Raw genomic sequence first — 144179 nt, forward strand, 5'->3', positions numbered from 1 at the left:
AAAGCTAGTTGAAGACTACAAAGATGATGTTTTTTTCACAGTTGATTGTGATAGAGTATACATTCAGGCAGTTAGGCCCAGAATTGTATGGGTGAAACCTCTTCCCTATAAGGTTAATATTGATGGAACCAAGGAGATAATTGAAGCTTTGGTGAATAAGCCAATTGATCCAAAGTTACCTATCTTTGGAACTTATGAGGAAGCAAAGGCCAGAATAGAGCTTGAGATCAAGCTTCCACAAGTAGTGAGCAAAGGTAAGAGGAAGATAGCAAAGTTGAAATCAGAAAATGCTCCTCTTATGCTTACTGAGGGAAAAGGAGAAGATGATGAAGAATCTAAGGATGAAGAACAAGAATCAGAAAAGGAGGAAGAGCCTTTGAAAAAGAAAGGCAGGGTGATTATCACCAAGCCACCTAAGTCCTCAACAGTTGTGTTTACCAGAAGATCTAAGAAGAAAGGAGGCAGTGAAGTTGTGTGTATTAAGCCCTCTCTCACCTTCCAAGAAAGATTGAAGCAAATGGAAGAAGGTGTTGGTATTACAAACTTCAAGGCATTAAAATTTGAAACCAGGAAAAATGCAAAGAAGTTGCAAATTGAGGAGTTGGTGTTGTCAAAGATGGGAAAATGGAAATATTCCCCTAATCAAATTCCCCCATAGATTTCCAATGAATTATTAGAAAGGTTGAAACCAAGATGGGAATTAGCTACTCAAACTGTCAAGGATATATTTGAGCAAACTTTGAGACAGTTGCTACCAAATCTTACTAATGCAGAGGTTAAGGAAGGAAGCAATGAAGAAAAATGAAGAGAAGATGATGATGATATTTCATACTTGTTTAATTTTGGTGAAAGATATTGAGCATGTAGTCAAGGATGCTACATCTATGTGGAAAAATGTTTATCATTTGCACAAACCTAGTGAGGATCTAGTGGAAATAAATGATGATGATGATGATAGTGACAATGAAGAAGATAATACACCTTGTGTCACTTTTGATGTTGAGGATTTTCAGGCATTGAAGGATGGTGAAGGAAAGAAAGAGGAAGAAGCTAATGAGGAAGATAAGGAAGGAGAAGAAGAAGAGAATGATCTAGTAAGGATAGTTGCACAAGTTATATCCTCCCTTCCTCACTCTCCTCCAAAAACTACTACATCATCTAGCATAGAGACAGCTTTAGCGAGTGTGATTGCAACCTCAACAGATACATCATCTGCTCAATCACTCTTTGCACCCTCTCAGCTCTAGGTAACACTGATGGAAGTGTCTACCACTTCATCCACCAAGTTGCAACCCTCCTCTTCTTCAGCTCCCGAGCCAAGGACATCAGTAGTATGCACAGCATCCAGTTCTACAATTTTGTCTACTTCAATTTTGCATGCTTCTGTATGTACTTCATTTGTAAATACTTCTATCAGTGCTCCTATTATATGTAATTCAATTAGTATTCATTTAGTAGGCCCTATTCAAGTTTTCATAGCGAGTTCTACTGTTTCTACAATTGTTTCTATTTCAAAGTCCAAAGCAATAATATCAGAAGTGGAACCAAGGACACCACTTAAACTTCTGATTACTAGAAAAGAAATTGATGAAGATATAGATTTGGACAAAGAGATTGAAATTCCTAAGTTGGATTTTGACAATGCCACTGTTGAATAAATGAGATTGGTCAGTCAACTTCTGGAACAGAAGGCTAGATAAAAGCAATTAAGAGAAGAAAGGGACAGAGAATACCGGATCATAGAAAGTGCAAAGAATATCTTGACTGAAGCCATAGGAGTGGATGTTGATTCATCTCAACATATTTTTCTATAGTTAGAGGAAGTAGTAAATAAGTTTAATGAGGACTCTATTGGTCAAGAAAAGTTGATAGAAAAGGCAGAGAAAAAGTTTGACAATAAGGTGCTTGAGCACATTGCTATTCATTAGGTAGAGCTTTCCTCAATTTTGGCTAATCTTGAAAATTCTTTGACAAATGTAACATCTCTTTTTTCCAAACTATGTGATGTTATCAAGTACACTAAAGAAATCAAGGAAAAGCTTAATAAGATAGATATGGATATAAAGGCCAGTGCTCAAAAGTTGCAGCTTGACCCTAGCTCAAGCTTAGCACATCACACAAGGGTCAAATTCTTATTTGATATGCAGGTTGAATTGTTAAGAGAGGAAGCAAGGATTAGATCTACAATTATAGACATCCAAAACATGATGCTTCCAATCATGGACTCAATACAGAAGCACATTGCCTATTCAAAAACATTGATCCATGATAACAAGTTTTCAATTATAGATCATATGATTGAACTCTTAGCAGAAGTTCAAGTGGCACTTCAAACTTGCAAAATTTTGCAAGAGAATTGGGATAAGACATTAACTCTTATTCTCAAGGTACACTCTGAGTTTCTCTCACATTTTAGTGTCTCTATATAAAGTATATTGTGCATAATTATTTGGCATTACTGTCAAAAAGGGGGAGAAAGAGATATTTGTGGAGAAACATATGTACAAGACTAAATAAAAAGGAAGAGACTTGATATTTGTATGATATTATGTTATGATATGTACATTGAATGGGGGAGATATGTGTAAATGTATATACAGCAATATTATAAAGACAAATTTTGAAAAATCAAAAAAATCAGTATGTCATTGTACATAAGTTTTGGCTAATAAGTATTTTTGTCACTAATGCCAAAGGGGGAGATTGTTGGCATTAAGTTATGTTTGCCATTAGTGACAACACTTATTCATAATTATGTATGCTTACTAAGTTCATCATTCATTCTCCAGTGTTTACGGAGCATTCAGTGGTTACCAAGTGAGTTCAGCAGTTTAGCAATTCACACCAAGCATTCCAGAGCTTATCGAGTGAAAACAAGTAGTGTGAAGTCCAACAATTATCACCGAGCAGTTTAGTTGTTACCGAGCTTCACAGTGTCTACTAATTTATCAATTTCTATGATGAAGATAGTGTCTACTAAGTGATGGAATGTGCACTTTTTACCGAGTGCAAGCAAGGTAAACATAGTATTCAGTTTCTACCGAGTTACACTATATCTATCGAGTCTCCAATGTTCACCGAGTTCAAAAGCTATGTTGGGTGATTAGTATGGACAGAGCCTCTACTTCTACTAAATGCATGATAATGTCAAGTAATGCAGTAGACATGGAGTATCAGAAAGTCACCAAGTCAGCTTACAGAACCTAAGTTTCTACATTTGGGCCAACTCAGTAATATTTGTGTTAACTTGTGTTTTAGCCAACCTTGTAATTATGAAAATTAGGATGGTATATATGTAAATTATTGTATCAAAATCAAATATTGAATGAGATGATGAAGAATTAATGTAATGAGAAGAGTGAATGCGAATGTGAATTAACAACAAAGCAAAGTATTCAACAAGGTCAATAAGGAGTAGACAAGTCAAATCTATCACAAGAGGTGATCAGCAATTCAAGGATCTAATCTACAAATTTAGTTTTAAGTCAGATCTATTGTTTCATCCTAATAGGTGAATCAGATTCAAATCCTTTAACATGGTAGAATTAATAGTCATTTCTTTAAATCTCTTATCAGAGTGCATACTTCATTGTATGTTTGTAAAACCTCTAACAAGGTGGACCTAGCAGTCCTAATTGCTCCTAACAGGGTAGATCATCAGAAGTGATCATTGTAAGCTTTAACAGGCTAACTTTATACTGCAGTATTGAAGTTTTGTGGGTATCATCCCCACCCCAGTTTTACTTTCTATTTGGAAGGTTTTTGGGTCACCAAATATTGTGTTCATGTGCCATGAATGTTTATCTTTTATTTTCTCATGCATGCAATAGATTAGATGAATTAATGATGAATGGATTATGTTGATTAAGTGTTGAATTTGTTAAAAGTTTTGAGGCTACTAATTCACCCCTCCCCTCTCAGTAACCTAGCTAGTCTTGATTATTTTTAACAATTCCCTTAATTTTTCTCTTGTTGATTCAAGTTGTTGTTGTATAAGTTGTATCTCAAGCTTCTATTTTTTAATGATCATTCATAGCTTGTAGGCTTCCATCTTCAAGATCTTGACTCTCAAGTGGTTGGACTTATGCTAAGAGAACTAGTGCTTTGACAATGATTATTGGAAGTCTATTGAGAAAGTGAGATACTGAGAGGGGGGTGAATTGGGATCTATAAAATTTTAACCCTCTAAGCAATTATCAAACTAATATTTTCAACGACTAACCCTTATCTCATCAATATCACATATCACATAAATATTCATTTTAATGATGTATAAGATCTAAGCTAATGATCACAACCATAAACATGAAAGTAAAAATGATCAACACATAACACAAAGATTTGACAAGCAAGACCCTCCAAGGTAAATGTAAACTAGGGTGGGTATGAGACCTACAAATCTTCACTACTACAATAATAAATTTTGCCTACTAGGGCTACAATTTTGATCAATTATGATGATCTACCCTTTGAGAAGTTTTTCCTGCTAAGAGTTTATAAGACTTATTCAGTCTACCTTGATTAAAGGATTTAAAATTACAATAAAGTAAGCACTATGTTAGGAAATTTACATATGCATTTTAGGACCAATCTATTAAGAAATTTACCCTAATTCACTCTGCTAAAAATATATCAATACCCAATACTTTAGTTAGCACTTTAATGCTTGATTACAGATCTCCTCTTTCCATTATCTAATCCTTCTCTAATCTAATATAACTTTATTCTACACTTCACTACTTTGCTCGATCACTCTTCCTTATGTCACCTTCAAAATTTTCTTCAAGCATCCAAACTTTTCTTCTCGTGCATACACTCTTACCATACCAAAATTAGGGTTCAAATCCTCCTTATATAATAAACTAGAGAAGGTTCTAGATCAAGAACAATGATCTAGATTTCTCCCTTTTTTGCTTAAACCTTCCATTTTTCTGATTGGTTGAACACCTTGCATAGGGATTAATGATCTATCTCAAAATGTGTAATCAACTCCTTAAATAACTCCTTGATCATTAAAACATGAAATAAGTCTGCTAAAAACTACTTAGCTCAGTGTTTTTGCAATTTCAAACAAATGTGTTAAAAATGGTTCACTCGGTACATAAACACTCTGATGCTCGGTTGTGACTAGTCTGCATATTGCCCCTCAGCTTTTGAATCCTCAACATTCACTATATAACTTGGCATGAACTAACTTTGTGTTGCTTAGCACAAATTGACTTTTGTCTTACTCGACATGTATAGGAGCACTCAATGACCATATAATTGCTCGGCCTTAATTGAAATATGAACAATTCTAAATGCATTTATTGCCTTAGTAGGATGGCTCAGTCACAATTATGACCAACCAACTCTTCCAAATAAATTACTAAGTATTTGATGATAATAGACAACAAACAATAGGAATCAATATTATGTTGTAGGTTTTCTTAGAGCTTTGGAATACTTGGATTATTTTAAGCATTCTTACTTGCATTAGGTCATTCTTGTATTCTTATCTTAGCCTTCACTTTGCATCCATCATGACATACTATTCTAGCTTAGATTTCCTTTATATAATAGATTAACTCACATAGCTTAACTAGGAGGTTTTGTAATCCTTCCATTTTTTTTATCTTGCATCTCTCATTTAACTTGCATTTGCATTGAATTCTCTTGATTCTTGGATATTGACATTTTTCCCTTTACTCTTTGAATCTCTCATTTGATGGTGCATCTTGCAAGGGTTTCTTAACTAGGTTCATTTGAGAGCCATAATCTCATAGCTCTTGCATGCCATAGATAAAGAGCTATAGGTTGCCTCTTAAGATGTTCTTCATCATGGGTATTCTTGAGAATAATGGTCTATAAAAGTGTGACTCATTTTATGCACACATTTTTGGTGCCCACTATGGGGCACTACGTATAGCTAGTGTCCCCACTAATATTGAAAATGATAAATTCCAATCTATGGGACCAACCATATCTCAACTCCACACCACATAACATTTTTGAAGAATATGAAAAATCATTTAGCCATTTGCATAACCTTACACTACACATTGAAGTCCAAATCTATCATACTCAAGTCAAATGTATATAGATAGACAATGGTGTTTGGTTGAATATTTTCTCTTTTCATGTTATTCAACAATTGGGTCCATTCAAATTTTATATTGACCTTAGGAGGAAAATTACAATAAAATCTTATGATGAAGTTGAGAGATCTTCAAAAGGATTAGTGGTGCTACCTATCTACATTGGTCCAATTAAGAAAGATATTGTCTTCCAGGTCCTTGACATACCTCTTGCATACAACATTTTGTTAGGAGGACATTAAACACACAAAATGCAAGCAATCCCCTCTACATTCCATCAATGTATTAAGTTTCCTTTCAATGGTACAAAGATATCTATTCCTAGGGATGATTCTATGTCTATAAACATGCTCACAACTATTGAATCCTTGGTACCAAATAATAGAGTTGTTGATGAAACTAGAAGTACACTTGCTAAGTATGAGAAGAAGCTAGAGATGATGAATATTGGAAAGGGAGAATAAACTCTTGATACACTTTCAGTTTCCCCTTGTTCCTATGGGAAATCATCTAAAAATATGAGACCTTTGTCTTCAATTATGACAGTCTACAACACTTTTGTCTTGTCCTCAATTCCACTCAAAGATGAGGAACAACCTATTAGGGATTGGATCTATAGACAAGAAGAGACACTTGATGAGGTTACATTTACCACTCCTATTTCTCCTAAGAGATATGGAAAGGGCTATGATTTCCTTAGAAATATGGACTATCCAAGACATGGTCCTTTGATTGATATTAAACATGCTCTTATTGAACCTATGAGTCACGCTAATGGATACAGAGGCAAAGATACTACTAGCTTGGGTTATGTTGTTCATGATGGACTATGTATCTTTGATCAATATCCTCTTACTACTAGTGATTCAAAAGAAGAAACTCAACTTGTTGCTACTACTACTCTAGAAGATGAGGACTTAGTGCCTTCTACCTTTATTCTTTGGGGTGAAACCAAACAACCTAATGATCATAGTTTTGAAGCTTCTACCTCTAGAAAATTGACTTTGATGAGTTAGATGTAGAATATCCTAATAGAAACATAATCAAGAGGAATGTTGCTCACCTTATAGAATATGATCAAAGAACTACTTCTGATGAGTATGTGTGGGATTCTCTCTTGGTTGTGTCTCATGAATTGGGGGTTGATGTTATGCATGCCTATGCTAACTATACTAGCGTAGTTGGCATCTAACTTGTAGGGTTTGAAAAGTTGAACTCACAGCTTGCCTTAGTGGACCACTTTGACCTTTCTAGGGATCAACCTCATTTGAGTGTCTTTGAAGATTTCCTTATGGATTTTGACTTTCTTAATACTGGAGATGACTCACTCTGCATCAATAACTTAGAATCCCCCACTTCACTACCACTCATGTACCTCAATCTCATCAATTGGTCCTTGCAAAATCAATGACCTGAGCTACCATCCTTTCAAAATGATTATGACATTGCTTACTACTTAAATACCATCGGACATGTAGTCTCTTCCACCAGTGAACCAACTACCAACATGAAATAAATATATATCAAGTACCTTAGTCATAAAATAAAAAGAAATTTGAAAAAAAAACAAGCACTCTGATGGCAAAAACTACTTTATGGTAGTGTCAAAGCCTAAAATTAGTAAAAATAAAGACATATCCAAGGGTGAAAACCTCTTTGAGATTCCTGAGGATGAGGTACTTGGTAGTCTTTTTAGCTTCTTTCAACAAAGATCATCAGTGATAATTGAGCCTAAACAACCTATCAATTTTGGAATAGAAGAGGCTCCCAAAATCATACACTTAGCTCATTCCTTGCTAACTGAAGAGAAGGAATAATTTAATCAGTTCTTCTAAGAGAGAAATATCAACTTCATTTGGATTTATGCAGATATGCCTAGAGTTGACACTACACTTTTCATGCATCATTTATCTATAACTCCTGGTGTCAAGCTTGTCAAACAAAAATTAAGAAAGATGCATCCACATGTTTCCCTCTTGGTGAAAGTTGAACTAGAAAATCTATTAAGTGTTAATATCATAAGATCTATAGACTATGTAGAATGGATTTTTAACATTGTACATGTCTCCAAACATCATAAATCAATTCTAGTGTATAATGACTTTTGAGACCTAAAAAAAGCTTGACCTAGGGATGACTTTTCACTTCCTAACATTTACATGATAGTGGACATGACTATTGGCTATGAGATGTATTCTTTAATGGATGGGATCTAAGGTTATAACCAAATCAAGATATTTCCATAAGCTCAAGTGAAAACTACTTTCCCTTGTGCACGGGGTACTTTCTACTAGAAATTCATGCCATTTTCGCTAAATAGTGTTGGTGTTACATATCAAAGGGCTATGAAAACTAATTTTGATGACATAATACATAAGAACATGGAAGACTTTGTAGATCAAACTTTGGCAAAATCTAAAAAAGGAATACTCACTTAGATGACCTGAGCTTGATTTTGGACCATATGGAATAATTTTAGCTTAGGTTAAATAATAATAAATGTGCCTTTGGTGTCACTTGTGATAGAATGTTGGGCTATATCATATCTACTAAGGGAATTGAGATTGATCCTAAAAAAGTTTAAGCAACCATGGAAATTCCACCTCCTCACAATATTAGCCAACTAAGGAGTCTTCAAGGATGTCTTCAATCAATAAGGAGATTTATATCTCAACTAGTTGATAGATCACAACCTTTCAACAAGAACTTTAATAAGGGGTCCACATGTGTATAGAATGAAGAGTATGAGAAGAGCCTTAATCAAGTCAAGGAATACTTAGCCAAGCCTCTTATTCTCATGCCTCCTATCCCACAAAAACCTTTGATCTTGTATATCTCAGCTACAACTACTTCCCTGAGGGTGTTACTATTAGAATTAATGTTGATGGTATTCATGTGGGGGAGCACCCTAGCAGTGTTGAAGACATGATTAAGTGGTTATATTTTGCATTCATGATAGAGTTTGTCATTGATGTCAACATACTAGTTATTTTGTGAAGACTGGCAGAGCAATAGATAAAGATTGGCTTTGCGTGCTTCGAGGATTGAAGATTAGCTTATGCACACTTTTAGAAATGTTCTAGAGTGTTTCTAAATGCTAAATCTAAGAGAGTATATAGAAATATGAATACTGAACAAAGTTTCAATACTGAACAAAGTTTCAAATTTTTTGGTAAAGGTAACTTTCATACAACATTTCTAGAAAGTGAGTATTGTTGTTTGGATTTTATCTCTTAATAGAGATGGAATATGGTTGAGTGAGATGATACAAAGGTTGAAGACATGTTGAAGATGACTTGGTTAAACATGCATAATCAGATGATTAGTGAGTGGAAAATTATGAAGACTATGAGCACACATATTACTTTTAATATTGAAAAGTGTTAATCTCATATTGGTTTTGACAAGTGAGTGTCTATACGCTTAATTCATTTCCTTAGTTCATGCCAAACAAGTAACATATGTTGAGCACAACATGTAAGTTAGAGCATGTCGAGTAAATAGTGAGTGTCGATTCACTCATGTACCGAGTCATTCAAGTGTCAAGCAGATAGTATTGTTGGAAATATATATTATAGGCTAAGTTACTGAGAGGGGAGGGGTGAATCAGTAACCAATAAAACTTAATCTTTATTTACTAATCAATTCTTCATGTGAATTCCAATCTAATTCCATGCATAAGAAATTGAAAGCATTAAAACATTCATAACATTTTGACACACAATATGTTGACCTAGAAACCTTCCAAATAGAAAGTAAAACTAGGGTGGGGATGATACCCACAAGCTTTAGTACTGCAGTATAAAGTTGGCTTGTTAAGGGTTACAATGATCACTTCTAATGATCTACCCTACTAGGAGCAATAAGGACTGCTAGGTCCACCTTGCAAAAGGATTTACAAACATGCAATGAAGTATGCACTTGGTAAAGAGATTTACAAAAGACTGTTAAGTCTACCTTGTGAAAGGATTTGACTGATCCACCTGTTAAGATGAAATAGTGGATGATCTTTGATCTGCAACTTGATTTGTTGAATGAGATTCCTTTGAGTGTAATGATCACCTTATTGTGATAGATTAATCTTTGTTACTCCTTATACTATTATAGCCTTTTACTTCACACTTTTGCTCTTCAAATTTGCATTATACTCATGTCACATATATTTGGATGTGATACAATACATTACATATATACCAATCCAAATTACAATTCAACAAAGTTGACTACAATACAAGTTTACACAAAATACACAAAGTCGGCCCAACTACAAGAACTTGGGTTCTAAAGAATAGCTCGGTGAGGTTCTGATACTCGACATCCACTGTCAATGCTCAGCATTGTCATGCACTTGGTAGACATAGAAGCTTGGTCCATACTAATCACTTCTAAGTAGTCCAAATTCGGTTTGTACTAGTGACTCGATGAATATTGTGAAACTTGGCATATAAACTGAATCACTTGATTCACACTACATAGCTCAATCAATGTTGTTACGATGAGCTCAGTATAAACTGAATCACTTGTTTTAACACTGAGTGGCTCAGTCAACACTGGATTCACATTATTGAAAGTATGAACTCGGTAACCACTACACAACTTGGTTTGCACTGATAAACTCAGTAAACCTTATGAAGCTTGGTTTACACTGATAATCACCAACCTAGTAGAAACTACTCGGCGTAAACTAAATATTGCTCCTTGAAATCGGTAGCAACTATAGAACTCAGTAAAGCCTTAAATTCTTGGTTAACACTATTAACTATACAATATGCTTAGTAGCTACTTACTATCTAAATAAGTGTGGATCACTAATAACAAACTTGATTGTAATGTCAACAAGTATGTGCCAAGTGATTTAGGTGTCGAGAAAGCAGTGCATGCCAAGTCATTCAGATGCTGAGTGACAACATTGAAGTCATAGTTAGTGTTAAGCACCAATGACTTCAGATGCTGAGTAACATAGTTTTGACATAGTTGTTTGTATTAGCACAAACTATTATGTAAATCTTTCTTGAGTCGACTTAAATATTGATTTATGATCTTTTTTTTGATAAGGACAAATCTTAAGTGTGAATCCCTATGTATTACATGCATCCAATCAAGAAAAGGGAAGGTTTAAGAGATAATATGGGTGAATCATAATCATTGATTCATACCTAATCCTAAGTTACCTAGGTCTTCTTTATGAGGACAAACCCTAAATATTATAAGGAGAGATAGAGAGAAAAAAGTAGAGAAGGAGAGTTTTGCATGCGCAAACAATACATTCATGGTGACCAAGGTATTATGATATAAGTTACATTGCATAATCAATTAAAGGAGAATAGAGGAAGGAAATAGTGGATAGCATAGAGACATCTAATTAGAAAGGATCAAGTACACATCAGTATGGAGGTGATCTGACATCAAGAAACAGAGTGTTAATCGCAGGATAATCGCTGAGATATTCTAACAAGTGAATCAGTTAAATCTCTTAACAAAGTAGTCTTAACGGGTTGTATTGAAATCCTCTAACAAGGTGCTTACTTAATTGTGATTTGAAATCCTTTAATCAGGCACACTTCTAATAGGGTTTTGTAATCCTTTAATAGGGTAAGACCTAACAGTCTTTGTAAGCTTTTAACAAGGCAAACCTTTCACAAGGTATATCATGCTTCATGATCAAACATTGTAACCTTCGTTAGATACACTTTATTACTATAGTAGTGAAGATTTTTGGGTGTCAACCCCACCCCAATTTTACCTTCTCATTGGAGGGTTTCTAGGTACTCATATCTTATGTCATATATGTGTGAATGCTTACTTGTTTACATACTTTTTTATATCATGGTATTTTAGTTTACTTATTCAATTGTGAGATGGTTGTATGGTGAATGTTTTTATGGGTAAAACTTTGAAGCATCGATTCACCCCCCACCCCCAAAGTTTACCTTTCCTATTGTAATTCCAACAATTGGTATCAGAACTTAGTTCTCTAAAAGTAAAGCTTTGCATCTTTGAGGAAAGATCTTGGAAATGGAAGTTTACAAGTTGAAAATGATTATTGAGAACCAAGAGATTGAAATACAACTCATTCTACATCATTTGAATGAAGCAAGAGAAGATCTAAGAAAATCATTGAGAAGAAGGAAGGAAATTGCTATTGAGGAGAATGACACACAATACCAAGAGATGGACACTACTAAACTATTTGCAAATGGAAACCCTAATGAATTTGATGCAGCAATTGTAGATCTAATGGAAAAGAATAGAACTCTAGCTAAAAATATCAGAAATCTTAAGACTAAGCAAGAATCACAAGCCATATTACTATGTGAGGTGACCGAATAGAAAAAGAAATCCATGGAAGAAAAATTCATGATTGAAGATGACAAAAGAGTTTTGACTAGTAGACTAGAAGAGAAAACATCAAAGATAAATAGGATTGCTCACATGCAATTGGAAACAATCAATCAAATCATGATTGCTAATCATGAAATAAATAGTAAAGACATTGAGATCACAACACTAAAGTTGCAGAATGAATAGTTGAGCAATGATCTAAAAATGGAACAGGAGTTTGCTAAAAGTTTCAATAAACCTAGGGAAGCCATCAAGTACTTTAAACAATTGATGAGATCTCCTACATCTAACAATGATACATCTGGACTTAGATACACTAGTACTAAAGAAGGAGAATCATCCAAAAGTGCTAAAGAAAGAAGTAACAAAGGTAAGAACTCCAAAAATACTTTTCATAATTGTGGTAAGAAAAGACATACTACTAATGTTTGTAGGAGCAAGACTGTAAATTAGAATGTTAAGCAAAAGAACGTGGGTCATTGCCATAAGTGCAAAAAACAAGGTCATCAGGCACATGAATGTAGACCAAGACCATGCACACTCAAAGACTTGAAGGATACTGTTATAACTGTTAGAAGTATGGACATAGAGTTTTTGAATGCAGATCCAAACCCAAGTAGTCACCAAATAAGCAGACAAAGGTAAAGAACAATGGCAACTTTTATAATTGGGATTATAATACAAGGTATAGTTGTTATTGATATCAAGAGTATGGACATATTCCTAAGAATTCTATTAGAACACATTTCAAAAGTAATTACAAAAGGTGGTTGAGTCAAACCATATGTTTTAGTTGTTTGAAGATTGGTCACATAAGCAGATATTGTCCAACAAGGTCAAAAACACCAAGTTGTGAGTTCAACAAAGGCAAAGGAAAGGCAGATATTGAAAATGCCAGAGATGAGATGAACAAGAAATGAAAGATAAAGGAAGATTACAACACATCAAGTGTAGAAGGGATCACTTCACCCAATGGGTCAGGTGATCACACCTCATCAAATTAAGCAATCAAGAGGTATGTGGGACTGATATTTAAAAGATATACCATACATCAATTCCAAGGATATAGTTTTGAAAAGATTACATATGCATGAATAAAGATGCAAAGTGTTGTTAGGAATCTAGAATAAATCTTTAAGTTTTGCCAGTTTTCATGTTACAGCCAGACATGAAAAGTTACATATGGTTGTCAAGTGAAATGTTAGTTGATGCCAAGATAACAAAATTTGTTAGTTAAGGCCAAGCTTATAGTGGTTGTCGAGTGTATGGAAAAATGCATGGATACTAAGTGAGTCAAAAATTCAATTGAAGCTGAGCTTACAACTATGTAAGCACTTAGCATTAAATGTGATATTTTGAGGGCTATTTGATCGATTTCTATTCATTTGACATCATTCAAATTTGAAGAAGAGCAAGAAGAGATAAAGGCAATCTAGAGAACTTGATCTGAGTGTTTGTAGGAGATTAAAAGGTTGTTCAACATTATTCCAACAAGATGTACAAGGTATTTATCATGTGCCAAGCTACACAACTTTAAATTTCACAAACCCTAGTTTCATGTAATAGCATCTAGTTCTTCAGCAACCAAAGGTGTAGAGAGAAAAGAGGTTGTAAATATTCAATTGATAAGTAATGAAATCAAACAACCTACTTTTAAGGCTATCCTAGATATAGCTTATAAATAGGATCCATCTTATGCATTATCCATGATACCACCACAAGTCTTGATGATTCAAGATGTTAGAAATTGTTACACATACAAAATTGGAAGCATAGGAAACTATGTGAAAATGGAGCATTGAAGAAAGAGTTTAAGATTGTCAAGAAGAAAGGGTTAACTCGTGCCCTAGATTTCCCCAACATATTCAAGATAGTAAATAAAAATTGTTTTGAGTAGAATTCATGATAACTCTGTATGGTTAGAGAATGGGCCAATAAAAATCACTAAGAAGATTGTTCACATAGTAATAGGGTATCCAACCCTAGATCAGCCAAAGACCATGAGAAGTGAAGCAAAGGAAATAATTGAAAAGAACACAGGGGTTGTATGGAATAAAAGGGGAATGATAATTGATACTATCACAGATCCCCTGATAGCTTTTGCAGTGAGAGTAATAGCACACAAGTTTTATCAATCTAGAATATTTAATAGTGTACCCTACATTTTATTTGATATGGGTTACAAAATTCTGAAGAAGGATCATACTTATGATCTTGTCGAGTTGCAGTCGCAATAATTGATAGAGAATTTGGGAGCTATAAGGAAGACCAAAAGTGCACAGTGTAAATTCAAATATATTCTTGTATGTGCAAAATATATTTCCCACATTTGGCAAGGTTGCATGGAAGGTGAATAGACCTATTGCATTTCTGATAGGTGAATTTATTGAGCAACTAGGTGATAACTTTGAATCTGTCATGTCAACTTATTTTGAAGGTTTCAAATGATCTATGAAGAAAAGATTAAGGGTACCAGTCTCACTAGTGGAGAAACATTTTGATGATGTTTGCTTCCTAGTTAATACTAATTTCACATATGTACAAGCAGCAATTCCCAGGGTGAGATGGATAAGGTCATTAGGATATGAAATAAATGTTGATGAGGCCTCTACAATAATCATAGCATTACTTGTAGAAGAAGTGGATAAGGAAGCCAAAGCATTTGTAAATTATGACTTGGCCAAATCAAAGATCACTATGAAATTGAAGATTGCTTCAGTGATCAGGAAAAAGAACAAACCAGTAAAGAAATTGAAAGAAATATTTGGTGAAGGAGCTAAGGAGGAAGAAGAGGAAGATGATGAAGAAGAAGAGGAAATACAAGCTCAACCACCATTGGCATCGACACAAGGTCAGGGAGAAGACCAGGAAAAAGATAAGATAGAAATTGCAGAAGGTGTCAAGGAAGAAGAAGCTAGTGAAGCACCTACAACTACTAAGAAGAAAAAGAGAAAAGAAAAGACTCAAGCGATGAACAAACCAAAGAAGGCTTTTAAACCTAATCAACCCAACCCACAACACCTACCACAAGGGCTAACACTAGAGTCACTGCACAAAAGGCTAAAGAAGTAGCCAAGCCTAAAGAGAAGGAAGCTGAAGCACATAAGAGTTTGAGGAGGAAGTATGTTGCTCAAGCTAAATTTGATGAAGAGAAGACTGGATTGGATGACAACATCCAATGTCAAGTGGTAAGTCATGGTCCCTCTTCATATTTATACAATTTATGTGAGAACATTAGGAATAATGATGACTTATCGGGATTCTCTCACATTGAGTTTGACAATCTTGGGAAGATTGAGAAGAACCAAGTTGAAGAGGTAGTATATGCCATGATGGCTATATTTAAAAAGACTCCTCTAGAACTTGCCAACTCCATACCTAAAGGTTTATATGATAGAGTTGAGCAAGAATGGCATTATTGTTTAGACACTAAAAAACAAATTAGGGAGACAACCCTTGCTCGAGTTATGCTAGAACTTAGTAAGGTTGAAATGTCTAAAGCCATTAAGAATATGTTGTAAGATTTGTGCCAAAATACAAGGCATTCAACATATTGCAAAATAATATAGAGGATGTTGTATAGAAGTCCAAACAAATATGGAAGATAACATATGGACTTTCAACATCTAGAGAAGTTGACCAGACACCTATTGAGGTAGGAGAGGATGAAAAAGATGATACTAAACAAGGCACAGTTAAGGGAGGCACAAATATGAATACTGACAACCAGGCACCAGCTGAGGAAGAGTACTAAATAGAATAGAGCGTACAAGACACACAAATGTCAAGTACCAACCCTCCATAGATGATAGGTGTAAATACTAAAATTATCAAAGTAAAGGATGTTTCTAAGACTATTGCTCAAAACATCAATCCCCTTACAAAGGATGACTTGAAAAGGATACTTGTCCAATCCACTCTTCAGGCTACACTATGTGACAACCCTATATTGGTGAGTGTAGATGAAATTCAAAAGAAAGAAACAATAATTGTAGGGGAGGAAGTGAAAACACTAGAAACATCTACAATCACTCCTCAAGTCCCAAGTGTACAACCTTCACAACCTATAGTGGTATATCAAAGGAAGGAGACAACAAATTTCACTAGCATTACACTTATGCAAGACACTCTAGTCTCATTGAATGTACCAGAAAATAAAAAAAGTAAAGGATAAGATAGTTGGAGAAGACAAGATAGAAACATCAAAAAATGATGGCACTCAAGGCCAAATAGGTTAGGTAGATACACCTGCACCTCTAGCACAAGATGAAGGTGCAATTGAAACCTCAAAGGGAGGAAAGGATAAGATTAAAGAGTCAAGTTTTACACCCAAGCCAAAGGAGCTACTAGCTATTCAAGCACTTGTGACATTACCAGAATATGGTATTCCTTCCAGTCAAAATCTTCAAAGGTCGAGCATAGATGCTATAGTGTTGCAATTCTCAAGGTTGATTCCTAGCTCATCTAAGGTAGAAGAGGTAATTACTTATGGAGATGTTAGCCTAGATGAAGAGAATGTATTGCCTAAATTTGATTTGGAAACAATTAGAATTGAGCAGATGGGTATATTACAAGAGGCCCTAGCAAGAACTGCACAGAAGGGAGCATAGGCAAAAGCAAGCTTTGATTGACATCAAAGAGATTTTCCTAGATGCATTCAATCTATTGACTCCAGATGAAAACAAGCCCATCATTGAATAATTAACCAATATAGTGGAAAGGGTTAGTGACACAGACCTGGATACTAATGTAAAAGTACAAGAATTGTATGAAAGGAAGTTTTAAAATAGGGTAAATGAGAAGATATCAAGTGTTATTGCATTGACATAGGTTGAGCTAGCAACCAAGATAGAAAGTGTGAAGAAGGTACTAGAGAACATTTTCTCTTTGTACACCAAACTATGTAATCCTAGACTCTTCACATAAGAAGTAAGGATTCACATCCTGAGTTTGGAGAGCCATATACAGTCATCCAGTGCTACTTTTCCCAAGTCTGCAACTCAAAGTGAGAAACATTTCAGGAACCTCTTGCAATCCCAGAGTCAATTAACATCATTACAAGTAGATGAAGCCAACATAAGGGCTAAAATGTTCAGCATACAGTTGACATTGAGTCCTTACATGTAGATATTACACAAGGAACTAGGCTATGCAGAAACACTTATGAAGAAAGACTCCAATCTTTCTACATTGGATAGCTTAGTACACCTTGTTGCCGAGTTGGCCATCCAAATCAATTCTTTGGAGGTAGCTTGTGATAATTGGGATGCAACTGTTAAGATTGTACTTGAGGTCAATAATTTTTTTTTGGACAAATACACTATTAGTGTATAACCCATTGACATAAGTGTTAAAATGGGGGAGTAAGAGCAATGGGGGAGCATGGGAGAAAACGAAGTAAGAGAACAACAAAATGCAAACATCAATTCAGATAAGCACAAAGAAAGAGTATTAGTTGATGTAAATCTACACAGCAGGAGAAGATTTTGATATAGAATACAGAACTAAACTGAACATTCAACTCAAGGGGAGTTATGAAATTTTGAGGTACAAGTCATGTGTTGCAAAATTTTGATATTTTGAAATTTTGTATAGAAGTCAAATAAATATCTATGTTATAATAGTAAGTATAAGATCATTAATGCATGACCAAGTGTTTTTGACACTCATGTCAGGGGGGGGGATTGTTAATCTTATATTGGCCTTGATAAGTGAGTGTCTGTAGACTTAAGTTATTTACTTAGTTCATGCCAAACAAGTAACATATGTCGAGCACAACATGTAAGTTAGAGCATGCCGAGTAAACAGTGAGTGCCAAGTCACTCATGTGTTGAGTCATTCAAGTGTTGAGCAGATAATATGTGTTGAGTAATTTAGGTGTAGAGCAAGTAGTACATGTTGAGTCATTCAAATGTCGAGTGACAGCATTGAAGTCACAATTAGTGTCGAGCACCAAGGACTTCAAATGTCGAGTGACAGCATTGAAGTCACAATTAGTGTCGAGCACCAAGGACTTCAAATGTCGAGTAACATAGTTTTGACATAGTTGTTTGTATTGGCACAAACTACTATATAAACTATTTTTGAGCTGACTTAAGGATTGATTTATGATCTTTTGTTGATAAGGATGAATCTTAAGTGTGAATCCCTATGTATTACATGCATCCAATCAAAAAAAGGGAAGGTTGAAGTGGAAAATGGGTGAATCATAGTCGTTGATTCATACCTAATCCTAAGTTACCTAGGTCTTCTTTATGAGGACAAACCCTAAATGTTATAAGGAGAGATAGACACACACACGCACACACACACACACACACACACAGAGAGAGAGAGAGAGAGAGAGAGAGTTTTGCATGCACAAACAAGACATCCATGGTGACCAAGGTATTATTATCTGAGTTATATTGCAGAATCAGTTAAAGGAGAATAGAGGAAGGAAATAGTGGACAACAAAGAGACATCTGATCAGAAGGGATCAAGTACACATCAGTATAGAGGTGATATGACATCAAGCAACAAAGTGTTAATTGTAGGATCATTATTAAGACATTCTAATAGGTGAATCAGTTAAATCTCTTAACCGAGTAGTCTTAACGGGCTATATTGAAATCCTCTAACAATGTGCTTACTTAATTGTGAGTTGAAGTTCTTTAATCAGGCACACTTCTAATAGTGTGTTGAATTCCTTTAATAGGGTAAGAACTAACAGTCTTTGTAAGCTTTTAATAGGGTAGACCTTTCATAGGGTAGATCATGTTTCATGATCAAACATTGTAACCTTCATTGGATACACTTTATTATTGTAGTAGTGAAGATTTGTGGGTATCATCCCCACCCCACTTTTTCCTTCTCATTAGAGGGTTTCTGGGTAACCATATCTTGTGTCATATATGTGTGAATGCTTACTTATTTCCATCATGGTATTTCAGTTTACTTATTGAATTGTGAGATGGATGTATGGTGAATGTTTTTATGGGTAAAACTTTGAAGCACTGATTCAACCCCTCCCCCCCCCCCAAGTTTACCTTTCCTATTGTAATTCCAACAAAAAGATGTAACAAAATGCGTATTGTAATATCTTAAGTTGGTCCTATATTTATTATTGTAAATTTTGAAAGCACTTGGTATAAAGGAAAGGTCATTTTCTTGTGGGTAGGTATCCAATGTGGATAGTGTGATATGTGGTTATATCTATGTGATATAGTGTGTGAGCTTGAACACAAATATATTTTGGATCAAAGAAGAGATTGATGTAGTTGAGGCATGTTGAGATTACAAGGAACTATATTTAGCAAGATAAGTTGTGTATGTGCACTTGTATTATTCAGTGAGGATAGTACTTAAGCTATTTGGACAGTGCACCATCTGTCTTCCTTTCAACTCCTAACAAGGTTGGAATCTCTTAACAGGGATTCAAAGTCTCCTAATAGAGATTCATATTTACTAGTTATATATTACATTGACTACTAATAGGGTCCATCCTTTCACAAGGAACTATTATATTAGTACATCATCTTGTGGGCATAATTTCCACTAGGTTTTTCCCTCTTATCAAGGGTTTCCCTAGTTAATAAATCTGGTGTTATTGTGTATGACTATCTTTCTATGGTTGTTGCATCTTTTATTTACATATTTTAGAATTAATAAGGATATTGAGATTTTTTGTAATTACATAATTGATTTACCCCCTCCCCCTCTGGGTTATCTTGGTGGACTTTACTTTCTAATAGTTATTAGTACAACAAGATGAAAATGGAAAGGAATGAGCTATTTACTATATCAATAGAACCCTAGTCACTTATGAGGCTAACCATAATAATATTGAGAAGTTATAATATTTCTATCAACATTTAACTGTGTAGTTTTTGAGTCAAACTCGTTGACCCATGTTTCATGAGTAGTGATTCACATGAATCCATCTCTCATGAGAATAACTGGAACACTTAGCACTCATTAGATTAGGTGGTGCTCAGGCATCTCCTAATCTAATGAGTGCTAAGTGTTCTATTTATTCTCATGAGAGATGGATTCGTGTGAATCACTACTCATGAAACATGAGTCAATGAGTTTGACTCAAAAACTACACAATTAAATCCTAATAGCAATATCATTATTTGAATTGTTGTGGAAAATATCTCCTACTTCCCAATATTGAGGAGGCTTGCCTTGTTGTGGTATTCACATCTAAAAAACTTTGACACTACATGATATCTTATTCTCTCCTATAGATTGATAATGTCTTATCTATTTCTCTCCTAATGTTTAGTTACACTACCTATTGACTGTGCATTCCGGATCATCAATCTCTTTGTGCTTCGTTCGATTAGGTTTGAAGTTAGAGCTATCTATCAGCTATCTTGACATCTTCATTCATTGACTTAATGTGTTTCTAGATCGATCACACATTAGTAAAAGAGGGGAAAATGTAATCACCCAAAAATGGTCCTCTAGACTAGATGAGCCCCCCTTCTATAAATTTTGCATAATTTATTAATCACTTATCTTTGATCAAATCATTATTTTCTTATTTATTCAATTATAACCTATAGCTTGACCACCTTATCTTAAGTATTTTATTTAATTAGAATAATATGTCCCATTTTAATTAAATAAAATCCCCAAAGTCTCACTCATCCTAAGTGTGCACATGAAAAGATATTCCTAATTTAAAAATAAAATAAAAACATTTTGTCTACACATATAGAGGCATATTTTTCTGTGTGAGAGGAATTTTTATATTTTTTTAAAAATTTAAATCTCCTCCACACATATTTTTCCTCTTAAACACCACTATTTATCTTTCTTAGTTGAGATTCTTATGCACAAAGTCAACATGGGACTCAATCTCCACCCTTGATTTTTCCTATTAATCTCTACGGTCCATTTTTCTTTAAAAGTGGGCTCTCTCCTCATTCTCTCATCTCTTACACTTTCATGCTAACATTATGTTGCAAGTTTTCTTAGAACTTTAGATTACTTGAAGAATTCTTGCTTGTATTAGGTCATTCTTGCATTCTTAGCTTAGTCTTCACTTTACATGCATCATGGCATACTTTCTAGCTTAGAATTCCTTTATATACTAGATTAACTCACATAGTCTAATTAGGAGGTTTTGTAATCCTTCCATTCTTGTTGGCTTGCATCACTTATTTATATTACATTTATCTTGCATTTGCATTGCATTCTCTTGATTCTTGGATATTGACATTCTCTCCTTTACTCTCTAAATCTCTCATTTGATGGTGCACCTTGCAAGGGTTGCACATCATAGATAGAGAGCTATAGGCCACCTCTTGAGATACTCTTTGTCATGGTTATTCTTAAGAATGATGATCTATAGAAGTGTGACACATGTTATGCACACACCAGCCACCCCAATTATGATCAATTGGGATCTATTGAATGAAATATTTTAGTCTTGAAAACCTTTTAATCTCTAGTTTCAAAGTATAATTATAGTCCCCTTTCAAAAATTTCTTCCAAGGCTTTACAAAATGCTCTTCAAAATAAAGATATTCTGAGAATCCTAAACCTTTGATCTTAAATCTTTAGCCACATCTGTGATGGTTGTCAGAACCCTTGCACATTATGTTCTCTAATTGGTAACCCTTCTCCCCCAAAGATATGTTGCAATTCAAAAAACAAAAACATATGCATAAAAAAAATTAAAAAATTGAAATATCTCCTTGTGAAATCTTTTTGCAATCTCTCCTAGTTGATGTTTATCTTCTCTATGAGAAATAGAGAATAATTAAAGTACTTAGGATCCTTTGATTGAACATCAATTGCAACAAACATCAAGGAACCACCCATTAGGTGAGAGACTTCTATCCCCAATACTTTCCTTGCAATCATATATATTTATTTTAAATATGGATGAAAATTTTGCACATCATACAAGGGAACATCTTTATCTCCAAATGCTACTCTTCTATCTCCACTTTTGGGATGATACAAAGAAAAAACCCAATTTTTGTAGAGACCTTTAAGACCAAAGTATTTCTCCTTCAATTTATGACCCTAGATCTAATTAAAAAACCTTCTCAACGATCCATTTATTTATAGAAAATAGAGATAGCCATTCACTTTGTTTATAGCTCTAGTGTTTGGATTGTACCCTTTTACACTGCTTGCAATGATTCAACATTAGCAAATACATTTGGAACAACTAACCTTCCACTATTATTTTTCCAAGGGTGATACACAATAATGATCTCCATCCTTCTATTATAATGGAACATGAACAATTCACATCTTATGTGGTCTATCCAAATGTCCCTTGTATCTTCAATCTTATCATCAAATCCTTCTCTCAAATTGATCTTCTTAAACCTCTACGTAGACAAGGGAAATTGGTCCAACAAATCATATTTCAAATGTCTCCCTTCGACTCTCTATTTTTTGGGATTTTGCTCTTCAACTAGTTTCTCAATCGAATGATCCTTTTTATTTTTTTAATGTACTCAACATTTGATGTTTTCTTTGTTGCTTGCTAATATTTTGGAATTTTTTATTCAATGCTTTTCTCATCAGTTTACCTTACACATCAATGGTATGCTTTTTATGTTATTCTAAAAGTTTTTTTTTTATGTTCATCTGCATTAGTTTATGCTCCATCTTTATGATGATACATGACTAGTCCTCTATGGATGCTTTTATCTCACAAGATTTAGAATAACTTAATGGAATCGCTAAATATCTTTTTAAGTTGTTTGAAACATCTTTTTGTTTGATGGAATTTTCAACATATATACCATAGCCAACCTACATGATATGTGTATGTACTTCCACATCATCACTTTTGAGTAAGATTTGTCATCCTTGAACACCATTTCAACTTGTTTGATTCCCAATATTATTTGGTGTCACTCAACATCCTTTTGTAATTTTTTATTTATTTAAAATTTTCCATCAGGTAACTTGATCTTTTGCTAAGGCCTTTTGTGGCTTATATGATGTACAAATTTGTTTGATGAGGGAAATAAAGACCTTCTAGTGAGTTTTATCATTTCTACAACAATTTAAGATATACGTAGCAAAATCATGAAATTATGAGCAAATGAGATCCTTGACATCCTTGCAATTTATCCTATGGTTTTTTACATATGCAAGGCTTAATTTAAATAATCATCCAAGGCCTAAATACATGAAAATTTTGACTAAAAAATTTTTAGGTTCTATTAGCACGAGTGGTCAAATTTTAAATGAATAGAATTGGATGGTTTTCATTGTAAACTAAAGCCGAAGGGATTGGTAGAGGTGAACAGAGAGAATAGAGCGAGTGGAATTTGAGTGTTGTATAAAGACGTGAAAGCATTGAGGTTTGTTCTATTTTGTGCAAGGTAATAGAAGAAACCTTTACTTCTTGCACATTGAAGTAGAAGAAGGGCCTCTATGGCGAGTGGAGGATCACAACCTCAAGATTATTTTGAAATTCCCTTCAAAAGAAGTAGTGGTTGTGATGCATAAGACATTGAGAGATCTTTTCCAAAATGCTACACATGAGTGGAAGTTGAATGGTGATACTGCTAAAATGTTGTGGACATAAGGTTTGGAATCGAGAAAATGTCTAGAAAAATGTTAGGTGGGTGATGAATTCTTAATTTTAGTTAGACTTGAATCTTGGGTTGGATTTATTTTAGTAATGGACAGTGTAAGGTGTGGGATTCAATTACACAGAAAATTATGAGGATGGAGAGGAAGCAATGAAGTTGGGTTGGGTTTCATTTATTAGGTGGTCCAAGTAGACTAATTAGGAATCTTATTAAGCTATAATAACGGTGGAATTGAATAAGATAAAGGAGACAATTTAGGAGTGTGTGGTGTTAGGGTGAAGGGGCCATGTTAACTTCCCTCTATGTTTCCCACATCGTCACAATTTTATTTGAATTTGGTAGCTTCAAACCAGTCGATAGAATTTTTTGTAAGAGGAAGGTAGTGTTATGGACAAGTTTTTGTAGGATTGAAAGTACGAAGACATGGCTAAAAGGAATTAATGTGTTCGATCCCCATAATTTTGAAGTTGCTCGTGAAGATATCGACAATGGAATGTCTACAATTTGAAAGTAATGATGACCTTTTTTGTTGATGCTCATATTAAAGATTGTATTATGACAAGACTTTTGATAGAAAATTTATTATGAGGTAAATATGTAAATGTCATGTTATGGTGACTCTTTAGATAGATTGTGTAGGTTCACACATAAGAGATATAGATGCTAGGTGGTTGGAGATTTTATATAAACTTGATGTAATCACTTTTATTATTAATAAGATGTACATATGTTACCAAGGAAAAAAAATAAAAATAAAGAATAATCTATGGTTTGTCTATTAGTTTTGTCTTACACAAAAGATCCTCCTAAGGATGCTCCTCCCAAGCCTATAGAAGTTGCAAACAAATAATGGACTACTGTGGTGCGAAAAGCTAAGAATGTCTTAACCCCCAAGAAAACTTCAACATTTGTGGCTCAGCCTTCAACATAAGTCATTGTTGTAGCTCTTATTATTTTGGTGGTTCTTCTTCCATTACCACTTGTTTCAAACCCTTTCTCATAGGGACAAAGGCATCTACGAGTGTTTCTTGACCCCCTTGGATCCGCACTTCACAAACAATTTCCATGATAGTATCTCATTCTTTGCAATGATCTCACGGCCCAAATGGGCATGTTGAGATTTCATATGGAAACATGGAGAAGCATAGAGTCATCTTTGGAGGAGACTCTCCTCCTAACTTTAGAACCAGTTCAACCTTCTTGTATAATAACTTCTCCTCATTTGGGGACAAGGATGACATGCAAGAATTTTAATTATGAATTTTCTCTCCTAGAATGTTAAAGGTCTCACTAACCTCCCCATAAAATATTTTGTTCGAGATACTAGATGCAAGCTTGGTAATTTGGATATCCTTTGTCTCTACAAAGTTAAACTTTCTTGTTTCATGCTCAATGTTGCTTGTCATGTTACTTGGAAGGATGGTTGTGATCTCTTTACAACATGAAACTAGTCAAGGTGGTGTTACTCTTCTTTCCCCTTGTTTAATTTCTTCTATTTTTTGCATGGTTTTGATCCCATGCAATGATTTTTTTTTTTTTTTTTTCTTTCAAAAATCATTCTTATGGGATAGTTAATGTTTATGGCCCCAGTGATGTTGTTGAAAGGGCACATTTATGGCATTGGATGATAGATCAATTGTCACCAACCACCTGGTTTATGTGTGGGGACTTCAATATGGTTGAATTGACTTCTGAAAAAGATGATATTTTTCCATTTTGATGGACAATTAGGGAAAGAGAGGCTTGGTACTACATTTGTAATAAATCAAGGGCCTTTTTATCCCAATGCTAGCCACTACTGTTCTGGTGGGGTTTGGCACACTTGGTCCAATTTCAAGGTCGGATATGTTAGGATATTTAAGCAACATGATTGTGCTATGCTTGCTACTTAGTCTTTTTTTTTCTTCTATGAAGATTGGAATTACCTGTCATTCCTTTGATTGATGTGACTTTGTTAGACCACTATCACATTCTCTTTACTATTGAATGGAAGACAACTAAGATGTGTCTTTCTAAAATGCATTTTTTTCTTAGCATGTCACTTCTAAGTTATGAACCCACTAAGACTCATTTTTGCATGTTTGGAATTTAGATCCTAGACCCCATAATCACTCTAGTTGTATTCAATGATGGAATGATGGTGTGACTCATACGACAAGGTTTCTTCACATTTATGGATGACAACTTGAACCCACTAAGACTCATTTTTGCATGTTTGGAATTTGGATCCTAGACCCCATAATCACTCTTGTTGGATTCACTAATGGAATGATGTTGTCACTCGTACGACAAGGTTTCTTCATATTTATGGATGAAAGTTTCTTTACTATTGAATGAAAGACAACTAAGATGTGTCTTTCTAAAATGCATTTTTTCTCAACATGTCACTTCTTAGTTATGAACCCCCTAAGACTCATTTTTTCATGTTTGGAATTTGGATCCTAGACCCCATAATCACTCTAGTTGGATTCAATTATGGAATGATGTTGTCACTCATATGACAAGGTTTCTTCACATTTATGGATGACAACTTGCCATATATCGTTGACACTCATATGGTGCAACTACCAAAGATCTCTATGTTTCTTTTGAGGCCTTGGAAATGAATCCATTTGATACAAACCTACAAATTTAGCTTGCAAATATCTATCAAAAGAAGCAAGTTGAAAATAATTATGTTGCCAGGGGAGCTCAGATCAAGGCTTTCCTTTACTAGCTTGAGGTGGGAGACCAAGCTTCCAAAGAGTTCTTCTAGGCTCTTAGAGCTCACCATAGCTCTATTGGGACCAAGAGGATCAAGGAAGGTCAAGAGGTTCTCTCTAAGCTTCTTGGCATTCTTCAAGCTTTTTTTTGACATTGAGAAGGTGTTCACAGTGCAGGGAAGTTCACCTACCAAGGACCTAGCTTTGAAGGATTGTATTGTTGTTACTCCAAATTAGTTTGCGACTAAGCATCACACTTTTATGAGAAAATACTAACCAATAATGACCTCAAAAAAGGCATCTTCTCCATGGAAGATGACAAGGCTTCTGGGTGCAACAACTTTTCATGTGAATTTTATAAAGCCTTTTGGGATTCTATTGGCCCTAACCTGCATATGGTCTAACTAAAAGCATTTCGTCTGAAATCTCTTAGCATATTATTATCAATAAAGGAAACTTAAATTCATACCTATTAGAGATCCTAAAGATATTTGTAATCATAGGATAATCACTTTTCTTAATGTATCTTACAAGATTATTGCTAAAGCCTTGGCTCTCAAAATCCACCACATCCTACCTCTAATTGTGTGCCCTGAATAGACTAGATTCATCAAGTCTAGGTATATTATAAACAATATTATTGTGGTTTTGGAAGGAATAGAATGGGATAGGAAGTCCAAACATCAAGCTATCTCCCTTAAGATTGATTTAACCAAGACTTATGATTGTATACACTAATCTAATGTGTTAGAAATACTAATTCAATGAAAGCATTTACACATTAAACTAACATAACATATAAGAGAGACAAAGAGAAGACAAACTCAAATGAGAATGTGAGCCATGGATAAGCTCTCTCAATGAGATTGTTCTCTTGTTTTTGAGATGTGTCTATGTGTAGATTGGGGATGTATGCTCAATTGCTTGCCTAAAGTTGCTTCAATGGTGGAGATGGGTAAATGGCAAATTGATAGCTTTGTGAGCTCTCAATTTGGCATTATAAGGGTATGGGTATGGCTTTTGGCTCTCAAAAGGGCATGATAACTTTACTCAAATAGTTGTGATTGAAATGGCTTGGTATGGGATCCAATTTATAGGCCAAGGGGTAGAGGGATGGAGGGCTAAGATGCAAGGAGAGATGAAGGCTTAAGGAGGGCTAGGATGCACTCAAAGGAGAGCACATGGATTGTGCTTGTTTAGCACCAATGGGAAGGTGACACTTGTCATAAGGAGGATGAGTGTGAGAGGGTAGGGTAAAGGGTTGGTTAAAGGCATGATGAGTGGGCTTGAGTATGTAAGAGAGATGTAAGAGGGATGAGTGTTGAAGAGGGAAGAGTGTGGAAGATGGATGTAAGAGTCATGAGTGGGCTTGTAAGATTCTTTTATGGTTTTGTAAGAGCACTCATGACTTGGTGGTTGGGATTTTTGAGGGGAGACTTTGGTTTGGTTTAGGAAAGTCTTAAACTTGCTGAGGGAATGTGACAACATTAGGGGGTGGATTAGGCTTGGGTTTAGGATTAGATTAGGGATGTTAGAGATGTGCAAGTGGATGGCATTAATGAGGGTGGGTGAGTTAGTGGCTAAGCTCGGTTAGTATGGGTAGATGGGGTGGATTAGGCTAAATGGAGGATTAGGGATAGGTTAGGGGTTTTTAGATTTGAGGATTTTATTTATCAAATAGATTTATTTAATAAATGGGGATTTTTGGAATTAGATAGGAGAAAAGGATTTAATTGATAAACAATAGGTTATTTGATTTATCAATTAGGACTATAGATGATTAATTAAATTAATCAGCTAGGGATGGCAAAGGATTAATTAAATAGGAATTTAATTAATGATGCCTTTAGAGATAACTAAATAGGATTATTAAAGCGGTGTAATCAAATTTAGGTGTCTACATTTTGCCCCTCTTTGACATAGTGTTGAGACAACACTATTTCAAAGAAGTTCGAATGAAGACGACACGAGGAAGATGTTTTAGCAACGGGGTTGCCCCAGTCTCAGATAAGAAGAGGAGAGACTAGACTTAGATGATGCCCCCTCAAGAAGGCGGCGGGGAGAGAAATAAGGCTCGACGACTTCTTGAAAAGTACAAGAAATTGAGATGAGTTAAGACATAGATTGGCAAAGAGAAGGGGCTAAATTAGCTCAAACTCTCACTATAGGAGAATCAGATACACAAGAGTAAAGCAAGCTTAAGACTTTCTAGGATTGGGGGGGGGGGGATGGAAGGGTAGAGCACTATAAAAGGAATCCATGGTAGGGAGATGGATGATGGAATGATAAAGCTGACGCAACAAGATTTCAAAGAGTCAGATTGGCGGAAGATGGGTTTGGTGGATTGATTTGATTGGTGGATCCCTAAGACTAGGATTGTGGATCCCTAAAGCTAAGCATAAGGAGTGATCCAAAGAGATACTAATGCATAAGCTAGGATAGGTGCTGGATATGGGGGATAATGGAGATGAAGGGAATCCATTGAAGCTTTTTGAGTGGGGGGATACTTCAAAGAGAAGTACCACCATGTAGTTGAGCACTAGATTTGCTATAGGACTGTTGGTTAATTGTCAAGGTTACTAAGAACATCAAGGCCTTTTCACCAATCGTCTAGAGGACTGACAAACTGACTCGAAACAAACATGCAAGGATTGCCCTAGTATCACACATGAATCCCGGAGGAAGCAGCGTGGAAACGACACTAGGTAACCCACAAGCAGAAAAAGAAAATAAGCAAAAGACATGATCAAGACCTTACGCTCTGATTGCCCCATTCGCAGCATACCATGATATGGAAGATCGTGGCAACCTTGAGGAGGGAACAAGGAGATTGCTTGGAAAAGATATTTTCAAGACCCAAAAGGGAAGATCCCCAAATCAAAAGAAAGTGAAAATCCAAAAGAGAACCATTTGCCAACGAGATGGGTAGGACGAGGTACTAACGGACCAAGATCAGACATGAGGAAAGCTATATCCTACAAGGACCTATCTGAGAGCACCTAAGCTGGTGGATTTGGATGAGTGATACGTCTAGCAAGCTGAACTAAGAAGGATAACACTTTGGTGATAGGAGATCTAGCTAAATGATGCATTGGAATAGCTAACCAAGGGTTGTGTGATGTGTGCAAGATGTTGATCAAGGACGAACTGACACGAACGCTGGATAGATACAATGGTACTAAGCTAAAGAGGATGTACAAGTTGACGGACCAAGATATGTTACAAATGTACAAGTTTGTTCATGTTTTGGTTTTTGTGAGATGGAAATGTTTGTGAAGGATGGGATGTCTATAATAGTTGATAGGTGGATAGGTAGATGGTTTGCGAAAAGCTTAAGTGAAAATGGGGTTCTTTGTGTGCATGTGATAGGATACAAGCTAGGATACAAGATTATTTACAAGCTAGAATATGGTACGAGCTTTGGACAAGATTCAGATATACAAGGTATGGTACAAGATTTACAAGGTATAATACAAGCTTTGGTACAAGATTTTACAAGCTGAGGTACAAGATTTTACAAGCTGTACAGGAGGTATTTACAAGCTCCATTAGATTTTGGATATTTGGTTGGAACACCAAGGGAACAAGCAGGTGTTTTATGGCGATGGTGGGTGGATGGATGAGGGATAGGATAGTGATAGATAATGGATTAGTCTTAGTACACAAGGTGCCTGAATTACCAGGTTTTCACCAAAGTACCTATCCAAGGCGCCTGAATTGCCAAGTTTTCACCATTGGACACTTATTTCTCTTTACTATTTTTTTTGTATTTTTCAAAAGCTGGGTATACCAAGGATCTTCAAGCATAGAACTTCTTGAGATGAATGATGTTAGTAGGATCATTCAAGAGTTCTCCTTCTGGTGTAGATAATTGATAGGCTCCAGAACCAAAGGATGCAGTGACAACATAAGGACCGAGTCATGTAGGTTCAAACTTGCCTTTCTTTTCTCGATCTGCTTGGACTTTCATGTTTTCTTTGAGGACCATGTCACCTGGCTGAAAGTGTCGTGGGAGCACCTTCTTGTTGAAATTCCTTTTGAGACGAGTTTGGTAGACTGTGAGATGGTCATAGGCTTGTTGTCTCTTCTCGTCTAAGAGATCTAGCTGGGTGAGTTGAGCTACTCTGTATTCTTCATCTGATATTTGCCCTCACAAAGATATGCGTAGTGAGGGAAGTTCAACTTCTATAGGCAATGCCGCTTCAGCACCATAGACTAGGGAGTATGGAGTTGTTCCTGTGGATGTACAAAAGGAGGTTCGATAGGCCCATAGAGCTGGATTTATTTGTAGGTGCCAATCGCGGCCGGAATCATTGACAACTTTCTTTAGGATTTTGAGGAGGGTTTTGTTAGTTGCCTCTACTTGGTTGTTACCTTGTGGGAAATATGGGCTGAAAAAGTGGTGATGGATGCAGAGGGAAGTGCATAATTCTTCCATGTTGAGATTTTCAAAGTTACCTCTGTGGTCAATGAAGATGGTGGATGGGATGCCGAAGCGGCAAACAATGTGGTACAAGATGAACTTGGAGACCTGAACTCCTGTAGCTGAGACTAGGGGGACTGCTTCCACCCATTTAGTGAAATAGTCTGTAGCTGTTATTATCCATTTATGTCCATCAAATGAGAGATGTGTGATAGTTCCAACTAGATCAAGGCCCCAACAAGCGAAAGGCCAAGGTGGTGCAATAGGCTATAGATCCTGTGCTGGAGCGTGCACAAGATTTGCATGCTACTGACATGGGAGACACTTCCTGACAAATTTGCAGGAGTCTTCTTCAATGGTAGGCCAATAGTAGCCTGCTCTAAGGATTTGTCGTGCTAGGACAATACCACTCGTGTGGGCACCGCAAAGTTCGGAGTGTACTTCTTTTAATGCCATCGCGGCCTCATTTTCATCTAAACATTGAGAGAGAGTATCGTGATAACCTCGACGATATAGGGTATTGGCTATGATAACATAGCGAGATGATTTTCGGATCAGGTTCTGGCGTTGGGTACGTGTGAGGTGAGGGGATATGATACCATCATTAAGGTAAGCATGAATTTCATGGTACCAAGGGGATTGGGGACCAACCAAGATACAAACAAGGTTTGAATCCTCATTCGCATAGGCGAGTGTGAGGAGCTACTCGACTAAAAACTCATACTGCGTAGCTTCTTGGGGAATTTCCAAGAGTGAGCCGATAGTGGCCATGGCATCTGCTGCCTTGTTCTGCATTCGAGGCACTTGTATAAACTGAAGCTTTGTAAAATGCTGGGTCAGCTGATCAACTAGCTCTTTGTAGGGTAATAGCTTTTCATCTTTGGTTTGATATTCATTTAGGACTTGCTTGATGATGACCTGAGAATTGCCAAATATTTGTAACTCAGTGATGTACCATTCGGTTGCTATCTTTAATCCTGCTATAAGAGCCTCATATTCTGCTATATTGTTGGTACTAGGGAATTGTAGCTTGAAGGCTTTTGGAATATAATCTCCTTGAGGTGTGACCAGCAATATTCCTGCCCCTGATCCATGAGATGTGTATGAGCCATCAAAATAAAGCTTCCATGGGGGCTATTCTTCAATTAGGCAAATATGCTCATCTGGAAATTCGGTGAGCAAAGGATATGGATCTACTAGAGGTGCATCAGCTAGGTGATCTGCTATAGCTTGCCCTTTGATTGCCTTTCTTTCCACATACTGGATGTCAAACTCACTTAGTAGCATAACCCATTTTTCTAGCCGACCTGTGAGTGTTGTTCTAGAGAGCATATACTTGAGAGGATCAATTTTGGATACTAGTTGGATGGTATGACTTAGCATGTAGTGGCGAAGCTTTTGAGTTGAGAAAACAACTGCCAAACAAGCTTTTTCCATAGGAGTGTAATTGAGTTCATAACCAACTAGGGTTCTACTAATATAGTAGATGGCTCTTTCTCTGCTATAATCATCAAGCTATGCTAGAAGTGCCCCTAGAGCAGTAGGCGTTGTTGATATGTACAAAATCAGGGGACAACCAGGAACTGGTGGAACCAAGATAGGGGGATTGGTGAGATACTGCTTGAGCTGGTCGAAGCTGTGCTAACATAAAGGATCTCACTTGAAGTTCTCATCCTTCTTTAGTAAATGTGAAAATGGTGTACACTTATCTGCAAGGTGGGAGATGAAGTGTCGGATAGATTGAAGCTTTCCCTAAAGAGAGTGAAGTTGTCGTAGTGTCTGGGGAGGAGGCATGTCTAAGATAGCCTTGACCTTTTTGGGGTCGATCTCTATACCTCGTTTAGAAACTATGAAGCCTAGAAGCTTGCCAGATAAGACCCCAAAGACACACTTCTTGGGATTTAGCATGAGATGATATTGGGCTAACCTATCAAAGACTTTCTCCAGGTCAGCAAGATGATCCATGAAGGTGTGAGATTTGACTAGGATATCGTCCACATAATCCTCCAAAATGCTATGGATAAGATCATGGAAAATGGCTGTCATAGCTCTTTGATAGGTAGCCTCAGCATTCTTTAGGCCAAAGGGCATCATGGTGTAGCAAAAGGTTCCCCAAGGGGTAGTGAATGTTGTCTTAATGCTGATCCTCTTCTGCAATCTTGATCTGATTATACCCATAAAATCCATCCATAAGGGATAGAATTTCATGTCCAGCTGTAAGATCTACAATCATATCTATGTTGGGTAAGGGAAAATCATCTTTTGGGCAAGCTTTGTTTAGATCTCTAAAATCAGTGCAGATTCTGATGTCACCGGAAGGCTTAGTGACAAGGACCATGTTGGAGATCCACTCTGAGTAGTTGATAGGTCAGATAGCCTTAGCAGCTAACATTATTTCTAATTCAGCTTTGACTAGTAATGCCACCTTGGGGTGCATTTTTCTAAGCTTTTGTCTGACGGGCTTGATCTTTGGATCGACTGCAAGATGGTGAACTACAAGCTTTGGATCCAACCCTAGCATGTCTTGATATGACCATGCAAATTGGCCAATGTTCTTTCTTAAGACCTCAAAGAGGAGATCAACTTGGTCTTGTGATAGGGATGCAACAATGTGAACAAGTCTGGGGATCTCTGAAGAACCGATGTTGACTTCTCTAGTATTCTCAATTAGAATAGAGGATACCTCTGGTCGATTATCTTGAGGAGGCAATACTAAATCCTCATGTTCTGCTTGTGGCTCTGGATTTTCTTGCTGAGGGGTTCTCTTTGCTGCCTTAGCTAGTCCCGGATTCACCTTAGTTCCATTTTTGGGTGTATCGGAACTAGGTTGGTGATTTTCTCCAAAATACCCCTTGGGATCTAGCTTATAGATATAGGCAGAATCTGGCTTTGTTTGCTTATGAGGAGTTTCGGCTCCCATGAATCTCAGAAGTGCTTCCTTTGATGTGAACTCATCAAAGTGTATGACGCTTGGTTGGTCCCAATCTATGAGTTGTGTATGGGCGAGTGGTAGGTCAATGAGGTGGATGGATAGTTCTTGGAGAACAGAGTCTCCTAGGAAGATTTGGTCTGGGATATCATCGTAGGCTCTCTTTTCAACTTCCTTAGGAATGTCTTCGATTTTGACAAGGTCACGGTGGATGTTCAAAAAAGCGTGACCGTTCTCGTTGGTGCCCCCAGTTGTGGGTATGCCAAAGCCAAGACCTGACTTCGTTTCCCACTTATGTGCTTCAATGGGACATTGCATGCCCCTTTCTTCTGGTCCTAGTCCACCACCTTGATAGTTCCATTTTTCAGTGATGAGCTTATGTTCTTGGGGATACTTATGGCTGAAGTGATCAAGGCGTGCTTGATTTCTTGGAGGTGCATCCTTATGTAACCAATTGTTGATATCTGGAGTGAGCTCCTCATGAAGAGGGGTTTTTGAGGATACAAAGGTTGTTGGGCCAAACTATTTGTATCGAGGAGGTGGAATCTCCTTAGCTTTGTGATATGTCAGCCGTCCATGGGTATGTGGATCAAGTGGGATTGCTCCGACAACAAATGCATATGATAGACTATACTCTCCATAGCCTTTGTTGTTGATCTTTACAGTAGATAGGGTGGAGGCGAGGATGGTTTCTGTGTCATTACAAGTGTGGGATGAGCTGGCGATGGCTGTGCCGATGTCTATTCCAAGGCAATGGTTTGTATATGAAGCTTCAACCGCATTGCAGTAAGCAAAGGGTTCTGGATCGGCTTGGATGGTCACCTTAGTGCCCTGATGCGAAAATTTGATGCACTGATGGTAGGTGGATGGAACGGCTTTCATAGCGTGAATCCATGGGCGACCGAGGAGGATGTTAAATGGTAGGTTTAGATCAACAACATGGAAAACTATCTCTTGGATGACCAACCCAACCTTGATTGGTAGCAAAATAGTCCCTTCTGTGGTTCTTTCCAAGTTGTCATAAGCTTTGATGGTGATAACTTCACTGATCATATCTGCCTTAGTATACCCAGCTTGTTTTATGAATTTTAGGGTGCAAATATTCAAGGCTGATCCATTATCTATCATTACTCTTTTCACGGTAAAATTGGATACCATGATGGCTATGCAAAGCGGAAGGGTGTGATCTGGCTCGACTGCAGGTATGTCGATGGGTTTGAATGATAGGGCACATGAGGAGGATAGGTGTCCGACGAGATTATGAAAATTAGTAGCATTGATATCAGAAGGGACACGAGATTCTATGAGAGCACTGTCAAGGATGTCTTTGTACACAGGACTAGTGCGGAGAAGGTCTAAAATGGAGATTTGGGCTGGCATGTTCCCAAGGTGTTCCAAGATATTGTACCGACTTTTTGATGGAGTTGATGGTGCTAATGAAATTGGTGGGCCTGCGATGTTAAATTGTGCTCTTCAAGTGATAACTGCACACTCATTGTCTGGTCCTCGGATATTGATAACATTGACAAAAGGCTCTTTCTCGGATATACAACCTATAAGGCTACCATAGTCTATATAGGATGAAGTGTGGTCATTGTTCTTCCCATGCTGTTGGTTTGGCTGGCGATTGTTGGTGTTGTTGTTGTTTTGGATAGGTGTTTTTCCAAGATTTTGGTTGTTGTGTGGAGGAAAAGCATTTTGATAAATCTGTAAGCCTGCATTGGGAGAGGTTTGGGCACCAACAGTGATTTCTTTCCGATCAATGAGGTCCTGCACATAATCTTTCAATTTCATGCATCTGAGGGTGGTGTGACCGTTTACCCTATGGAACTTGCAATACTCATTGTCTTTATACCATGCAGCTTTAGATTGGCTTGGGTCAATTTTTTGGGTAGGAGGAAATTTGATGAGGTTTTCCTTAGCCAATTTCTCAAAAATGACATCCAATGGCTCACCAAGGGGTGTATAGTTTCTAGGTGCAGGTTGGAATCTGGGCTTTTTCCCTGCAGCTACATTGATGGCATTAGCTTGATTGCTAGTTCCTTGGAAGTTGGGTCTTGGATTGTGGTTTTGATAGTTTTGGTTACTCTGTTGTTGGTAGTTGATAGCTTGTTGATTTTTTGTTTGATATGGTGGGTTAGACTGATTTTGGGAAGGACCAACAATATTCACATGTCTGGTGTCAGTAACCCCATCTGTTGCAACATGCTTGTTTTTGTTCCAATACCTAGACTTGTCATTGGAATGTGATTGATTTTGGTTGGCCTCTTTGTAAATCTTGACCACGCCATCTTTAATGAGTCCTTGCTCAAGGATCATTCCTTTCTCTTTGATATCCTTATAGGTCTGCAAACAGTTCATGGTCATGTGGTGAGCCAAGCTGGGATGGGCATTATCAATAAACATTTTCACCACATGGCATTCTGGCAAGGTGCAGGATATGCGGGTGGTAAGGGTTTGCCATCTTTGTAGGTATTCGGCAAGGCTTTCTCCACCTTTTTGCTTGGTGTGGACAAGATCAACTATTGATAGCTTTGTTTCAACAAGATGTGCATATTAGGTTACGAATGCCTTAGATAATTCAGCAAAGTTTTTAATTGTGCCATAGGGGATTCTATAAAACCATTCAAGAGCTGGTCTAGCCAAGCTTTTGGGGAAAAGGCGCAAGAGGAAGACATCATTGTATGCCACGTCTTCGCAGTGCATGTAAAATTCTTTGGTATGTGTGACAGGGTCTCCTTTTCCTCTAAATTTGTCAAATTTGGGTACCTCAAAGTGTTTGGGAAATGGTGTCATGGTAATGGCTCTGTCAAATGGGTAAGGACACACATTCTCAAACTTGAATGTCTTCGGATCATTCCCTTCTTGGATGGCTTTCAGAGCTGTCTTCATTTGCTCCCATTCTGAATTGATAGGTGATGGCTGGGGTGCCCCTAATGTAGGAGTGCCTTGAGGTAGGTATGCACTAGATGGGGCCACTAAATATGGATGGTTGTGAGGGATTTGCTGATAGGGATTGTACATTGTTTGGGCAGCTGCATGGTGGATGACGGGTTGCTGAGGGGGAGGTGGCGCATATTGTTGCATGTGCTGCGAGGCTTGCTGTTGATATGGGATTTGAGGTTGGGATTGAGGAACATAAGCTGGTTGTGGGATAAATGTATGGCTTTGTGGAGGTAAGGTATAAGATGGTTGTGAAGCTTGGGGAAAGGATCGGGGGGCTTGTGGGGTTTGACCAATATATGTGGGTTGCGCCCCCATTTGGGATGGTATCTACAAATAATTGGTGGTTGGCTGGATTGGTGGATTACCTCCTAGAAGTGACATTGAAAAGTAGTTGGCAATAGGAGGTAATGGATTAGTTGGTGGTGGAGGTGGTGGGAATTGAAAGCTTGGGAATGGAACTGATGGCGTTTGATAGCTTGGTGGCTGGATTTGGAAGCTTGGTAGAGTGGTGGCGGGAGCTGAGGTCACTTGGGAGCTTGGCAGAAAATTGGCAGTAGCTTGTGGGATTTGATAGCTTTGTGGAGTGAAGGTAGTAGCTTGTGGATTTGTGGCTGATGGTATTGAGCTCCCAAAACCTAATAGAAATGATGGAATTGTGCTTTGGGCTGTGGTGAACAAGCTGGGGGTGATGAAAGGTTGATTACTTGGCCCCATGGGTAGCATCCCTGTTGTATATTGTTGAGGTTGGCCAAAGATGCTAGCACTGATTTGGGAGATGGGTGGATTTGGAAGGCTAGGTTGGGGAGCAGCAGCAGCAATAGTGAAGGGAGTGAATGGTGAGGTGTTTTGGGCAAAGGCAGTTTGGAGCTAAGAGGTATGAACCAAGGATGGAGTGGTAGTTGCTGGATTGGCTTGCAGAATGGAGATTTCGACTTGGGTGGAGGATGGTACGTTTGGGTTTGTTGGATCATATGGATTGGTTAGAGGCTCTTCTTTTGGCATATACTGAGGATAATTTGGATCATAAGAGCCGATGGGTGGTGGCAACTGCCCAAACAACGGGTGAGATGGATCTGATAATGGAGGGGGTCTTCCAAAGTCAAAGGTTCCTACATTGTCCCTTCGAAAATTAGCCATGATTGTCTCTTTGTTCTTGTCTATAATGGCGTTTACTAATACTGCATTTCCTGGTTGGTTCATGAAAGCTTCAATGTCAGTAGATGATGGTATAGCTTTCTCTAGGCTGAAGGATGGTTGAGTGCTCAAGGGGGGTGAGGCTATTCGATCCAAATGATAGGGCTCCATTGTTTCTTTCTTCTTGGCTAAGCGAGTGACGGGTGGCATGAAAAATGCTCCTAGGAATGAGATGCAACAAATGCTGGTGTATGCAAAAGGGCGGAGGCTTTTCTATGCAAATGATTTCCTAGGTTGAGGCAAAGCTATATGACAAAACCTAAGGAGGATTGGGTTGGGGATTCTAACTTCAAAGATATGTTGCCAAAGCATGAAAGGTCTGCTTTCCTATGTGCAAGCTTGGTGGTGATTGTGTCAACTTAAGGATAGACTGATGATCCTTTAGGAAGAACACGAGATTGACCACTTGTGGATCCCAACCTTTAGCTCAAGGTGATGAGGGATAACAAGTGACAAAGCTAGATTACCCTAGACAAAGCTCTGTTAAAGAGATAGCCTTGGTGAGATTGGTGGATTTGGAAGATTTTAGGAATGGCAAACTTTTGGCAAGGTGACAACTGTTGAGATAATGGGTGTTGCACACATTGCATAATATTGTTATTTTATTATTTTATTTTTATTATGTAATGTTGTACCTAGATGGACATGCAACATGTAAAGATTCCCATGGAATATTCTTGATGAGTTGTATTGTAACATTGTGATAATATTTTATGTAATTATTTAATATTGGGGAAAAGAATTAAATGCCCAATATTAAATGTGGGGTCAGTGGGTTAGGTAGCACATGGTTTTAGCACATGGCTTATGTAATACCACTTGGTGATTTTGTGGGACTTGCTACTATATAAGCAGCCACAAGGGTAGTTGTTGTAGAGAGAGAGAGAGAGTGACAAGGAGAAGAAAAAAGGCAAGAGTCGAGTGGGACAAGGCTTGACAGGTTAGCCAAGGGAGCATTTGTGAAGGTTGAAAGCATGGCATGGGATGTGTGGATTCATGCTTGTTCACATAGTTTGCTCGGTTGTGGCTATGGCCATGAAAGCTTCCATGGTTGTATGGCAATGGTATTTTTTTTGCTGAATAATACATGATGATGGATGCTTTTGGAGGCTGGGTTTTTCCCTCAGTGAGGGTTTCCCAGGGTATATCTTGTGTCACAATTTTGTGGGTATGTTGTCTATTCTCTTGCATGTGGATTTCAATTTCGTGTTTATTTTAGATCTATTATGAGTTATGTGGAAACGGTTATATTCTTTATTGCCAAGTTTCCTTACAACAACAATTTTTGAAAGCTTAGATGTGCAGTTTTTGGATTGTCAGCTAGATGGTTTGGTTCTAAATGAGATGGATGAGCTAATAATGCTTACGGGGATAACCTAAGATGGCTAGCTTTTCTACAAAGATGACTCTAAAGTGAAGCTTATCCAAGAAGATGTGGAGAAACAAGGGTGTCTAATCATAGAAATCATGCCTAGTTAGTAAAGCATAAGCAGGATTAACTCCTGGATGTTGGCTAAATTTGATGGTGTGCTCTAACCAAGCCTCTTGAAGTGCTTCGTCGACAGCTTTGTCCTCTGCTTTGTAGAGTTTGGCAATTCGCGGGCTTGGTGTTATTTCTTTTCTCTTGGCTGAAAGTTCTTGGTATGCCAGAGATGGCTTGATTTTGACTTTGTGAAACTTCTGTTTGGGTTTGGGTTGTTCCGACATAAATTCCTAAATTTTCTTGGCTTTGAGAGATCTCAGTTGTTTTGCTTCGACTCGTTCAACTTCTAAAATAGGCAATGACTACGCTAAGTGTGCCCTAAGCTAGGATTGACCAAGTTTGGCAAACATTCATTCAACAAGTAAAATAAAATCAAGCAATAGATAGGAACACCCAGATAGAAGTTTGTGGTTATCAGAATGTGATACTTGCGTGAGGAGTGTGTATGTTCTACAAATGTTTCGATCAATCACTTCAAACACATTAACACCCTAAATGGTTTTCTGCAAGGCTGACAGTTGGTTTAGCTAGGGAGTCCTCGATATACGCAAGGTACATGAGGCCCAAATCCGTAGATGAGACCAAAAAGATGTCACACAGTCGAGAGGAGCGGTAACCCACTTCTCCTCTTTCACTTCTCAAGGGTATAAAGTTCCTTGAGGCTTAGCCCGAGTGACAAAATCTTGATCCCAAGAGAGGTGTCTTTCGATTCACCTCCCGATTGTTATACACCGTCGGAATGCTGGAGTTGAGGTTGTCCAAGGGGTGATGAAATCTCCAAGTAGGCCTCCTAAAAAGAAACAAAGTTTTGGATCCTAATCTTATGCACCCAAGATGGCCTCGAAAGATGACAAGGGGAGAGAAGAATTGGATGACCTTGGGCTAAAAAAAACACTTGTTCTTTTACCAACTGACTCTTATGTGTGCTAATCTAGACTTTGCAAGCACTCATGTTTAAGAGACAATGTTCAATTCCAACTTGAAGGCCAACAAAAGTAAATCGATCGAAGAATGCAAACAAGAAGAAGAGTTAGGGTCAACAAAAGCAAACTCGCGCCCCGGAGGCCCTCCACGTCAAATATCGATTAATTTTTTTTAAGGCATTCAAGATTGAGTGTGAGTTTGTTTTAAGTCCAAAACAAAAGTGTGTGAGATTCGATTTCAAGCGTGCGCCCGGAGGCTTTCCACGTCAATTGTTGCTCAATTTTAGTGCCCAAACTTGAAGTGTGATCGATTTAATTTAGAGTTTTGGTCATTTAAGAATTTTGATAAAGTTAAAGCAAACGTTCAAAGACCAAGTGAGTTAGTTAGATTGTGGAACATTTAACACCTTTTTCAAGTAGACCCATCACCATAAATGGCGCTGAGATTCCAACCAATGGTTGAATTGATGGGTGATTAGAAAAGAGGTGAGTCCAAGAAACTATTCAAATTGATTTTTGCAAATTTGTATTTAACTTAACAAAGTTTCTTAATTTTTCAAAAATCAAACTATGCCTAAATTGCATGCAAAAGAGAGATTTGTTTGTTCTTTTTAATACCCCAAAAATTGAAGTGTGAGATATTGCATTGATTCATTAATTCTTTGCATTCAAGATTGAGTTTGTTTGTTTTAAGCATGCATTCCAAGGAAATTTGATTTTAATCCATGGCATTCAAGAGTGTGTTTTGAGCAACATTCATTCAATGAAAAATGTGTTTAACCATTCAAATTCATTTTAGCAACATGCATTCAAAGACAAATGATTAAACATTCAAGTTCATTTTTTAGCAACATGAGAACCTGCAAGAAACGTGGTTAGTGGTTTCATATGTGCTCCAACCTGCAATGAGACAAAAAAAGCAATTTAGTTAGTCACCCAAAATCTTTAAAAATGAAAGCTTAACTATGGGGAAAAAAAAATTTAACTTTTTTTGCTGTTTTTCCTACGCATAAAAATGCTTAGAATGGTCTAAATCCTACGGAACCACTAAAAGTCAAATTTTGATTTATACTTTTTTTTTTAAAAAGTAAAAAAAAAAGTGTAGGAACTGATATGCTAAAATGGAAATGCAACATAAACAGGCAGAGACGACAATTTATCAGGCAGAAACGCCGAAACTCGCAGACGCTGAAACTCGCAGACGACAGTTTGATGAAGAAGGCAGTTGGCGGCGTCGGAGACGACAGTTGGCTGCTAGCGGCGGTGGAGACGACAATTTCTAGGCGAAGACAATAATTGACTGTTGGCAGCGACGGAGACGACAGTTTGAGCTTTTAAAGGCAGCGCAGATGACAGAAGCCAGGCAAAGACGCTAAAACTCGTAGATGCTGATTTGCGCAGACGTCAAAATTTGTAGACGACAGTTTAGGTTTTGGCACAGACTACCAGAAAATAGGTGGAGACGTCGAAACTCGCAGACGACATTTTGAGTGTGCGAAGATGACAGTTGAGCTTTTGCATACAACAGACAAAGACGCCAATTTACGGAGACGACACTGCTTGTAATGAACCGACGAGCGCGGGTTTTTTTCAGATTTTTTTGTTTTCTTGGTTATTTTTGGATTTTAAAGGATGTATCTTTCTCTCTAGTGCGTCCTTCAACCTGCAAAAACAAACAAAAACAACTTGTACCCACTCAAACAACAACAAACCATTAGATTGTTAGTTTGTAAAAGCATAATGTAGATTGAAACAGATGAAAAAAATGACCCATAGTGGGGTCCCACCGGGCGTGCCAAAATATATACACTAATCTAATATGCTAGAAATACTAATTCAATAAAAGCATTTACACATTAAACTAACATAACATATAAGAGAGACAAAGAGAAGACAAACTCAAATGAGAATGTGAGTCATGGATAAGCTCTCTCAATGAGATTGTTCTCTTGTTTTTGAGATGTGTCTATGTGTAAATTGGGGATGTATGTTCAATTGCTTGCCCAAAGTTGCTTCAATGGTGAAGATGGGTAAATGGCAAATTGATAGCTTTGTGAGCTCTCAATTTGGCATTATAAGGGTATGGGTATGGCTTTTGGCTCTCAAAAGGGCATGATAACTTTACTCAAATGGTTGTGATTGAAATGGCTTGGGATGGGATTCAATTTATAGGCCAAGGGGTAGAGGGATGGAGGGCTAAGATGCAAGGAGAGATGAAGGTTTAAGGAGGGCTAGGATGCACTCAAAGGAGAACACATGGATTGTGCTTGTTTAGCACCAATAGGAAGGTGACACTTGTCACAAGGAGGATGAGTGTGAGAGGGTAGGGTAAAGGGTTGGTTAAAGGCATGATGAGTGGGGTTGAGTATGTAAGAGAGATGTAAGAGGGATGAGTGTGGAAGATGGATGTAAGAGTCATGAGTGGGCTTGTAGGAGTCTTTTATGGTTTTGTAAGAGCACTCATGACTTGGTCGTTGGAATTTTTGAGGGGAGACTTTGGTTTGGTTTAGGAAAGTCTTAAACTTGCTTAGGAAATGTGACAACATTAAGGGGTGGATTAGGCTTGGGTTTAGGATTAGATTAGGGATGTTAGAGATGTGCAAGTGGATAGCATTAATGAGGGTGGGTGAGTTAGTAGCTAAGCTTGGTTAGTATGGGTGGATGGGGTGGATTAGGCTAAATGGAGGATTAGGGATAGGTTAGGGGTTTTTAGATTTGAGGATTTTATTTATCAAATAGATTTATTTAATAAATGGGGATTTTTGGAATTAGATAGGAGAAAATAATTTAATTGATAAATAATAGGTTATTTGATTTATCAATTAGGACTATAGATGATTAATTAAATTAATCAGCTAGGGATGGCAAAGGATTAATTAAATAGGAATTTAATTAATGATGCCTTTAGAGATAACTAAATAGGATTACTAAAGCGGTGTAATCAAATTTAGGTGTCTACAATGATCGTATTGAATGCCTCTTCATTCTTGCAATGCTTCAAGCCCTTATCTTTGGTCCCACCTTCATCCAATTAGTTAGATCTTTTTTCATGATGCATCTTCTTCTTGTATAACCATTTATGGTAGACAATCTAAAGCTATTGACCTTTTTAGATCTATTTGCTAGGGTTTCCCCTCGGTGTTGACTATCTATGTGCTTGTTGTTAAAGGGTTTGGCTTCTTTCTTGCCAATGCTATCTCTATCGGCCTTGGTAGAGGAATTCCCTTGCCTGAGTCACCTACCTAGCTTGTCAATGGGAATTTTATCAATGGTTCCTTTTTCACTCTCCTTGAGAATGAGGACAATTTTCTAAATGCTCTCCAATGCCTTGACACATTTTTTTCTTGCCTCTAGTTTGGTTATTCAATGACACAAGACTCTCTTCTATAGGTAGTCTTTTCTCCTCGCTCCTCCTTGAATTTCTTAGTATGGATGAAAATGGGTTCAACATGAAGATATCTTCCTCTTTTTTAGCATGCCTTTCACTTTCTAATCTTCACTTGTTGAATGTGATTCTTGCCAAGATTGAAAATAAACTCTCTTGCTGGATTACCAAGCCACTATCCTTAGCTAGCAAGTTCTAGATTTATTCCAAAGTTTTGATTACTACCCATGTGTACTACTCCTCTTGTTAGACTTCTTCTAAAGCTAGAGAAACTCCTTTAGGATTTCCTCTAGGCTTCAAGAATGACCACCTTCAATTTCATAGAGTCACTTAGGAGTATTGGTGCCTTCTTAAGGAGTCTAGAGTTTGGGCCTTCTTTCCACATAGAAATAGGAAATTGCTTTATATGTCAAGTGGATTATCCATGACCTAATTGGGAATGAGGCTTGGAAACTTCTTCTCAAGCATTTTATTTCTACAGGTTTTCCTATTGGTAGACTAATTTGGAAGGGGATTGATTTTTAAACCCTTCTCATCATGACATAGCCAATTCAAATCCAAAGAACTTTTGTTATCAAAATAATTTGGAGGGTCTGGGAAGCCATTAATTCATGGATTTATTGGGCTGGTTATGGGTTCTATAATTAGATTTCTATTGACTAGAATGATATTTGGTGGTCTCCCCTCTTTATTCTACAAGGCATCCTGCTTGCTAAGGTTCAGGATGTTAGTGCTCCATGTTTTCATAAATGTGGCATCAGGACACCCATAGATTTGTTCTTCAGAGTTACCATGAGTCTCAGAATGTGGGAAGACATGAAAATCCAATTTCATCTATCTTTTCTAGATTGGTAGAGTTTTGACTTGTTGGTGTTTGCCTTGCCTCCTCACATGCTTCACAAGTTGGGTATTCAACCTGTTAAGATATGGTGGAAGGTTTGGAAGTGGTATTTGCACACTCTTATTACTAATTATAAGCCCAAGATGAGATTACTTTGGTTGGTGCCACATTTGCTCATGGTTGACACCCTCAACCAACATTGGCACTTACAATCTTCTTAGAAAAACTAGAAACTAAGATCTACACTATTTGAATCGCCATTACTAAGCCAAATATTGCACACTCTTCTTAGTGTGTTCTTTTTATGGGTTTTCCCCTAGGCCCTTGACTCAAGCATTTGGGAGTATCTAATCCTAGGTGTCCTTTTTGTGGGCAACCTAAGACCTTTCTTCATATTTTCTAGTTCTATCAAAGAGCTCAACAATATTGGATCTATATTCATGATTTGTTAAAACAATTTCGACCTGAGCCTTTTTATTGGCATATAATTATGTTGGGTGATTCGATTAGAATCCCCTTCAAGTACACTCAAATTAGAAATGCTTTTAGAATGGAGATTCTATTCAGTCTTTGGAAAGATATAAATCTTCTTCTTTTTACTCACAACTTCCTTGATATAAATGTTTCTATGTATTTTAAAGCTTGCATATACAATAATGTGATGATGTAGATTCAAGTACAAGCTAACAAGGTAGTGCTTAAGGTGACCCAATTGCAGGTGCTCTTGAACCACTAGGGAAACACCCCATTGACAATGGCCAGTGAGCTGTTGGAATCTATTTATTTCAATCACACTCCTCATGGTCATCACCATGGTTGTAATTTATTCACTCATTATTCCCAGACTCCTTAGTTCAAGGCTTCCCATTGCTCTCCTAGTGGCAGGAATGATGGTCAATATCGCCACTTGACTTCTCCACCACAACGTGACTCTAGAAAGTCCCATGTTATTTTTACTGGTTGGACCACCCTTGATGGTGGATCTTCATGGTTTCAGGCCACCTCCTTTAAATGGTTGTTCCCTCACTCATGGCCATTTTTCCTCCGAAGACTAAGGATGATAAATATTTTTACAAAAAAAATGTTGCTAATGATGGGTGGTCTCTACCCAACACACCTGTGGACCCCAAAGATGGATGGGGTAAAAATGGTGACAACTATAATCCACTTCCCTCAAATGATACAACTTTGACTGTCTGAGGTGGGTTTTTCATGAATAGTTTTGTAGCCTTCTGGTCGGTGGCCATGTGATTCTTGCAAAGTGATATTTATTGTTAGAATGATTAGAATAATTAAGAGGGGGAGGGGGTGAATCAGTTATCCTCAGGTCCAGATGTACCATTTCAATTTTTACCAACTTAATCACACTCATAAATCCACTCAACCGATATAGCAACTCATCAGTAAATCAACTTATTCATTCATCACTTAGCTCCTTGTTTAATATATTCCAACTAACAAAAATATATAATAGTAAATAACATGCAACATGAAAAATCATACACACATGTATGACACCAGTATTTAATGCGAAAACCCAATTTGGAAAAAACCACCAACATGCTACCACTTTTCACTCTTCTAAAGTGAGCTCGATTAAGAGCCAACCTTATTAAAGGTTACAAAACACACTATTAGGTGTGACCCTATTAAAGGATTTAAATCACTCTATTAGGAGTGGTGTGGTAAGAGGTCTTTAGGTCATTCCATTAGAATCTCAACTTGATTAAAGGATATACAATATGATTGTTAGGTCAACCTTGAGTAAAGGATTTTACTACCACTATGGTTAGAAAGTAACAATTAGGTTGATCTAATAAAACACAACTCACTTTGCTTGTTTAGATCTTCATTTGGCTCATTCTTGGTTCATTGATTGGACTTCATCATATTCTCCATCTTTGATTTTCTTGGCAACCCTTCAATCAATCACTCTCACAAACTTCTCACTTTTCCTTTGCTACTTTGTTCTTCATAGGTTCTCCACAAATTAGCCAATCAAAAACCACAAATAGTCTCTTGTGCCTCTTTAAATAGGTAGCTTTGATCTTTTTCCACTTAAACATCAACGTAGATCTTAGGGTTTATTCAGATTCATCAAATATGTCCATTGTTTTGTCCTTCTTCTTTCTTGAAACTTTAGTAAACTTCTCGTTGAATCCACACCATAGATCACTTTACAAATTCAATTCATACATTAAATACATCATCTCATCAATCCTCATCTTTCATGCATTTTGACCAATTCATAAATTCAACTATGTCAACCTCAAATCTTGATTATTTCACAAACTGTTAATTCGATGACACTCAATCATCACTATGTTCTTCAACTCAGTCATCACTGTATAGCTCTATCTCAATTGTTTTGTCTTGCTTGACCTACATTGGCTCACTTAATCTCTACTATCACTTGGATGATACTATTCTGCTTGGCATCTACTTTAAGTTCCTTAATCTTCTGCTTTGAAACTCCTTCATTGACTTAGCAAACTGATACTCAATCAAGCTTAGTGTTTTATTCAGCTTCTCTTCTACACTTAATACAATAATCAAACAACACATTATCTTGCCCAATACCAACTAATCAAGTGACCATTGTAATTCCATCATACTTACTCCTTTTTTCTCATCAACTTCACTAGTTCATCTAGTTATCTCCTCTTTTCGAGTCCTCTTCATCAATCAACTAATATGGCACTCTACAATGTTAGCACATGTTTTACCAGTAAGGTTTGACATCAATGACAACATAACAAATGTTCCAATTGTAGTTTCCAAAAATCTTCCTATTTGACATTGATAACAACACCTTTAGTTACCATACAATGAAAAAAGTGTCTTCCTAATTCTCACTATCACATCCCTCTATAATTTGATATATATCTTCATTAATATCCTTAGTTTCATTATGATTCTCATCCATGCAATCTCCAATATGCTTCCTCTTTTCTTCTATTACATTTCTTCCTCTATGATACCAATTGAGATCTTTCATTATGACACCAACTATATTAGCTCCCTCTTTTGACATTCTTTCACAACACATCTTTAGATATTCATCTTCTCCCTCTTTATCTGTAATTGGATGGTAACACAATAACTCTTTTTGTTGGATGGTAACTATCGTACTTCTCTCTCTTTGACAACAATGCTAAAGACATCATCCTCTTGTATCACTTTCTGTATTGACTTGTCTTTTGAAATATTTTCCTCTACCAATTTTGACCATGACTTCTTGCAACCTCATAAAATCAGGCTTATGTCCTTCTTTTCACAGCTTTAGGTAGCTCCTAAAGTCTGACCTCTTGCATCAATCTATAAGATATTTTGATCATAACAATTGATGCAATGTTGCATCTCTTCTTAGTTTTCCTCAAATAGGGGAATGACCCCTAACTTACCTCTTAGACACACATATGCATCCTTAGGTAAAGCCTTTGTAAATATACCAACTATCTGTTTATTTGTATTCACATATTCTAGACTCACTTCTTTGTCTTGCACTAATTCTCTCATGTAATGGTACTTGATTGCAATGTGTTTTGTCTTTATGTGTATCATAGGATTTGTAGATATGTTTATAGCACTTGTGTTATCACAAAAACACCACAAGTTTAGTAATCTATTCCTTCAAACCTTTCAACAATTGCTTGATCCACACAATGTTTGAAAAATTAACTCCTGCAATAACATATTCAACTTTTGTTGTGGATTGAGAAATACAATTTTGCTTCTTACTTGTGAATGAAATCAATCTCCTACCTAGAAAGAAAGTTTCTCTACTTTTACTCTTTCTATCATCAATGTTTCTATCCCAATCAACATTAGTGTGTTCCTTTCGCTCAAACTTGTAACTCTTCTTATACCATAAACCATAGTCTCATGTTCCTTTTAGATATCTCAATATCCTTTTCACAACCATCATGTGATTCTCCCTTAGATTAGTAGAAAATATTGCAACAATACTAACAACTAATGGAATGTCAGGTCTACTATGAACAACATATTACAATTTACCAATCATTGACCTATATAGTGTTTGATTTACTTCAACAGAACCATCATTCTTTGAAAGTTTATGTCTAGTAACCATAGGTGTTCCAATTGATCTTGAATCTTCCATTCCAAAGGTTTTCAATATCTCCTTGATATACTTTGAATGTGTGATGTAAATACCTCTCTTCATGTGATAGACTTGCAACCCAACAAATAATTTAATCTCCATACATTGGCATTTCAAATTCTTTCTTCATCTCATTAGAAAATAATTTGGACAACATGTCATGTCCTTCAAATATGATATCATCAAAAAATATTTCAACTAACAATGTCCTATCCTTAGATTCACTTTTCATGTATAGATTGATGTTATCATTAGTTCTTGCAAAACCAATTTTCACCAAATATATATGTAACCTTTCATACCATGCCCTAGGAGCTTGTTTCAAACCATATAATTCTCTATGCAACTTACATACCATATTCTTCTTGCTAGGATCAACAAATAGTTTAGGTTGTTCAATGTAGATTTCTTCCTCCAAGATTCCATTAAAAAATGCAGATTTGACATCCTTTTGGTATATACTGAATCCTTTGTAAGCAACATATGCAAGTAATGTTCTTACTCTTTTCAATCTTGCAACTAGGAAAAATGTCTCCCCATAGTCAATTCCTTCCTCTTATGCATATCTCTTACAAACCAATCTTGCTTTGTTCATTGTGACTTCACCTTTCTCATTCAACTTATTTTTGAATACCCACTTGGTTCCAATCATATTCTTGTGCTTTGGTCTTGGTACCAATGTCCATGTCTTATTTTATCTATTTGATCAATCTCCTCATTCATTGCTTTACTCCAATCTTCATTCTCCAATGCATCATTGATTGATTTAGGCTCAAACTCACATAATAAACATTTATCATTCTTCAACTTACTCCTTGTCATGACTCCTAAATCTTTGTCTCTAATGATTTGATTAGGTGTATGGTTCCTTCTCACATATTTTGTTAAGATAGGTTCAAATCTTCTCTCTTCTTGTTGTTTTTCACTTGGTTATGCTTTATCATCTTCTTTAGGTATCTCCTAACAATGTCTATCTGGTGTTCAATTTCCTCTTTTTGACGTTTGACTCCCTCTCTTTGTGACTTGACTTCTACAACTTGGTGTTCGATAGAGCTTTTCTAATGAACCTTAGTAGTGCCTAGTTACTGATGCTCAACAACCTCTTTCTCTGGTTCTAGTAAGGTACCAGGTTCTCCTTCATAGATGTAGACAAATTTTCTATAATCTTTAGGTTCTTTATTGCATTGTTCTTCATTCTTTTTTGCAAATTCATCAACTTTAACATTTGTACTTTCCACAATTTCGTTAATATTAGAATTCAAACACTAGTATGATTTTCTTTTAGTGAAATATACCTTCATCACTCTATGCATCAAGTTTTCATTTCCTTGTATCTTTCAATATGTAACACTTGCTTCCAAAGACTTTGTAATAATTGACATTAGGTGTAGACCCATACCAGATTTCAAAGGGGTTTTGTCTATACTTTTCTTGACTTGAACTTGGTTCAATGTATAAAAACAATACTCACAACTTCTCTCCAATACTTTTGTGAAACATTCTTCTCCACTATCAATGTTCTTGCACAATCCATGATTGATCTATTTCTTCTTTTAGCTATCCCATTATGCGGTGGAGTCCTTGGTGCACTCATTTATCTTTTGATTTCTTTGTCATTGTAGAATATATTGAATTCCTCAAATATGAATTCACCACCTCTATCTGATCTCAAGCATTTTAGACTTTTACCTATTTCCTTTTCAACGCTAGCCAAATACCACTTAAACATTTGAAAAACATCAGATTTTTCTTTAAGAAACATCACAATCATCATTCTAGAGAAATCATCAACAAATAGAATAAAGTATTTGTAATTATAATGACTTTGCACTCCAATATGACCACATAGATCAGTATGAACCAACTCCAAAATATCATAAGAAGAATGAGTCTTGTTCTTGAAACTAGAATGTGTCATTTTTCCATTTCAAATTGTTTGCACATCACCTTATCATGTTTTCTCAATCTTGGCAATCCTCTTACTCTATTCATCTTAATAATATTTACCAAATTATCAAAGTTCACATGACATAGCCTCTTATGTCATAACCAAACATCTTCAAATTGTGCAAATAGACATTTAGCTTCAGATAGGTCTAGATAGAACAAGTTACCTCTTGTTTTCTTCCACTTCCAATTAGTTCACCAGTAGCATCATAGATTTTTTCCTTATTGTTTTGGAGTTCAACTCGGTAGCCTGAATAGTTCAATTGTGCCACACTCAACAAGTTATATTTCAATCCATCAACCCAATGTGCATAGTCATATTTGATCTTGTCATTCAATATAATTGATCATTTACCTTTCACATAACATGGTGCATCATTTCCAAACTTAACACAACTTCCATTAGAGTGTTCTAGTTTTTCAAACTTATTTGTATCACCAGTCATATTATGTGAGCAACAACTATCAATTATCCATCTATCATTCTTATTCACATGTGAAATTAAAACAATTTTCTCATCTTCACTAGATTCAACATAAACAACTTCTTCATTATTTTCATCAGAACCGTTATCAAGACCATCTGCTTCAGCAATGTAACAATATCTCTTATCTTTTCTCTTGTAGTTTTTGTTACCTCAGTTGTCTCTCTTGTCTCTCCTTCCTCGGTGTTTGTTATCTTTTCCTTCCTCCTCATCTCTGTTAGGACATCTTGCAACAACATGACCACATATTATAGGAAGTTTACCTTTGTATTTGCCTTTTCCTCTTGGTAGTCTTCTTGCCAATGATGCTTCAAGATTATCAAGGTCATCATCTAATTCATTATCACTATCCACATGCTTACTCTTTGAACTTTTCCTCCTTTTAGGTCCATCAAGGGTTAGTTGAGACTTGAAATCACATTCAACAGTAGAAGGTGTATAATTATCAAAAAATTGGCAACTCAAATGCAGTGAGTCTACCAATTAGACTATCTAGGGATAGATCATTACCAGGTGTACATCTCAGTTCTTGAATTGCAAATACTCTAATTACATAGATGGAGATTAAGGTCCTCAATACCTTGTTGATAACAGTTTTGTTAGATATGATTCCTCCAACACCTCTGATTGCATTCACCGCTTCCTTTTTTTACCACAATATTCTGTAACCTTTTCTCCTTCTTTAATTCTTAAATCATCAAACTTGCCTCTCAAACTCTCAGCTTTAGCCCTTAACACATTTTTGTCTCCTCCATGAATTTGTGCCAACTTATCCCACATTTTCTTTGCAGTAGTGCATTCCTTCATATCATCAAACTCATCATAACTCAGGGAAGATGTCAGATCTATCATCATTTGATAATGCTCCTGCTTCTCTTTTATTTGCTCAACTGTAATGGGTCTAGGCACTTCAATGTATTCCTTTTCTACGTAGTAAAGTGCAGAATCTCCAACTCTAGATAGATGCAATTTCATCAAACATTTCCATGTTGGGAAGTTCCCTTTGTTCAGCTTGGGCACCTCTCTCTTGTACATCTTGATTTTTAGCTTAAGTCCCTTCAAACATTTCTTACAAGCACCGAAGCTTTGATACCAATTGTTAGAATGATTAGAATAATTGAGAGGGGAGGGGGGTGAATCAGTTATCCTCAGGTCCAGATGTACCAATTCAACTTTTAACAACTTCAAACAACTTAATCACACTCATGTATATATGCCCCCCTCATCAATCAATGTAGCAACTTATCAGTAAATCAACTTACTCATTCATCACTTAGTCCTATGTTCAATATATGCCGACTAGTAGAAATATATAACAATAAATATCATACAACATGAAAATAACATTCACACATGAATGCCACTAGTATTTAACGTAGAAACGCAATTTGGGAAAACCACCAAGTAACATGTTACCACTTTTCACTCTTCTAAAGTGAGCTCGATTAAGAGTCAACCTTGTTAAAGGTTACAAAACACAATATTAGGTGTGACCCTGGTAAATGATTTAAATCACTCAATTAGGAGTGGCCTTATAAGATGTCTTCAGATCATTCCATTAGAATGTCACCTTTTCTAAAGGATTTACAATATGACTGTTAGGTCAACCTTGATTAAAGGATTTTATTGCCACAATGGTTAGAAAGTAATAGCTAGGTTGATATGATAAAACACCATTCACTTTACTTGTTCAGATCTCCATTCGACTCATTCCTGGTTCATTGACTGGACTTCATCACATTCTCCATCTCTGATATGCTTGGCAACCCTTTAAGCAATCACTCTTCACAAACTTCTCACTTTTCCTCTGCGACTATGTTCTTCATAGGTTCTCCACAATTTCACCAATCAACAAACAACAAATAATCTCTTATGTCTCCTTAAATAGATAGCTTTGATCTTTTGCTGCTTAAACATCATCGTAGATCTTAGGGTTTGATTAGATTCATCGAATTTGTCCATTATTTTGTCCTTCTTCTTTCTTGAAACTTCTAGAAACTTCTCCTTTAATCCACACCATAAATCGCTTAACAAACTCAAATTGTGCATTAAATATGTCAACTCATCAATTCTCATCTTTCACGCATTTTGACCTATTAAAAAATTTAACTATGTTGGCCTCAAATCTTGATTCTTTCACAAACTGCTACTTTGTTGACACTCGGTCATCACTACGTTCTTCAACCTGGTCATATTGTGTAGCTCGATTTCTATTGTTTTGTCTCGCTTGACCTACATTGGCTCGCTTGACTTCTATTATCACTCGACTGATATTGTTATGCTTGACTTCTACTTTAAGTTCCTTAATCTTTTGCTTCAACTCCTTCATTAACCTAGTAAACTAGTATTTGATCAATCTTAATGTTTTACTCAACTTCTCTTTTACACTGAATACAATGATCAAACAACACATTATCTTGTTAAATACTAACTGATCAAGTGCCCATTGTAATTCCATCAGACTTACGAGTTCTCATCAACTTCACTAGTTCATCTAATTATCTCCTCCTTTTCAAATCCTCTTCATCAATCAACTAATATAACACTTCACACTGTTAGGAAATGTCTTACCAATAAGGTTTGACATCAATGACAACCTAACAATTGTTCCAATTGTAATTTCCAACACTTTACATGGGATGAATATGAAAATGGCGAATTTAGTTAATATGATGTGATTAAGTTTTTAATGTGAATTAGATATGTTGCATCTCGTATATTGGAAAACATTGAATTGGTTAATTGGTGAATTGAACTATGTGAATGTTGTGAATTCCGCACCTTGCTTATAAATATATGTAAAATCTTGGACTACTCATATTTGAATTGAGATGTGCAAGAAAGTCCATGGAATTAAATTCGAAGAACTAGTACCAAAATTATGTGAAGCAGTAGTGGTGTCTGATGAAGAGACACAACCTCGTATGCAAATATATTTTATTTATTCATAAATATCATTTCTTGAATGTGTAATTTAACCTTTTTAGTCCTTTTTTCCCCTTGCTGTGTTTCATGACAATGTAACTCTTGCAAGATGATCTTGTATCCCCAATCCTATATACTTCAATATTTTAATCTAATAAAAAATTCTTATTCATAAAAAAAATCTATAGAACTCCTTATTTATTTATTTAATTTAGAAATGAAAATCTATGGAACTCCTTAAGCTCGTAATCAACTCTTATATAACCACATAAAATACAATATAATATGAATATAATAAGAATTTCCCCGCCTCCATGAAAACACTTAGCTTGAATGTCAAACAATTAGAACCAGTTTATTTTGTCAGGGTTTGACCAGCTTTGTAGTCAATAGGAAATAATCTAATGAGTAAAATATGGTGTAGTCCATGGCAGGTTGAACGAAATAGGCCGCCTCTGGCTGACGGGGTGGACGCTCCTTTGGTAGGCCCTCTCCACGCTCGACTGGGTCAGACTACATTTTTCTTCCTTTTACCTGCCTTCCCTAACAACAATTGCATTGGATTGCATTTCTTCTTCTTCTGCAACACCACTTCCTTCTACAATTCTGGTCTTTATGGACAGGTAAGCCCACTCTGGTTCAAACAATTTGCAAGCAGTGATCAGAAAACTGTAAAGTCTTTTTCCCTTTTTCTTTTTCAATTTATTGGCAGGAAATTGCACTGCAGTCAAGGTTCAGATACCTTTGATTGTTCAGAGGCTTCTGGAATTGCAATTCTACGTAGTTGATTTTGAAGCAGGGTGGCAGGGTTGGTTGGTTCTCATGACTTTACGTTTTCGAAGAGCTGTTGTAGCGAGACCTTTCACATAGTTTATTTCAACTGAACCCTAAGGTGTGAGCTCTCTGCCGATTCATGTTTATGTATTGCATGGAGACCAGTTAGAAAACCCTTAATTGGAAAGATGGCTGATGTTTTGCGAGCTCCGTTATGAAACCCTAGGTGGGAGAGCCGTTGAATTTTGGTACCCTGCTGTGGAAAGGTTTTGCAGATTGGGGTCTGCTTTTGGAACTCAAATGTTTATTCTATAATTTCAAAGGAATCCTTTGGGAGTTGAGAGGAATGGCAGACGGTAAGTCAGTGGATGAGAAGTCGTGGCAGGAGCTTCTGAGAAAGATGCTGCCTGCCGGGGCACGGATACCCAATCAGGAAGAGCTGGACTATTCATTTGCCATGGAGTATCAAGGCCCTCCTGTTTTATACGAGATACCGAAAGTTGATCCAGTGGATGCTAGAACAATTCCCACTGCAGCTGTTGCGGGGCCTGTTACTGACTTACCTCAGTTGCCTGTTATCCAACCGGTATTAAATGCACCACCTGTTAAAGTCAATCACGCAACAACAATTTTTCAGCCTGATAAAAGTAATTTTGCTCTCGGAAAGAATTTGTCCAAAATAATATTCAAACGGAAGCCTTCTGATGTAGAAAATGCAGACGCTTCGAAATCACCCGATTCTACAGTTTCTCCGAAATCTGTCGGTGACTCTTCACCTGTCCCCACTATGCATGGAGGACCAAATTTGTCACTTCCGCCCAGCCGTGCATCTGAGATTGCTGACGGTGATGATGGCACGACCAGTGGTACACCTAGAAACAATGAAAACCAACAACTCGATTCGGAAAATGCTGGAGGAAATAAGCCCTCAAAACTCTTGGAATTGGAATCCGATAGCGCTCGAGGTCGGGTTAAGTTTCCCAGGAAACTGTGCGTGGAGAAAGTCCATCCACATCTGGAATCTCATAATGCTGGAGAATGCGAAACGTTCACTGATGATAACGCTGGGGAAAAAGCTAACCCGGGAGCAGAGTTTGCTAGCTTGGGAGAACATGTGCAGTCAGTTAAGGAATTATGCATGGCAACGGAGGACTCACAATTGGAAACTAATGAAGTGGGAGAGAGTAAGGGGAAGACCACAATATATTCAGAAGTAAATGGTAGTGCACGCCAGCAACCTCATGATGCTGGAAATGGTAATACACTTATTATAGATGAAGCTCAACTACAATCACAGTTTGATAATGCCGAGGAAAATTCAAATGCATCATCTTCAGACCTTGTAGAATCAAAAGCAAGAACAAATTTAAGAGAAGTCGGCATATCTTCAGCAGTTTCCAACGAGCCCGTTTCTTCTGACTATGATCAATCCACACCTTCTCTATTTCATGGTTTGCCTGATGAATCACTCGACTCAGTTGATATGACTACAAGCAAAGGACAGACAGTTATATTTGAGAATACCGAAGAAAGGGAACTGGAGGGTATTGATTCAGGCCATCACAATTCTTCAGGCACACCGATAGCATCTGATGTTACATTGAGAGACTTGCCAGAATCCAAAGCAAGATCAAATTCTACAGCAGAGGGCAGGTCTTCACTTGCTATAAATTCTTCTCAGACTATGTCATCTGATGTGGATGAATTCTGTCCCGCTGCACTTCATGGTTCACCATCTGGATCAGTTAACTCAGTTCACGAGGATGGGAAGAAAGTTGGAGCAGTGAGATTTGGGGACACTGAAGAAATGGAATCAGGCAATACAGGTTCAGGCTATGTGAATCCTTCTGAGAACCCTATGGCATCTATTTCAAATGGGTTTGTTGTAGGTATGCCAGAATGTGATGATGGAATTGTGAAGCCACATAGGAAGAAAGGAGTGTGCCATAGATGTCTGAAAGGGAATCGGCTGAAGGAGAAAGAAACTTGCCTGGTTTGTAATGCCAAATATTGTGGCAATTGTATCCTAAGGGCAATGGGTTCAATGCCTGAAGGGCGCAAATGTTTAGGCTGCATTGGCCGGCCTATTGATGAGTCCAGGCGGTCAAGCTTGGGTAAATGCTCCAGAATCTTGAGCCGCTTATTTAGTCCCTTGGAAATTCAACAAATCATGAAGGCTGAGAAAGAATGTCCAGCAAATCGGTTACAACCAGAATATTTATATGTCAATGGAAAGCAACTGTGGCCGGAACAGATGGTCATTTTACTTGGTTGCCCTAATCCACCCCGCAAATTGAAGCCTGGGCGCTACTGGTATGATAAAGTATCTGGTCTTTGGGGCAAGGTGAACAATCTTTCCTGTAGATGACCCTGATAAATTTCTCCTGTACTGATTAAGATTTATTTTAAAGATTTGAATGGAGTAAAACTCAATTTTTTTGGGTTCTCATAAATTGTTTGCCCTATTAAACAGGAAGGACAGAAACCGGACCAAATCATAAGTGCACATTTGAATGTTGGAGGAGATCTTCTGTCTAATGCTAGTAATGGCAATACCCATGTTTATATTAATGGACGAGAAATAAGTAAAATTGAGCTCAAGATGCTCAAGGTGATTATGGAATTCCTACAACTAGGCTTTGTTCCTTGGAAGATCCTTTATTTTAAATGAATTTTTGTTTCAACTTTTATGTTATTTTTCTTTCCACTTCCATATGTTTGCCTTTTGCTTCTGTTTAAGTAATCATTGTGAATGGATCTTAACCAAAGCATCTTATCATCTGGTCAGTCTATGTACAACATGTTTTATCTTTATGATGTGTTCTGTTCAAATAGTTTTTGATTACATCGCCTACTCATTCTGATTGGGGGCATTTATTTGGCAGATGTGTTATCTTAGTTTTTAAAGTCCTACATCAAGTGCCATACATTTTTAATGTAATGACTATTATCTTTGAATGATTTCTCTTGAAGTTGAATCAGTTTGAATTCCTATGTAAAGAGCAGCCAACTTCATTATCTTATTACTTATATATGAATGCTACTATACTTGTTGGAAAGAAGGATAAGCAATTACAAAGGAAGAAGTATCAAACAAACAGGCAATTATTTCAAGGCTTTCAAGGTTCAGATAGTCACCATATTGGCATTTTACTATAGACCATGTCTTTCCAACCATAATGTGTTTAAAACAATAAATAGCTACTGGGACAAAACTTTACCTGCGCCAAATGTTGCCATCTCGTGTATGTTACAATTTCAACCAACTGCAAGATGTGTAAATTTCAAAAGAAGACCAGACAAATGTCTTGTTCTTTTTCAACTCAAATTCTGTTTTGAAGTTTCAAACAATCACCATTTTTAATTTTTCTTTTAAATCTCTCCTATCATCACATTTCTCAAAAATATATTATTTCTCCTGCCATATTTTTTGCATCCAAGTTGAACTAAGTATAAGATGCTTACTTTTCCAAATAAGACCTGAAAGAAAACCAATTTTTATATCAGTTCAAATCCTTCTAACTTTTACATTCACAGTGGGCAGGTGTGCAATGTGCCGACAAACCTCACTTTTGGGTGGACTCAGATGGCACGTACCGAGAGGAAGGTCAGAATAAACCCAAAGGAAACATATGGGGAAAGGTATGAGTATCTTTCTGAGTTTGAATGATCTCTTGCTTGCATCTCTGTCTCTGCCTGTTTAATGCCAAATGTCTTGTGGTAAAATTGCTTAATATTTTTTTAACCTTTTCTAGGAAGGAACCTTTGCCAAGCAGGCAGTAATACGGCTATATTGCTCTTTTGTGTCGTTACCTACACCTCATGGCAATGCTGTTGTTGGACCAGAAGATATGAATAATCAGTCAAATAGATCCATTCCAGAATACTTAGAGCAGAAGAAAGTTCAGAAACTTTTGTTGCTGGGATATGAGGGTGCTGGCACAAGTACTATTTATAAACAGGTAATTGACAGTGGTCTTTGTGAATCAATTTATTGGATGCCATCTATATAGTATTATTTTTGTTCTATTCAAAAGCTTGGGCTACTCAATTTTTGTTGTTGACCTTAAGATGTTGCGACACCTCAGTAATTAATGCTTTTGTTGAAATAAATGTTTCAGTGCGCTTGAACTATTTTGATAGGATCAATAACATGGTTGCCACTTCAAATGATCATTGGGTAAACATATATTACTATGCTTATCTATGCTTTCACGCTTTTGAATTCATAAATTGATGTTTTAATGTAGAAAAGAGGTGTTGGGAAAGACAATTGACATTTGATATCATGATATAATAAGATGTAATTAATAAGAAATCTGAAGAATCAATGGCCCTGGTAGAAGAGAGATTTCTTAAAATTTGAGGGAGTATCCAGATGACAAGGCAAAGAGATGTGGATACTTTCTCTCCTAGAACTAGAAGGCATGAATCTCCATGTGACGTTTGAACACTATAAAAACCACCCCAAGGGTCTCATTTAAACATGACATGCATCAATGCAGTGCTGCCAAAGTGGAAATGCTTGTAGAGACCCTAGGAAAACATTTCAAAGGGGGACAAAAGTTGTCAAAAATCATTATCCGTGTACTAGTTTCATGGAAGAAATACCAATACCTAGACAATTGTACTGCGGTAGAGTTATTGAAACTCTCTTTTTAGATCAAATGAGCCTTCTGAGCTTTGAGCATTGATTCATGGCAAAATTGAAGTGAATATTAGTAGTGTTTTTGGTTAATCATTGGTATCTATTGTTTTCTGTTATTTCCTATGTTTCTGGTATGGATTTGTGTTAGTTTGTGGTGACTAATTAGGGAAGTACTGTACATACTCCATAATTTCTCGGTAGGGTTCGGGGCCGGGCTGACGACAAAAATACTTGTATAAAATGGCTTAGGGTTAGGGGTTTTTTCATAAGGTGTGATTTGATAATAGCCTTTTTTGGCGGTATTGAGCTGTAAGGGATTATAGATTGTAATTAAGTTGTAATCATTGGATAATAAAATATTGGACTCGCTATTGGTGGATGTAGTCTAGGGATTGAGTGAACCACATTAAATCTTTGTGTCTTGTGTTCTCTTTTGTGTGCATTATTATTTTCTTATATTGGTTATATTTGTATGTAATTGTTATTTCTATCTCTTTAAATCCTAACAAGTGGTATCAGAGCCAAGTTGTTTTAGTTATCCTTTGTAGGAATGTCTCACAGTTGAGTGGGAGCGATGACAGATGAGGGTACGCTGAAGGTTGAGAAGTTTAATGGGCAAAACTTTCAGTTATGGAAAATGCAAATGGAGGACTATCTTTATCAGAAGGATTTATGGCGGCTATTGCAAGGAAAATCCAAGAAAGAGACAACAATGATAGATGAGGGCTGGGAAATCTTGGATTGAAAGGCACTTGGAAGTCTTTGTTTATGCTTGGCGCAATTGGTGGCATTTAATATTACAAAAGCAAAGATGACGGAAGAGTTGATGGAAACCCTAACAAGGTTGTATGAAAAGCTCTTCGCTTCAAACAAGTTATTTCTCATGAAGCGCTTATTTAATATGAAGATGGTAGCATGTGGATATGTTGTAGATTATTTAAATGAGTTTAGTATGGTTACTAGTCAATTATCTTTTGTGAATGTTAATTTTGATGATGAGTGGAAGCTGAAGGTTGAGAAGTTTAATGGGCAAAACTTTTAGTTATGGAAAATGCAAATGGAGGACTATCTTTATCAGAAGGATTTATGGCAGCCATTGCAAGGAAAATCCAAGAAAGAGACAATAATGACAGATGAGGACTGAGAAATTTTGGATCGAAAGACATTTGGAAGTATTCGTTTATGCTTGTTGCAATTGGTGGCATTTAATATTAAATTGGATAAAGGAAGAATTCTATAAATTCTTTGGGTTTATCCTGTATTCTGGTAGATCTTAAATTCAGGATCTAGTTGTGATTTAGAAATACCAGTTTCTATGAGTCACAACATGTGTCTTATCACTAGTAGTAGTGATTTGTCATATCACAGGCTTAGTAATATGACTTTGTATCATGTGTTCTATGATACTACATTCTAAGAAGAGATAGACAGATATAGAGTATTAATTCTTGCTTAACATCTGTACTGATGTTGCTAGATATGATATCTCTTTGTAGGATTATCAAGTTAAGAGGGAGTGTTAAGAATTTAACCTTGATAATCCTCAGGTCTATTGGTGCAGATCGTACCTAACTCTTCTCCTTATATAAACTCAATGAATGACATTTGTAATTATTTATACATGCTCTATAGGTGCCAACGATTTGGAAGTAATTGGTTTTAGTTTGGCCTTAACTAACTTTAGTTAGATCTAACTAACAATGGTCTTATGGTCGCCGACTTAGGGATATTTAATTACTCGTTATTTGCCAAGGGTTATGTCCCTTAAGGGACATACCTTGTAAAGAGGATATATAGGCGGGTTATTGATTGCAGTTTGGAGACACACAACAAACATATAGTCTGATCTCCAAGCAGTTGTATACCCACGGGTTCCTAGAAGAAGTTTATATCATTCAAGTTTGTGATTACAATTTGGATCTGTAGTTGTCATCTATATTTGCCATATATATCTGAACATAGAATTTGAATCAAGGTTCATTCTAAGCCCAACTAAGTTCTGACCTTGAAGTCTGAATTATATCTCAGAATCTGTAGAACTGTACATGGTATCAGAGCCCTATTATCAGATCTAGGGCTCTGCAAATTTTCAATTATCAGACCTGTTTATATGCAGAAGTTGTCTTCCATTTCCAATGTCATATACAATCAGGCCTGAGGACAGATTCAATGGAAAGGAACACTTTGAAGCATGAAAATTTAGAATCTTGATGATTCTTGAAGAAAATAATGTTAGACAGTTTGTTGATGGAGCATCCAAACAGCCACCTGTTGAACCTCACAAATCCATATGGACCAATTGAAATAGGAAAGCCATTCAAATCATCTTGGATGGGGTTAAGAATGATATCGTCCCTATGCTTACGAAACACCAAACTGCCTACGATATGATGAATGCATTACGGAATGCATTTGAAATAAACAATGCAACTAGGGTACTTGCATTAAAAAGACAACCGAATCACATCCAAATAAAGAAAGGAGAATCAATAAACTCTTATTTCCTAAGAGTTGCTGGTATTAGAGATGAATTGTCAAGCATAGGAACCATCATTAATGACCCCGAACTAATGCTCATGGCCGTAGATGGATTGCCAAAATCATGGGAAACATTCGCATAGGGAATAAGTGCTAGAGATCAGCTTTTAGATTTTAACAAACTTAAGAATGATTGTCTTCAGGAAGAGTCAAGAAAACTAAAGAAAGGTGGAAAACCTAAAATGGAAGATGAAGAACTTCACGTTCTTAATGCCAACTCTTATAAAGGCAAGAAAAAACACTTCAAGAAGAATAAAGGAAATCAGAAGAATGGAAAGCCCAAGAAAGACCTATAAAAAATAAAGTGTTTCAAATGTGAAAAATTTGGACACTATAGATCTAATTGTCCAGAAAACTCCAAACAACAGGCGAATTGCACAAATGTCATTAGAGAAGAAGAAACTTATGATCCGGAGAATCGTGTTTTGTATTCCTCTTTATTAAATGAAATCTCAAATAAGGCATGGGTAATAGATATTGGATCTTCCAGGCATATAACTGGATACAAAGAAACTTTAGATTTCTTGTCAGAGAAAGTTAACGGTGAAGTTACTATTGGTGATAACTCAACACATTCAGTTGAAGGAATTGGTAGCTGCACTTTGAAGCTTAAGATAGGAAATACTCTTCTTCTTAAAGATGTACTATATGTACCAAGGATTAAAAGGAACCTAATATCAATTATAGCGTTAGAAGATGATGGACACAATGTTGCATTCATGGATGACAAAGTATTAACTTGGGCTAAGAACTCTTCCATCAAGAAAGCTAAAGTAATTGGTCAAAGAAAGGGATATTTGTATGAACTGAATATAGAACTCATTCAAGCCCTTGTTCACAAAGCAGAAGATTCAAATGAAATATGGCACAGAAGATTAGGGCATCTAAACTTTAAAACCTTAGCAACAATGGAAAAAATGGTTATCGGATTACCTAAATTAAACAAAGATCACCCTAGTATTTGCAAAGGGTGTGCCCTGGGTAAAAGTACTAGAAGTCCTTTTTATGATAGTACTAGAAAAACAAATAATGTACTAGAATTAATTAATTCAGATTTATGTGGACCCATGCCCGTTCCCTCCCTTGGAGGATTTTGGTATTATGTCTTGTTCATAGATGACTTCTCTAGGAAAACATGGATTTATTTCTTAAAACGCAAAGAATCAGAAGAAATCTTACAAAGATTTAAAGAATTCAAAGCATTAACTGAAAATTTTTCAGGACATAAAATTAAAACCCTTAGAATAGATAATGGAGGAGAATATACTTCAGACTTGTTTAAATTTTTTTGTAAAGAATCAGGGATCAAGAGGGAGCATACTGTTCCTTATAACCCTGAACACAACAGGATAGCTGAAAGGAAAAACAAAACAATTATAGAAGCTGCCAGTGCTATGATTTTTGATCAAAATCTAAAATACTATCTTTGGGCAGAAGCCTCTTGTACTGCTGTATACATTCAAAACATAAGCCCTCACTCCTATCTTAAAGATAAGAACCCTGAAGAAGTATTCACTAAAATAAAACCTAATATAAGTCATCTTAGAATTTTTGGATGTCCTATACACATTCATGTGCCAAAAGAAAAGAGAACCAAATTAGAACCATCTGGGAGGAAGGGTATCTTTGTAGGGTATAGTGAAACTTCTAAAGCATATAGAATTTTCATACCTGGACAGAAAACTATTGAACTTAGCAGAGATGTAATATTTGAGGAAGATCTTGCATTCAAAAGAGCAATAAGTTCCACTTAACCCTCTCCTTTATCAAATTCTGAAAGAATAAGTGAATTTGAATCCCAAAGGGAGAACTTAGAAGAGGTCGAAGATGAAGTAGGCCTTGAGGAAAGTTCAAAGAAAAGGCCACTCTGGGCCATAAAAACAGTTGAAGCAACTCAAGATTTTGCTGCACCTTCAGGATTAGTTAGAGAAAGTAAAAGACCTAAAAGATTCTCTAGTTATAGAGCAAATATGATTGATTTATCCAAAACAGAGCCAACCAATCCTTCTGATGCTATTAAATATTCAGCCTGGAAAGAAGCTATGACAGAAGAATATTAATCTATTATGAAAAATGATGTTTGGGAAATAGTTCCAAGGCCAAAAGGAAAATCCGTTGTTTCTTCAAAATGGATATTCAAAATAAAGCATGCCGCTAATGGAAGTATTGAGAAATATAAAGCCAGATTTCTAGCCAGAGGTTTTTCTTAGAAAGAAGGAATTGATTATGAAGAAACCTTTGCTCCTATTGCCAAATATACTACCGTTAGAGCTGTCTTAGCAATTGCTGCATCTAAGGGATGGAAGGTACATCAGATGGATGTAAAGACAACATTTCTCAATGGAAAGATTTCAGAAGAAGTCTATATAGAGCAACTAGAAGGATTTGAAACCCATGATTCTAATGCCTTTGTCTGCAGACTCAAGAAAGCTCTTTATGGGCTTAAACAAGCTCCTAGGGCCTGGTATGAAAGGATTGATAAATATCTCACCGGTTTAGGATTCTCTAAGAATGAAGCCGATTCAAACTTATATTATAAAAGAGATAAAGATGGTATGGTAATATTGATATTGTATGTTGATGATTTATTAATCACAGGTGGTGATCATCTTATAGATTAGTGCAAGAAAGATCTTACTAGAGAATTCGAGATGAAAGACTTGGGTCTTCTCCATTACTTCCTAGGATTGGAAGTACAACAAAATGCTGATAGTATCATACTGAATCAAGAGAAGTACACTTTAGATATCTTGAAGAAATTCAGAATGTGGAATTGCAACTCCATGTCTTCTCCAAGGGAGACCAATTTGCATAAACTCAAAGAATCAGCTGCAGAATCACCTCCAATAGATTCTACTCTCTATAGGCAGATGATTGGGTCTTTGATGTACCTAGTAAATACAAGACCTGATATTTGTTATGCTGTTCATGCCTTAAGTCAGTTTATGTGTGAACCTAAGGAGATTCACCTAGTTGCTGTTAAACACATTTTGAGATACAAGGCACTCTTAATTATGGACTCAAATATGAGAGAGTTACTTTAGATTTGCATGGATTCACTGATTCAGATTGGGGTGGAAGTGTTAAAGACAGGAAAAGCACTTCAGGATGCTGTTTTAGTTTATGATCAGCTATGATTTCATGGATATGTAGAAAGCAGTCTTTAGTAGCTCAGAGCTCCACAGAAGTTGAATACATTGCAGCAGCAATGGCCTCTCGAGAAGTAGTATGGCTGAGGAAGTTACTTGTGGGGTTATTTGGGCAAGCCATGAATCCTACGATCATTCATTGTGATAATCAGAGTTCCATAAAGCTCTCAGTGAATCCAGTTTTCCATGATAGATCCAAGCATATTGAAATTCCTTACCATTATGTAAGAGATATGGTAGATAGGAATTCTGTTAAGTTGGAATACATTTGTATTGTAGATCAGATAGTAGATATACTCACCAAACCTCTATCCAGAGTAAAGATAGAACATTTCAAAAAAAGACTTGGTATGGTTGAGTTGTAATTCATTTGTACTCTTTGATTATTAATAAAATAATAAATTTTATTTTGTCAGGCTATTGACTGTTATGGGCTCCACCATATGTAATCATTATTTAAGAGGTGACGATCTCTAAAATAATGAATATTTGTGCAAAAAGGTATTATGAGAGGTGACGATCTCTTAGATAATGTCCTAACAGTAAATTTTACTGTAAGATCCAGGTGAATTTTAGATCGTCTTGTGACATTGACATGCTATGTTCATGGGTCACAAATTGGATAAAGGAAGAATTCTATAAATTCTTCGGGTTTATCCTGTATTCTGGTAGATCTTAAATTCAGGATCTAGTTGTGATTTAGAAATACCAGTTTCTATGAGTCACAACATGTGTCTTATCACTAGTAGTAGTGATTTGTCATATCACAGGCTTAGTAATATGACTTTGTATCATGTGTTCTATGATACTACATACTAAGAAGAGATAGATAGATATAGAGTATTAATTCTTGCTTAACATCTGTACTGATGTTGCTAGATATGATATCTCTTTGTAGGATTATCAAGTTAAGAGGGAGTGTTAAGAATTTAACCTTGATAATCCTCAGGTCTATTGGTGCAGATCGTACCTGACTCTTCTCACTATATAAACTCAATGAATGGCATTTGTAATTATTTATACATGCTCTATAGGTGCCGACGATTTGAAAGTAATTGGTTTTAGTTTGGCCTTAACTAACTTTAGTTAGATCTAAATAACAATGGTCTTATGGTCGCCGACTTAGGGATATTTAATTACTTGTTATTTGCCAAGGGTTATGTCCCCTAAGGGACATACCCTGTAAAGAGGATATATAGGCAGGTTATGATTGCAGTTTGGAGACACAAAACAAACATATAGTCTAATCTCCAAGCAGTCGTATTCCCATGGGTTCCTAGAAGAAGTTTATATCATTCAACTTTGTGATTACAATTTGGATCTATAGTTGTCATCTATATTTGCCCATATATATCTAAACATAGAATTTGAATCAAGGTTCATTCTAAGCCCGACTAAGTTCTGACCTTGAAGTTTGATTTATATCTCAGAATTTGCAGAACTGTACATTAGTCCCCAAGTGGGAGATTGTTAGTTTGGGGTGACTAATCAAGGAAGTGCTATACATACTCCATAATTCCTCAGCTAGCCGAGAAATTTTTTTTGGGGCTATTTTTTCGGCATTTTTGGGCCGACATGTTGTAACTAATTTTAAATCTAAAGCGGCAAAAATACTTGTATAAGGTGGCTTAGGGTTAGGGTTTTTTTCATAAGGTGTGATTGATAATAAATTCTTGCGGTTGTATTGAGTTGTAAGGGATTACAGATTGTAATGAGGTTGTAATCATTGGATAATAAAATATTGGATTTCGCTGTTGGTGGACGTAGCCCAGGGATTGGGTGAACCAAGTTAAATCTTTGTGTCTTGTGTTCTCTTCTGTGTGCATTATTATTATTTTATGATATTGGTTATATTTGCATGTAATTTTTATTGTTGTCTCTTTAAATCCTTACAATTTGGGCATGTGGTTTTCGTATAAGTTGCCGATTTGGGTTTGAATATGGGTATAGGTGCGTGCAACAACCTTTTTTAAAAGGGTTGGGTACCTTTAAACTTTAGACACATTCGTACAAAAATATATATAAAAATTGTAAATATATACATATTTGCAGCGTAAAAACAAGAATTGAAAAATAGTATTCTTATTAGTTATTTCATATACAATTTAATAAATTAATATTATAACAAGAAATAATAAATATAAATTAAAGAACTGTATATCATATAATGTTACTATAAAAATATATAACAATTTGAATTGGAAAATAAATAAATACATCATTAATAATTAATTATTAAGATTCCATAGGGTTTCCAAGAAGTACCTGATTTCGGTACGTACCTAGAATCAACAGTTGAAGTGGACAATTCAACAACTTAGGTTTTTGTTTATATTATAAATAAATTCCAGCATGTTGTGTTTATTCGTATAAAAAATAACGTTTGCAAGTTTATGTTAGGATTAGAGAGACAGAAATAACAATTACATGCAAATATAACCAATATTAGAAAAGTATAAAGCACACAAAAGAGAACACCATACACAAAGATTTAACGTGCTTCACCCAATCCCTGGGCTATGTTCACCAAACAACGAGTATGATATTCTTATTACTCAGTGATTTCAACTTGATTACAATCCACAATCCCTTATAGCTCAATACCGCCACATGGAGCTACTAAATCACCGTCATTACAAAAATCCCTTACCCTAAGACATTTTATACAAGGTTTTTGCCACTTACAAAATTAGGGCTAGAAAAAATCAGTTACACCATGTCGCCGACCCCGGAATTTAGCACCAATTTTTTTTTTCCTTGAGGGCTGCCTGATAAGTCACCACAAGCTACCACAAGCTAACAGTTTATTTATTAAGATTTATGCCATGCTTGGTATTAAAAGGTTTAATAATTCTAGACATTCTTGGCTTGACAGGGTCCAAGTTTGGATCTGCTTCAGTTCATGGCCGGACATGCCCATGTTTCCTTTGCACACCATCATTACTCTTTTGGAGGCATCCACCTGAGATAAACTACCCACCTTGCCATGTACAGAATTGAATCTAGTTGAATCCAAACGATGCTAAGAACATATTATTGAGTATAGGCCAAGAGCATAACTAGGTAATCAAGCACATACATTCTTTCCTTGTTCTTATCTCCAAGTCATTTTTCCAAATCTCAAGGATTATCCTTAGAACTTAGTGCTCCATCCCACTATAATTTCAGCAAGCATGGCTCTTATCGAAGGTGTCACTATTGCTATGTGTGAAATGACTTTAACATTGTGATATGCTCTGTGTGCTACATTTGGCTTTGGGACTTTACAAGGTTGCATTTGTGGAATTGTATATACTTAACGAATTGTGTTTCTGGGAATATCGAGACTAGAAACTCACAACCATGTGTCAATGTTCTTAAGATTAGTGGGACTTCTATTCTAGTATTCCCCAAGTTACCAATTTTGGTTGTTGTGGGCTCTGTCACCGTATTGTGTGAAGTGTGTTTTGATGTGAGCTTTGGTCACTACAAAATTTTCTCCAAATTTGTATGTGAAGGACTCATCCCAATTTTTTTATTTTTAAATCCTTTTTCTCAGGTTAATTAGAACTTTTTGCTCCCATCAATTGTGTTTGGTCCTTGCAGCAAATTGAATAATTTCACAATGAAGCTATTATTGACTACATTTAACTTATTAAATTCTCTTCCTTAGGATATAGGTTGATGTCGTCTATAATGTATATTGTTGTATACCAAGAAACAACATAATTTGGGTTAGAGAGCTTCTTGTTGGAGTGAAAATGGTGCTTGTTGAGTTGTATAGCATCATCTTTATTTGATTCCTCTAACTGTTACCTCCTCAGTGTGAGCAGCCCAATTCTTTCTTTGCCTAGGAATATATATTATCTTTTGAGTTTATTATATTATTTCTAGTTTCTCTGTAATTACCCTGCCTGTGATGATTATTATGTCGATTATAGTGTTAAGATTATTTTTTTCTTAATTGCCTTTTTATATTAATTTATTTATCTTAAAAATAATGTCTTGTTATTATATGTATATACAGTACAGTAGTACCTGGCCATATTGAATTGAGGTGTCTTTGACCCCTTGGGACACATTTGCTATACTGAAAATGGGTATAGAGGCAACTCGAAATTTAGAAAACATTTTGCTTGTGTTTCTTTACGTCTTTGTACAAATTAACCCTAAACACAACATCTCAAGAACATAAATCAGAAAAGAAAAAGAACCTCTAAACCATGATGTGCAATATCATTTTTTGTATCTATTTGATTGCCACACAAGTTTATCTCCCACCTTTTTGTTGTGGAAGCTTTTTTTTTTATTAGCTACATTCATATATGTAACTAGGGATCGGGTGCGAAGGGGAGTTGAGTAAACACAAACAATTTGATTTTATATAAATATTAGTGGTAAAAGGATGTTTAAACTTTATTTTGATATCAATGCTTGAATTTGGTCAGAAGTTTGAACTGACCCAAATTTTGATCACTTGACAAATTGAAGCTATTCAACATGAGAAAATGCTATTTGCTAAAAAAATCCCTTGTGATTCATTTTGCCATAAAGATTTTAAAGGAAGCATTCCTATTCCTAAAGTTGAAGCAGCTAAAATCCTAAAACCATCTTAGCCTTGAAACCATTGTAGTGATAGACAAAATCATTATTCCTACCATACAATTAAAAAATCCAAAATAAACATTTATCCCTTGTTTAGTAGGATGGAGGGAGTCAATTCTAACAAATACCATATGTAGAATACTGTAGTGACCCAAATTTCTTCTATATGCCTAGTTGCTTCCTTTTTAGAATGTTGTCAAACATTTCTCATGTTGCTTTGCTGCATACCTCCTTTTTCTGTGAGTTGATTATCATGCCTTACCTACAACATTTAATGTTCTTGCATTGTAAATGATTAATATTAGTATGAATTTGTAAAGGAATTTGAAATCTTGAATTGACTCATATTTTATGTTACCTACGTTCTTGCAACCAAGTAGCTACTTGCATCATTGGGCCTTGCCTACATTCTTATTTTCTTTGATTGTATAAAAGCTAAGAAATTAGACAAATTATTTGCTTTTTATATAATATTTTTTTCTTTATTATTGGTTTGGATAATAAGAATTTCATGTGGAGGAAAATAGGGTTTGGACTCATAGTGGAAATATTGTTTTTATGTTTTTGGGTCAAAGGGGTTAGGTGGAACAACCACCATCAATAAAAACTTTGTGCTAAGACATTTTTAAGGCAAGTCTCAAGGGTGAGGGATCACGTTGTATTTACATACTAGGAAAATGTGTGAACCCTATTTGAATTAGTTAGAATGGTACAGTGTATTAGAGTTCAAGAGAAGCGGTTGATGTAGCGTTTGCACACTTCTTTATGCAAATGGAATACCATTTAATATTGTTTGCTCACCTTTCTATGGGGAAATTGTCCAAGCTATCTATAATGGACCACTTGGGTGTGAAAAGCTTCACACTACTATAATTGATTAAAAAAAATGATTAGAGCAACAAATTACATCAATGAAAAGAGTTTGGTCTCCAATAAGATGCAGTATTATGATGAATTATTAGATAGATGCTAGAAATTATTTTCTACTTAATATCACGGTAACATGCAGAAAAATGCCTTATTTGGCAAGGAATAAATGTAGAATTCTATTAAAAACTATTTTTGAGACAGCTTTGAGGTGGGGTAGTCATATGTAGTCCAAGCTGTTATAGTTGCTGCTCCTGTTTGAAGCAGCAGGTATGTTGGTGCAAAAGAAGTACAGGCATATATTTTGACTGCCATGTTGTGTGCATTTGTTTAGTATTGCTCTAAAAGATATTGGCAAGTTCTAGTGGATCTTAAATCTCATTGAAAAGGGCAGAAAATTATAGATGTTCATATGTAACCATCACTGCAGGCAAGCCATTTAATTTTTTTTTGTTAAGGTGGAACTTCTCAAACTTGTTGATGCATGTGCTTCTTATTTTGTTCATTTTGAGCATCTATGCAAAGTCAAAGGAGCTTTGTGTTATTACAGTAGTTAGTGATGCATCAGTAGCTTGGGGATTATCTACATTAGATACAACAATTGAGGTGAGAGATATGGTCCTTGTTAACCATTTTTGAGCTGAAATTAAATATGTTATGAAGTTTATTTAGTCCATATGTGAGGTGCACGAATTTGCAGATTTAGACAAGATATGTTTGGAAGAAATTTATGTAGATATAAATTCTGTGTGAAAGTGTTAAGAAAATAGCATATGTAGGAAATTGTTTTCTACATCTTCTCATATAAGAAAAGATCCACGGCAGATGGAACAAACTTAACAAACCCGTCTATGCCTTAATCCTTAATGGTGTGATACACAAGTGACCAATAAGAGTGCTCTTACAAGGATTTAGAGGAAAGTCGGGGATTTTGGGCTGCAATAATAAAGATTGATGGTTGAGGTGAGAATGCTTTAATTATAAGGACTAAATAGAATAAGTTTTCACTTGGGCATGTTGATAGTTCTTCTATGAAAGCTTTATATGATATGCATGTAAAAAAAAAAACCTATAGAGTGGTGCGGGTTGGATGGAGGTGAAACCCTTGAATCACAATCATTTGCAACAAGATTGCTTTCACAAGTAGCCAACTCTTCATCTTGGTAGAGGAATTGGAGTACTTGTGGTTTTATTTATTCATTGTAGAGGAACGAATTAGTGTCAAAGAAAGTAGGGGTTCTAGTGCGTTTTTATAGCTCACTTCATCTTCTCTCTTGTCTAGACGTACAAGGATTACTTGAATTTGAAGAACTATGAGCCAACTCCAGTCAAGGATGAGTCAAATGGTGATATTGATGGATCCTTAATTATAGGCACTTCACCGCATAATCGATTCAATGAGGTGAAATTTGGCTATTGTCAAGATGGTACAATTGCTAGAAAAGCGGTGAACTTGCTTGTAACTGAGTTTGATTTAGTGGAAGTATCTTTAGATAAGATTTTCTCCTCAGCAGGGCAATTGCTCTTGGCCTAACTTGAAATGTGTTCAAGAGTGGGCTTCAATGAGTTGGCCCTTGTTGTTTCTAAAGGAAGTAATTATTATGTTTTAACTAAGATTTGCTCATTGGTAGTTTAATCATTAATCCCCAGCAGATCAAATGAACCAAAGGTTAATCCCCAGCTCTCCTCTAGGCAATCAGATTTGGAGAATGATAGATCTCCTAGTTAGTTGTCTTCCCAACATTATGCCAACATTGTATTTGATGATAGCCCCCAATCTATTCCTCGGCGGTTGACTTGCCTTGCACCATTCTTGGGGCAAAGGCTCCTCTTTGGCCTCCATCAAATTGGATCACAAGAAGTAAACCTTTCAGCCAATTTGACGGTGGTTAGGAAGATGGCAGCTAACTCAAGATTGGAGAATCTCAAGGAAAAAATGACCCGGAGGTTGTACGACAAGAAAGATTTATTAAATTATTTGTGCAATAGTCCCAGGAGTTTTCTAAAGATGGGTAATAATTTAATAAATGGAAACATGCAGTGGTTCTTACTACTTTATGTGTGTTAAGATTTTCTGTTAGTCATATATATTATATACCCCTATACAGGGTTGATGTGCAAAGCTAATTTTTTATTTTGCAAAACTATTTATTCAAAGGGAGTGGGTCCCTAGGTTACAATTCACTGACCAAAAATAAAGAAAGCTAAAGATTCACTTCTGCACTTAATCATGAATATTTTTCCCAAACTTTAATCAGTTGACAAACTTGTTCCAAATTTTTCAGTTGCTGAACTCGAAGACAATTGCACACCTTGTGACTAAGCATTTAACATTTTAATATTATGGTCAATTTATTTTTCCATTTTTTTGGGGCCCTAGTGATTGAGCATGCATAGTGTAACAGGACCTTGCCCAGTGGTATTTATGGGGATTTAACTTGGATCTTATTGTGCTAACACCAAGTTTAAGAGATTCAGACATATTCTGGTTAAATTTTCTTTTCATTGTCTATAGATTTTTTATTTTGAATACACCATTGTTGTTTTTTATGTATGTATCCAAATTGTGACGTGTGTAGGGTTACAAAAAATAGCATTGAAACCCTGCATCTGTACCTGAACCAATTGATAGAGTAACCTATCATTTTTCCCCATTTACCAATCCATCATTGTTTTTAATTAAATAAATAGGATTAGCTCCAGATTTGTCTGGACAGTCTAGGCCAACCTGAAAACTATGGGTTCACCTCAAAACTTCTGCCTTTTGTGACCCCCACACTGTAACTATGCTCATAAGTATTCTAATGAATAGTATGTCTCTGATGACATAATTTTTGATTGATATGAATTTTTTTTTGATGCAAATTTTGATGGAGGAGCTTAAATTGGTAACTATTCAAAAATTAGAATCTTAAATATACCATGAGGTCTCACTTGATTATAAATTTGTATTTTGTATTTGAGTAATTTTAGTGTCCAAAGTAGAATAAAAGGGTATTGTAGGAAATTCATTTAATGGCAGAACTTGCGATTATTTAGAGTCACTTTAAATATTGTTTTTATTTAATTTTTAATTTCTGAGCCTTATGTCCCATTATATGGGTGTTTATAGCCCAATATGTGCTGATGCTCTTAATCCATTATTTTTCTAATTTACACTTCTTACTCTTGGAAAATGCTTTAGATCTTCCACACTGATTGATTATCAATATAAATTGTGATTACTTTTTTATTGCAGGCAAAATTTCTCTACAAGGGGGACAAATTTTCACAGGAGGAACTGCAAAATATTAAGCTGATGATACAAAGTAACCTGTACAAATACCTTAGCATCTTGCTAGAGGGACGGGAACGCTTTGAGGAAGAATACTTGACTAGAAACAGTGCTCATCAAGTGCAGGATGGACCCAGCACATCAGGTGTGTCAAGAATTTACTAAATGCTTACTAATAGAATTTATGTTTTATTTTTTATTGTGGTGTAAATATTTAAAATAAATGATACTTATGTGGTTGCTATAAATTTAAAAGATTGAGATGCTTTGTCGGACCTTGTACAAGTACAATGGATAGTCTTCTGGCATCGCTATACTGAGGTGCTAGAGATAGATCAAAAGAAATGGTAGACTTTAAAAAAAAAAAATAGTTTAAGAGTGAGTATGATTGAGAAATGGTCCAAAGAGAAAAGAAGATAGACAGATATTGTGGAACAGAGTGGTTGGATGTGCTATGGATCATATAATATGCTTCTGCTGGCAGTTAAATTTAATAAAATTCAATGCAATATCCTACAATACTCTTTTTCTGAATGAATTGTTGTATTACTTGTCAACAAATCAAAACCTTATGTTCCTCTTTCTTTTCTTTGTAGTGACCTAATCTGGATAGATTAAGATTCAAAGTTTGTATGTTTTTTTGGTTCAAAAATAATTTTATGTCCATTTATTTCGAATGATTTTTATTTCCCCGTCACATCTGATAGGAAAATCTGGGTTTAGCCATTTAAAATTCAAAATTCCCAGTGTTTCTCATTTGTAAATTATCTCAAGATATGCAGATATTGTGGAACAGAGTGGTAGGATGTGCTATGGATCATATAATATGCTTTTGCTGGCAGTTAAAATAATTAAGTTCAATGCAATATACTTGAATACTCTTTTTCTAAAGCCTTGAATTGTTGTATTCTTGTCAACAAATCAAAATTTTATGTTCCTCTTTGTTTTATATATAGTGACCTAATCTGGCTAGATTGTGATTTGAAGTTAGTATGTTTTTTTTTGGCTTGAAAAGAATTGTATGCCCATTCATTTAAAATGAACAGTCACATCTGATAGGAAAATCTTGGTGTAGCCATATAAAATTCAAAATTTCCAGTGTTCTTCATTTGTAAATTAATCTTTACAAAGAGATTCAGTGAGGAGACAAGGGGCTGCACTCGAGGGTTGAGACCATCAAACATGATATTCACAGGTTTATGTTTGTTCATGATTTATCCATGCTCCTAGGTGTGGTGATGCACTGACATTATACTAACAGAACACATATCTGAGAAGGGTGAACTAATGCAGAAATAAGAAGCTGAATGAAATAAAGAGCTGAAAACTACAAATCGAGTATGAATATATTTATCTCATATGGCACATTTGGTGATCAGAAACCATGTACGTTGTTTTCACCTTTTAATTGTTACTGGTTTGGGTTCGGGGACAGGTGCGGGTACCACAACCCGGTATGTGGGTACATTAATTTTTTATAGGGGTTTTCTTATGTATAGGTACCTGTGTGTGTATATATGTATGCATTATATATATAAAAAAAAAAGAGGGACATACAAAATTCTAAAACTAAATCATTTCATAGTATGATACTTGATCATTGATCAATGCCAAATGCCAAAGATTTCATTAGATGCAAGGTTGCTGGTTCCAGTTCAGGTTTGTTGGGTTTGGGCAATAAATTTTTTTTCCATTTGAGTTCGTTTGTATATATATATATAAAATAAAATAAAAGAAACATTATTTAGGACTAGGCTTGACTGCCAATGTGGTTCCAGTTATTCAATATGCAATTCAGTTTGGTGTGATATTTTAAATCAGCTTTTTGTTGGATTTGGATTAATTCAATTGCTATTGATATTTAGTGTCACATATTTTATTTTATTTTATTAATGGCGGGCTTGAAAATATATATATATATATATATATATATATATATAGACACACATATTTGTATGAGTTGTACCATATATACACACACACACATATTTGTATGAGTTGTACCATTTAATTTAAAACTTTATGAAATTGCAGTTTACTAAAAGTACTGTTGTACCATTTTGGCTGATTGCATCTTATAACAGTACCATTGGTAAACTGCAATTTGATATAATATAGACACAGATTAATTAAAGGTTAAGGCTCAACTTGGCTTAGCTTTTGGCTCATATATATGTATATATGAGCTGTACCATTATAAAATAATAATAAAAAGGTTTTTTGCATTTTACGGTTTACCATACTTTTTCGCGTTATGGGCTGTGGGTCTGCATGGGGTCCTTGAGAGGGTCTGTGCAGGGTCCTTAGTAGTCCTCCCGAGTCCCTGTGGGTCCATGGTGGGTCTGGACTGGGTCCGCGCCACGGACTGTGGGTGACCCATGAGGACCCACAGTCTCTGGCGTGGACCCTGCCCAGACCCAACACGAATCCGGACCCAGCTGGCAGGGTCCGAACTCTGTAACCTAGATTAAATGCTGATTAACAGTGGAAATTTTATGAATATGCATATATGTTCCCAGCAAATACCCTGTTCGAACCCAGCAGGTAATCACAGATGTACTCGTTCCTGGTGTGTATCCGAACCTGGTATGAGGACTGTGGGTACAGCTGTTTGTAGCTGGGGAGTGACTGAACCCAATTTATTCCTAAGCTGTTCCTGGACAGATTTCCACATGCTTGTCCCTTTTGGATCATGATTGTTTTCTCTTCTCAGTTTGATTTGCAGATTCGCAGTACATTCTTCTTTTAGTGAACATTGTGGATGCGAAGTTTTCATGAATTTCTGCCTCAGAACATGAATTTCAGTTACTAATGGTGGTTGAGAGAGCCACTATATTGCTGTCAAAGCAGGAATTATGATCTGATCTTGTAGTATTTTAGGTTTACTTACCTCAAAATTATGTTGCTGATTTGGCAAATTTTTTGCCTGGTTCAGTGTATCTTGGTTTGCTCGTACTATATATAATATAATATAAATATATAGAACAATATAAAAATAAATATAAATATGCTAACCTTAATTCTAGTATATAAAAATATTAATAAAACAAGAAATACATTTCATATTCATATTTATTTTCTTTTTTGATTGGTAAAGTGCGGAATCAGGCCTCTCCTATAATAAAAATAATAAAGAATGATAAGTTTGCTGAGAGGATAGAATCCTTTACAGAGAAAAAAACATAAGATTTCCAGGAGAGAGTATGCAACCTAGCATTTTTTATCCAAAGACCAAGTGCCTAAACAAGTTTGTGGAAACTAAGGCTCGGCTAACCTAATAAACCACCCAAAACATATGGTTCCAATTTCTGATCATAGCTGAAGAAACAGCAGTGATCTTGCTGAGTCGTGCTGCGATCTATTGTGTCACATGCTTCAATCCATAATTTATATGCTTCTGTTTTTTTTCTCTTCTGCTTGCCAAGATCTTGCTCACAGTCTGGGAGATGGTTGTGGTACAAGGGATGAAGTCTAGCTCATCTTCATTCCAAAGGAAGTTCATCATCCCTAATTCCTTTTCTTCTGAGAATGCATGAAAGAAACAGTCCTCGTCTTTTAAAATCTGTTCCATACATCGTTAACTTTAAGTCTTCCACATTCTCAGAAAAATGATCAATGTGGGAGAGCCTTTGAGTGATGACTCTGCCCAGGGATGGAGGGAACTGATGTTGTTTCCCTAGGTAGAGCTTTAGGTTCACATTAATTGAAAAACATGCACAAATGCTAAAAACTGAGTTTATTGAGGTCAGAAGTATTTTGTCCTTTGTAGATTAAAAAATGAGTTCAATCCATGTTAAGTTGTCAACGTTATAGACTCTTATAGTTATGACCATACTTTACGTATTTGTTTTAATATTCTACAAATCTCATCCATGGTAAACATGGGCCCAAATGCCTTTTGCATAATTTAATCACTTCTTAGGTATTAACCAGCCATTGGTAGTTAGACTATCAATTTTTTGTGCCAGAGCACATTATGCATCTGACTTGCCATTTTTTTTGTGAATTATTGGGTTACAAACATGCCAGTGTTTGTTTGCACGAGTATTAGACTGTTAATTTTTTGTGGTAGGACACATTATGCATCTGACTCGCCCATTTTTTGTGAATTATTGGGTTACAACATTCCAGGGTTTGTTTGCACATGAGTACCTGCTTACTGGCGAGTTGCTGAGTTTTGAATCTATGACCTATACATGGCAAATTTAATTGAGGAACTGTTAAAGAACCAAATAAGAGCCATATGTAGAGCAGTATTTGTTCTGTTTTCTTTCATATTTCCCACAAAGAAGCCCAAAGAAAGCTTCCATTTTCGAGTATATTATCAAATCTTTCTTATGATAGTGTATATCAAGCATTGTCATTGAATGAATAGTAGAATCTAGAGCTTATTGTGCAAGCAATTAAAGGTTCATGTCTTAGGTATGCCAAATAAACCCTTTATGTTTCTTTGGAGGGACCAGACCCAGGACCTGTACGCAGTCTGATTCACTTTGGACATGTCTCTGGAAATAGGTGAATCGTTGGTATAGCCTGAAAATAGACAGTGTTTAATATTCTCCTGCAGCTTTGAAAAACTAATTAAAAACCTGCAACATGAGGTTAGTAGAAATTTTAATGAAAAGGAGGCTCATATTGAAATATGTGCTCTATGGAGTAAGGGAATTCTGACTAGTCATGATCATTTTAGGTGCATCGTATGATCTTGACTCCATTTTTCTGAGGTAAGTACTTAAATAGGCCATCTAGGCAACTGTAACATGAAGCCCTGGAGGTACTGTTTTGGATGAGATTGAAAGTAGCATGTAGTTTAGTTGATTTTTAAGATGGAATTATTTCCCCATCAATCAAGTTACAAGCACAAATCCTCCAGTGTGGGTGTCCCTCACGTCTTACTCTTCAAGAAAATTCTAAACTTTGTGCAGAGCTTGGGTTTCACCTAGGTTGTTGGCAGTTTCATTTAGATGAATATGATTCTTTCTTTTTATCCCTGGCCATAACTGTCTCCTTGTCCTGATTTTCATAGGGATAATAGTTGCCATTATTCTTTTGTGCTTTAAACGGATCGAGTTCTCTAGTTGGGTTAATTTCTATTTAGTATTTTAGGCTGTTCTGTACTGCTAGAGGAGTAATTTATGCTCTTCTACGCCACAGCTGTTTTGGCCGATTCAAAGTTTGTCTACTTTTTGAAACAATTTTAAAAATATATGGAACATTCAAAATGCCTTTTGAAAATATTTGTTTATATTTAAAACATCTGACTCTATATGCATTGTCACCTATAATGCCTTAACACAATATGTGTAAGTGAGTTTCAGAGTAGAAAAGTGCAGGCATTGATTCTATTAATCAATTTAATCTGCAGCAGCACTGGTAAATCAGGGGAGTATAGAGACATTTTATTCGTTCCATCCATTTGTCAAGATGTAGTTTCAAATCATTCTTTCACTTGAGATATCAGAAGACAATTCCTAGACCCATTTGTGGTGCTTGGGGAGTATTAGAACAGCATGCTGGATGATTTACTGGCTGGTAGAGTACAGATAATAATTAAAACTCGAGCTAAGATTACCTGGGGTTACTGGTTCCATTTCAATTGGCATGTGCCCTTTTTCATTCCATGGATAGGTCTGGCTACTTTGAACTTTCAGTTAGAGCGGATGAGTTGATGTTGGTAGCACACCTGTCCAGACCCGTCAGTCAGAGAAAGTTGATCAGTGGTATATCACTAAATTGGCTGAGCTGGTCTGGAAACTAGCAGTTAGCAGTTCAGTTTGAGTTTACTGTTTACCCTGTGGAACTTTATATGAATGAGGACCAGAAAAGTAGTAGAAATTAGGGAGGTTTGTTGTTGCCATCTATGATTTTATTTTATTTTTAATAATGTAACTAGGCAGTTATATTCCCCTTAAAACTGCCAGTGGACTGCCTTAGTTTGATGGACTGACTTGTGAGCTAACAGCCTAGTTTGAGGAATCAGACTTTTCAGTCAACTTGCCAAGTTACTGGAAGCTCCTAAGGAATGTTTTGCCTTTAGTCGAGGTATGATGGGAAGGAGAGCTTGAATTATAATATTATATGGTGGGAAGATGATAAGAGATACAGATGAATTTGAAAAACACTCTTATTTTTCTCTGGGCTGGACGTCATGTTTTAGCGCCTGTGGCTTGGAGATGAAACCCTTCAGACATAGATATCAGGCTTCTTGAGGATGAAAACCTTTAAGCAGGAGACTGGTATTTAGATGGACATCTGGTATACTAGTAGTGTCCAGTTCTGCATGTGAGCATGCTTAGTAAGCTGTATTAATTTGATGAATCTCAATTAATCTTACTTATTTGAGAAAATATAAATCTTCAAAATATTAATTGCTGTAGTATTTATGATTTGTTTTCTGTGTGCATTTAGAGTAGGTTATTACATGATCCGAAAATCAATTTAAATTTTTGTAGCTTGAATCATGTAGATGCAATATTCTTCAACACCTAATCTAGCTGAAGCTTGGGCGATCTATGAAATTGATGAAAATCAAAGTATCCATCCAAAGGATTCTCATTCAACTCAAGGTGACTCATCTATCTAATTTATATTTCTGTTGTTGTGGCTTCATGCATCCCCTTTTAAACATTTACAAAGTTCCTCTGTGGACTAACTAAACACCAATATTCAAAGCCCGAATCCAGTGGTGACTTATGTCCTAGCCAAAATACTGCCTTCAATTCGTACAGGAAAGCAATCTGAGCTTTTCTGACAGCTAAGAAATCCACCACGTCTTACCTTTTTTTTAGGGTATGCTGATTTGGGTGAGGAAGGGTTTAAAAAATCTTTTAATATTACATCTTAACCAGTAACAAAAAAATGCAGAAAATTGAAATAAATCCGATAATCTGAAGAGTGCATTCATTCATTATCTGACAGCTAAGAAACCAAACTTCTGGTTATAATAGATCTGATTTGAGCAATGAGAGGTCAAAAAAGGCAGAGTGAATCATGAGTTTTAAAATGTTTATTGTTCACGAGTGAATGCAGAAAATGAAGTAAAACTGATATTTTTAAGAGGGCACTCATTCATAGACTCTTGATCACCCATGGCCATTGCCCATTCCTCACAATATTCTTCAGTAGCCTGCAAAGATGGGAAAATGGGTTTTTTTGGACCAGATTGAGACCTTACTGAGTACCCATTCCATTTGTGAAAAACTTTGACTTGCTAATTTATTGTGCCATGTGCCATTCATGTTTTTAGTCAGCGTCTACTTAATTTCTACTGGGAACTGCCATCTACTGTTACCTTCCTGGGAAAATGCTACCCATGTTCTGTGAATGATACCCACTCCTCAAAATATCAAAAGTGTGATTGTGCAGAACATCTTAACAGTCGTACCACTTCTTCCAGCATCTTGTGAACATCATGAAATATGTATGCCTCCAGCATCAGACAATATGTCCGTTCCCACAAGATTATTCTGCATCAACAAAGATGTGATCTTTCTGTGGTCCATACTAATACGAGTGAGTACTGTGAGGAGCATTCACTTATATCAAAGACATTTAATCCCGTCTTTAATCTCATGTACAATCGCTTACTGTTAGATTTTATCTTGGAAGATTTTATTAGTTTTGGCTTTTTAAATTTTGTTATATTTCCAATTCAGCTTTCAGAATTGGCATTAATGGTTTTCTGAATTTCTGCTGAATATACTTAAGGTTAGATTAGAAAGTTAGTATGATATCACTATATAGAGAACAGACAAACAGAGCTTTAAAGTTTAAACTATATCATTGCGGGCTTTAGATGAATAACACAGAATCACACTTGACATGGTCGAAGAATTGACACAAATTTCGGAAGCTGAGAGAGTTAGCAAAGACAATAAAAAACAAGAATGATTAGTTGGATGGATTTCTCACTTGCATTATAACTTCCTAAATTATAGGAGACATTGATAATTATTATTGAAGACTAATACTAGAGGAGAATGCTTAGTTATGTTAAGAAATGAAAAAAGTGAAAGAAGCTAAAAATGGTGTCAAATGGGCCTGCATCATGAGTAGAGGCAAGCAAAGAAAAGTTGACATTCAACAATGAATGTCTTAACATTTGGCTAAGGTGGTTAATGATAAGAGTATTCAATATTGCCAACCAAGTTTGGACTGTCCAAAGCGGAGCCCATTTGCAAAAGATAAATATTTCATACTACAGGCAACCACATAGAGTTTGAGATATGCGTGTATTGAATGCAATTTTTCATTGAACAAAATAAAGGCAACTTTATAATATAAGTTCGAACATTGTTTGCTGAATATTAAAGTTGGGGAAAAATTTTACCAAGACTTTGTGGATATAATGGTTGCAAATTTATATGGCATTCCCTGATGATATGTTTTGGACGGGAGTTCCAAATTAAAATATTGGGCTTCAGAAATTTTTGTTTGGACGTGGACTTTCAACAATTTTTGAGTTTGGTCATAGGAGTGGAATGGCATTAGAACTTAGAACTCCTGGAATTTTATTGGCTCGTATTGATCAAGACAGTGAAATTTTCAAGGAGTATATGTCATGGCAATAAAGCAATGCATGTGTGTATCTGAACAAAATCGATAGCCAAAGTAAGGGAAATATATTGGCATTAATAACATTTCATCAGCGGCAATAGCAGATAGTCCGGCAGAAATAGTTAGGATTGATTACTGCTGTGGAAAGATTTAACTTGTGCAATATAATATTGTGTCCAAAGAAGTGTGTTTTAAATATTGAAGTTCTTGCATAGGTATCAGCAGATTCTCTTTTGCTATCACAGAACGTTACCTAGCTGTAAATTACTATCAGGCCCTTCCAACATTCTCACATACACAGGAGCAGAATTTGACATTTTCTAGACGGGTGCAACTCATTCCAAGCTATTTCCAGACACAAAGCACTGTAGGGATTGTTACTATTGCCAGCACATATTTGTTTGAGGAGACAAGGCATCAAGCTATTGTTGTATAAGTGCAGGCATATCTGCTTGGAAAGAAAAATCAATGATGGGCATTACTGTGTTATTACATGAGAGTTGTTTCTGCAAATTCTGATGATATAGGAATTCTTGGAACAGTATAATCCATTTTCAGATTCGAACAGGCCTTTTGAAGTCATTACTCACCTGTTGTTTACTATTCCCTATTGAAGAGTGATGTTCAAGTCTTACATAAGATTGCGTAAGGATTCACTTCCAGATTGTTCAAAGAAGTGCTTTCTGAACACATTGACTATTCAGAATCAGTGACTCAAAGAAAAGGTCAGGTTGCTAGCATTCTCTTCAAATAATTTCACTCATATGCAAGAACCGTCTCATTATTATTTTAATCTGAGAAGTTAGTCTGATTTCAGTCCTTAGCACTTATTCTCAAATATGAGATTATTTGTTAGTGTTTAAACTTGCAAACCACAGTGCAACTATTGTAGATTCACTTTGCATGGCAAATGTTTGATACTGTACCTAAGATGGAATAGTAATAATAGAGTGCTATTGCAAAAGTATTATGCTTTCTCTTATTTTGCCATATATATGTTTATACATTCAACCGTCAAAAAAACATGTATCAACCTGCAAGACTGAAGACACTATAACGTTCATAGCAAGCAAACTGTTTAACAAAATGTCTCTTAGTCGAATTGGTGAAAAGATTTATTAAAGATTGGGAACAAATTAGGGGTGGCATGACTTCCAGCTTGGTATTTTTAGAAAGGCACTGATTGCAGCATAGTCACCAATACGATTCTGAGCACTCTATCCTTCCTATACATGAATCTCTGAGTACAGGAATAAGTTTATCTCTGTGGTGTAATTTTAACTGTTAAATTGTAATGTCCCTCACTGGGACCTTAAATAATTCCCCTATTAAATATTTCTTCTTTAAGCTTTTTGCAGATAAATTATATACATCTCCGTATTTCTCCATATCTGAATGATAATTTCTCAATGTTAATTTTTCAATATATATAGTTTTCATTCTTAGTCATGTCCTTTCATAAATAAATATAATATAATATTAATAATATATATTTAGTTAATAACAATATAAATTATTCTTTATTATATATATTATTAATATTTTGTTTAATACTATTGCATAATATATGTACTTTATATATTAATAATAATATTTGACTCTCATATTTTAATAGTAATATATTATGCAATATTATAGTATGATCATAAATTATATCATTATTAATATTTTATTGATAAATTTTTTAACTATATTTTAATTATATGATTCTTATTTTGATGGGGATATCGCAGTCCTCTCCTCTCATATTTTGCTTGTCCTCAAGCAAAAATCATTTATACATGACTGTTTGTAGAACCATTATATGAAGCATATAATTAGATGCAAGAAGATGTAAGGGATTTAGGGAGTATACATCATAATGCATGAAAATACAAAGCGTACATGAAATAGACACATGAATGCATGAAAACATGAAGTAGAAACATGAAAACATGAAGCAGAAACATGAATGCATGAAAACACAAAGAATACGTGTCTATGTAGACACATAATTCATGCATTCTTGATTAATTCTTTACAATTAACTAGAGTCGAGAAGATAATTTACAAAATTAACATCTTTGATAGAATTCTGCAACCACAAGTGATCATTAGTACACGTGTATATATAAGTTTCAAGGAAAATGTGAGTCATAATAAACCGATCCCATACTAAGTCCTAGAGTGGAACTTTGGCCCCCTTGGCCTCGGTGGCAGTGTTTACGTATCCACACAAGGATGCTTTTTTTTTTTTTTTTTGGCTTCTGTTATTATCATTCTTAGTTAAGAATAATACTTAGGATGTAAATATATTGTTTAGGCACCAAACTCAACACTTTTCCTTAAGGTTTTTGTGGATTCAAGCCCTTAATCCCATCTTGGAATAAGCTCAAGGCTACTTGATCCCATCTTGGTCAATCCTCAAGGCATCTTACAAGGACACTGATCCTTACCCATCTTGGAATCGGTTGGAGTAGCCTAAATACACCTTTGTTCGCTCTCCTAAGGATACCTTTATAGTTAAGTAATAAACTATATGTGAACTACAAAGGTCATGTTATTCCAATAATAACTCTAGTCGAGAAAGAATGCTAAGATGCAATAGGTTGCTTTGACACCAAACTCAATGGTCTTCCTCAAGGCTTTTGTGGATCCAAGCCCTTAATCCCATCTTGGAGTAACATCGAGGCAACTTGATCCCATCTTGATCAATCCGCGAGGCATCTTACAAGGACGCCGATCCTTACCCATCTCGGAATAACTGATTGGCTGGATTTACACAGACCTCACCCATATTGTATCCCTACCTATTCCTTCTATCCTAGATTTTCTAATGGGACTGAGTGGGGATATGAATTGATTAATAAATACCATACTTACCTCAAATCTGCGTATGTCTTAACAAAATCTTTCCTTTTGTACTGGTGGTGTAATTAATATCTGATTGTATCAAATGTAGATTTCAGAATGACTCTTATTTATTTTGTAAGATATCTGATTGTCTTCAACATATAGTTTTGGAGATCAATGTGATTATTTTATTTCCTTATATTCCTTACACGCCACTGTGTGGAATGTGTTATAGAGTTCCCAATTATTTTCGCTATATATGAAGGATGTTGCTTCAAGGGAATAGTATATATTATAATATCACCCGTTCAATCTAAATATTTTATATGTTGAAGGACCACCTTCTAATAAAGCTTCAATTGATTTAAAATAAAGTTGACCTTTCTTATATTTGCAATCACTGCTCCAGATGCACATATATCCTTTAGAACGGTGATATCATTATATTTCTGTCGAGTGCATTTCTTTATCTGAATATAACATCTTGCTTTATCTCCCAATCAAGTGTAATAATCTGATATACTAGAAAATGCTGCATGTGGTATTAGTTGCTAATAGGTAAATGTTTTACTATTGATCATTATTAATTGTAGTCACATCAGGTCCCATGAGATTCAAATTTATTTCTTCCAAAGGGATTATGTATGTGACACCTCATATATCTATATATCTTCATGAACTGCTAGTATATGCATGTTGAGCTTCCCTTGTAATGTTCCTAGCTTTTGATTTCTTCCTTCGGTGCAACATTGGAACACAATCCAAGATTTTTCTTTGCACAGTGAGCCTCCACCAATATATCTTTACTGCATATCTCAAATAAACAACAGTGCACAATCATTCTTGGTGCTTGATATCCATATTTAGCATGTAAGTCGCCCCAATGAAGTCTATCATCTCATTATAGCATGTATATGTTGCAGCGAATAATATATTTTCCAACTGTCTGATCCTAACTGTCTGAAATGTTCTTTGATAACTTATGGACGAATTCTGACCAATTTCCAATACTTCAATACAATTTACCAAAATAAGGGTGATATAGGGTCACCTTATCCTATACCTCTTGATATATTGAAAAAACCTTTGGGTGTACCATTGATAAGCAGGGAGATCTTTGGATTTGAAATACAATTGAAGATTAGGTTAATCCATTGACGTGAGGAACCAAATGCATCCATTGTTTTACAGAGAAATCTCCAATCGACTTTATCGTAAGCTTTGTGGATATCTAATTTCATTAACATACATGGTTCTTTGTTAACTTGAACTGAGTGAATTGTTTCTTGAATGATGATTATCCCATCGTAAATAGACCTACTAGGAGTGAAATCAATTTGTCCTTTTGAGATTAGTCTGTTTAGTACTTTTTTGAGTTTGTTTGCTAGAGCATTTGACAATATTTTGTAGATCATGTTGCAAAGAGCTATTGGTCTAAAACCCTTTGAAACTTCATAGTTGGGTTTCTCAGGAATGAGGGCTAGGAATGTATTGTTAATCTCTGATAATAATGAGCCTGAATAACTGGTAGCTTCTAAAGCTTCTTATAGATCATTATCTAAGATGTCCCAGCTTGTTGGAAAAAAGAAGGCTTGGAAACCGTCCGGTCTTGGGGATTTATCTGGATTGAGAGAAAAGAGAGCTACTTTAATTTCTTCTAAGGTGAATTTCTTGTTTAAATATTTATTATCTTCATTAGAGAGTACTTTTGGGATATTTTTAAGCTTTTTTTTTTGAGCTGCATAATAGAGTATTCGTAGTTATTTAGTATATTAGAATAATATTTGACAAAGGCTTCTGCGATTTGATTAGGGTTTTCTACCTCTTGACCCATGGTATCTTTTATTTTAGTAAGTCTATTAAAATTCTATCTGGTAATTGTGCTGTTGTAAATTTTTTTTTTGTTTCTATCTCCTTCTGTTAACCATGTTTCTCTCGACTTTTGCTTCCAGTATATTTCTTCTTTGGCCAAAATTGTTTCTTGTTTTATTAGTAGTTCTTTTTCTTTTATAAATTTATTGTTGTTCATACTGTTCTTAATAACTTCTTCATTAAGTTTCTTAATTTCTTCTTCATTATCTAGTTTTCCTTTAAATTTATTGTTGAAATTTTCATCATTCCATTTAATTATTTTTTCTTTTAAGACTTCCAATTTTGCCACAAAACAAAACATTTTAGATCCTTCAAAATTCTCTTCTAGTCTCTAGCTTTTGATGTGTTGTAAGAAGTCATCATCAAGAAAACACATCTTTTCAAATTTTTGAAGGGGTTTCTATTTGGTTTCTGTTGCCCTCTTATTTCTAGTTTGACTGGGAAATGATCTGAACCAACATAGGGGAGATTAGATGTTGAGAAAGAAAAATTAAAAGAACTGAATTCACCTTTATAGATGAATCTATCAAGCCTTTTTGTAATTTGACAAAAGCCTCTCCTCCTGTTATTCCATGTGAAAACCCCATTTGATGTTGGAATATCTATGAAAGAATTTCTTACAAACCATTCTCTAAAATCAGACATGACTTGTGTGACTCTTTGTGAACCACCTTGTTTTTCTTCAAGGCTTATAAGTGTGTTAAAGTCTCCCCCTAAAATAAAGTTTTCTGTTCGAAGAGTATCCAAAACATTGTCTATTTCCGTCCATACTGCCTTCTTATTTGCAGTAGGAGTTGGCCAATAAACATTTATTATAATAAATTGAATAATACTTCTAAAGCTTTTAACTTTGCCACCCGTCTAGTTTTTATTTTTTGTTTGAAGAGTAAATTCTACCTTTCTTGGATCCCAAAAAATTCCTAATCCTTCAGATGCTCTTGCAGATTCTGCCAAATCATTATTCCAATAGCCTAGTTTCTTTTTTAGTTTTTCTCCTTCTTTGTTAAGTTTTGTTTCTTGTAGTAGTATTATCTCTGATTCAAATAATGTTAGGTTGCGCTTTAGAAGATGCTTTCTGTTAGGGGCGTTTAGGCCCCTAACATTCCAAGTGGTGGGTGTAATGGCTTTGTGGGAAGGCTCTTCCCCTTCCCTGCATTAAGGATATCGTTGAACTTTTTTTGATTTTCAGCTCTACCTATTGCTGTTCTGAGTTCAGCAAGGCTTTTTCTACCTCTTTCCTTACTTATATTGCCACATTTTGGTTTTTCTAGGCCATCCATGTCTGCTGTAATGCCTAGTTTATTTAGATTGTTTTGTGCAATATGTACACTATTTGCTATTGTGCTATATTCTTTATCCTCTTCTTCTGTCAATTCTTGCATTATTAGACCACTGATTTGAGTGTCTATATTTCCTCTTGCAATAAGACCTCTCCATAGTCTCTGCTTGGTTTTCCTTTTCATTATCCTCCATTTGATCTTGCATCTAGTATGCTGGAATCTGTACACCGAATTCTTCCCAATCTTGCATTGCATCTGCCTGAAGCTGACCTATTTCCTCATTATTTAATGATCTATATTCGCTAATTATATTTTCTGTTTCTATGGGGATGTTAACTGCTTTTCGTCCATCTTGTTCTTTCTTTTCTAGAAGTGATGGTTCCAATATGTCATCATCAAAAATTCTCTTCCCATTAGTTGGAGTTTGCCAAAATTTGTAAGATTTTTGTTTAGTCTCCTTAGATCTCTTCCTCCTAATGTTGTGTTCTCTTATTTCTACTTCTGATTCTTCCATCTTATTATCTTGAGATTCTGTTTTTTCTTTGGGACGAAAAATTAAGTCATCGCCCATGTTCATTTTTCCTATCTTTTCCTTCTTATTTGCTTCTGGATTTGTCTTTTCTTCTAGACTTCTTTTTTGTTATATCATTGTGCCTTCTAGAACCGCTGATAATTACCTCCTCTACAGAGTTATTAATTTTTTCTCTTCTTTCTAAGCATTCTTGACACATTTCTACATCCTCAATTAATTTTCCTTGTAAAGATGATGAGGGTTCATTTACTGTAAGTGTTTGCTCTTGACCTTGATTCCTTCTGTTGATAAAGAGATGGGACTTTCTTTGATCTTCTTATTGTTCTGCTAATGGCCCCCATCCATATTGGTTATATGAGTCTTGTGTGCTTTGTCCCAAAGGATTATGTTTTCCTCATCTATATTTTCCACCATTTTGAAGTTGTTTTTATGGACTAAATTGCCTGTGTTTTTAGACTGTTCCTTGTTTACTTGGCATGCTTCATTCTGAGTTGGCTATTTAATGGAACAACAGAGCGTATTACAAGTATGTCCACCTTCCTCCTCTATTTCCCCCTCCTCTACTACCACCTCTGGCAGACAGATTTCGCTTCCTAAATTTAACCTTGGAGTAATTGTATTGTGTTCATTTACTTTCTCTACCAGATTAAAGATCTCTTGGTTTCCTGGAATTTAGCCCCTATTTTAGGCCTTGTTCTAAGTAGAAAACATAGGAAAAACTTCTGAATTTGAACTTCTTTCATAAAACTCAAAGTTAGTTGACTAAGGATTCTTGAAGGAGTCTAAAATGATTATTTTATGAATGTATCCTTCATACTGATAGATCTATTTGTTTTTGTTTTTAGTGGTTTAATTATATGCAAGTTTGGCTCTATGTTAATAAGGAGTTTGATGTTGTTAGAGTTATTATAATTAGCTTCAAAACCTATCAAATCTCCTATTGCCCAACCAATGCATTTTAGAATTTGAAGATGAAGTAGTTCTACTGGTAATGCTTTTATCATTAACCAAGTAGGTATATGTAAATATTTAGCATGATTTTCAGTAAAATTTGGGCTCCATTTTATAAATTTAACGAAATACCCTTTATAAAAACAAATAGAGCATGAAAGAAGTTCATCTCTAATTCTCTTTTCTTTACATTGAATATATATTAGTCTATTGGATAAGGAAGATATACTTACCTGGTCTGCACAATGATCTTTCAACCATTTAGGCAAATTTGGGTTCTTTGTTTCCGGCCCATTCGAAAATGTGAAGAACCCCAAATCTTGACATTCAAACCAACTATTTATGCTGTACATATCACTGACTATCAAAATGGTTTCACCATCCTTATTGTTTGCCAGGTTCATCTTTGTCTGATTTTTTATTCCATCTATAGTTCTTTGGGCATTAAAACATCCATTGTACTTATCCTCACATTCGGGTTTTGCCAATTTCTTACTTGGTTTGTGTGGTAGATATTTTGGTGGCTGTTTATGAGCATCGTCTGTTCTTTTGTCAGGTGGGATGTAAGATTCGCCCTCTCCATTCCTTTTTAGGGTTATTGGGAAAGACTTTTGTGGATTTGTTGAGCGCCACTAGTTGTTTGCTTTCCTTGTACTGCCTTTTGTATTTTTTCCAGTTGAAACCCAATTCACTTCCGAAACCTGGCTTGTACGCTGTAACACTTTTGCCCCATTCTTATCCGAGGCAATCTGAACCCTCCTCTGCCCTTCGAATCTTTGTGATGGCTTGTGAACTTGGGTGTTTGTTGCTCCTTCCTTGTAATTGCGCCCGTATCTGGTTTTTGAGAAATATTTTTTTTGTTTTTCGATTGAATTCATCACTGGATTTTTATCCGACCTTTGAATACTTCTGATTTCAAGGTTTTGGTCCTTCCTTGTGCCCTTTCTTACAAATGGATCTTCCTCCAAGTTTTGTAGAATGCTTGCTTTTTCGCTGCTACATACTTTGTTTTAGCAAAGTATGAAGCACTGTATGTCGCTTGCTTTTTCGCTGGTTGCAGAGCCATAATTTTTTTTTGGTTCCTGGCAAAAGTGTATTTCACATCATTGCCACTTTGGTTAATAAAATTTTTTCAGGGCTCTGTAGATGTAGATGCAGATGCAGAGAATTGTGTGAGCTCATCTTTAATACAAAAAAATGTATACTCTCTAAAAAATTCTGATGTCATGGATAAATTTGAAGTCCGCTGGAATTCACAGGTAAAAAATCATTCTCATTCAGTATTTGCAGTCACATGAGTTTTAACAGATCTCTCTTCTGCTTTGAGTCTTTTTTACTTAGTGATTTTTGAATTTGGAAATCAATCGAGAATCTATTGTTTCTGATTTTTTGTCTTTTTACATGGCGTGTCTTGGTGTTCGCCCAAGCTCCAACTGACTTAATGCACTCGGTGTGTGTCCTCGCCCAGTCATACGAACAATCCAATTTGTTATTCTTCAACTATATTTTAGATGAATTAGAATTCCAATCAATCTGCTATGGATATTACTATTGCTAGAAACTTGCGGCTTTATTCGCTACTTTCAAAAGAATTTGGCACCTTTCACTGATATATTAATAATATATTGTTAATGTTATAATTATGTCGGATAAATTATATTATATATGAGATATATAATATATGATATATGGAATAATTAACTTACATTTAGAGTGATATATATATATCTTATTATATAATCATAATAATATTATTGAGGGTATATTACTTAACTATAACTAATGTAAGTTAATATGTTAAAGAGACATGTCTCTTCAAGATACATGCCTCTTTATTTTACATATATATTCATTCATATATTAACTTGGAAAACACATAAAATTCTACAAGTGCTATTACAAGTTACAAATCCTATTTCACTAACATGGTATCAGAGCAGCAACGAATGTCTCTGGGATGGACAAATTGTGCAGAGCAATACGAAAGTTCTTCTAATGTATTAATGTCAATATCAAATGAAAGAAAGATAGCAAAGATGTGACTCAATATATCAAGCTGATGGTCATGATGAAGCGACGGTAATTATTTTTTATCATTGCCAATGTATATCCACAGGCAACACCGTCTAACATCGATCTGTATCTCCAGCAAAGTCTCATGAAAATGATAAGTTTATGGTCAGTCGGGCTGCGATCATACTAGGCGTTATTATTGGGTTCATTGTTCAATGATAATATCACGGGACTCCATTGAGGGAGCAACAAATTACACCATTTGTCATGGGCACATATAAATTCTATATTGTAATATATGAAGATTTCAACAGAGAGAGATTGCCTTAAGATTATTTGGGTGCAGCCATTGAAACACTTGTATAGCTTGAGTAACATTGTTTAAACCTCATATTTCAAAGGCAGATAAAAATAGCCTAGATAGAGAAGCCTAGTTCTAGAAAACATCAGCTGTTACAAATTAATCTGTAAAGTCAGGAACAATCATAGTAACTATCCACAATATATTAGGAAGGGACGCGATTGATACTTTTGTAATAGCAACGTGTGAATAGGATCCGTATGACATGGGTGTTATCAGTGGAAGGATTTGTTGAGGGAAGTTGCTATTCTTCTGAAAAACCTAATAAAGAATTATTTCTGGCAGAAATTCCATCAAAGCATTTTGAAGCAATTCATCCTTGACGTGATCATTTCCTATCTAGTCAGCGTCATATTACCATATCTGTTGAATCATCAAAATCTTGAGTGATCATTCACAGCTCTCTTAATCAGGAACTTTGCACCTTGTTTGGAAGATATTGAAGGAAAATTATTATTGTTGAGTATGAAATTGTATTTCTTCTATTGTTGTGATAAGAGAGGAGAGTGAAATTTATTGAAGATACAGATTTATAATTGCATTTGGAGCATTACTATTACTTTCGAGGATCACACAAATCAATGGAAGATGACATAAGGGGGAAACTCATGACTAGTGTTTGGGTTGCCATGTACACAGATTTTCCACAAACTCTTTTGGGACACTTGGTTACTGTTCACTGTCCTTCCTGCTTTCAAAATTCTCTCCTCACGGTATCAATCAAGGAAATGTGGTAGATTCTGGTTTTGTGAATGGACTCTACTTATATCTTTTGGAGTCGTTGGGATTGATATGAAGTTAGATTGCGTTATGGAGGTTCTCTCAAATGGCCAGTCCTTCATTGTCATAACTTCACTTGCAAAAATAGTTCTGGCACTAGTAGTCAATCCAATGCATTATCTTAGAAAAGTCAAAGAAGATTTGGGGCCCACGTTTCACGTCCTCTTGTGAAAGTGAACAAGAATGAAGTAAGAAATGACACAATAAGAATAAATGAATGAAAATACACGTCCTCCCCTGCTGACAAGACATGAAGAGGGAAGGATGATCATCACTCCGTTTTAGTGAGAACACATTGAATGACCATTCAAAATTAATTGGTTTGATCGTTATAAGGTGATTAAACTGGTGAAATATAATATACTTAGTACCTTGGTCAGAGGAAAATGATGGACTTGTCAGGAAGAGACACAGATGTGGAAGTGAAAGACATCGATTTGGCAGGGACATTGACAGTAATAACTAGGAACACAGTGACTTGCAAAGACTATAATGAATATAGAAGCCAGTAGGAAAGAAGTTACAGTCTACTTGAATCATTACACGAACTAAGAGTGAATGAATGATACACGAAGGCCATCAAAGAGGTAGAGTGTGTACAATGCTACAGGTATGAGTGTGTCCCAACACCAAACAAGAGGAGGTACACTTTAATACAATAAACTAGTAGAGTATTAGCTTTTGTATTATTGTTATTATTATTTATAAGGTGAACTAGTATAAGTCTATATACTTTGTTTAATGAGTAGTTTGATATATGAATTAGTATAACTAATTTATTTGACAAATAATGGAGTATAAATATCTTGATTTTCATTACTATATGAGTAATAAACCTATCATGCCAGTGCAAGAGATGAATAATTCTCATATAAGTGGCTAGTAGTGCCAAAGTGAGAGGTCAATAGAGTCTACATATAAATGGCTACATAAGAATATAAAAGGTTCTAACTTCTTACTTTGCCAAGTATTATTTTAGGGCATGTTGTTAAACTACATTCATTTCAAAATATCAAATAAAATTGGGAGATACCAATCAGCGTCTACTAGGAAGGTCATATAAAGACATCGAACATAGTTAGCTGGTATAAGAATGGGAATTTCACATTGCGAGGGGGAAATAGTAAACAATGTTTTTTCACATTTGAACCATCTTTAAAAGAGAGATGTTCCATTCTCAAATAAAATTAGAAGGCATTTTGTGATTCAATGTCTATGGACCTTCATGTGTAGATAAGTATTTCTTGTCTTTCATTATTACACTTTTCTACATATTGTAGTCTCTCTCTTATTTGTACTTCTATATGTGCTATAAAGAGTCATTTGCCTTAATCTTTTCCTTTGTCTCTGAGGATGTCTTTGCAGGAAAGAAGATTGGAACATTATGCATGCTACCAAATATTGTACAAACTCAATCTTATGATAGTAGCTCCAAAGAAGCTATGATGATTATGTTGGATAATGTGAGGCTCTTGAAGCAAATATCCTTGATGATTGAGATTATGAGAGGGAGTCTAATAGTTCATTAGAGGTAGCTGTGGAGAAAGAGAGTGAGCAAAAAATAAATGCTTCAATCAAACTTTTGATGATCTTGGTTCAGAAGGAGTAGACCTTGTTGATGGATTCTCCATTAGTCAAAAACTATAACAGCTAAAGGACTATGATTCATGGGATGAAGTCTCATGTATGTAGGCTAGAAGGCCTTATGTTATCAGGATAACCATTGAACTAAGGAAGCATGGCATGACTTGCTACCAAGAGATTAGAAGGATGATAACAGATTCAGAGGAAGTTTGATACTTCATCGAAGAGAACCTTGTGCTAAGAGGTCAGAAAAGTTGATATCAAACTAAGAGGGAGAAACCTTATTCTATGATATGTTTTATGGTGAATGTTGTGACAACACCACATGACAGTTTTCATGGAGACTTCATATGAACTTTTGATGTCATACATGTATGAGCCTGTCCCCTGTGTACATCATGAAGAAGTGACGACTTCTAAATGATTATCACTTGTATTAGGAGAAGTTGTTGTAAAGTGACGTCCTTACAATAACTTGTAGCATGATTCATTTTTGCGAAATTGTTTCATGTAAAGGTTTTATCTTATACATCAACTAGGCGGTTGATATCATTAATTTGATTATCTACAAGTTGCTTGTATAGATATATTTTCGGTACTTGGTGTATATCTTGCCTTGATATTGTGATAGGCCATTACCACATTGAGTACTTGGTGGATATCATTTAGTTGATGTTTTGATAGGCCATTACTCAGAGTATTTGGTGAATATCATTTGATTGATATTTTGATAGGCTAATGCTTATGTTACCAAATATGATGTCAAATAGTAATTGGTGAATATCATAGGTTGATGTTCTGACAAGCCAATACTTACATGATATCATATTCTAGAAATCTTTTGATCAAAGATTTCCTATATGTATTATTCTTGAAATATTACCTATGGTGTAATATCTATGTGTTTTATCCTTCATTAAGAGGGAGTGTTAATGTTATAATTATGTCGGATAAATTATATTATATATGAGATATATAATATATGATACATGGAATAATTAACTTACATTTAGAGTGATATATATATATATATATATATATATATATATATATGTATGTATGTATGTATATGTATGTATCTTATTATATAATCATAATAATATTATTGAGGGTATATTACTTAACTATAACTAATGTAAGTTAATATGTTAAAGAGACATGTCTCTTCAAGAGACATGCCTCTTTATTTCACATATATATTCATTCATGTAGTAACTTGGAAAACACATAAAATTCTACAAGTGCTATAACAAGTTACAAATCCTATTTCACTAACATATATATTATATTAATAATAATATAAATTATTTATTATTGTTAATGTTATATTTAATACTATTGCACAATATATTTACTTTATATATTAATAATATTTAATTCTCATATTTTAATAATAATATATTATGCAATATTAGAGTATGATCATTAACTATATCATTATTTATATTATTACTATTTATGATTTATTATTTAACTATATTTTAATTATATGATTCTTATTTTGATGGGGATATCACATGAATTATGTACTGTTTAGTTCCAAACAATATCAAGGGTGATTATAGATGGGCGTTTCCCTTATCTTGTGTGACAAAATATTCTCAGTTGAGCATTTAAGAACTATTATGGTGAAAGCACATAAGTTATAGGGGTGTACAATAACAACCACCTTGAGATGTGCCAAAATTGGAACAAGATTTTAAGTTGATGAAGAGGATCAGATAGCAAGGTCAAAATTGGGATTAGATTAGGTTGGAATCCTACACTGGTATTGCCAAGGTCGAGGAACAAATTTATCACAAACATGTTTAGGCAGCTGCCTAAATTTATTGCGAAGGACAATGAGCAAATCCTCGAAGTAAAAGCTCTTCAATATAGAAACGAAACTTGCATGTTTGCCTTAATCAAAGTATGGGTTACTTTGCAACCTGGAAGCAATAGAGAGTTGTTTATCCACAACAGAATAGTTGGGCTCTAAGAGTAAATAAGTGAACATCCTTCTTGTTGTGATCCCATTGGTTAAGCCAGTGTTGTTTAGACATCCTGATAGAGAGGTAAGACTTGCAGTTATTCAATGTATTGCTCATGTTATGAGGATAACAACGCCACACAATCCTTACAACAAGGATGTTATGAAGGAAGTATTCCAATTGATTGCAGAAAGTTTTCAAGGATTGAGTAATATTCATAATCCATCCTTTGGTAAGGCAGTCAGAATTTTAGAATCAGTTGCAAAAATCAGAGCTTGTGTGATTATATTGGGTCTTGGTTGTGAAGTCTTAATTCTTAATTTGTTCCATCAGTTTTTAATTGCTATTGAAAGGGATCAAAAGAGAGATGTTCATCTTATATGTAGTCCATTATGTCTTTAATCATTGAAGACAGTGATGACGATTTGCAACGCTTATTATCTACCATATTGGCTGATTTGAAGCAAACACATGCGACTTCTTCTAATCCTTCTAGTCTGGCTAACAATTTTATCAAACAATGTGAGCAACCATTGAAGCCATTTTTAACAAGGGGCAAGATTGAGGATTATGTGGAAGAAAGGAAGGAATTTTTTTTTCAACCTATAAAGGGTCATGGAAAGAAATACAAAAAAATGCAATCATATAGGCAGCTTAGGAGGGATGAATCTATTGATATTTATATGGACCATAAGGCTGGAACAGACACAATCATGGATCACTTGGGAATTCGAAAGGGTCTCCATGCATTATGGCATCACATCCTTTGGTTGATGACTATAGGGATGATAAAGAGTCTTTTGGATCAGGTATTTGTGTAGCAACAATTGAAGAAAGGCATGCGGATATTCAATCTTATGATGGTAATCCTTTGATCCATCATAGTGTTGATTGTATGAAGTATAGTGAAAATGTAGAACTTGAGCTGATTGATAACTTGCTCTATGAGATGAGTGCTGATTGACATTTGAGTATCCACTATTTGAGCTGGTTGATGGAATGCCTCTTGAAATTGACCAAGAATCCCAACTTTTGATCTCAAAGGTGAATACTTTTCAGTTTGGTACTACTTTCAGCTAGGAGGTGGCTGCCTTGGCACATTTGGCAGATAGACATGGTGCTGATCACAAACCAGCCTTGGATATAGACTTGGCTATCAATATGGCCGAGCAGTACATAAGGAAAGAAGACAGTGTTGATGAGCCTCCCTTGATTTGTTCTCTTCACACAGCTAAAGCTCAACCACATTCTTGTAATAACTCATTGCTTGCTTATGGAAAATCTACGACCATAGAAGTTGAGCATGATGATGACACTTGGGTAGAGTCTATTTAGGATGGGATCGTTGAGCTTGTATTGCTGATTCTGCCTGATGGTGTGAATTTTTCACACAATGATGTACATTGTATGATTCTTGGTATAGAGATACAATTATGGAATTCTAGTGCTGATTAAGGATTCCCAGAGGAGACATTTATTGCATCACATTATGGTTATATTGTGAGGGATGCATTTTGTTTTTCGTTCAACCCCCATGTAGAGGACTTTCTATTCCGGTTGTTGCATAGGTGTGGGATTTGTGATTGGTTTGGTACACCTCCCTTCATGAAGGAGGAAGCCATGTCTGGCAGTGTAGCTAGTTTGCTTCTTTAATACAATCACCAATTTGGGATACTTGTTAGAGGGGTGGTGTTATGAGAGTTGGACATTTTGGACATTTCACCTATTGTGGGGTATGGATTGATAGGATATCACAGATAGTTGGGAAGGTGGATAGCATTTTTGTCTTGGTTACCGATTTGGACATGGTAATAGAAAGTATTGCTTGATATTGGTAGTTTTATTTTACTCTTAGATAAAATCTTCACAAATTCATTTCTGGTATTCAAGAATCATCACAGGTTGGCAAAACACATCTCATAGAGCAAGTTATCAATCAGGTTAAGTTCTTCATTTTCACTATACTTCATACAATCAACACTATTTTGGATCAAAGGATTACCATCATAAGATTGAATGTCCTTGTGCCTTTCCTCAATTGTTGCTACACAAATCGCAAAAATAACCCAAATTCAGCCTAACTTATTTTTGAGTGTCATCATCTAGGAAGAGTCTTGCAAAAGCTTTGTAGCACCCACTAGCAATTTCTCCATTTGCATATGGTGCTACTCTATTTGACATTTCATGTAATTCCTCGCTATAGTACCTTGGAGATAAGGCATATGCAAGAAGGTGCAAATGGGTAGTCATCTTTTCCCAATAATGATGAATGATTGATTCAAGTTGATTACATAAGGCTTCACATTTGTGCCGTCATCCTCATGTGCTTGTATAGAAAGTTTTACTTCTCTACCATTATATCTATGACATCGTAGACATTCGCCAAACAAGGTTGATCTAAATGAGCGAAGCGGAGTGTAGTTATGATAGGGTTCGTAAAATCTAATACAAATTGCATGCGAGCCCATCAACTGTCATCCAAGATCAACGCCTTGACCTTTTATGCCCTCTCTGAATTTGATGCCTTCCATATACACCCCGCTGGCTAGAAATAACCATTTGGCTTAATACCCCTTGCACCTGGACAAGTCGTCTCATAACAATAATGTGAGATGTAAATTGGGTTTTAACCACCTAAGTTAATATTAACAATATGTCAATAAATATTAAGCAAAGTTATATACAATTTGATAATTGAACATGATATAAAATATATTCAAATTAGATAAATAAATGAAATTTACTAATTACAATTTACCTTCAGCAACTCCAAATTGGAGAACGATCTGAATATGGATTGTGACATGTGGTGGTTCATCACAAACATTTTTATCTCCTCTCCCTCTTGGTCTATTTTCTTTACGCAATCTATTTTATTTGGGTGCCAATTTGTTGCATGACCAAGTTTAGGGAGTGTACGGTGCATGGTGTCTAAAAAATATGGTCATATTGTCCCTCAACCGAAGCACTTGCACCTTTGCATTTTCTTGCATTATCTGTGATCACTTGAACTACATTCTCACTGCCCACCATCTTTATGGCTTCAATGAGAATTTGTAAATGAATTGTGAATCTTTCACTTCCCCTTCACAATCAGCTGCCTTCATAAACATATCTCTTTTGGGTGACATTGCAATCACATTAATCAATGGCTAGTTTTTGATATTTTTCCATCTATTTGAAACAATAGAAACACCTGAAGTTTTCCATGAATTCCTAATTGGTTGAATAACCCTTTCTGCATAAACCATCTCTTTTTGCAATAATGTGGTACACACCTTTTCATACCCGGGACTTGTGTAATCAGTTGGTGCTTTATTTATGGCTGCCATCGCTTCCTTCCAATATGGTGATCTCACCAAATTGAAAGGAAGATCGTTGGTATAGAGACACCATGCAATGGCTTGATCAACAAGCTCTCTTGCCCCCATTTTAAATGTGGTGTCCAATGGACCTCTTTTGTAGGCAATAGTTTCTACTTGTTCCTCTTCCATTCTTGGTATAGGTAATTGCAAGAATGGGTGTTTGGAGGATACAATTGGTTCAGTGGGTAATTGCATTGTTTTCTTTGAGGATGGAGGTTGATAAAAACTTTGTTTTGATCTTTTTATCAATGTATCAGCCGCTTCTTGTTCTTTTACAAATGAAGCGATTTGTGCATTAGACAACCTCCTCCCATTTGTGCCTTTGCACATTGAAAATCCTTCACTAGTAGGACCCATAAAATGAAGTTTGACCCGAGAATAAGAGATATTGAATGGTTTGCCTTTGTTACTTTGACAAAAATTACTTTTCCAAAGATATGACCCACCTTTGGAAACCTATGATATTCTTGTTGTATGTCTTCATAGAGGAGATCCTACATCAATTTTAACACTACTAGCTCCTTGCCCTCCCATCTTTGATTACTGGTGGTGACCATTCTTCCACAATACAATATGATTTTTCGATATGCCTATAATAAGAAATTAAATTAATTTAAATTAGAAAAAAATATGAATATCAAGCATACAAATGATACAAAACTACTAAAATAGATAGCTAAACTTGTTGCTTTATTTCTTTTTTTTTTTCAAAAAAAAAAACTTGAAAATTTCTTTACAAACTTGAAAAATTCATTTAAATCTCAAAAACATTCATTAAGAACTCAAGAATGGGATTAAATGCTTACCTTAGATGTGTAAAATTCATTTGTGGAAGCTATCTCTTTCCCTATGAATGATCCTCTTCGAAAATAATCACCTTGCCTTCAAAGTGCCAAAATGGAGAACAAATGAGAAAAGAGTGCGGCTGCAAACAAAATGTGACAAAGAGTGGTTGAATGGCCTCTTTTAGGGCCGTTTTAGGGTTTCGAAGCAAAAATTATGTTAAAATTTTCATGTTGCCATGAACTTTATATGTGTTTTAAGTGGCAAAAATGTCAAAAAAGTGCTGAAAAGCGCGTGTATTATTGGCGGAGGCTCCTAGATGCGTTTGAATGCTGGCTAGAAGCCAATCTTGGCAAGCTGGATGCGCTTGGAAGCCAGCCAAGCGGATCCAGCTGGGCATGAGTGGCTTCTGGTCAGCATTTGGATGCATCCGCACCAGAATCAGCCTCCACCAGCTTTAGCCTCCGCCTTCAACCTTGGTCCAGCCGTATCGGTATCTAAGATTTTTGTTTGTGGGACTGAGTAGGAACATTTCCACGGTTAGTGATGTTTTAGGGTGTTGGTTAGCATAATGTTGAGCTACCTTCATTTGACCTTAGAAGTGCTTGTGATTTCAGCTAGAGTGAGATTCTCAGCTAGTTTGGGGATCTTCTCGTATACTATAACAACACATGGCAGGTTGATTTGATTGATCATGTACATGGGGTGCTTTGGATCCTGGTATTAGTATGTTTGATGTATTGCTGTTGTGGGGGATTGATGAGTAGTTTCATAATTCTAGACATGTTTGTACTAGAGTAGCACAAAGGCTTGATGGAGCAGCCATTTTGGTCACAACATGTAGATACATAATGCTTGAGGGTAAGCAATATCTGGGAAGGGAGGACTATAATGTCCCTTTTTCTAGCCATTATTTCCTGATGCATCATTAGCCCTTTTCACCACCATCTCGTGGGTTAACCAAAACTATACATGGATCAATGTGAGTTTTGGCTTAGGCTCTTTCAGATTTAGGCCAAGCTGAGTTGATACAATGGAGGTCAGCAGATACTTAATATTTATAGTAAGTCAACATGGTTCCAAATTTCTGGCATTTCAGTGTAGGACATGAAGCATCTCATTGAGATCTTTCCGATGAGCTATCACACATGGTTTTCAGAGTCTGATTTGTTATTTATTTTAATGTCTGAAGGTTACATAGTTTTAAAAAAGTGACTTTTAAATTAAAATGTGTTAATATGACACATTATTATTGTAAGGTTAAAATATTCTCGTAAGTGGAAAAAAAAGAGAATAAAAGATGAAGAGATAGGTAGGGGAATATGAAGAGTCATCAGGTTGTTCTTAGAGGAAGAAAGAGAGGCTGATTTCAGCATGCCTGGATTGTGTCTTAAATTTTGATTTGTCTTGTAGCAATTTGGGAAGCTTTGAACTTTCGATTGAGAAAACTAAGGATCGAAACCCTTAGACTTTTTCTGTGGGTTGGACGTAAACCCAATACTTTGTATGTAAGATTGGATTATATTATGCTGTTGTACTTTTGATGATTTAATGCAATAATATTTCTGAGGTTATTTTATCTGGGAATTATATGGTATTATTGCTGGTTAATTTGAACGTTATGACACGAACTATTGGTTTATATTTCTGAAAATATTTGTGAGATATTTTGGGAGAATATTCAATTGGGGATATTATATAGAGTTGACTTTCTAAATCTAAAGTGCTATAAATTAAAATTAATTTCTTCTTAGAGCAAACAATGGGTAGATGATATTGTGGAATTTCTTGCTATTTAAAATCACGTTTGATAAATTTTTTCAATCTTTTAGATTTTGCTTTGTGCATCAATGTTTTTGGCCTTGGCCTGGAAAGAAACAAAGTTAGAGAAATCATTTTTTTAATAACCCCAATAACTCCAGATTCTACAAGAAATACAAATTAAATGAAAATTCTCCTTCTGTCAATTTAAGCAAATATATCAAACAATTCTACCATAAAGACGAAACATATTTGCATGGTGATTTTAACACTTGAAGATGGAAAAAGACCTGCTTTCCATAGAAGTTATACAAACACTAATCCACTATCTTGTTGAAGGCTTAACCTAATATTTTTCATAGTATTTGAAGACCATACAGAACATTTTTAACCTAGATATAGTCAAGTTAAGCAATACTCATGATATAATTATTTGTAACAAACTAGTTTATTGGTTCAACGAGCCAAAATGTACCTGCATTCATTGGAATGGTAATAACACAATATAGTATAGAATGTTATTCTTAGTGTAATATTCTAAGTTGCTGATTTGGATGTGGATGCAAGAATCAGGTGCATGGATGCACTGAATTTTTATTGGGATTCACTATATATGTATATATATATATATATATATGCAAAGAAATGTCAGAAATATACAAAACTAAACTATTTGATAGTATGATACTTCACCATTGATCAAGATATCTGATAGTTCACAAATATTCAATTTGAATTAACTAATAGTGATAACTAATAAGTAATAACTAATAAGCCATATCATATACGTCTATGTTCACCTCCAATGCAAATCAGAAAATCATTACAATAACACAATTAAGAATGTTAGATATGGATATATTGCACATTTTTTGATGTGCTTTGAAGTCTTTTTTTGGTCAAGAAAAGCCAGACTGGGCCTTTTTTGCGCAGAGGCATCCGGATACTCTTGGATGCACATCCAGGGCATCTGGATGCACTCTAGAAGCTCAATGGAGCATCCATAGCGCATCTGGATGCCCTGGATTTGCAGCATATTTTTTAAATCATCTACGTCAATAGGGGCAACATATAGTTGTCTGAAATTTTTTTAGTAGTGGATGTCTTAGATTCTAATATAATACTCTCAAAAGGGAAGGTTAACTATATCAAAGGTTTTGAAGCTAAAATCCTTGTGGAAGTATTATCTACTTCTCACATAAACAAAGATTTCCAAACAATGAATATGAGAGTCAATTGTTTCGTTTTCTCAAAGATGGAGATACAGGCAATGCCTTTAATGGCAAAACCATAAGGATATTCCTTTTGCTCACAATTTTTGGGACCTTTTTAAAGCAGCTAATGGTTAGATGGTGGCAAATTAAAGGACAAGCTGTCCTCAGCAGAATGTTTTTCCCTTGATCAATTTTCACTCTTAAGATTGGAAGGAAATTGGCATGCTACATATAGGCTTGATTGAACCGGTTTCTTTTGGAAGTATCATTTCTGTGGGTATACATATTTAGAACTCATTTTTTGTTGTTGGTATTCTGCTTATTTTTAATAACACTTGTGACTATAAAGTATAAATTGTAGTTAAGCGTAAACTGTGACAGAATCACCATTTCCATCAAGTAATTAGGCCATAGCTAGACATTAATATTTATTTGTAGGTCTAAGTAAACACATTTTTTGTATTATTGTATTGGTTTTTGTGCTGCCTGCTAGTGTCTACATATGATTTCCAGGGAGTTGCAGCTTTGCTAGTAGTCTTCAAGTCAATACAATCTTGTACAAGGCTATCAATCGAAGGATGGACTTTTGACAGTTCTGTTCTATGTATTTGTCTTAAACATAGTGATAATTGCAAGCATTTAAATTTGGCTAGTTTCCATTCGCTTGTAAGTTTGTATTTCTCAATTTTGATAGAAATGTGAGTTATACTTGATTTTAGAGAAAATTCCTGGATAATAGCTTTTCTAATTATGTTCAATTTGTGATGTGATAGAGGAGAATGAACAAGAGGGATGTGCGCAAAATATTTTTGCCATCAACCAAAGGTTGAAGACATTTTCCGATTGGCTTCTGAAAATTGTGGCAATGGGAGAGTTTGGTGCTTTTTTCCCAGCTGCTACACGTGAGTATGCACCAGTGGTTGAAGAGTTGTGGAGAGACCCAGCTATTCAAGCTACATTTGCTAGAAGAAATGAATTGCACATGCTTCCTGATGTTGCTAGTTACTTCTTGGAGCGGGTAAGATAAACAGTTTATTATCTCCTGCTTATTTCTATATGAGTTGGAGGAATTTTGTTATTGTCTGCATAGAATATATATTCAAGAATTTGAAGACTTTGACCACCCATTTAAAGCTAAAAGCTTTTTACTTTGAACTTTACGTGCATATTAATGTGGCCTTTGGAAATGCTAAAATTGAAAAGCAGTGTGGATCTTATGCATTGGATCTAAGTTTATAATAAAGATCAATAGTTGATGTTGGTGGATTTCTGGAGACAATTTTTTTTTCTTAAATTTTGTGAAAGGCAGGGAGATGGGAGATGGGTATAAAAACTGATATAGAATAATATATAATACAGGCAAGATGCCTAAAAATATTATTCAACTTCATGTCTGTGTGAACAAATACCGCAATCATGATGAAGGTAAGACAACTCCTTTGGAGGCTCTGTTAAATTTAAGAACCAGAACACATAAATATGCAATGAACTGAAACTCAAAACACAAAAGAACAGTGGTAACAGAAATGTATCTTTGAAAAACCCTCCACTTGAGGGTGAAAAATCCAGCCCACAAAAATATTGATCTTTTATCGAGTTCACAAAACAAATACAACAATCTCTTGCTCATGATTGAAGACTCTAAACAGTCAATCAATAAGTCAAATTCTCTTTTTCACAGATAGAACACTTCGTCCATATATAAAAGAATAAACAAAAGTCACTAGTATCTCACAGATACAACTAACTATGAGAAAGTCTTGCAAAAGATGTATATCGATCATATACCAATTGAGTACACCATAACAATATAGTTCTGAACAAATCCAGAAATCTTATCTGATGAACAAACTCCACAGTTGTTCACCATAATACTGTCTAGAATGAATGATGTGCCCTGAAAGTCTTTTCGTTTTCCATAGAGCCATCCGCAGAACATCACTGTAACTGAAGAGACTACTGTTGGAATCTCAAGAGATCAGCGTTACACCCACTATAAGGCTCTTCAATGAGTTTACGGTAAAATTCTTCATTGAACTGTCGGCAGATCCAAAATATGTACCACCAACAAAAACATCCTGGTATACAACACCATGTCATTCCATGGAGGTGCCATGTCATCCAATCTCAGCAGTTAAGTAGGCAAACAAGAAATAACAGTTCAACCTGTTGGTTCCCAAAACCACAGATTGGAAATCCAAGAGCCTGCCACTTTTCCGATAGGATTCCACAATCAGTTCTGGCCAATGAACGAGAATCACCTTGATTCCCTTGCACTTCAAGATCCGCTACAACTAGGCTGGTAGACCTTCTCCTCGAACCTGATTATTTGGTTCAGAGCTCTTCTGAACCAAATTAAAGCTTAGGAGTTTTCCGATTGGCAAGGTCCTTGAACTCAATTAAAATGATACTGAATGTTGTGTGTTTAAAATGGTTGGATTTTTAGTATAATGTTTGTCAATAATGGATTTGATGCTTGTAGGAAGGAAGATGTAGATTTTCTAACTTCAATATTAAAAAGACCAGTGCCTTTGCTCATTCAGGCAATAAAGTCAACTTCAGTGAAGATTTTCACGTACAATTTTATAATGTTCTACGCACTTATACTACCAACAATTAAATAATCAAGATGCGACAGATCAAACATATACGCAATCTTAAATTACTCCAGATTGAATTTTAACTCCTCTGGTAGGGAAGACAAACTGGACACAAATACAGAAACAATTAAATATTTCACTACATCTATGATGATCATATTCAAAATGCTAAATGACCTTGCCGACTTATCTGATATTTAAATTGTATACAGAATTTGAAAAATGATTATAGAGGACGAATCATCTGCAGTTTAATTCTCCATGCTTTTAATAATAAAAAAATGGCTTTTTATTTTATTATAAAAGTACAATATTGGAATTCATATTACAAAGTCATTTTAAAATTCACTTTCCTTCTGTATAAATGAATATATCTTTCTTACTTCTTTGGAATGTCCCCCTTTCGAATATGTCTTGTAGGTTTGATGTTACATCTCCTTATTTATATTTTGACAATCAAAGGAACATGGCCTTTAAAAATGAAAGGTCATATCTTTTAAAGTTGAATAATACCTTTCTTTTAGCTATAATCACACCTTTGATTGTTAAGTCCTTTTATAATCACAGACCATTAAATATATAATTATTTTATTTGCATATCCTAAGGATTGTCAAGAAACAACGAATTGGCTATGGCATGACGCTACAGGATGGAGCACGGTTTGAAAATTCCAACTCATCCAATTTTCCTTCCAATCACGACAATTTTGTAAGATTTCGTCCTTATCTTAAACTCAAAACATGATATGCCTCCCAATAAACATTGCGGAAACGTCTTCAAATCAAACTTTATACATATTGCATCCTTCCATCGACTCGTGTGTTACCAGAAGAGGAAATGGCGAATGATGAATTCTATATCCCTTTATGTGATTGAAACTTTCTCTAGCCTTCTGTACTTGTGTCCTTCCACAATGTGTAATAGTACTGACGACTTCTTCACCATTCTTTGTGCATCTTCTCACAGGGACCTTGTAAGAGCTCACATAGGTTCATTCCATTGTGTATTTGCATCCTTTAATACCAGACTGGAGGCTTTAGTGCTTTGGAGAGTAAAACTATCATTTCTTCTTCATACTATGTTTGTTGATGATATCGTGACATGCCACCATTCCATTGGTGATAATCCTTTTCTGTGTAATGTTTAATGCTTGATATTGTTGAATCAATGTCTCTATCCACAAAGTCATGGTATACTCATTGACATTGGCTTGGAACCCCCGATGGCTTCTTTTCTTGTTCACTTGTGCACGAAACGATGATTTACCCGCATAGGATTTGCCAAATATTATATCTCCATCTTCATTTTTCTCTCTCGGTGTTTCATTTGGCTCTGTCTCATACACATGTGGGTATGTAAAGACATCTACTCAAATTTGATTCTCACAATCAATCTACTCTCCATATGTACTATGATTATCAATCTTCACAAGATGAAATATGCATAATACTTCATTTGCCCTTCTCCGTGTATGTCTCTATGCCTGCCTTGCTGACTTATCTATAGAATTTGTCTCTCTCTTACATGGCTGGAGCTGATATGCATCGGGTTCCATATAAATTTAATACTCTGTTTTTCAATCTCAATGTAATGACTCTTCTAATCATCACCGTAAAGCCCAAACATGTCTGTTACTACCATCATTTGCATTAAATCATTGGTCATACTAACTACTTCTAACTTGTTGCTGCACTCCCAGATTCTACTATAACAAACTTCTATGTTTCTTGGATAGATTCACAATACTAAGTAGAATATTTATTCAATGCCTGTAGTAAGATATGCATCAGATTTTTTATCCATTGACTTCGTTATCTTTTGTTGTATTTCTTCTGTTTAATCAAAAATTACTGCTTAATACTCAGGTACTGTCATTAAAATAAGTCCAGGTATACTGATTGTATCTACATAACATGTTTCTGAAGCTTGGCCTCTATATTTGTATTCTGGAAATCAAAATAGGAGCCTGTATTGACAAAGTATTTGGATATCTTGCATTCAACATTCAGAACCAGTCCTCTTCACATTCGTCTTGTCATAGCGCTCGGTGTTTTGAAGCATGTTGTTTAAACTTTAAATATAAGTAGTGGGTAAGATCTAAATGTTCTCCCTTTTAGCATGACATTTGGGTTTCTAAAGTTTGCCAAAATTTAGAGTTCCATCAGCAGCTCTTGTTGGGGACATATGCTCCTTGTGAGCATAATGAGATTCCAGCTATCTCTGGAAGAGCAGACCGAGCATCCATGCTTAACATGATGATCCATGCTTAACATGATGCAAGGTGAAATTGGGTGGCCTTGGCCCCCTAAAAGTGAACACTGCTTCTTTCCTCTATCTAACACATAATTCTGATCATGCAACAATTTGAACTTTTTTGAATTAGAGACTTCATTCTTATGGACAACATTCATTGCTTCATCAATGCAGTTTTTGGTGTTTTGACTTTTCTTTTGTTTTTGAGAAATCATTAGATGCACCATGAGATTTGTTGAATGGAGGATTCTCATAGTCATGGGTTTGATTAGTCATACCAATATTTAGATCGCGGTTTTGAACATCTTCTTGCACACAATATGATTTGTTCCCACACTCCGAATGTTGCTTATCCTCGCAAAAAGGCTTGGAGAATGGTTTATCTTCATCAACTGTTACTGCTGTTATATCAAGATCAGATGGGATACGTAGATAATTTTCAGAATCATGCTCAAACATACTCTCCTCACTAGGCCTTTCTGATTCTATCGCTCCTTTGCATGTTTGTTGCAGCTCCTCATAAGATGAACTGAAAGATGTTTCACCTTTTGCATTCACTTCATGAGTTTCATCATCTTCAAAATTAGGACTGCTGTCTTCATTATGATGCTGATGGATTTGATTGCATTGGATATGTTTTTCAAATAATGGATTCAAGAACATAAAGTACGTTAGACATATCTTCTTTTGCTTCCTCTTCAAGCAATGGATTTATGAACATATTGAATTCAGGCATTCCTTCATAAGAATTTTCATTTGGATTATCAAATGTGTCATCAACAAGATTAATATCTTCATGTGTATTATCTTCTGAAATTTCCTCTTGTTCATACACCATATGCTGTTCTATTTCATCTTCATAATATGATTCTTGTGAATTACTATCTCCTTCATCTGGTACCTCTTGAGAGTGCACTGATCCATCAACTTGCTCACCATGGTGAATTGAGAAAAATTTCGGACCATTTCTTTCAACATATTTCTGATACTCCATACCTAACAAGGCTGAAATTTCTTCCTCGCTGAGAGAATCCTCTTCTTCATTTTCATATTCACTGTCATCTATAGGCATATGAGTATCATCAGGGGCTGATTCTCCTTCAAACTGACCAAAAACTACTTCTATATTCAGATCTGAAACTTCACTTGACTCATATGTTACCTCAATCCTACATTCATTCTCCTTTGCAACCAGTTCATTATCCATAAGCTTGAGAAAGATAAGAAACTGGTGGTCATACATGAGACCTAGATCTCACATTCTGTTGAGAAGATCAAAGGATGGAGGTCTGCATTCCAAAGGTATTTCTTCATAGGCATTAAACATCCTCATGATCAATTGTACTGCAAATACCCCTTCTTTTTCTAAGTTCAAAAATACATCCAGAGGAGATATATAACTTGAACTTTCATCATCTTCTTCTAATGTTTTTAAGAGAAGCTTTAAATTAGGGTCATATGGCAAGATTCCTAACTCACGAAATTTTCTTATGAGTTCCTTATAGGGAGGCATGACCTCTGAAGTTACGTCCCGAAAATTATTCACCATCCTTATGAACAAATGTGCTGATGTCTCGCCTTCATACCTTTATAGATTGAAAAAGGCATCAAGTGGGTATGTGTGTGCTTCCTCCATGATATAACATAGATCTCCTTCTTGTTCATAATATATATTCTCCATAGTACATGATCAAATAATTTCCTTCTAATCCTTTCCCTTAGCAGAGCTACCAACTGAAATTTTATTGCATAGAATCACCACCTCTTTCGAGGAATGTATTGATCTTCCGGGTTCTCACTTCCAACAGAGTACGCTTCCAATTAAACTGTTACAACTGTTTATTGATTCTAGTCTGCAAAATCTGAAAATCTGAGTAACTTCACAATATAAATTGTGAGCAACTCTCCCCAGCAGAGTTGCCAATCTGTTGGTTCCCAAAACTGCAGATTGGAAATCCAAGAGCCTGGCACTTTTCAAAGCAACACACCCTACAAACTTATGAAGACTTTTGATTTCTCTGAGAGTGCCACGTCAAGCTGCATATTTTAAAACCTCTTGCATAGTATGTGTGGCCCATAAAGGTCTCTTCTTGTCAAATGAAACATTTTTTGGACTGGTAGAATGATCTATAGGATCAACATGATCAATAGGATCTTCTAACTCAATGGTCCTCTAAATCTGTGAATGGGAAATAGTGACAACAATATCCATGTCTTAAGAAAGCTCAAGATGTTTTCTATCAAATTCCATGTTAGATTCTTTAGATCTTTTGCAAGCTACATCTTCTTCAAAAGAAACATCTCTACTAATTTCAATCTTTTGTTGACCTAGAATGTAAATCCTATAAACCTTTGATGATTCACTATAACCAACAACCTTTCTTGACTAAAGGTTACAACTTAGGTCTTTTATCTTTCAGAACATGTATGTAAATTGGACACCCAGTTTTTTTGAGATGACTAATATTTGGTTTAGAACCTATAAATCCTTCTCCAGGTGTCATATTGTATAGAATTTGATGTGGATTATTATTTTGAACTTGTACTATTGTCTTGCAAGCTTTTGCCCATAAAATTGTTTGAAGACCTTGATCGTGGATCATGGCTTTTGTTGCCTCAACAATAGACCTATTTTTCTTTTAGCTACACCATTTTGTTGTGGATTATAAGGAACAAAAAAATCCTATTTAATCCTATAGCTTCAATACAATTTTTTTGAAATATAGTAGAAGTATATTCACCCCCACTATTAAACCTTAAAACCTTGATTTTCTTAGTGGACAAATTCTCTACAAGAGCTTTAAATTCTTTAAATCTAGGCATCACTTCATCAGACTCTTTAGATTTTAGAAAATAAATCTACGACTTACAAGAGAAGTCATAAATAAAAGTAACATAATATGAAAAGCCATTTAATGGAGGAACAAACATAGGACCAACACAAGTCAGAATAAATCAGCTCTAGGAAATCCTTTGCTCTACTTTCACTATTATGAAAAGGACTTTAAATGTTCTTACCTAGAGCACACCCTTCGCAGACACACTCATGATCTTGATCTACTTTGATTTTCTTATTGGACGAATTCTCTACAAGAGCTTTAAATTCTTTAAATCTAGGGACCACTTCACAGTCTCTTTAGACTTTATAAAATAAATCTACAACTTAGGAGATAAGTCATCAATAAAAGTAACATAATATCAAAAGCCGTTTAATGAAAGAACATAGGACCACAATTCAGAATAGATCAGCTCTAGGAAATTCTTTGCTCTACTTTAATAATTATGAAAAGGACAATTTATTGTTCTTACTTAGAGCACACACTTTGCAGACACTCATGATCTTGATGTAGCTTTGGAAGGCCAACGACCATCTTTTCCATGGAGGACAAAGTTCCGAAATTTAGAGGAGTGAATCTTTTATGCCACACCCCATTGGTACTCATTGAACTATGTGCTAAAGCTTGAATAGGATGAGCCGAAAGTCTATAGGCTGTGATGACAATCTCACGAGATGTTTTAATGCTAGTGTTCTTCCATGCAAAGACCTTGTCTTCATCAAATGCTACATGATAACCTTTATCTTCCAACCTTGAAATAGAAATCAGATTTCCCTTGATTCCAGGAATGAACAATACATCACTCAGATGAAGAGGAATTCCTGAATTTGAATGAAAAGATGTAGAACTAACACCCTTCATAGAATTGCAAATTTCATCACCAATAATAACTTGTGAGTGAGAATCCTTTTCTTTTAGATTAGAGAGATGCTCATGGTAACTTGTAATGTGCTGAGAGTCTCCACTATCAATTAGCTAAGTTTCACTGTTAGTTGGAACATTACTAGAATGAGTAGAAATAAATAAGAAATCCTCTGAATTCTCACTTGACTATCTATGAGGAGAAGCATTTTCAACATTTGTAGCAGCAACTTGATGCTTGGATCTTGTAGTACAATCTTTAGCAAAGTGACCATACTTTTCACATTTGAAGCATTGTATCCTAGAGAGATCCTTTTTCTTCTTAGATTCAGGGGCTGAATCAAAATTCTTATCTTTGTACCTCTTGAAGATACCTTTCCTTTCCCTTTAGAATTATGGGCAGCAAGGACATGATCTTTTTCATGGTGAGATTTACATCCATTACCTCTAGCCTCTAATCTGCATTCCTCTTTAATGTAATCAGCTCTCAATCAATCAAACTTGGGTAGTTCAACTCTTCCATTAATTCTTTGAATGAAGGAATCCCAAGAGTGAAGAAGGCCATTCATGGCCAACATAACAAGATCTTTATCCTCAATGGAATCTCCAATAGCATTGAGCTGATCCTTTAATTCTGAAATTTTCATAAAGAAAGAAACAACATTTCCTCTAGCCATTTTCGTATGATGCAGTTGATGTCTCAAGGCTAGAGATTTGCAAGTTGAATTCATTCAAACTTAAAAGACAAACATGTCCTTAGATGAATTCAACTTGGATATGATAGGTGCCAAATGATACTTAATAGAATCAGTTATAATCTTCCTTGCCATGATATTATTGTTACTCCATTGCACTTTCTCAGTTTCATCATAATGCTCAGTTACATCAAACTTAATGTAGTTAAGAATATCATTCTCTTCAAGTGCAATTAGAACCCTGAATATCCATAAAGTGAAATTGGATGCTCCTTCCAACCTATCTTCAACTTTCAGTCCATTCACCATTGTGGAAAGCTGAAATAAGCACAAAGTGAAAGAAGAGAAAAGAGTAATTTGAAACTTAAAAATTCTGGTTTCGGATTGTTTCCTTAGACCTGCTCTGATACCATGTTAAATTTAAGAATCAAATTACATAAAAATGCAATGAATTGAAACTCAGAAACACAAAATAACAGTGGACACAAAAACTTATCCTGGGAAAACCCTCCACTTGACGGTAAAGACCTAGCCCACAAAAATATTAATCCTTTGTTGAGTTCTCAAAACGAATACAATGATCTCTTTCTTATGATTGAAGACTAAACAATCAATCAATAAGCCTTATTCTCTTTTTCACAGATTGATACTTTGTCTATATATAATAGTTAAGTTACCGATTCAGATGTGGATTTTTAGAGCAGATTCTGGAAGCGGATACAGGATGCTGGGAAAATATATTTTTTGGATGTGGATGTGGAAGGAAACGTGTGTATATATATATAAATATATATAAAAAGATATATAATTATGTATATATACAATACATGCAAAGAAATGCAAGAAAAAAAAAAAAAAAATTCATTTGATAGTATGACTATGATATAAAACCCTTTATCAAAATTCAAGATATTTCAAAACTCATATGATATATCAATATGTGCTTGTCCAACATTAGAGTTTAGTCTTAGACAATAAGTTCAAATAGGTCATGTTTAAGATTCCAACAAAATAAAAACTTAGTTAATGATTGAGGATTCGATCAGTTAATATGCATCAGAGTCTGAATCATAAGGATTCGCAAGAAAATCTGCATTCTCATCATCATCTCCGACTGCTGAAAGATCATTTGAACCAAACATGGTTCCACTTATGCTAGATGGACTACGTGCCATGCTATCATCATCACGATCTCCGATTGTAGTAAGATCATGAAGTGTTGCATCCAAATCTGCACACTTCGGGGGTACATCCCAAAGCTTTGTTGCCCCTTCCTTGTAATGATCATTCTTACGTGACAAAAGACGCAAGTTGGTGTGGTAAAAGACCAAGTCCTCAGCTTACTTGGAGCCCAACCGGTTGCACTTCAGTGAATGGATAATGGAGTATGTACTCCAATTCCTTTCAGCAGCAGAAGAACTAGCAACTTAGATAGTTGTCACAAAACATATAAATGAAAAGTAAATTAATTTTAAAGAATGTGTGAAACACTAAATTCTAGAATGCAAGTGTAAACATAAAAGTTTAAAACAAAAAAAAATTAAAAACTTACTTGTGATAGGACCTTGATTGCAAGAGTTTGAAGATGCTGGAAAGGTTGACTATACATTCTATTTTGGTCCTTTAGTGCAAATGGAGAATGCTTTAACCTCGAAGCAAACTGCCCAAATTCTACCCTCACTTTTTCATGCATTTCTTCCAGAGGGAAGAGTCTTGTAAGAGCTTTGTGGCAACTTTCAGCAACCTCCTCATTCACAAATGGTGCAACTTTTCCTAGCATACCAAAGTACCTCGGAGATAAGGCATATGTAAGGAGGTGCAATGGGGTAGTCATCTTATTCCAATGATGTTGGATGATCACTTCCACTTGATTGCATAAGGCTTCGCTTTATGTGGGGTCACTCTAATGTGCTTGTATAGAATGTTTGACCTTCTCAACCATGGTGTCTATGCCATCATACACATCCCCCAAGCAAGGTTTATCTGTATCATCCAAACAGAGCATAGTCATGATGGGCTCGGTGAAATCCAATATATATGCCACATGAGCCCACCAACTCTCATTCAAGACCAAATCCTTGACCCTTTGTGCTCTTTCTAAATTTGAGGCCTTCCATATGCCCCATTGATTATCGATGACCATTTGGCTTAATGCATCTTTTACCTTGAGGAGTCGTCTCATAACAATTGTATGAGATCCAAAACAGGTGTCAATAACCTTAAGCAAGTTAACAATATGTCAATTGACAACTTTTTATATAAATTTTAATTTTTAACTAAATTACAAATCCATGGAACTAAGTAATTAAAAAAAAAACAATTTACCTTCAACAACTCCAATTTGGAGTATGTTCTAAAAATGGATTGTGACATGTGGTGGTTTGTCACAAACATTTGTATCTCCTTCCCCTCTTGGTATATTGTCTTCACCTAATCTATTTGAGTGCCAATCTTTTGCCTGATCAAATTAATGGAGTGAACAGTGCATGAGGTCCAAAAAATGTGGTCATACTGACTCTCAACCAAAGCATTCGCACCCTTGCAAATTTTGGCATTATTTGTTACCACTTGTACCACATTTTCACTACCCACCATCTCAATGTCCTCGATGAGAATTCTAGAAATGAATTCGGAATCCTTTACTTGACCCTCACAATCAACAACCTTCAAAAACATTGTCCCTTTAGGGGAAACTGCAATTACATTAATCAGTGGCTAGTTTCTTGTATCTTTCCAACCATCTAACACAATAGTTAGACCTGAAGTTTTTCATGATTTTTTGATTGGTTGAAGGTCTTTCTCTATGTGTGTCTTCTCTTGTTGCAATAGAGTCGTACGCACCTTTTCGTACCCGAGGCTTGTGTAGTCAATTGGTGATTCTTTGATTGCTACCACCATTCCTTCCGATATGGTGATCTCACCAAGTTGAAAGGAAGCCATTTGCATAGAGGCAACGTGCAATAGCTTCATCAACACAGTCTCTTGCCTCCATTTTAAATGCGGTGCGCAATTGGTCTCTTTTGTGGGTTGAAATTCCCACTTCTTCCTCATCCTCTCTTGGCATAGGTACTTGCAAGAATGGGTGTTGGGAGGATTTAATTGGTTTAGGGTGCATGCATATTTCTCTTTGAGGATGGTCCTTGATAGTAGCTTTTTTTGGATCTATTGACCAATGCATCAGTAGCTTCTTGTTCTCTTACAAATGAAAATATTTTTTGCACTAGTCATCCTAGTACCATTTTTGCCTTTGCACATTCCAGATCCTTTGCCAGCAGGGCCCATAAAATGAAGCTTCACGCGGGAATATGAGCTATTGAAAGGTTTTCCTTTGTTAATTTGATAATAATTGCACTTCCAATAGTATAAGCCACCTCCTGCAACCTGTGATATCTGTGTTGTATGTCTCCACAAAGGAGAATCTATATCAGTTTTGAAATTATCAGTTCTTGCCCTCCTTGGACCCCTACTAAACTTTGACTAGCATTACCACTGACATCCATTCTTGCCTAGTTTTTTGCAACCTATTCTATAAGAAAATAAATAAAATTTAATTAGGTCCCAACAACTATGAACATCATGCATACAAGTAGAAAGAAGTGAAAAAAAAACTACTAAAATAGATACCCAAACTTGCTTCTTTATATCTTTTAAAAACCAAATTTGGAAAAAGACTTGAAAAATTTCTTCAAGAACTTGAAAAAAATCATCAAAAACTCAAAAAAATTCATCAAAATACTCAAGAATGGAATTGATATCTTACTTAAAATGATTTAAACTCCTTTAAGAAAGCTATCTCTTGCCTTTCGATTGATCCTTTTCAAAAATGCTGAACTTGGCTTCACAATGGCAATGCAAACTACAGACCAAATGAGAAGTGGCTATAGGTGCAAACAAAGTTCCAAAATGAGCTGTGAATGCTTCAACATTCACCTTTAGGGTCGTTTTAGGGTTTTATAGCAAAAAACAACCTAAAAATATCAATTTAAACACATGCATATTAGGCAACTTAAGTTGTTTTTTGGTTTTTTTTTTTGAAGTTTTTGGCTGCTGGGCCCACGGGGGCTCCCGGATTCATCCGGAAGCCCTGTGGAAGTTGGACGGAAGCCAGCGACAGACTTTCGGATGTGTTTGGAAGCCAGAAACACATCCATAAGCCAGACACATCCGAAAGCCTGTCGCTGGCTTCCGGCCAGCTTCCACAGGGCTTTTGGACAAATCCAGAACCTGTCCACATCGGATTCCGCCCTCAGACCTGTCCCTGACGAATCGGTAACTTAGTATAACAGAATAAACAAAAGTTATTAGAATCTCACAGATACAACTAACACTGAAAAATTCTTACAAAATATGTATATCGAGCATATACTGATTGAATAGACCATAACAGTGTAGTTCTGATCAAAGTCGCAAAACTTATCCGATGAACAAACTCCACAGTTATTCACCATAATATTGTCCAGAATGAATGATGTGCTGTGAGAGTCTCTTCTTTTTCCATAGCCCCATCCATATAACTTATGGAACTGAAGAGACTCCTGTGGGATGTCAAGAAACCACCATTACACCCATGGTAAGACTGCTACATGAGTTTACAGTAAAAACCTTTAATGAACTGGTGGCAAAAACATCCAGGTGGAAACACAATGCCGGGTCATTCCATGACAGTGCCATGTCATCCAATCTCAGCGTTTAAGTAGGTGAACAAGGAGTAACAGCTCGACCAAAAATAAAGCAAGCCACACGATGTCTCAACTGGATGGTCACAATAAATAAATATTACTGACAATGAACAAAGAATATATGCAGCTTGATAACCCTAGCACATGATACCATGAGGATATGGAGGAGTATATGTTGAGATGATAAGCAGCTCCCGAAGATAAATAGCAGAGAACCAGGAAAATAGATAAACATCATTGCATGTGTTCAAACCAGAAGAAGATAGACACAGACCAGTATAGCAAGAACTCTGATAAAACTGTTATTGATCAATGCAGGTATGAAGGAGCTCTCATGCAGCTACCAGATCTTTAATGGGCTCAACCACAATCTTATACCTGGTCTGCCAGTACGATTCTCCATCTTTGTTCCTGTGCCATTTACCCATTAAATGGTTTCCATTTTAGTTTAGCATCCAGTTTCAATATATATAGATATACACTGTTGTGTTCTCACCAAAATGGACATAATCAGCTCAGTTTTTGATGTACCTTTTCCCTGCCATTCAAAATCCACATTTTAAGACATGGTTCAATATTCTTAGTTCTAAGCATGCCTTCTAATGTTTTTGAGTTACTCCAGGTAAATACAGCAAACCTATATATAGATTTTGACCTTGGAATTTGGTTTGTCATTGCAAACATGCCATTACTAACTTGTATTGGTTAAAGGGCTATATTGTGTTTGCTTAAGCATATCGAATGAGAAAATTCAGTTATAAACATAAATGTAATCAAAATATTGTATTTGGTCCTTGGAAACTGTGTGATCAACAGATCTTTGTCCACAGAGAATATGCCACTGTACTGGCAGTGTCTGGGTTTTAATGTAATTTTATTACATACATTAAGACAGCTACCTGAATTATCAAACTAAACAAAATACAAGTTTTTACTTCCATTGCCACAGAAGAATGTCAATTATATTAGGATTGATTAGTTTGACATTTCATGGCTGCTGCTTGAGGGTTTTTGTTTATTTATGGTGACCTTAACGATAAACTGGGCTATCTTACATAAATTTCTGGTCCATGTCCCATTTAATTTACTAGCATATTTATAGAGATATCGAAGATTGATCTGGTTGTTTGAAATAAATGTGAGGTAAATCATGACAGTTCTGTAACCAGCTTTGGTGTGATGTTGCAGGTTCTTGAAATATCAAGCAATGAATATGAACCCACAGATACAGACATTTTATATGCAGAAGGTGTGACCCACACCAATGGGCTAGCTGTTGTAGAATTTTCTTTGGATGATAAAAGCCCAATTTCAGAACCGTACAATGATAATTTTGATTACCATTATCCTCCTGTGAGGTTGGTACTTCTCACTTGTACATTTCTTTAGAATAGAACGCTTTTGGTTACTGTGTAATTGGTCAAACTTACTTTCACGGAGGCAGAAATCTTTGAACTAATATTTTACTTTTGCCTTTCAGGTACCAGCTTATCAGGTTGAATTCCAAAGGCTTGAATGAAGGCTGCAAGTGGCTGGAAATGTTTGAGGATGCAAGGGCTTTAATATTCTGTGTTAGCATTGGTGATTATGACCAGTTGTGGGCTGAAGATAACGGTCCACTCAGAAACAAGATGATCTCGAGTAAAGAGTTGTTTGAGAATGTTGTAAAACACCCTTGCTTCAAGAATACACCTTGTGTGCTGTTACTTAACAAATTTGATGTTTTTGAAGAGAAAATTAACACAGTTCCTCTTACTGTGTGTGAGTGGTTTAAGGATTTCAGTCCTGTCAAGGCACATCATAACAATTCCTCACTGGCTAATCATGCATATTATTACATTGCAATGAAATTTAAAGAATTATATGCATCAATTAGCAACCGCAAGTTGTTTGTATCACAAGTCAAGGCACGAGATTGCGATACAGTAGATGAAGCTTTCAAATATATACATGAAGTCCTGAAATGGGATGAAGAAAAAGATGACTGCTATAATCGCGATGAGTCATTCTATACTGATACAAGTTCATACTCCCCAAATATAAGACAAGAGGTTTGATTCTTTTCAAAGAATAGTCCATTTATCATTGTTTGCTTGCAGTTGAGAGGAGAAGGCAATCTTGACGATTCATTACCACAGAGAGCACTTCTCATCCATCAGAACTGAGGATCAGTTCCTACTTGGTTTCTACATTTGTAATGGGGGCATTGTAATTTTAGTTAGGATGGGAATATTCAGCTTGTTACCAAATCTAGATTGTGATTATGTTCTAATAGAGGTGTGTTCAAATGCATTGAGGGCTATATGGATGCAATTATTCTCTCTACTTTCATCACATAATCCGTATTTCAGATGTGCACCTGTGTATCCATGACCCATGCATGCATGGAAATAGATAAGATTTTGAGATCAACACCATTCGAAGTTCAAATTGCTCACCTGGGTCTCTGGGATCAAAGCTGCTACCTCTCAAATCAAAATTCCTTTGGGTAGACATGGCAATCTTATGCAAATTGCTGGATTCAAGTGTTCTTTACATAGACGAGTAATTTATTGCATGTGAAATGGATATTGGCAGTTGAATAATGGTCATGAAGAATGTGTCAGATTACCTTGTTCGTGAACAGTGGGTATCAGTTTATACCTGGGTGGGTCCTGTAAGATTATAAGCTCTGCGGAGTGGGTCTAAATGATTTCTAAATTTTCACAAATGTATATAGCTCATATTAAGCTAAGATATAATTTTGTGGAGTCATTAGTACAATTTTATAAAAATATTTCATATTTTTTTCTGCAAAAATAGAAAATTTGGTTCATAAAAATGCTGATATTAGGATTTTGTGTATGTTTGAAAGCGACTTAGAATCATTTTAGTATGTGAAAGGATTTTAAATTTTAAGACTTTTGCTTCTCTGGTATTGTATATCGAATTTCAGTTGAAAAGACTCAATAGGCTGAAGCGTGTCAAGATATATCCACAGCTGAACTGAATTCTATTTCAAAATTCTGGGGATATATATATATATATATATATATATATATAAAGTTCTATGGCTCTCTACGAGTGGTCGGAGTCGTCAAGCCAAGCAGACCTTGCCAAGTATTTATGACCATGCTGAGGTCATTTTATGATATATAATTTCATATATACAATATTATAGAAGTATATAATTTCAAGGGTTTTTTCATTTTGCGGAGTCATCCGGAGTCAAGTCGGCCTTGTTGAGTTCATGTATATATATATATATATATATATATAAATATAAAGGGAGCCATTCGATGAAACTTACCAAATAGAAACGCTTAAAGCAATAGAAACACTTGAAGCATAGTCTACACACACACACACATATATATATATATATATATAAAGGGAGCCATTCAATGAAACTTACCAAATAGAAACACTTAAAAGCATAGTCTATTCATTGGAATCAAAGAAGCATACACTAAAGTCAAAATTAGCACCTAATTAGCACAAAAATATCTAGGAACAATGAATGCTCAAAAGATCAAAGGGCTGAAAGCACCATTGATTTATATTTCATGATTCCATTGCACATTACAATTTAAGGCTATAAAATGGTTTCCTAATATATCTGTTTTGAGTCTTGAGTTTTCCAAAAAATTCTGTGACATTACAAAACTTTGCATTATATCCTTGCTCAGGAATGACTCGATTCTATGTAACAGAAAGCAGTTTTGGAAACTGTATGTGTCTCTTTCCGCAAGGCTGAGAAGTTACAATCTCCGCTGCCGACTCTAAATTGACAGCCAGCACTTGATTCGTTTTCAGAATCAGTTTTTTCATCATTTCGTCAACCATAATTCCACACTAATCATCACAATGACCTCATGATAATTGTGCTTGAACTGAAAGTCGGAAGCTCTTCTCGAACCATAAGATAAACGAGCATGCAGATGTGTGGATACTTCTGGTTTAGCCAGGGATGACATGCGATAGGTGGACCCGAAATCTCCTTTGAAGTAAAAGTTGAAAGCTCTGAAACCTGCGGGGTGACGACGAGTCACTTTATGCAACGAAGGTGTAACTTAATACAGTGTCTGGGCATCATTCAAATATGTGGTGCTCAAGCTAAATTTTGGCAAATAAAAGAGAGAGCTCAACCCAAAATGCATGCCATGCTAATAAGTGGCACGCGTACACAAACTGACGCCTTTGCCGAAGGGAAATGAAGACATGCATGCAACGTTGATAAGTGGTAGGTGTGCATTGTTCCTTAAGCAGAATCATCGCGAAGAGTAAAATGAAGCATCAATAAAATATTTAATCTTTGCGGAATGTTGAGTATTCATAGCTCTGGCGACTCTGAGGGGAATCCTGTCTACAACAGGATTTAGAACCCTTTGAACCCTTCAAAACTTCGAGGAGATTATTAATGGCGGCCTGCAAGGGGAGCCAATCATCCTCAAAGCATTGATACTCCTGGTCTAGCTAGATCAACTCGTGGAAGGATGTGGAGCTGAGATCATTGAAGTTTGTTTCTAACAAAATTTGGAGCAGAACGATTGGGTGCAACAAATCCTCGAATTAATACACCTCGAGAGTTGCGTGGATGATTTAGAGAGCTGATTGACTGAACTAGTGGTCGATTTTGGCAATCAATTCATTGGGATGAAACACAAATTCATCTGCATTGATGGGGTTGTGTTGACGTGAGTTATGTTCCAGTACATGTAGAATCAAACATTTAGTGCTTTAAGGAGAAACACCACTCACCATGCAAGGTACACAAATGAAAAGCAGAGCAACTTTGCTATTATAATAGCAACAATTCTCTAAAAAATCCCCCATTTACATTTGAGGCGCGCAATCCTTATATGGGGAGCTCAAATAAAACCGACGACCAAGAATGATTTGAAATCAAGGTCCCAAATTAATCCACATAAGTCCTAATTAGGGTTTCATAACCACATGTTACAAATATTAAATGCTCACCCAATTACAATTAAGCATCACTTTGTGGGCCAATTAGAAAATGACATTGCCTTCTTGGACCAATAGGGAAATTCAAATCTACAACTACTTGAAGAGGATCAATGGTACTTGGACGAATGAGAAGAGGGCACTTGTAGAAGAAGCCATTGGTGTGGGTGGCGATGGCTGCATGGTTGGTAGGTGAGAGAGGGCGGCATGCGTTGGTTGGGTGCCTTAGAGGAGAATGGTAGGTTTGCTGGCTGGAGAGAACGGTGGGCACTCACTGGGGTTGGTTAATAATAGTTGGGGAATCCCCTGCAGGGTGTGCTTGAGGGAATTCTAGTTGTAGATTAATTGTAGGGGTGGCCCTCTATTCTATTGTCGGTAGTTGGGGTGGGGAACAATAGGAAAAATCAAGAAAAACCACAAACCAATTAAAAAAAAGTCATCATGTCACCTCATCATCTTAACTTGCAAGGCAAACCACCACTTCTAAATAATTGTAATTTTTAAATAATAATTGCAATAAAACTTAGAAAATCATCACAAACTTGCCACTTAATTTCCAATAAAGTTAATTTAATAGGGTAATGCAAATTTGATTGGGAGGCTCACAATGTAGGGTTGTAGGGTTGTGTTGTAGGCTCTTGCCTTTAGTTTTTGTCACTTTCTCTCTCCTTAATAAATCTTTTTATTTTTATTTATTTTTGTACGCATTTTAAGAAAAGTTTTGGGTGTTATTCAAATCTTTGAAATTTGATCATGTTTCAATATCTCCCAATAAATTTTAAAAATTCGAAGCGTCATTAATCTCAAAGAGAGGTACATGATTTTGTAATTAAGATCTTTATTAATCTTTGAGTGGAAATCACTAGGCACTTACCATCAAACAAAAAATGGAAACCACTAGGCACTTGTGTAGAATCATCAATGAAAAAGTGGAAATCACTAGGCACATAGATCAAATCATCAATCACAACGTGGAAATCACTAGGCACTTAAGGCAAATCATGAAACAAAAAGTGGAAACCTTTGCCCATTCAATAGATATAATATTCTCAAAAACTGGAAAAAGATTCATACGGTGTGGAGAGAGCACTTGAGAGTTTTCAGACTGAAGCTTGTTTTCTGCCTCCTTAAGGGACAACTTCTTTGCCAATTCTTTCCTTATTGCTACACATCACTCAATATCTGTTGGAGAAGGACTATCTCCGTGCTCTGCTCTTTTGTTTGTTTGTTTGTTGCTCAGAGCCAAGTCACTATGCACTTTAGCTAGAGCCGCCTCTAACTCTTGCTTATGCTCCTCCATTCGAGATAGTTCATTTCTTAAAACTCTAATCTTGCCCTCCTTTGTAAACTGTTCATTTCTTAGAACCTAGGCTTTACTAAGTTCTCAAGACAAGGCACCCATTCTCCTTTGAAGCTATTTGTAGCTTATTTTCCTTTTCCTTTATTCTCTTGAGATACTTGTGCTTCACCTCTTGCTCCCCCTTTAAATTTTCTATTAGACCTTACATAGACAATCAAAGTTGTGCAATTCAGTCTCCAAAGACCACATCTTGAGCTAGAATCAATCAATTGCTGCTTTCAGCTTGCCCATATTTGCAGAAGTTTTATTAAGGAACTGCTGCTTCTTTACATAATAAGAGGAGAAATTCTCTAGGCCTCCTCATTAAGCACTACCCTATCCTTTGGTTGTACGGAACTCAATTTTACTCCAATAACTTGGATAGAGAAATCATCTAGTGTTGTCTAATTAGATAACTTTATTACTTTGGGGTCAAGTGATGCAAACAACAAATGTTGGCACTCTTTATTGTAGAATGTTTGTACACTGGGATCAACTGGCTTCTAAGCATCCTTTGTCTTCCTCTTTCAAATCCTTTGAGATTAAGCAAGCCTAGCAAAACTAATTAGTTGTTGTAGGTCCACATATGATGAGATGAATTGCCATGCAAAGGGAACTCAAGGTGGAAGGGCGTACAGGTTCTGGATGATGGAAGATTGGGATTTTTCTTGGAGTGACATGGATTTGATGGCAAGGGAGACTTGGGGAATTTCTCGTGGAGTATGAGGTGATGACTTGATTGCAGAGGTTGTGCTCTCATGGGTTGAAATGATGGTTTTTCCTTGTTTCAAGACTCCTATAAGTTTAATGATGTTTTAAAACTCTTTTACTATTATAGGTCTAAGACTTTGAATAATATTCGATGGTCATATAGCTATGGACTTATCTCTATTTAAAAAAAAAACATTTCATGGTTAGAATCCTAGTTATCTCTCTGTTATTCCTTTATGAATGATTGAAGCATTATGGGTTATTACAACCAAGTAGGTTACTTTCCTAGAACCATGCAATGTATGCATATTTATGAGATTTGAGGTTTATGTATGTAATGTGGTAATAAATGTATCTTCATGTTTTGTCGTCCTAACCCATCATTATAGGAATAGGTCAACAATAGGCAACGACCAACTAAAAATCCAATCTACCACATCAATTTCTTGGACCAAGTCATTCGACATGTGGAGAAAAATAAAGACAACTGAACACTCGACTGGTTTTCCTATCTTTTTGGTTGAATCAATTGGTGAGATTTTAATGTACAATAAATCTAGGAATCAATTATCTTATATTCTTTCCTACACATATGATGACAGCTATTTCTTTCTTGTCAAGAAAAAATTTCCATTATTTTTTAATGTAATAACTACATCCACTTGTTTTGGTGGAAGTGGTCAACACGTCAAATTAGTTAGTTATAGATTTTAGTATAAACAAGTTGTTGAGATAGTCTTCAGAGGTTAGCTAGGAAGCAAAGAAGAAATCAATTTGTACTAGATTGATATTGATGTAATTGTTCTCAACAATATAGTTTTTAGTTTCAAGGTACTATGTGTAAATCAAGTTTAGTCATATGAATAAAGAAATGGTTATTCTAAGCATTTAGTGTGTTTATTATTTGGATTCACTCATCCAAGGGGTCCCTCTTGGTGATTGATCTTCTGCATTTACCTTGCTTCTTTCATAAGTGTTGTTTGGTCTTGTTTGTTGTTCCTAGAACCACATAAAAACAATTCCTTTGTCTATTCTTGCAACCAAAGAAGGCAAAGTAGTTCCTGCCTAATAGCCTTGAACTAACTTAGTTTTTATGATCAATTATGCTTTGATAGAAAAGAGTCAGGTAGCCTTGCTTTCACATGCTTACATTCTTACGAATTTCCTTTACATGCAATAGTTAGAATGGATACAATGAAGACTTAGCTCATAGATTGTGCAAAACCATTTTTATCTTATGCTCCTAGGTTGACATACTTATTGAAACTTTGCCATAGGATAAATAGATTAGCAATATAGATGTCCAATTTGTGAGTATGAGAGCTATGCCTAGTTTTTAATCCATTATGGAAATATCTACATTTTTGGCACTATTGTTGAGGATGGTGTCAAGCTTACCTACTACATTCATTAGTTAATTTTTCTATTTATTTCATGCTCCCTTTAAGCTATTCTAGTTAGTATTTTTGGCAATCCCTTTCAACAAAAGTTAGTTATCAATAAACATGCATGTACATAAGAAGAAGAAAAGATGAGACAACAATATTTCTTCCCAATAACCCCAACAATCAATTAGGATAAATCTTTATCCAACAACAAGAACAAGAAAATCCCTTTGGTGATGCTGCTAAAAAATTACCAACATTCTTCCTCCTCAAAAGATCTTTTTAGTTTGAACATCTTTTAAGAGCATATTGATCTAAATCCTTTTGCGGAAATCTTGGCCAACTTGCACATTAACCCTCATGATAATCCATTCAATCAGAAACAAGTTGATAATAGGCAAGCCTTCATAATTTCTCAACCAAGAGGTCCACCAAGAATGGTAGCTCATCCTCCTACTTTTCCATTTCCCATCATTGATCAACATGATAATAAAAATATCACAAAGATACCATCTTCAGTTCTTCTCTAATTTTATGGATTAGTAACAAATGATTTTGATACCTTTCTCTTTGAGTTGGATATCTTTTGTAGAAGCTATGACTATAGTACTGATGTGTATAGGCTTAAATTATTTATTTGAACTCTTAAGGGGTCAACATTGAGATGGTTTTTGGGGTTAGGAAGAAATGTTGTACATGATTGGGATGAAATGAAAGTTGCATTCTTGAATAAGTACAAAGAATACTACAAATAAAATGATTTAAGAGGAGATGACACAAAAGGAGAATAAAAGCTTGGAGGATTACATATCAAGTTTCTTGTTTACCTTGCAGAAGAACACTCAATATGAACTCAATGAGGAGTCACAAAAGATTCTCCTTAGATGAGTGAATGAAGGATGTACTGAAGCTATGAACCTGATGGTAGGCGGAGACATAACTCAATCATCTTGGATGATATAAAGAAGATCTTCCTAAACTATTATATAACTACTGTTGAGAAAGGGAGAGGATATAGGCCTACCCTAGGGAAATCCAATGGCATGAGAGTTTCAAGGACAAAGATAACTCACCTACTATCAAACTTCAAGTAGGACATCATTAACAACACAACATCCACAATAGGACATTTTGCAAGAAAAGAAGAAACACGAGGAAGTTAAAACTATGTTGGCTGAATTCTGCCCCCAACAAAAACATAAGATGAAGGATTGTTGATGCGAAATAGTGGCTAACTTGGAGGCTAATAATATACCTACTGAGTTCAACTTAGTGCTAGGAGATGATGAACATGTCTTTCTACATTTCTCAAAGGTAATAATGGGCTCTAAGACAAGGCAAGATCCTTGAATTTTGAAAATCCAATTTTAAATTATTTTGGTAATCAGTGGCAACCATAGTTTAATCTTAATGCTGCAAATTATCAACTCCAAATGTGGAATAATCTAGAACCTCAATGGCCAAATTACCAAAGCCCCACACTTTGATGGCAACCTTCTCAAGGGAATTGACAACCTCAAACCAATTGGCAACCTCCTCAAGGGCATTGTTAGAAACACAAGACTCGATGACAACCACTATAGGGTAATTGACAACAATCACCTTAGTGAAGGGGTGGATAATAATGGCCTAATCAACATTTTTGTCTCTTGCAACAACCTTAACAACACCCATTAATTCCACAATATATAACATAGATATAACATATATATTCTCCAAATATAACATAGATCTACTTCCTGTTCATAATATATATTCTCCCAAGTACATGACCAAATTATTTCCTTTTGAGTCCTTTCCCTCAGCACAATTACCAACTGAAATTTTATTGCATAGAGTTGCCACCTCTTTCAAGGAATTATTGATTGTGTTGATCTTCCGGGTTCTTAATAGAGTATGCTTCCAATCAAATTGTTACAACTGTTTACTGATTCTAGTTTGCAAAATCTAAAATTCTGGGTAACTTCACAATATGTATTGTGAGCAACTCTCCCCAGCAGAGTCACCAATCTGTTGGTTCCCAAAATCGCAGATTGGAAATCCAAGACCCTGCCACTTCTCCAATAGGATTTTGCAATCAGTTTTGTCCAACAAACGAGAATCACCTTGATTCCCCTGCACTTCAAGCTTCACTACACCTAGGTGGGTAAACCTTTTCTCAAACTTGATTACTTGGTTCAAAGCTTTTCTAAAGCGAATATAAGCTTTGGAGTTCTCTGACTGGCAAGGCTCTTGAACTCAATTAAAATGAAACTGAATGCTGAGTGTTGAAATGATTGGATGTTTTGTATAATGTTTGTCAATAATGGATTTGATGCTTATAGGAAAGAAGATATAGATTTTGGACTTCAATATTAAAAAGACCAGTACCTCTGCTCATTTGGGCAATAGAATAAACTTCAGTGAAGATTTTCACGTACAACTTTATAATGTTCTATGCACTTATATTGCCAACAATTAAATAATCAAAATGCGACAGATCAAATATATACGCAATCTTAAATTAGTCCAGATTGAATTTTAACTTCTCTGGTAGGGAGACAAACTAGACACAAATATAAAAACAATTATATATTTCACTATATCTATGATGATCATATTCAAGATGTTAAATGACCGTGTCCACTTATCTGATACTTAAATTGTATACATAATTTGAAAAATGATTGCAAAGAAAGGATAAATCATCTACAATTTAATTCTCCATGCATTAAATAATAAACAAACAACTTTTTATTTTATTGTAAAAATAAAATATTAGAATTCATATGACAAAGTCATTTAAAAATTCACTTCCCTTCTATACAAATAAATATCAAAGGAACGTGCCTTTAAGAGTGAAAGGTCATATCTTTTAAAGTTGAATAATACCTTTTTGTTAGCTATAATCACACCTTTGATTGTTAAGTCCTTTTATAATCATAGTCCATTAAATATATAATTATTTTATTTGCATATCCTAACGATCATCGGGCAACAAAAAATTGGCTATTGCATGACGCTACAGGATGTAAGCACCGTTTGCAAGATTTCATCCTTATCTTAAACTGAGAACATGATAAACATTGTGTAATCACCCACAAATCGAACTTTCATACACATTGCATCCTTCCATTGACTCGTGTGTTCCCAGAAGAGGAAATGACAGATGATGAATTCTATAACTTTCTTTGAATATCAATCTTCACAAGATGAAATATGCATAATACTTCATTTGCCTTTCTCTGTCTATGTTTCTATGCTTGCCTTGTTGACTTATCTATAGCATTTGTCTATCTTACATGGCTGGAGCCAATATCCATATAAATTTAATACTTTGTTTTCCAATCTCAATGTGATGACTCTTCTAATCATCACCATAAAGCCCAGACATGTCTGTTATTACCATCATTTGCGTTAAATCATTGGTCATACTAACTACTTCTAACTTGTTGCTGCACTCCCAGATTCTACTATAACAAACCTCTATGTTTTTTTGGATAGATTCACAATCCTGAGTAGAATATTTATTCAATGCCTATAGTAAGATATACATCAGATTTCTTATCCATTGACTTCATTATTTTTTGTTGTATTTCTTATGTTTAATAAAAAATTACTGCTTAATACCCAGGCACTGTCATTAAAATAAGTCCAAGTATACTAATTGTATCTATATAACAAGTTTCTGAGGCTTGGCCTCTTTATTTGTATTCTGAAAATCAAAATAGGAGCCTGTATTGACAAAAGTATTTGGACGTCTTGCATTCAACATTCATAACCAGTCCTCTTCTTCACATTCTTCTTGTCACAACTCTCGGTGTTTTAAGGCATATTGTTTAAACTTTAAATATAAGTACTAGGTAAGATCTAAAGGTTCTCGCTTTTAGCATGATATTTGGGATTCTAAAGTTTGCCAAAATTTAGAGTTCCATCACAACCAACAACAAAACAAGCCACACAATGTCTCAATTGTTGGAATATTTAATGCTGTTGATGTTTGCCCCTGGAGCCAAATGCCCATCGACCACCCCTGACGAACTCTAGAACATACATAAAACATAAATACAGTTGGTAAGTTTTGAAATCAAGAAAAGAGGGGGAAAAAAATATGACAAAAGGAATGTTTCCTACATACATTCATTCGGAGAGTCAGTTCAGAGTTTAGCAAAGTAGAGTAGAGTAGAGAAGGAAGAAGAAGAAAGTGATTAGCAGATCCAATCTCTCTAGTTGCACGTGTTTCCCCTGTTCACTCTGTAAGTTCGTTATTGTTTAATTTGTCTTGCTGAAGCAGTGATTGCTCCAGGCACCATTGTATGCAGCCATTAGAGCTGCAAGTTTGAAGTATTGAAGTTGTTTAAAGTTTTAGGGTTATTTTAGGGTTTTCTGGTTGAAGCCAAATGCTCCCAAATTTTGTAATGATTTAATCAAAGTTGAATAGAAAGCAAGCAGGCATACTTTAATCCATTGTTTCCTCTTCTATTCATTGCATTTGAGAAGTTTGTTTAGAAGTTTCAAGCTTTGGCTCTTTGGTTTTGATGGTGGAAACATTCACGTTGAAATTTCTTTAGGTTATAATTTTTCAGTTTGAGCCGAGCTCACTCAACATCCATTGTTGTCGAGCATTGCCTTTGAGTGCTGAGCTCTTCTTGTGTCGAGCTAACTCGACACCTATTGCCTGTCACTCGACACCTTCACGTGCCGAGCACATTGCCACTTGGCTCCTTCAGGTGCCGAGAAAAATTGGCACTCGACAATTGCAAGTGTCGAGCAAAATTTTAAAGTTGTGACTTATTTCTCACATGGTATCAGAGCTTTGAGGCCCCACATCCACAACGAGTTAGGGAATTTATTTTCTTGGGATATTTGACATGGCAGTAGATATGGCAGAAACCACCATCCTTTAATGGGCAAAATTATGATACATGGGCAAAGAAGATGAAAACCATAATGGTTGCAAATGATTTATGGGAGTTTGTAGTTAATGGGTTCAATGATGTGACAGACCCAACTCAATATGCTGCCCTCACAAATACACAAAAGACTCATTTGAAAGAGTCAAGGAGGAAAGATGCAAAGGCATAAAGTTTGATTGAAGTAGCAATGACAGAGACAGTATTCCCAAAGATTGCAGCAGAAAATTATGCAAAGGAAGCATGGGATATCCTTGAGACGAACTTTAAGGGGACTGATAAACTTTTTACAGTAAAGCTACAGAATATAAGGAGGGAGTTTAAGAACCTTCAGATGAAGGAAAATGAATCAGTTGCAGATTTTAGTTCAAGGACCTCCAATGTGATTAATCAACTGAAATCAAATGGAGAAGACTATCAAGAGCAGAGGATAGTGGAAAAAATATTGAGGAGTTTACCTCATAAATATGACAATTTGGTCATGACCATAGAAGAGGTAAAAGACCTCACTGTTTTGACAATGGATGAGTTGATGGCTACTCTTCAAACCCATGAGCATAGGATCAACAGATCTGCATCTTCTTCTTCCTAAGAGCAAGCATTCAAGGCTCAGTCAAATCCAAAAGGAAGGGGGAGAGGAAGAAATGGCTTAGGCAGAAACTCCAGAGGTAGAGGCTGAGGTAATGGAGGACAAAGAAATGTTGCAACAAAAAGCTTAGGAAGAGCAGATGGAGCAAGTAGCTCACAAAATACTTCAAGAGGAGGTAAGAAAAACTACAACTCAAATAGGAGTAATGTAGAATGCTACTACTATCATAAATATGGGCATTATCCAAGTGAATGCTGGAAGAAGCAAAATGATCAGTCAGGACAAGCAAATGTGGCTGATGTGAACATGGGAAGTGGAAATAATGCCACTGCCTTCATCATGTGTAATGTTGGTGAAGAAGGAAGCCCTGAGATTTGGTACCTTGACAGTGGATGTAGCAACCACATGAGTGGTAATGAAACCTTGTTTTCATTCATTGACAAGAGTTTCAAATCTAAGATTAAAATGGGTAATAATGGAACCCTACCAGTAGTGGGCAAAGGATCTATTATGGTCCGCACCAAGAAAAGTGAGAAGAAGGAAATACAAAATGTGTATTTTGCCCCTAGTATGAAGCACAATTTGATGAGCATTGGTTAGCTCATTCAAAATGGATAGAAAGTGCTGATGGAGAATGACATGTGTGTCATTCATAAAAAGGATGGGAGCAAGAACTTACTTGCAACAGTTCAAATAACAAAGAACAGAATGTTTCCCTTGAGGATAGAGACATGTTTCTAATCTCAAGTTGGTGCTGCACCTCCCACACAATTAGCTCTAAGGAGTGTGATTGAAGACCCCTCACGACTATGGTACCTTAGGTATGGTCATCTTGGCTATGCCGATTTAAATTTGTTGTCAAATAAAAGAATGGTAGAAGGTTTGCCACGTATAGGAAATTCATGTGACAAGTGTGAGGCTTGTATTTTGGGTAAGCAACATAGGCTTCCCTTTAATTCTAGAAATTCTAGGAGGGCTAGATATCCATTAGAGTTAGTGCATACTGACCTAGTCGGTCCTATGCAAGTGACTTCCATTGGGGGGAGTACTTATTTTATAACATTTATTGATGATTTCAGTCGTAGGACATGGGTGTATTTCTTAAAGAATAAATATGAAGCATTTGATAAATTTGTAGAATTTAAAGCCCAGGCTAAAAGAGAATGTGGACACTATATCAAGGTCCTAAGATCAGATAGAGGAGGGGAGTATACCTCCAATTCTTTTATAAATTTTTGCAGGAAACATGGCATAAAGAAAGAACTCACAGCCAGCTATACACCACAATAGAATGGAGTGGCTGAAAAAAAGAATAGGACCATTGTTGCAATGGCAAGGAGCATGATGAAAGAGAAAGCTCTCCCAACTGAATTTTGGGGAGAGGTTGTGGCGACAAAAATTTGCCTAATTAATAGGTGTCCTACAAAGGCAGTCCATGATAAAATTTCAATGGAAGCATGGTCATGAGGAAGATGGACAGTTGAACACCTAAGGGTGTTTGGATGTGTTGCATATGCACAAGTGCCTAAAGAGAAAAGGCAGAAATTGGATGACAAAGCTGTGAAGTGCAATTTCACAAGGTACAACTCAGAATCAAAGGCATACAGATTGTATGACCCATTGAATAACAAGATGATTCTCTCAAGAGATGTGAAATTTCTTCAAAATCAGTCATGGTATGGACAAATTGATGAGTCACCAAGCACTTCTAGTAAAGTGCCAATTATGAGTGAAGAGGAAGCTAATGAACAGAAAGAAGAAGGAGCAAATAGAAGAAAAGGCAAGTAGCCTCAGTCATTGCCGAGCTCCTCTAGGCATGACCGAGTGTCAGTGCCGAGTAATAGTGAAGACCGAGCTGGTCAAAAAAGCAGCAATAGTGAAGATTCTAATCCCACACTCTCCTCCCTTTTACCAAGAAAGACCAAGAGCCTTAGGGAGATATACCAAGATGAAAGGTATAAAGATTATGATGAGAGTGTTAATTTTGCATTATTTTCTCATAGTGATCCAATATATTTTGAAGTTGTTAAGGAGAAGAAATGGTGTAAGGCCATGGATGACGAGATAGATGCTATAGAAAGAAATGAGACATGTGAGCTAACTGATTTGCCTCCCAAGAAGCAAGTGATTGGAGTGAAATGGGTCTACAAAACCAAATGCAATGCTGAAGGCAAGATTGATAGGCATAAGGCAAGGCTAGTAGTCAAGGGCTACAAACAATAGTATGGCAGAGATTATGATGAGACATATGCCCCAGTTGCAAGAATGGAAACTGTGCGTGCTGTCATAGAAATTGCAGCTCAACACAAATGGAAGGTATATCAAATGGATGTGAAGTCCGCCTTTCTAAATGGTGTATTGAAGAAGAAGTATATGTGGAGTAGTCACCTGGTTATGAAGTTGCAGGTGAAGAGAATGAAGTATATAGATTGAAGAGAGCTCTTTATGGGCTCAAGCAAGCTCCAAGGGCATGGTACAATAGGATTGACTCATATTTGATGAGCAATGGCTTTAGCAAAAGCAATGGTAAGCCAACTCTCTACATCAAGGTAGCAAATGAAAATGTGTTGATTGTTGTCTTGTATGTAGATGATTTGATTTTTACTAGTAATGACAAGGCTTTAATTGGTGAGTTCAAAGAGGCCATGAAAAATGAATTTGAGATGACAGACCTTGGTCTCTTGAAGTACTTTCTAGGCATAGAAGTAAAACAGATGCATGATGGCATTTTCATCTCTCAAGAAAAATATGCAGGGTAGATCTTGGAGAGATTCAAAATGCAGAACAATAAGGCAACCCCCACACCAACAATAGTAGGTCTGAAGTTGAGTAAGGAAGACTCTAGCAAGAGAGTGGATCCAACACTATACAAGAGTATGGTTGGAAGTTTAATATATTTGACTGCAACTCGGCCAGACCTAATGCATGCAACAAGTTTGATTTCCAGATTTATGGAAACACCAAAGGATTCCCATTGGCAAGCGAGAAAAAAGATCCTAAGGTATGTGAAAGGTACCAAGGGATTTGGGATTTTGTATACTACATCAAATGAATTCAAGTTGATAAGTTATATTGATAGTGATTGGGCTAGAAGTTTAGATGATAGGAAGAGCACTTTCGGATACATGTTTCATATGGGATCATGTGCAATTTCATGGGCATCCAGGAAGCAAGCTATTGTTGCTCAATCTACAACAGATGCTGAATACATAGCAGCAAATGCAGCAACATGTCAAGCCATTTGGTTAAGGAGGATCTTGACAGATTTGAATGAAAGGCAAGAGGATGGAACCACAATTTATTGTGACAACATTTCATCAATTGCATTGTTTAAGAATCCAATCTTCCATGGGAGAAGCAAACACATAGATCAGATATCATTTCATCAGAGAGTTGGTGGAGAATGGGGATATCAAGATGGAATTTTGCAGGTTTGAGCAGTAGCTAGAAGACATATTTACAAAGTCATTAGGCATTGGAACTTTTGTACACCTAAGAGAGTGTCTTGGTGTAGTTGATTTGGATCAGTAGTGATCCTTGTTTGTTTGGCTTAGGACAAAGGGGGAGTGTTGGAATATTTAATGTTGTTGACGTTTTCCCCTGGAGCCAAACACCCACCTACCACCCTTGATAGAATCTAGAATAGACATAAAACATAAATACAGTGGGTGAGTTTTGAAATCAGGAAAAGAGGGGGAAAAAAATATGACAAAAGGAATGTTTCCTACATTCATTCATTCAAAGAGTCAGTTTAGAGTTTAGCATAGCAGAGAAGAAAGAAGAAGAAAGTTATCAACAGATCCAATCTCTCCAGTTGCACGTGTTTCCCCTGTTCACTCTGTAAGTTCATTATTGTTGGATTTGTCCCATTGAAGCAGTGATTGCTGCAGGCACCATTATATGTAGCCATTAGAGCTACAAGTTTGAAGTACTGAAGTTGTTTAAAGTTTTAGGGTTATTTTAAGGTTTTCTGGTTCAAGCTGAATGCTCCCAGATTTTGTAATGATTTAATCAAAGTTGAATAGAAAGCAAGCAGGCACACTTTAATCCATTGTTTCCTCTTCTATTCATTGCATTTGAGAAGTTTGTTTAGAAGTTTCAAGCTTTGGCTCTCTGGTTTTAATGGTGGAAACATTCACATTGAAATTTCTCTAAGTTATAATTTTTCAGTTTTAGCCGAGCTCACCGGCATCCATTGTTGCCGAGCATTTCCTTTGAGTGCGAAGCTCTTCTTGTGTCGAGCTAACTTGGCACCTACTCCCTATCACTCGGCACCTTCACGTGTTGAGCAACCTATCACTCGGCACCTTCATGTGCCGAGCAAACTAAGTACCGAGAAAAACTAGCACTCGACAATTTCAAGTGCCAAGCAAAATTTTAAAGTTGTAACTTATTTCTCACATCAATTGAGGGGTGACAATAAATAAATATCATGGACAACAAACCAAGAACATATGCAGCTTGGTAATACTAGTTCATAATACTATAAGGACATGAAGAAATCTCTTTTGAGATGATAAGTAGCTCCCAAAGGTACATAAAAAAGAACTAGGAAATATAGATAAATATCATTGTAGGTTCTCAGCAGAAGAATATTGACAAAGACCAACATAGCAAGAACTTTGATAAAAATGTTATTGATCAACACAGGTATGAACGAGCTGTCATGTAGCTACTCAATTTTTAACATCCCCTCTTAGTAAGAGAGGGATCATTTACATGTCATGGTATCTCTCAACATGACAAACACAAGGTTGCACCAAAAAGTCTCAATAACAAAATCTCATCGCAATTTTTTTGATTATGATATTGTCATCTCAACATGACATTCACCGGCTACTCCTAGAGAGGAAAAGAACACGAGAGCTAAGTCATGAAGTCTCTCACATGACATTCCCCATATTACTTCTAGAGGGTGGATCCACTATAACTACTCTCTGAGGGTGGAGCAAAGGCTTGCACCTCAAACTTCTCCCACAGAGAATAATTCATTAACAAGGGCTTGCATCTCATAATTCTCTCATAGAGAAGAATGCATTAGCAAGGGCTTGCACTTCAAACTTCTCTCACAGAGGAGAATGCATTAACATCATAAAATAACTCTCTCGGTAAGAGCATTATTCTCCACAATACCAAGCTTATGTTAAAAAAAATGAACTTCACTCTAGGAAGTGGCTTGGTGAGAATGTTTGCTTCTTTTCTGTGAAAATGTACTTGAGCTCAACTACTTTCATTTGAATCATATCCCTTCAATAATATACTTGATTTCCACATGCTTGGTTATATCATGAAAAACAAGACTAACCAAAAGCTTCATGCAAATTTGGTTGTCACAAAGAATCATTGTATGTTCGAAAGGCTGCCTAAATAGTCTTGGAAGAAGATTATGAAGCCTCAATGCTTCTCTTCTAGCCACACAAGTTGCAACATATTCAACTACAACTTTACTTTGAGAATGCACCATTTTTTCCAGCTGCACCAAGAAATTATAGCTGAATTACAGCTGAAACAACTATAAAGTGCTCTGTGTCAAACATACACCCTACCCAATCTGAATCAAAGTAACTCTGCAAGTTCATCTCTTCACAAGAAGAATATTTCTCACCATATTCCTCTGTACCATGCCCATATCTCAAATTGGCTATAGCAAGATGAATCTGTCTAGGCTCATGCATGAACTGATTGAGAGTGTTAACAACATAACATCAGACCTAGTATTAATCAAATACATTAATGAACCAATTAATTGTCTATTTAGAGTGGGATCAATTAAAAATGAATTGGCTGCAATGTCGTATAACTTTTTCAGATTTACTCCTATGGGAGTTGCCATGTATTTACAATCTAACGTACCAAAATTTTAAAAATATCAATAAAATATTTCTCTTGACTTAGGATAATCTTATTTGGTCTTTGCCATACTTATGTTCCAAGGAAGTAGTGCATAAGATTGAGATCTTTCATCTCGAATTCAGAAGCTAACTTCTTACATTTAACAATGAGACCATCGTCACTAGTGAGAAATAAATCATCAACATAAAGTACAAAGATTAAGATTTTATCATCAACTTCAAGTACATTGAAATATGGATTTTGATCAACATCATTCTTTAGAAAATCGAAGCTCAATAAGTAATGATGAATTCTCCCATATGATGCACTTGGAGCTTGCTTAAGACCATAGAAAACCTTTTTTAATTTGCATACACGATTCCTTCTCATGAATCACAAAACCCTCTAGTTGCTCAATGAGTACCTCTTCTTCAATTAATCCATTCAAGAATGTTGTCTTCACATTCATTTGATGAGGTTTCCATCTACTAACTTTTGCAACAACACTAGTTTTGATAGAAGTGTATCGTGCTACAGGAGAAAATGCCTCCTCATAATCTATGCCTTCTTTTTGAGAAGCTCTCTAGCTACAAGTTTGACTATATATTTTTCAACTTTCCCATCAGTTGCATGTTTGATTTTGAACAACCGTTTAGAAGAAACAACAAATTTACCTTTGGGCCAAGGAACAATGTCCCGAATATCATTCTTGATAATGGATTGATACTCCATCATGGCCTCCTTCCAAACTTGTTGTTTTGAAGCCTCCTCTAAAATTGAAGGTTCATATGCAATAATATGACTCATCAAAGCAACACACCCTACAAACTTATGAGTACTTTTTCTTTCTCTGAAAGTGCCACGTCAGGCTGCACATTTTAAAACTTCTCGCTAGTATGTGTGGCCCAAAAAGGTCTCTTCTTGTCAAATGAAACATTTTTTGGACCAACAGAAGGATCTATAGGATCAACATGATAAATAGGATCTTCTAACTCAACGGTCCTCTAAATCTATGAAGGGGAAATAGGGACAAGAATTTCCATGTCTTAAGAAAGCTCAAGATGTTTTCTATCAAATTCCATGTTAGATTCCTTAGATTTTTCTCAAGCTACATTTTCTTCAAAAGAAACATCTCTACTAATTTCAATTTTTTGTTGACTTGGAATGTAAATCCTATAAACCTTTGATGATTCACCGTAACCAACAACCTTTCTTGACTAAAGCTTACAACTTAGGTCTTTTGTCTTTCAAAACATGTATGTAAACTGGACACCCATTTTTTTTGAGATGACTAATATTTGGTTTAGAACCTGTAAATCCTTTTCCAGGTGTCATATTGTATATAATTTGATGTGGATTATGATTCTGAACTTGTACTATTGTCTTGCAAGCTTTTGCCCATAAAATTGTTTGAAGACCTTGATCATGGATCATGGCTTTTGTTGCCTCAACAATATACCTATTTTTAATTTTCGCTACACCATTTTTCTGTGGATTATAAGGAACAAAAAAGAATCCTATTTAATCCTAGCTTCAATACATTTTTTTTGAAATATTGCAGAAGTATATTCACCCCCACTATTAAACCTTTAAACCCTAATTTTATTAGTGGACAAATTCTCTACAAGAGCTTTAAATTCTTTAAATCTAGGCATCACTTCATCAGACTCTTTTGATTTTAGAAAATAAATCTATGACTTACAAGAGAAATCATAAATAAAAGTAACAGAATATAAAAATCTATTTATTGGAGGAACAAACATAGGACCAACACAAGTCAGAATAAATCAGCCTTAGGAAATGATTTGCTCTACTTTCACTATTATGAAAAGGACTTTTAATGTTCTTACCTAGAGCATGCCCTTCGCAGACACACTCATGATCTTAATTTACTTTGATTTTCTTATTGGACAAATTCTCTACTAGAGCTTTATATTCTTTAAATCTAGGGATCACTTCATAATCACTTTAGATTTTAGAAAAAAACATCTACAAGTTAGGAGATAAGTCATCAATAAAGTAACATAATATCAAAAACCATTTAATGAAAGAACATAGGACCACAAGTCAGAATAAATCAGCTCTAGGAAATTCTTTTCTCTACTTTAATCATTATGAAAATGACTTTTTAATGTTCTTACTTAGAGCACATGCTTTGCAGACACTCTCATGATCTTGATTTAGCTCTAGAAGGCCAACAACCATCTTCTCCATGGAGGAAAAAGTTCCAAAATTTAGACGAGTGAATCTTTTATGCCACACCCCACCATTACTTATTGAACTATGTGTGTGCTAAGGCTTATAAGAGGAGCTGAAAGTCTATATAGGCTATGATGACAAACACCAATCTCGTGAGATGTTTCAATGTTAGTGTTCTTCCATGCAAGCACTTTTTCTTCATCAAATGCTATGTGATAACCTTTATCTTCCAAACTTGAAATAGAAATTAGATTTCCCTTGATTCCAAGAATGAACAATAAATCACTTAGATGAAGAGGAATTCCTGAATCTAAATGAAAAGATGTAGAACCAACACCCTTCATATAATTGCAAACATCATCACCAATAATCACTTGTAAGTGAGAATTTGTTTCTTTTAGATTAGAGAGATGCTCATGGTAACTTGTAATGTGATGAGAGGTTCCACTATCCATTAGCTAAGTCTCACTATTAGTTGGAACATTACTAGAAAGAGTAGAAATAAATAAGAAATCCTCTGAATTCTCACTTTACTCTCTATGAGGAGAAGCATTTTCAACATTTTTAGTAGCAACTTGATTCTTGGATCTTGTAGTACAATCTTTAGCAAAGTGACCATACTTTTTACATTTGAAGCACTGTATCCTAGAGAGGTCCTTTTTGTTCTTAGATTTAGGGGCTGAATCAAAATTCTTATCTTTGTAACTATCTTTTCCCTTTACAATTATGGGAAGCAAGGACATGATCTTCTTCATGGTGAGATTTACATCCATTACCTCTAGCCTCTAATTTGGATTCCTCCTTAATGTAATTAGCTCTTAATTGATCAAACTTATTGCATGTAGTATAGTAAGATATAACACAAAACATATACTTTATTCATATACACAATATGAACTTGAAGTACAATGCTTACAATGATAATGATTATGATCTCAATAGTCCTTATGGACAATCTACATATACTTTCTCAAAGGGGTGACTCAATCGCACGCCCTTTCAGACACAATTCTACTTTTCGGTTACAATATAGAAAGCTTTAGCTTCCTCATGTTTCTCAATATGAACTCAATGAGGCGTCACTAAAGCTTCTCCTTGTTAAAGAAGTGAATGAAGGATGTACTAAAGCTATGGACCTAATGGTAGGTGGAGACATAACTCAATCATCTTGGGATGATATAAAGAAGAACTTCCTAAACTATTATATAACTACTATTGAGAAAGGAAAATAATATAGGCCTACCCTAGGGAAATCCAATGGCATTAGAGTTTCAAGGACAAAGATAACTCACCTACTATCAAACTTCATGTAGGACATAATTAACAACACAACATCCACAATAGGACATTTTGCAAGAAAAGAAGAAACATGAGGAAGCTAAAGCTATGTTGGACGAATTCTATCCCCAACAAAAACATAAGAAGAATAATTGTAGATGCGAAATAGTGGCTAACTTGGAGGCTAAGAATATACCTACCGAGTTCAAATTAGTGCTAGGAGATGATGACCATGTCCTTTTACATTTCTTAAAGGTCATCATGGGCTCCAAGACAAGGCAAGATCCTTGACTTTTTAAAATCCATTTAAAAATTATTTTGGTAATCAGTGGCAACCCCAGTTTAATCATAATGCTGCAAATTATCAACTCCAAATGTGGAATAATCTATAACCTCAATGGAAAAACCAAAGCCCCACACTTTGATGGCAACCTCCTCAAGGGAATTGACAACAACCTCAAACCAATTGGGAACTTGCTCAAGGGAATTGTTAGAAACACAAGACTCGGTGAAAACCACCATAGGACTATAATTGATGATAATCACCTTAGTCGAGGGGTGGATAAAAATGGCCTAATCGATCATTTTGTTTCTTGAAACAACCTCAACAACAAGCATTAATGCCACAAAATCCACCTCCTTCAACCCTTGCACCTTTGGTAAAATTTACAGTCAACCATCTCCTAATCCTAATAGAAATTCTCAACACAAAAAATCTATTTGTATGAAAAAAATTAGAAACCTAATGATGCCATAAATATTAGTGGCATCCATCTTAGATTAGGCACTCCAACATTATGTAGGCCTGTTATCAAATAAGTACCTAAAGTGGTAGTCTAAGAAGAACCCATTGAGCCACTTGTTCAACAAAGTCAAGTACAATATCCAACCATCAAAGTCTCCCACATTTTCTCATAACATTGAACATGAAATACCTTAGCTACAAGATAAATCTACTTTTGACCTTATCGACCAACTAAAACACATTTGTGTAAAGATACTCGTATTGAATGTTAGGATTAAACCATAGACATAAAATAAAAATTACATGCAAATATAATCAATAACAAAAAATAATAGATCACACAGAAAAGAACACAAGACACCAAGATTTAATGTGGTTCACCCAATCCCTAGGCTACGTCCACCAAACAACAAGTCCAATATTATTACGATCCAGTGACTATAACCTAATTACAATCTGTAACCCCTTACAACTCAATACCGCCACAAGAACCAATTTTTCATCACAACTATGAAACAATCCCTAACCCTAAGCTCTTTTTATATAAGTATTATAAAGTATGTACAATAATTTTCTGATTAGTCACCACAATCTAATAATCTCCGACTTGGGGATTGATCAGGCTCCACACTAAACAAAAATCTCCCACTTGGAGACTGATCTTGGAGCTATACCACTACTCCATGAGGTTCCCACTAGATCAAACCACCCTGGACTTTGCTGTTCTTTTATTCATGTTCAGTCTAGAAGACCAACCGAAGCTGAAGAAGAGATTAGCTTCTCCCTTGTTACTACCTTTGTCAACATATTTTTTGGATTGTCATTTATATGTATCTTCTCTAGCTTTAACTTTCCATCCTCCAAAACTAACTGAATGAAATTGTATCACAACTGTATGTGTTTGGCCTTTGAATGCAGAGCTGAATTCTTTGCAAGATGAATGGAACTCTAACTATTTGTGAACAAATAATTATCCTTCTAAGGATGTCCCAATTCTTCCAAGAAGAACTGAAGCCATATCATCTCCTTGTCTGCCTCTGTAGCAGCTACATACTTTTCCTTTTTAGTGGATAAAGCATTAACCTTTTGTAACCTAGAAACCCAACTCACGACTGTCCCACCAACAGTAAAGACATAACCTGCAGTACTCCACCCGGTATCAATGCCCCCTACCAAATATGAGTCAACATAGCCCTGTAAATCAGTAGTAGAGCCCCAAAAGTGTAAAAAATTATTGGATGTTCCTCTCAAATATCTAAGAATCCATTTGACTGCATTCTAATGCTCAATTCTTAGATGATTCATATACCTGCTAACAACTCCCACTACATGTGCACTATCTAGCCTGGTACATACAATAGCATACATCAAGCTTTGTACAGCTGAAGCATAGGGTACCTTGGACATCTTATCCTCCTCTTCTTGTGTCTTGGGACACATCTACTTAGTGAACTTCAAATGACTAGGCAAAGGTGCACAGACAGCTTTAGCATTCTCCATAGAGAAACGTTGCAACACCTTCTCCACATAATCAACCTAAGATAGTTTCAATGTTTGGTTCTTCCTATCTCTACAAATCTTCATACCAAGGATTTGTTTTGCTGCCCCCAAATATTTCATAGCAAATGCATGTGCTAATTGGCATTTCAACCCCTTAATGTGATACATGTTAGACCCAACTACAAGAATATCATCAACATTTAAACATAAAATAATGTAGCTGTCATCATCCAACCTCTTAAAATAAACACAATGATCTGAATGACACCTATTGTATCCATGCTCATGCATAAAATTGTCAAATTTTAGATACCATTGCCGAGGTGCTTGCTTCAAGCCATATAAACTTTTCTTCAATTTGCACACTAAGTTCTCCTTACCTTTGACTGCAAATCCTCGTGGCTAAGCCATTTATATCTCTTCATCCAAATCACCATGAAGAAAGACTATTTTAACATCAAGCTACTCTAAATGCAAATCTTCAGTAGCCACAAGACTTAAAATAGTATGGATAGAAGTCATCTTAACTACAGGAGAAAATATCTCATCAAAATCAATGCCCTTTTTTTATGCAAATCCTTTCACAACTAACTTGGCTTTAAATATTTTCTTACCTCCTTCCTCTTCTTTCAACCTGTAAACCCACTTATTCTGTAAAGCTCTTTTACCTGCAGGCAACTTGCATAAATCCCATGTCTGATTCTTCAGCAAAGAATCCATTTTGTCTTTCATTGCAGACTCCCACTAAATCTTAGTATCCTGAGGCAGGAGCATCCTGGGTTGCCTTGTTATCCTACTCATTTTGCTCACCTAGTAGTTCCTTCATGTGCCGAGTTACTATAGTGATTCTTTCATGTGCCAA

The 144179-nt window shown here is 35.8% G+C and overlaps 1 protein-coding gene across 2 annotated transcripts; it reads left to right on the forward strand.

Annotated features, from left to right (window-relative positions):
- Positions 1 to 54773: 54773 nt before the first annotated feature.
- On the forward strand, positions 54774 to 120721 carry LOC149552204 (extra-large guanine nucleotide-binding protein 3-like). 2 transcript variants are annotated; one of them, XM_089787707.1, is made up of 9 exons: positions 54774 to 54909; positions 54999 to 57404; positions 57534 to 57671; positions 58598 to 58702; positions 58816 to 59022; positions 74085 to 74265; positions 104748 to 104992; positions 119089 to 119258; positions 119381 to 120721. In XM_089787707.1, the coding sequence occupies exons 2-9, from the start codon at positions 55407 to 55409 to the stop codon at positions 119955 to 119957; spliced, it is 3621 nt and encodes a 1206-aa protein (XP_089643833.1). In that variant the 5' UTR covers positions 54774 to 54909; positions 54999 to 55406; the 3' UTR covers positions 119958 to 120721. The 2 variants fall into 2 exon arrangements, with proteins under 2 accessions (XP_089643833.1, XP_089643834.1); XM_089787708.1 differs by lacking the exon at positions 54774 to 54909 and having other exon boundaries at positions 55041 to 55178; positions 55287 to 57404.
- The last annotated feature ends 23458 nt before the right edge of the window (positions 120722 to 144179 follow it).

The sequence above is a fragment of the Cupressus sempervirens genome, chromosome 6, assembly GCF_028749045.1.
Source record: "Cupressus sempervirens isolate cs-2001-9-10 chromosome 6, ASM2874904v1, whole genome shotgun sequence".
Classification (NCBI taxonomy): domain Eukaryota; kingdom Viridiplantae; phylum Streptophyta; class Pinopsida; order Cupressales; family Cupressaceae; genus Cupressus; species Cupressus sempervirens.

Excerpts from the sequence above, each read along its gene's own strand:
- LOC149552204 (XM_089787707.1), top strand. The coding sequence starts at position 55,407 with ATGGCAGACGGTAAGTCAGTGGATGAGAAGTCGTGGCAGGAGCTTCTG. Across the intron at positions 57,405-57,533 it reads TATCTGGTCTTTGGGGCAAG|GAAGGACAGAAACCGGACCA; the intron begins GTGAACAATCTT and ends CCTATTAAACAG. Across the intron at positions 119,259-119,380 it reads TACCATTATCCTCCTGTGAG|GTACCAGCTTATCAGGTTGA; the intron begins GTTGGTACTTCT and ends TTTGCCTTTCAG.